The sequence below is a fragment of the Acipenser ruthenus genome, chromosome 29 (genome assembly GCF_902713425.1).
Source record: "Acipenser ruthenus chromosome 29, fAciRut3.2 maternal haplotype, whole genome shotgun sequence".
NCBI classification, from domain to species: domain Eukaryota; kingdom Metazoa; phylum Chordata; class Actinopteri; order Acipenseriformes; family Acipenseridae; genus Acipenser; species Acipenser ruthenus.
In genome coordinates this window covers 12,855,129-12,999,307 of record NC_081217.1, presented here as the reverse complement: position 1 = coordinate 12,999,307, position 144,179 = coordinate 12,855,129, and the positions used below count along the sequence as shown (strand labels likewise).

Genomic DNA, 144,179 nt, shown 5'->3' with positions numbered 1-144,179 from the left:
GAACATCCAAATGGGGATCAGTGCCGGATCGCATAGCCTTTTCTAACACATGCTTGACAGTTTGTATGGTACGCTCAGCTAAACCGTTACTTTGGGCGTAGTTGGGACTGGAGTGACTAAATATAAACCCCCATTCAGCAGCCATCAGGTATACTTCCTTGCTTGCAAAAGGCATGTTATCTGCCACTACTACCTTAGGAATGCCATGTCTTGCAAAAATAGCTTTTAATTTGCCTATTACTCTTGCACCTGTTTTGTCTGGCAGCTGCTGAATTTCAATGAATTTGGAATAGTAATCCACAACTACTAGGTAGCTGTGTGAGTTAAAATCAAATATGTCAACCCCAACTTTCAACCATGGAATGTCAGGAATGTTGTGGTTAATGAGCGGCTCTTTGTGGTTGGCTGGAAGCAGTGCCTGGCATGGGTCACATTGTTGAATGCATAATTCTATGTCAGCACCCATGTTGGTCCAGAACATGTACTCTCGAGCATATGCCTTGGTTCTATTGACACCTTGATGTGCTACATGCAATCTCTCTAACATCAATGTTCTAAGTTTAATAGGAATTACCACTCTATCACCGAATAGTACCACTCCGTCTTGAACTCGCAGTAGATGCTTGATTGACCAAAATGGTTTGGCAAATGGATGGGTTTTGGACAGCCTGTCTGGCCAGGCACTGGTCAGCAGTTTCTTTACTTCATTGAGCTGAGGGTCTTTTTCTGTTTCTTCACGTATTTTGTCAAACAAATTATCTGGCAATGAAACACTTTTTTGTATGCTATTGATAACTATCTTCAAACTGCTCTATGTTCCATTCTGTACTGTCTCCAGGGAGAGAAGCCCTGGACAGAAGATCAGCAATGACTACCTTTGACCCCGGGACATAAGCTATTGACAAATCGTATTTTTGCAATTGTAACAACATGCGCTGTAAACGTGCCGGGGTTTGTGCCATTGATTTGTGGAATATTGCCTCTAAGGGCTTGTGATCGGAGTGTACTACTGTAGTTCTACCATAGACATACTGGTGAAATTTGCTATAGGCGAATACTATGGCCAGTAATTCCTTCTCAATTTGCATGTAGTGTTGCTCACATCTGCTCATAGCCCTGGAAGCGAAAGCTATAGGTTACCATTCCTATACCCAACCCATCTTTTGACGCATCAGTCTGGACCACTAGTGGCAGGGATGGTTTGTAAAATTTGAGTACAGGTGCTTGGCAGATGACTGACTTGAGCTTAAGTAGCGCTTGTTCTTGTTCCGGACCCCATTGCCAGATGATGTCCTTATGTAGCAGCAGTCTAAGTGGGGCTGTAATATCAGCCTCGTTTGGGATATACTGTGCTAGATACCTTGTCATGCCGAGGATTCTCTGCACCCCTTTTTTGTCTGTAGGAGAGGGAAAAGCCCTGATTACTTCAATTTTGGCAGGATCTGGTTGCACTCCTTGTGCTGACACAATGTGTCCCATATAAGCTACCTGCTGCACTTTGAATTGTATTTTCTCACTATTGAACTTGACTCCTATTTCACGAGCTCTGTTGAGCACCTGTCATAGGATTTTGTCATGTTCAGTGTGTGATTCTGCGGAGATTATCATGTCATCTGCGATTATGTGTACGCCACTGATGTCACCAAAAGCCTCGTAGTTTTTCAGTTGAAGTACCTCACTAGCAGATTTAATGCCAAAAGGCATTCTGCAGAATTGGTATTGCCCCCATGGTGAGATAAAAGTGCACAGATCTGCTGACTGTCTGTCTAACTGCACCTGCCAGTAGCCATCTTTTTCATCTAGGATGGTGAAGATGCGCTTGCCTGACAATTTGCACAGAACCTCATCTACTGTAGGTATGGAAAAATGCTGCTGCTGTATGGCTTTGTTCAGGGCTCTGGGGTCTAAACAAATGCGCAGTTTACCACTGGATTTCTTTTCTGTTACCACCAGGTTATTGACCCATGGGGTGGGCTTGGTGACCTTGCGGATGACCCAGCGTGCTTCTAGTTTTGTCAAAGCATCCCTGAGCCTGTCCAGTACAGTTATCGGTACCTTTCTCCAGCCGTTTATAACAGGAGGTACACTGGGGTCTACATAGATATGGTGGGTACCTGGGAACTGCCCAAGGTCATAAAAAATATCATTGTACTCTTTCAGCATCTGTTCTCTCGTGATGTCAGCCTGATTGTCAATGCTAAGTACTCTGCGCACTAGGTCTAGAGCCGTCCATGCGTCTCTGCCAAGAATGGGTGTATCTGACACACTGGTGACAAAGAATGGTAATAAGTGTACAGTGTTGTCCCGTTTTTTGACATCTAGCTCTATAGTACCATGGGGCTTTATTTTAAGACCTCCATAGGCTGTTAGCGTTATAGTTGTATGTTCCAACGGTTTCTTTGCAAACCATGCCTCATATAGTGCTAAGGGAAGAACATTGGCGTCAGCTCCCGTGTCAATTTTAAACTCAATATTTTTATTTTGGACTGCGAGTTTGATTTTCCATTGATCTTGTGCGTGTGTGTGTTTGTATCCGTTTCTGAATCTGGCCAAAGTTCCAATGAAAACCTAATTGACGTGTCGTGTCGTGTTTCTACCAGTAGAGGTCGCCCTACACACAGTCGCAAAATGATTCCTTTTGTTGCACGCTCTACATGTTAATCCATATGCGGGGCACGCTCGGGGTTTGTGTGTTTGCCCGCAGTTACCACAGGTTTTTTGAGGCGATTGCCGTATCGGTTTCTGTCTAGAAATGTGATCTACGGCTGGGAGATCTACACCATCCGATGTTTGTGCTGCGAGTGTCATTACAGCCTGAGAGATCTGACCCTCCAGCATTACTTTTTGATTGTGTCTGCGAGATCTCTTTGGCCCTGCATATGTCTATTGCTTTCAATAATGTTAAATCCGGAAGTGTGAGCAGTTTCTCTTTGAGACGGGTTATGCTGAACACTATTTTGTCCCTCATCATTGTATCTGCAGTGGTGCCGAAACCACAATTTTTAACTTTTACCCTGAGTTCAGTCACACATTTGTCTATGGTATGTGATTCTGACCACCGATGGGCCCAGAATTGGTGTCGTTCGAATATGTCATTGCTTTTCGGCTCACAGTATGCTTTCAGAGCGCCTAGCACCTCGCCCGCTGTCTGTTTAGTCGGGTCTGCAAACACAATGTTCAGCCCGTTGTATATGTCAAGACCATCTTGTCCTAACATGTGTAAAATGGTGGCAACTTGAATTTCGTCAGATTTTTTGTTTAGACCTGATGCAACTGAATATATTTTGAATCGCTGTTGCCATCGTTTCCAGTTTTCAGTGAGATTCCCCTTAGTTTCTAAGGCAGGGGAAGGCGGTAGTTGTTCCATTTTGGGTTAACAATCAAAACTACGTGTAGTCTAAGCACTTTATCTTTCAACACAATTCTCAAATACGATATCTGATAACTCACATAGGGATACACTGTTCGATTTAGTCCGTGATGAGTGAGTGTCCTTTCTGTATTTAAATCTGTGTTGCTGGTTTCCCGTCTGAACTGGGCTGTGGTTAGATGTTGTCAGTTGCAGCTCCACGATGCCTTGTCTCCGGTGTGGACCTCAGACAATTGTGGATGAAACAGCTGGATTGCAGCGTCCGCGAGTTGTAGGCTGGTCCCTGATTGCTGTCGTCTTAGTCTGGTCCTATTCTGGTGTTGTCGTCCTTTCCAGGTTGCTGGCTGCGGGTGGACCGTGGTGGTGTGCTGTACTAGTCCCTTGTTGCACTGAAGGTTTAGTTTTTTATTTATGTGCGCTCACATCTCGAGAGAGAAAAAAAAAGTAAAAAAAAAAACTTTTTATGATCGCGTTTCTTTATTTTATTTTTTTTTAATAAGGAGGAGGTAGAGTGGCCTGCTTTATTTCTGACACCATGTCATGTTCGAGGCCCTACAGTTTACATGAGACTCACTGGATTAATTAGGCTGCCGTTTCAGCTCGTCTGGTCTCGTTGGGTTTTCACAGTCCTTGTAGTCTCTATAAAGTAGAAACGTTGCTCTGGAGATACACGACTCGGACAGGTGTAACTTTGGAACAATACCTCAAGATTTATTAGCAAGTCATGTAACGCTGAACATGCTCTCCGTCTAAACCTAGCCCCCGCGCCAACAGCACGTTGCAGTAGGCCTACTATATGTGGAGTGGAGCTTAAGGAAAGAATTCCACCAACCTAAAAACACATTTTAACAGCTGTCACAAAGAGGTGTTCGGAGAAGTGGCAAAAAGGGACACAAACAGAAAGCAGGCTCAAATCGGAAAAAGAAAATCTGTTCAGAGTACCTCCGTTTCATCTGGATCACAACAGACACTCACATCATGCTTTAAAATAGCAGAGGTGTGGGGAATTGGGTCAGTTGTATACTCAAAACGGGAAGATGCGTTGGTCAGTTTGTTTGTCGAGACTGGCCTGCCAACTAGATTATGCGAACAACCAGCCTTTAAAAAGTTCTGTGGGGTACCCGAAGGCTCAAGGTCCCAGGTTCTGCAGAGTTACCAGTCAGCTTGCGCAAAGAATGGACAGTGCAATGACACTTGTAAAACAGATGCTGCAAACAACTCGCAAAGTAACCCTATATATTGATGGATGGAGCAAGAAAGGTCTGACAGCCTCTTACATGGGAATTTCTGCCTGCTTCTACATCCATCTGCAAAAGAAGCTCAACATGTTTTTATCAACCTACATCGAATTTCTCACCCACATACAGGAGAGGTGATTGCTAAATGTATTGAACACACACTCACTACCAGGGACATTACAGAGGAAAAGGTACTACTGATTGTCACAGATAATGGCGCCAACATTGTGAAAGCCATTAAGATATACTGGCGCAAAGTGGCAAGGTTTGTGAGGCTACTGAAAAAGCAGTGGAATATGCTGAAAACTCTGAAGACGAGCCTGATGACAGCGATGCAAGCAGCGCGGATCAAGGCTCTGATACCGGTAAGTAATATTTGTAATCAAGTGTGTTTTTAACTGAAATTTGTTTTACATCGATGTGCCCATAATTAATAACTTTGACAGATTAAACATATAAATTACTGTGATTTTTGCTATGGTTCATGCTACTCCTATTAGCTAGCTACAAATCCTGTTATATATGCGTTTCTGTTTTTAACTCCACTACCTCCCCAAGTGTGACATTTAAAACGATCTCCACAACCTATTCAAAAACTACAGCCTGGTCTTTGATTGTAATTTAAACCTCACTGATTGTGATTATGTTTAGTTTCGTACAGATAGATTTTTTAAATTATACATTAACATCAGTTTTCGAAAAAAATAAATAATAATGGTCTGTGTTAAACGTGTTTTTTGCACGGTGAAAATTGTTTTGTTCCCTTTTACAATCTATATATTTATTTCTAACAAACTGAGTGTCGTCTTAAAGCCCTTTTGGGCAGGTTAAATTGCTGATAATTTCTAGAGTTCTACATATATATTTTAAAATCACTATGAAAAAAAAATAACAACATGTACTGTATAGTATTTTTTAATACTTTGTAATTACTTTCCAAGTAGATTTTCAATTTAGCAGTGTTCAATTCACCTGTATTTTTACAGGTATGGATTCAGCTGAAGAAGACTTATTTCAAGATGCTGATCTGTCTAAGTACACAAGGATGCCATGTCTGGCACATACCCTGCAGCTCACTCTGAAGGATGCCTTCAAACATCCCAGTTCTGGAAATGTAATTAGCAGAGCTAGAAGCCTGGTGAATACTGTACGTAAATCATCAGTGGCCACTGAAAAAATGATTTCTAAGTGAGGCAAAACACTAATTAAAGACTGTGTGACACGTTGGAATAGTACTCTGAACATGATGAAGAGACTTCTGGAGACCAAGATTGTTTTGCACCAAGTTTTTGATGAGCTTGGCATCGACACCTTGCTCACTAGTGATTGGTCCAAACTGGAGCAACTTGTGAAGTTGTTTGAACCATTTGCAGTACATACAGATCAGCTCCAGACTGATAGTCAGTCTCTGTCTGAAGTTGTGCCCTACCTATTGAATCTAGAAGCACACTTACAGTCATCAGTCATCTCAAAACCACTTGATCAGATTATGCTGAAGTCACTTCGTGAACGCTTTGCTTGTTTACTGGACCCTCAAGCAGAAGATTTTGATGCCACACCTGCAGCAGCTTGCCCGATGGACCCAACTGTTGCCTTTGCACTTTTCACAACAGAGATGGAAAGCCTCATGAAAGCAGCCAGGTCTTGTGTCCTTCAGCATGCTGCACACTACAGCAGTCCTTCAGTGTCACCACAACAAAAGTCCAGTGTCAACCCCCAATGCCCTACCAGTGCTAGTGCTGAAGGAACTGTGTTAAAGAGGTTCAAGTTTTTGGCTTCCAAGATTGGGGCTGAACTCACTCCAACATCAGGCAATACCACTGGCAGTGTAGGAAGTGCACATACTGAACTTTCCACATATATCTCCGAACTGAAGCAAGGCAAAGTATGCTGTGAGACTGAGACTCCTTTGAAATTTTGGCAAAATAGGGAGATTGTGTATCCAAGGCTTGCACCAGTTGCTGAAGATTTTCTTGCAGCCCCTGCATCCCAAGCATTTGTAGAGAGGATGTTCTCTGTGTGTGGACAGCTATCATCTGGACGAAGGAATCGGATGGATACATCTCTGGAACAAAGAATGTTTCTGAAGACGAATCAGAAACTGTTGCTTTCTAACAACACTAACAACTAGGGAGAATATTTTGGAGCACTTCACTTAATACCTGTACAGGGCCCACGATTGGTTTAGAGTGAAAACTGAAACTGAAACAGAAATTATCACAAAACGAAAATTGAAATAGAAATGATCGTTAAAATGAAAATTGAAATAGAAATGGTTAAGAACATCCGTATCAAAACTGAAAGTGCAACTGAAATTGAGGGAAAGAAAAAAATAGAATTGAAATAGAAACTTAAATAAAAGTTACAACTGAAATAACACTGGGTCTCACCGGTTTGTGTGGTTGTCCATGAGCGCTCCAGAAAGACGACACAAAGTCCAAAAAACACTGCTGTAATCCAAAATCCAATGGAATGTCTTGATTTGTAAACATAGTATACATCTAACTTTATGCAGTTTTGCATTAACACATCTAAATTTAGTAAACCTGTACACATGAAATACCCGACGGCAAACCTTCAGCAGCAAACTAACCAGAGTCCAAACTCCCAACATGAAAAGGTGCCATCCCATAGTGCATTAGTGCAGGGTTTATAAAGGTCAAGGTCCTCTAACATATTTAAAGGGGCAATGTTTCCTAAAACCCACTCTTAAAAGAGTAACAGTAAGCATACATTGAAGTATCATATATTCTGACTTTAAACAACACATTTTGAATACCTGGCCAGGCTAAAAAGTGGTGTGCTTAAATGGACCACTTATATAATATTTACTTTTGTGTGACAGGTGTCACAATCTGAATGATGCAAAGGATCTTGGCGACCTCTCAGTTCTCTTTCCCTACGAAAAGCTAATCTAATTAAAATTGCTCCTTGATCTATGGGATCTCTAAGGAAGCATGCTGTCATTTTAGAGGGGTGTGTCAAGTGCTTTCATTGGGTAGAAGTATGAGTTTATATACACAGATCCGGCTAACTTTAAGTTAGCCTGCGCTGGAGCAGGTTTAAGATTAAGGATGTGTTGCAATGGTAACTTAGTCGGCTAGACTTTAAGCTTGCTTCGAGGAAGGGAACAAGCCAGACTTCTGTCAAGTTATCCTGAGAGCTATCTGGCTAACTCAGTTAGCCAGCTAAGAGGAACAGGGCCCTAGTGTGAGCATGAACATATTCTTTTTCTGTTTCTATGAAGGAGGGTGACCTGTTTCGTCGCATTCTATATGGGATCACAAGGACACTCCTCTTACAGAAAGAAAATATACGGCAAACAGAGCGATCGCTTCACGGTTAGAAACAAATCAGAACAGTCTGTTAGCAAATTAACTTCATGAAAAAACACACAGGCATTACATAAATGTTACAGATATGTTTTGTAGACAAAAAAAGTTGTAACATAATTGAGTACATTTCAAAACAATCCGCCAGTAACAGACATTATCTCAAAGCGCTATCATTTATTTTCAGCTCTTATGAAAAACAGGTATGCTTGCGCATTATATCACAGAAAACATGACAATCCTAGCTCTCCATTTAATCCCTCGGGTTCTACCGTATGGAGATAGAAGATCCATTTGGATTCACATTGTAATAGTTTTTGATCGAGATTATCACCTCCTCGAGCTTGAAATATTTTTTGTATGCCACGGTATTTAAGATCTCAAACGGAATGTTTGGCATCTACAAAATGTCTAGCTAGTGGTGAATGGATATCTTTTCTCCTAATTGAACTTTTATGCTCGCTCATTAATGCGCAATCGTAACTGTCTAGTACTTTTACCAACATGCTGTAAATGGCAAGGACAAGAAATCAAATAAATGACATCAGTTGAAGCACAGGTCATCACTTATGAGATACTGTACTCTTTTCTTGTTGTATGGCTTGTAAAATTCTTAGTTTCAGACGCATTATCATAGGCGGCACAATTACGACATGGAAAAAATCCAGTATATTTGTCCAGTACACCTAGATCTCTCGAACATGTAAATGAGTCAGCACTTAATAAACACTGTCCGTGTTCATTTCTGTGTATAGAAAATATCATATACACAATGCCTGTCATGTAAGCCTATTGGTATCAAACCGATCACAATTAATGTGACCCGTGTTTTCAGTCAGATTGATAGTTTTAATCAATCATCGGAAAAGCAGCAGTGCTTTGCAACTGTAGTTCGTCTTTCGTACCTTTTGGTAAGATACCCACTCAGAACGTGTCCGCTTCCTCCAGCCCCCTAAGGAACACTGGAGCGGTCATCAATAACAGCGAGCAGTTGGCCAAAAACAACACTCGCTGTCTCCTTCACGCTCAAAAACGAACACTCACTCTTCTTCTTCTTCTTATTATTTATTTATTAGCAGACGCCCTTATCCAGGGCAACTTACAATTGTTAGCAGCTATCACATTATTTTTACATACAATTCCCCATTTATACAGTTGGGTTTTTACTGGAGCAATCTAGGTAAAGTACCTTGCTCAAGGGTACAGCAGCATTGTCCTCACCAGGGATTGAACCCACAACCCTCCGGTCAAGAGTCCAGAGCCCTAACCACTACTCCACACTGCTGCACCATTCTGGCTACTGGATAGCGAGCCCAAACACTTTAGAAATGCATTTCGGTAGCTTTTACATAAATGTTTATTATAAAAATTCAAAACAAATCAAAATACATTCATAACATCAAAACCAATACAAAGAAACATTACAAAAACAACTCACGCAGTGTTCTCATTTTCCATTTTTGCCCAAAGCCTTTATGTCTATCCACACATAATCTCTAATCCTAGAAATCACAATTTTACAGAAATCATTTACGTTTTGTTTTATTTTTAAACATACTCAGATTTCTAATACTCCAAAGTGCCTCTTTTACACAATTAATTATCAGCCATCCTTTTTCCCTGTCATTTGATTTAATCCCTTTTCTCGGCACATACAATATTAAATTGACACATAAATCTTGGTTTTTAATAAATTTCCATGTCCAATTATTTACCCTTTCCCAACATTTCCTCGCATACTCACATTCATAAAACACATGTTGTATTGTTTCTCTGCCCCACACTCTCCTCTAACACATGCATTCGACCTCGACACCTGTCTTCTATAGAGCAGCTCTTTACAAGGCAGCCTTGCATGTCCTGTTAACCATGCTATGTCCTTTTGTTTATTACTTAATCTAAAATAATTTACATTGTTCTATACCATTTCTGAGTCTTTGTTACTCAATAAGCCTATTCTACTTAATTTTCCACTTGGCTCCTTCTTTTTAATCAGTTTATTTGCTGACCACTCGGCTTCCATCACTTTACACACATTATTTTGTATAATAAAATTCATGGCCTTCCTGTACACAAAAGGCATATCCTGACTATGTGGCACAGTATTCGTTAATTTCACTATACCCATTCTCCTCAAAAACTGTCTAAAATAAAACCTAGCAAAAAAACTCTATTTTTTATTCATTTCAATAATTGACTTCATCATATGACATACACAATGGACCCATAGAAAATAAATGACATTTGGAAAGCCCTTACCACCCTGATTCCCCTGTAAGATTACTGTTTCTCTCTTGACCTTCTCAAATTCCCCTCCCCCAAAAAATCGAAACAATTGTCTATTTATTGTTCTACCTGATGCAACATCAGGTGGGAACACCCTTGCTACATACAGCAGCATTGGCATCAGTACCATTTTTATAATTAATAGTTTTCCCTCTAGCGATAGCCTTCTTAACTTCCAATAATCCATTTCCCCATTAATATTTTTATCAAATACAACTGTAACAGAGGACAGGGACCTCTTCAGGCTAGACTAGTTCTTTTGGTGAAGTTGAACAGATGTCTAAGGATAGGCTCACGGTCAGATGAGTAGACACGGGGAGACAGGTACTTCCAGAACGTGTGGGTTTATTCAGAACGTGCATCAAGCAAACAATCCATGTTTATAATCACCAATGAGGAGATAATATTATCCGTGTTATACTAGTATCTGGGTAATGCTAGTATCTGGGTAATGCTAGTATCTGTGGTCTGTAATAAACAAGAAACAACGATTTCTATAAACCCTGCTTGTTCCAATAAACAAGGGATTAAGTAAACTAAGGAAACATTGCGATTGGCAGAGTGAATATGCATGAGCTTACTATGCTATGTTTACAATCATTAAACTTAAATCTTACGTATAGTACTGATATCAATTTAAACAGAAATGATGATGACATACTTATAATTAAGATTATTACTTACATTTCGGCACTGACGCACAGATAGATTAATTATTCGTGTAAGAAAGGGCTTGCTTACTCTCAGCCATCTAATACAATACAGAAAAACTGACTATCTGAGCTGACTCATAAGGAAACTAAGATGACGTGTATAAAGAGAACAATATAACATTCATGAACACTAGAGGGCAGCATTTAGCCGTAAATCAAAGACTTTCTAACAACAACACCTAAAATCGTTATACTCTCCCCTTCCACTATTAACTCCTTCTCGATCCTCTCCTTTTCCTTCCATTCTCCCATACACAACGCATGACTCTTCTCTACGTTGATTTTTGAACCAGAAGCTGTTTCAAATAATTTCATTATATCCAAGGCTTTGTGAACTGAATAGTCATCTCTGCAGATAAACAATATATCATCCATGTAAGCCAATACCTTCACTTCTTGTTGTCCTGACCCTGGAATAATCACCCCTGTTATCTGCTTTGTTTTCCCTATTTTTGCTAGCATGGGTTTTAAAGCAAAAATGTATAACAAGGGTGATAGAGGGCACCCTTGCCTTACACCTGAATTAATTTTAAATGACGGTGACAATAACCCATTTACCACCACCCTGGCATTTATGTCCTGAAACAGCATTTTAATCCAATCAATGAAAATTGGATCAAACCCCATATGCACAAAGACTTTATAGAGATATTCATGATCTACCCTATCATAAGCTTTCTCCTGATCAATATTAATTAGACACAAAGGGTGTCCTCTCTCTTTTGCATATAGACATGCATCTCTTATTAGAACCAAATTATCCACCACAGTTATCCCTGGCAAACCACAAACCTGATCCAGACAGATTAATTTTCCGGTTACTTCTTGTAGTCTAATCATTAATATTTTGGATTAAATTTTATAATCACAATTAAGTAATGTAATTGACCTCCAGTTCTTCAGATCATTGATATCCCCTTTATTTTTAAACAAAATGGTTATCAAACCTTCCCTCAAAGATCTCCCCAAACTTCTAACTTTAAAACATTCATTAAGCACTTCCACTAGGTCCTCCTTAATGTCCTCTCAGAAGGTTTGGTAAAACTCTATAGGGAGTCCATCTATCCCCGGTGCCTTCCCTTTACCAAGTGAGAAAACCACTTGCTTCACCTCGTCAGCCCTCAACCCATGTATTAAATCCATACTCTCTTCCTTATTTACCTCCCCCTCTAGTTCACTCAAAAACGAATCCTGCCCCCCCTCCTCCGTTTCTTTTTTTCTTATACAGCTCTTCACAGAACACTTTTACGACGTTTAACATGTGTTCACTTTCAGTTACTATTTCCCCTTCACTATCTTTTAAACCTTGCACAAATCTTTTCCCCTTCACCAGTTCTCGGAAAAAGAAACAGCTGCATGTTTCGTCTTTTTCTAAATGTTTCACTCTTGCCCTAAACCGTACTTTCCTTTCTATTTCTCCAAATAAATCAGAGAGCCTGTGCTTAATCTCCTCAATTTCCATAGTAAAATCAAAACCTCTTCCCTGTAATTGTACCAAATTTTGCAACCTCCGCTGCAGTCTTAAATGTTTAGCCTTAATCGCTTGTGCTCTCTTTCTCCCTAAAGTTACAAAATAACCCTTGGTTCGACTCTTTATCATTTCCCACCATTCACTTATTGAATTAAAATACACCTTCAGTTCTTTCCATTCCAAATATCTGTTCTTGTAAGCTTTAATTAATTTCTCATCTTCTAGTAATTTACAATTTAATTTCCACACTCCCCCTCCAGATTTCATTTTTCCAACCAATTTTACTGAAATCTTAAACAATCTATGGTCTGAAAAAAACACAGATTCTAAACTAAAATCCTTAATCTCTATAGCACGAGACACAAAACAAAAATCTATCCTTGAAATACAAGATTGTGTTTTATTAGACCGTGTGTACCCTAGGTCTGAGGGACAAAAGCATTTTGCCACATCTCTTAAACCTGCATCATTTATAATACATTTCATCACTTTACCAGATTTATCAAGATTTGCTTTTTTCTGGTCTTCAGCTAACATGCCACAATTAAAATCCCCCGCTATAAGCAATATCCTGCTTGTTACCAAAAATAATCTTAATTTTTCAAATAAATGAACTCTCTCCGTCCCTGACTGGGGCCCATATACATTTATTACTCGCAATTCTGTCTCTCCATATTTAACATCAATAATCAATAAACGCCCAGGGACTACTTCATGTATTTCACTTATTATGACATTTGCATTTTTAAACACAACGCCCAGCCCTGCAGCTCTTTCTGTATTTGACCCCGACCATATTGATTCCCCCACATTCCATTCCTGCTTTAAATTAAAGTAACTCTTAGAGTATGGAATAACACACTCTTGCAAGCAAAACATATCTGCATCAATAGTTTTTAAATAACTACGTTTACTCGAACCCTAACATCCCTCTAACATTTATTGACACAATATTAAATAACATGACTAATATCCAAAAAAAAGAGCAACACAAATATACACCCTTCGTCCCCATTATTTTCCTACATCAGACCCATCTTTCTTTTTTCCCTTTTTTCCTTTATTCTTCCCCTCCTCCCATTCTTGCTTCTTGCCCATACCAGCACCCTTCCCCCCAATTTTATCATTGTCCACGGCAGCGCTGTTTTGTTCAGCACTTACCTCCTCCACAGTTTCAACGTCCTGTACCTGCCCTTCTTCTGCAGTTGCTTCGCCCTTTCCAGGCTTCAGCATGGCCTATACTGAAGAAAAAGACGTAACGTCCCCTTCTTCCAAAAAGGCTGCCCCATCAAAGTCCAATCTGACCACGTCCTCTCTCCCGCTAGAATAGGCAGGGCTGTCCGCATAAAGCCCAGCCTCCTCCATTACCTCCACCTCAGATGTTACCTGAATTTATTTCAGATTTTGCTTCATACGAAACCAATACCTCGCCGACTTTCTTTTTTGTTGTGTCACTCCCCGCATCCTGTTGGTCAGGCTTGCGCTTTGTCGTTCTCCGTACTTCCCGGTCAGCAATGGCGCTCTCATACTCAAGCTCCTCAGCACTCGAGTCTGACTCTGAAAAATACTCCTCCAAACTCTCCTCTGTGTTCCCAATCTGTGCCATGCTGTTCCTCTGACTCTCCGAATCAGCCTCCTTCTCCTACATCGTTTGTTCTAGCACTCTTAGCCCTTTAACCATGTTGGAGTACAGGTCCGGGCATGCTTTAAAGACATGCCCCTCTTTCCCACACAGGTTGCATTTTTTCTCTGTGCACATGGAACTAATGTGCAGCCCACCACAGTTCTTACACTTTACAGTCTTGCAAGCCACCGCTATGTGTCCCAGTTCCCCACAGTTACGGCACAGCTTCGGCATGCCGTAGTAGATCACAAACCCACGAGCACTTCCCAGTGTAATATTATTTGGCAAATGCTGCACGCCATTAATCCCGTTCAGGTCCTCATGGAGTTGAATGAGCCATTGTCTAGCCCCATTTCACACCCCATCCGCATCTCTCACTTTGCGACTGGCAGATTTAACCTGACAGTGTCTGCTCAACCAGGTCTCAATATTATTATCATTTACAGTCTCGTCATAAAACTGAATCGTGAAAACTTTAATTTCTCTGTCGGACAGAGGCTCAACTAAAAACTGATTTAAAGGTGCATCTTTTTTTCTTGTTAAACACTTCCAAGCACTTCCCCATTGCCCCTGTAATCACGAAGCTGACATCAAAGCTCACAGTTATTCCTGGTCTTCTGATTTAAACAATTCAGCTCCATCGGTTTGACTTCTAGCAGCCTCTGAAGAATCTGCCGACTGAAGTCCAATCTGGTTAATGTCACGTCTTCCTTTTCTTTCCAGGTCAAACGGAGCACGTTGAATCTCCGCACTCCCGCCATCGTCTCAACTCCCGCTGTAGATCTTTCCAATTCCCGGCAGAAGATCCTTTCGGAAGCTGAAGCAACGCTAAAATAATGCTAACCTCACAGACAAACTTTAGAAACGCATTTCGCTAGCAAATAACTATAGAAATGATCCCTGAAAGTACTGTTTTATAGGCAAGTGGCCGACTGTCTCCCTCCAACTCTGAGTGGCACCGGTAGCTGTGCCGGTGACAAATAAACAGGAGCACTTTCATATAATGCAATTGCTGTAGCCCAGTGAGGTGTTACAATAACATTTCAAACTCATTCCAGACTGCAGACGGTTAAAAGCTTAATTGGGTTCAAGTTTCTCGTATGATTTAAAAAGTACGAGCCAGTTGCCTCATTTGCATTGCCTGCCTTCCTCCTTTGCACTGTGAAGTCTATGAAATGTGTGCTTAAAATCTGAATACGATTCCCATTTGAATCATAAATATTTGGTTTCCATTTTAGCTATATGCATACACACTGTTCTGTTGAGCTCCCAGGGTGTTATCCAATAAAACACCATAATCGGTTAGCACGTTCGACTATTAACCGAAATGTTGGTGTTTCAAGCCCACGCAGGGATGATGCTTTTTGCATTTCTTAATCGCATTAGAAAATGGCACTATAATACGTTTTTATTTCCTCCAATTAAATGTGCTTTTTTAATTCAAAAAATTAATTAAGAAGGACTTCCGGTGAGCAAGCCGCCATGATGGACGCTTAAACATCAATCTCCACTCCCTATAGGGTTTTTTTCCCAGTTTTTCACTTCAATATTTTATAAAAGGCATTTTTTGTTTATTTTGGGATCATGGAGACCCCAGTGAAGAGATCGGCTGTGGTTATAAATGCTAATATACCATCTCCTATCTTTTAAAAAAAGGAAATCCTTAGCTGGTGCTTTTAACTCAGTCGCCACCTCATCTGGCATACGTGATAAACTCGAGCTCCAGGCTGTACCTGTGAGGCTAGATCCCGAAATTAAAAAAGCCATTAAAGAATGCATGCAGGAGAGCCTAAATGAAGTACTGCAAGAAGTAAGGGGTATACGAGATTACCTGAATGATATTAATAAACGGATACTACAATTGGAAGAGAAAGTAGACAAGCAGTTTGCTAATGTTAAGGCCGTACAAGCGAGAGTGGATAACGTGCAGCAGGTTCAGAGAACGGACAGACAGGAGTTCCGTGAGTATAAAGACAAGTTATCTGAACTACAAAGCAAATTGATAGCCATGGAAGATCTGAATCTTTCCATCTTTCTTTTGCAAGAACAAATTCCGAAATGGTTTCCCTCGCTGGCCAATCACTCAATTGAAATCGAAAGGGCCCATCGGGTCTATGATGGTACAGATGGTACGGAAAAAAGGAGCAAACCGCGCACTCTGATTTTCAAGCTATTAAGATATAATGACAGACAGGCTATTCTCAAGGCTGCAAAGGAGCGGGGTGCTGCCATTGAACATGGTAGGGATAGGCTACAGTTTTACCAGGATTATTCAACTGCGTCAACTCTCCAACAGAAAGCCTTTGCAGCGGTTCGCAGAAGATTAAGAGAGGGATCAATCCCGAGTTACCTAATCTACCCTGGCAAATTGAAAATTGTGAGAAACGGTCGAGTATCCTACTGTAATTCTCCTGATGAAGCTGATCACTTTTTGTCAGAAATCAAGTGAAATGGATCTTTCTCTGAGTTAAATGCTGAATTGGATTTTACCAGTTTGGTCAGTCGATGGTTTAGATTATCCTTTAAATGACACTTATTATTATTATTATTATTATTATTATTATTATTATTATTATTATTATAATATATATATATATATATATATATATATATATATATATATATATATATATATATATATATATATATATTTTTTTTTCCTAATATTTAATTTCCTGCTACACCACAATTCAAGATGTCGGTAATTACACTATGTAACACAATTTTTGTTCCTGGGTAGTAAGTGTTATTTCCTAATTGCTTATGCCTCAAAAGTATAGAAAATGGCTATTATTCCCCACAAACTTTGCTTTTGTGACCAGGACAGTGATATTTTGAAATTGACCTATTTCCAATGAGAACGGGCGAATTTGTGTCTTTTCGTTCACATAAAGTCAGAAAATCCAAATTAACATGTATTTATACTAAAGTAATACAAAAATGACTACAAAAGATTTAGAAGTGAGTAGTTTTTCGAGATTTACAATTATACTGTAAATCACTTTCACGAATCAGCCCCCAAATGTAGTCTCCCATCATGTTCTTGTTATACTGTCCTTGGTAGCGGCGTTCAAAGTCCAGTATATCCTGGTGGAAGCGCTCGCCTTGCTCCTCCGCGTACGCTCCCATGTTCTCCTTGAATTTATCAATATGAGCATCAAGGATATGGACTTTGAGGGACATCCTACAGCCCATTGTGCCGTAGTTCTTCACCAGAGTCTCAACCAGCTCCACATAGTTTTCAGCCTTGTGATTGCCCAGGAAGCCCCGAACCACTGCGACAAAGCTGTTCCAAGCCGCTTTCTCCTTACTAGTGAGCTTCTTGGGGAATTCATTGCACTCCAGGATCTTTTTTATCTGTGGTCCGACGAAGACACCGGCTTTGACCTTTGCCTCAGACAGCTTAGGGAAGAAGTCTTGAAGGTACTTGAAAGACCCTTCTCTTTACTTCTAAAGACGGTTGCTCTCTCTCCGGAGGAGTGGGTACGGGGAGCTCATGGCAGTGTGGCACCGGGGCGATGGATGAAGGAAGGTCCGGATACGTAATAGCAGGTGCATTCTTGCCAGTCCGACGTTTGGAAGGGTCCACCATGCAGAAGTAGCAGTTGCTTGAGTGGTCAGTGGGTTCCCGCCAAATTCTTGGGATAGCGAACTTCATGGCTCTCTTTTCCCCTCTGTACCATCCTACAAAAATACATTTATTTCACCCATGACTAATGTGTAAGAGATTCTCGCAACATTTTTCATATATGATATATTTTTTCAATAACATTGAAAATTGTAAAACATTTTAAAATTAAAAATTTTAACAAATTTTATATCATAAAATTCCTAGCAACAATTGTCCATCTTACCTTCCAGAGTTTTTTTGCAGTGCTCGCAGGTGAAATGAGGTGCCCGGGTTTGTCTTGATCCCCGACAAACATGCCGAAATATGCCTTGTAGGCCTCACACATCTTAGCAGATGCTTCCACTGAGTACTTTTTCGCTCTTGTCTTGATAAATTGGCCGCAGACATAGCAAAATGTGTCTGCCAGATGCTTGCAGCCTCTTGATGCCATCTCAGAAAAATGCAGATATGTATCCACTTAGGCAGCTGGAACTATACTGAACTGGTGGGCTTAAGGCCCCTTTATTTATTCTACTATTTATATTTCTGGAAAGTTCTAGAAAGTTCTAGAAGTTACTCCAAGTTTACTCAGCACTGAATCTATCTGGAATGTTCTGGAAAATAGGTAAATTTCAAAATATCACTGTCCTGGTCACAAAAGCAAAGTTTGTGGGGAGAAATAGCCATTTTCTATACTTTTGAGGCATAAGCAATTAGGAAATAACACTTACTACCCAGGAACCAAAAAAAAAAAAAAATTGTTACACAGTGTTATATATGGCTCTGTGCAGCTGGGTGTGCGTGCATCGCATGTATGGGGTAAAGTTACAGTGTTAATATCACGCTGATAAGAATGTAGGTGTATATGCTTGCGTATCCGTGCACGTACCTGGATATGTAGGCTAGTATTTTTATTTATTTACTATTAGATATATAAATCTCCTTTATTTTATATGCAGTATGTGTATGTATATGTAAGTGTGTATATGTGTATGAATATAGGTACGTGTATGTATATGTATATATGTGTATTTAGATATATATATATGTATGTGTGTGCATTTTGTATACACCATTCAATTTTTTTTTTTGTAAGCCTTTCTATTCTTAGAGGAGACCTGCTCTCGGGGATGGACTTACATCTTGCCGTTATTGCCCACAAAGTCTTGTAAACGTTTTGTTTTTTAGTCAGCAAGTTTGGACACTTCTGCTTAGCAGCTGGCAATCTTAGTTGTTTTTTTGCTATTGTCGTTAATGATCATAGTTCCGTCGTTCTTTTTTTCTGTGCTGGGATTTTATACAGTGATGATGCTGGACAAGTTTATATTTTGGAACATTTTGTGTATCCTTATGTCTCTTATATTATTAAGAAAAGTGCTTTTCTCACTGGGGAGAGATGGGTGGCCTGTCTTGGTATTAAAACCACCTTAATGTGTGATCTAGTAGTTGTGTCTTGGAATCTGCATGGCCTGAATATTCCTGCAAAAAGAACTAAATGCCTTGATTTCTTACACCGCAAGAAAGTCAACATAGCACTTTTACACGAATCACATTTTAGGTCTTCTGATATTAACAGAATTCAAAATAAGCATTATAGAGTGTTGGCTAACTCATGTGCATCTACCAAGTCTAAGGGAGTTTTAAAATTCTGGTTAATAGGAAGTTAAATATTAATATTCATGGAACAGGTGCTGATGAGGAGGGACACTTTACTTATGTTCGGTGTGAATTTAATAACTCTAAGTTCTGCTTTGTATCAGTATATGCACCCAATTCTTTTGACCCCCAATTTTTAAATCATATCTCTGCTAAATTGTCAGAATTCACAGATTATCATGTTATTCTTGGTGGTGATTTCAATGCTGTGGTTAATCCTAATCTAGATAAATCTATCTCAGAAACATGCATATCCTCTACTTCTAAAGCATTATCGCATTTCATAGAGGAGGTTAAAACATATTCACGTATTGATTACGTCTTTGTTTCTCCAGATATATTTCAGTACTGATATTTTACCGATTTTAATCTCAGACCATGCCCGTATATTATATTCTTTCAGCCTTGTACCCAAATTGTCTCATGCTAATAGATGGCGATTTAATACTTATTTACTAAAGAATGAGGAGTTCCTTAAACAGCTGCGTTCTGGTCTGATTGAATTTATCCAGTTGAACTCCAACTCGACTGACAATCCCCAAATATTGTGGGAAGTAACTAAATGTTTTTTAAGAGGCAACTGTACAGCATTTGCTTCTCACTTAAATTATTCTTGCAATAGACAAATAGTTCAATTAGAGAAAGAAATAAACTAAATACTAAAAGAGCAGAAAAGTAAATATTTGACAGAGAGCTAGACAACTAATAATTTTAAAAAATAAATTCAATGATTTGACCTCAGTTAGAGCAGAATTCTTATTACACAAAAGCAAACTATTATACTATGAAAACGCACATCGGCCTAGTAGGCTTTTAGCCTTGAGACTTAAGAATAATGAACGTTTAGCGTGCATAAGCGCAATAAGAACTTCTGATGCTGTCTTGACATCTGATCCTGAAGAGACTAATGGTGTTTTTAAGGACTTTTATTCTACTTTGTATATGTCTGATAATCAATCCAACACAGACAGGGTTAAAGAGTTTCTGGATAATCTCAAGTTACCTAGACTCAGTAAGGAACAGAGTGAACAGCTGGAGGCTCCACTAACTTTAGAGGAGCTGGAACGTGCTGTATGCTTGATGCAAAAAGAGAAGTCTCCTGGTTTAGATGGTTTGCCTCCAGAACTATTATTGACAATATGGGATTTGGTGGGACCATTAATACTAAAATCTATTAATTATGCTATGGACATGGGTTCTTTTCGTAGATACCAAACGATATCCTTAATCTTAATATGGGAATTTATCAGGGTACAAGATAAATTGGAATAAATCTATTCTTATGCCTCTAAATACAAAAGCTAAGAACCTCTTCTTACCCCCAAAATTTCCCAATTCAGTGTAATGTTAACGGCTTCACTTACTTAGGTATTAAAATCCGACCCACGCTTAATCAGATTAGTAAAGATAATTTTGTAGATGTATTAAAGAAAATTGAAAATGATTTAGAGAGATGGGCACCCTTACTTCTATCCTTACATGGTCGAATTTCAATTATAAAGATGAATATCCTGCCCCGCATTAACTTCTTATTTTTCATGTTGCCTCTTTCTCCACCAATTAATTACTTTAAACAGGTTGATTCCATCATTTCTTAATTTATCTGGAGAGGCAAACGACCAAGAATTCGACTCTCAGTTTTACAGCGTCCTAAAGGGGTTGGTGGTTTGGCGGTTCCTAATTTTAAATTGTATTACTGGGCATTCCAGTTAAGAGCCTTTCAGATTTGGTTGAACCCAGAATCTTTGGTGCCTTGGCGTAAAATTGAAGCCTCACTGGTTTCACCACTGAGGCTTCAAGATATTCCCTTTTCAGGGCATAAGTCTAGGGCCTTTAATCTTAGAGCAGGTTCTATTATAGTTAATTCCTTGAAGATCTGGAAAATGGCTGAAAGAAATCTTGGAGTATTTTCAAAATTTAACAGCTGCTCTCTAATATGGAATAATCCCTTGTTAATGACTGGGGGGCAACCATTTAAGTATGCAGATTGGTCATCCAGAGGCATATTCACTTTGAATGACATTTTTTAATGATAAGGGCCTACGCAGTTTCCAGGACCTTAAGGAAACCTACTCTCTCTTCCCGGTTCGTCCTACTTTATGTGCTTGCGGCTCCGTTCGGCTGTCCATGCTTGTGGAATACCTCTGGACACTGGGTTACCTTCCCATCCAATTGTAGGGTGGTTTTCTTTGACCAAAGGGTTAGTGTCTTTTCTATATGATCGTTTTATAAAACATACTTTAAAACCTCTGACAGTTTTAACTTTTTGGGATAGAGAACTCTGTAAATATGGTGTCACTCCTAATTGGGATAAAGGGTGGGAAAATACTTTTATCTCTTCAAAAAATTTAGCACACCAACTCATTCATTTTAAACTTATACATAGATCTTACACCACTCCACTCAAGCGTTTTCAAATGAAAATATCAACAGACCCATTTTGTTTCATTTGTAAAAAAGGTGAAGTGGGTACTACATTACATATGTTTTGGGAGTGCTCAGCAGTGTGCAGTTTTTGGGAACTTGTGGCTATTACTGTTTCTAAATTATTGAAGACTGAAATTAAACCAACACCCACTTTATTTCTACTAAATGATGATTCCAAACTCTGTCTATCCTTAGTTAATCGTAGGCTCCTGCTAGCTTCTCTTACCGCTGCAAAGAAAACTATTCTAGAGCCCTGGTTCAATCCTGACCTTCCATTATATCATACCTGGTAAATATCCAGTCCATCGCACATTTAGAAGGATCTACAGCCAGGCTGCATGGTGCTAAGCACAAATCTATGTCATCATGGTCGGAAATTGTCACAGCTGTGAGAGACCTACTTTAATTCTGTTTAGGTTTAATTCTGTATAGGTTTTGTGTCCCAACCAGCATTGTAAATAGTTTGCTATTACTATTATTATATTGAATAGTATTGTAGTGCATTGTCTAAAAACAATAAAAAATGTTCACAAAAAAAAAGAAGAAAAAAAAACCCTAGTCATACTGTTTGCAAAAACCCTGTATCAAAGCAGGGATCTTTACAGTCTAACGCTTTCCCAACTGAGCTATTTCAGCTTGACAAGATTTTGCTATCGAGACAGCATTCTTTTCGTCAATCGCCTTTTTGTCACGCCAGTAAACCTGCATGTAATGAGAAACGTTCAACAGTTCGGAAACACCACAATAGAATCCAATGCCTTTACAAATGTGTTTCGAAACTGTTAGTTTTTCTGCCAAATGCGGTTCTCAAAAAATGGTTTTGCCTACTTTTTATTATTAGTATTACTTTTTCCAGAGTAAGAGCAAAAGGCAAACATCCAGGAAACAGTTAAACACTGCTACAGCGCTTGAACTGTCTCAACAACGTTTAGCTCTAAAACGTGTACATTAAAAGTCTATTAACATCTTTAACACAATCATCTGTGTTCCAATAGCAGTTAATCCACATGGTGATCAATAAAGTGAATGCTGGCTTTGTTCACATATTAGCAAGACGTTTTCAGGATTCACGCATATTCTAAACAAGCACACTAGAATATGGGAATGAAAGGACAGGAAAATAACAGGTTTATTGGCTCTGGTCTTGTATCGTCACCTTGATTACTGTCCGTAAGAAAGTGGCATTAATCAAAAACCTAATTATGTAAGGTTACCAATGCGCAAATAAGCAACATATTTAAAATTCTTCACAATCATAAATCTTGAATTTCAAATACTTACTGACAAGTACAGCCCTTTCCCAATGTAACACTCGGCTGTGTTTGAACACCATCGATGGCTTGGATATGATGTATTAAACCACAATACTATTGTTCCCACTTTCTTTAGTACTACCAAATGTGCTTTTGGTGTCAGCCCTTGTGGCCTAATGGATGAGACACTGGCCTCCTAAGCCAGGGATTGAGGGTTTGAGTCCCATCTGGGGTGTCTTGTTGTTATAGCAGTGGTTAAAGAAAAAGGGCTTGTAACCAGGAGGTCACCTGGTTCAAATCACACTTCAGCCACTGCCTCATTGTGTGACCCTGAGTAAGTCACTTAACCTCCTTGTGCTCTGTCTTTCGGGTGAGATGTAATTGTAAGTGACTCTGCAGCTGATGCATAGTTCATAATCCCTAGTTTCTGTAAATCACCTTGGATAAAGACGTCTGCTAAATAAATAAAAATGAACATAATTATGGTACGTTTTATTGGCATGTGATATTTTGTAGATCTTGTTATCTGCTAAATCCGCTCACGCTAGCCAGAACATGCTCGAGTGCTCTGTCAGCAGCCATGAAGCAAGTCAGTTTTTCAGTTGAAATAAATAACTACTTTGTTTTTGTGTATGAGGGTGTTTTGAAAAGATCAGTTAAATAGCTACATATTTTGAAATAAAGATGTATTCATTATTATGAACGTTAACAGAAAGTATATTGTACTTACATTTCCCACGTGTGCTTGCCTTGTACAAATCGGACAGAGTTTCAACAAAGGCTTTTGACTTCGGTCCAATAGTTAGCCTATACTGCCATCTATAGCATTACTGTGTTTACTTCTTTTGACTTCTTTTGGATATTTTCAAAAATAACCGTGCGAGCATGTAGTCGTGGCCGAGTGGTTAAGGCGATGGACTAGAAAGGCGATGGACTAGAAAGCCATTGGTGTTGCCCCGCGCAGGTTCGAATCCTTCAGACTTCGTAAGCTTTCTTTTTAATTGTATGTGTTCATTGCTAATACATGTTTAAAGCTCAGGAAGTCTGAAATATTACTGGTTGAACTTCATATCGCTTCGGTTCGGTTTCTCAAAGAATGGTCATTTTGGCACCATTACAAATGCTGTTGTTTCTTTAAAGAAAAAACTCATGGCCCATACGGGGATCCATCCCGCGACGTTGTCGTTATTAGTACCACGCTCTAACCAACTGAGCTAACCAGCCACACACACTCGAAACTTGTTACTAAAGCCCGAGGAAAATAAGTCCTGCGGACATTATGATTTTTCTACCAAGATGTTCTCATGTTAAACAACAATAACACATTCAAAGTATTGGAAAGGCATAATTAGAGGCCTCATCATAATGAGGCAGTTTAACAGTGTGAAGGATGTGGTGAGATGCGGGCTTGCGGTGATTTTTTCTCATTTAACGACCTTGAGATTTGAATACTAACTAGAAAAACAAATCAAAATACCAAGCATTCGGTGGACATTTTAAGAAATATATTAACAAACAGATTTGTCAGAAGTGGGATTCGAACCCACGCCTCCAGAGAGACTGCGACCTGAACGCAGCGCCTTAGACCGCTCGGCCAACCTAACTTACACCGACAACTTTGCACAACACCACTGCAGTACACTGCTGAACCTCCAATGTGACGCTGCAGTAAATCACCTGGCGTGTGCGTGTACTTGTTCTTTTTCTGTTTATATTAAGGAGGGTGACCTGTTTCGTCGCATTCTATATGGGATCACAAGGACACTCCTCTTACAGAAAGAAAATATACGGCAAACAGAGCGATCGCTTCACGGTTAGAAACAAATCAGAACAGTCTGTTAGCAAATTAACTTCATGAAAAAATCACACAGGCATTACATAAATGTTACAGATATGTTTTGTAGACAAAAAAGTTGTAACATAATTGAGTACATTTCAAAACAATCCGCCAGTAACAGACATTATCTCAAAGCGCTATCATTTATTTTCAGCTCTTATGAAAAACAGGTATGCTTGCGCATTATATCACAGAAAACATGACAATCCTAGCTCTCCATTTAATCCCTCGGGTTCTACCGTATGGAGATAGAAGATCCATTTGGATTCACATTGTAATAGTTTTTGATCGAGATTATCACCTCCTCGAGCTTGAAATATTTTTTGTATGCCACGGTATTTAAGATCTGAAACGGAATGTTTGGCATCTACAAAATGTCTAGCTAGTGGTGAATGGATATCTTTTCTCCTAATTGAACTTTTATGCTCGCTCATTAATGCGCAATCGTAACTGTCTAGTAGTTTTACAAACATGCTGTAAATGGCAAGGACAAGAAATCAAATAAATGACATGAGTTGAAGCACAGGTCATCACTTGTGAGATACGGTACTCTTTTCTCGTTGTATGGCTTGTAAAATTCTTAGTTTCAAAAGCATTATCACAGGCGGCACAATTACAACATGGAAAAATCCAGTATATTTGTCCAGTACACCTAGATCTTGTAATGATAGGCAGTTGCATATCATGACCACAAGGTGTCAGTACTAGATTTGAGAGTATGTTATGAGGTAGTTTTCCAGGATACAGGAAGTTTTGATAAGAACTTAAAAAGCATGTCAATAAAGGACTAGCACAAGCTAGCTGTTCATTAATAACTATTAGATTTCATTATTAAAACATTAGTGATAACATGGTACCAGAAGTAGTCTATATACATTGGTCATGGTTACTTTGAAGCTACCTGAAGGATTGAAATTTACGGGAAATGTCGACAGTAATTGGAGAGCTTTCAAGCAGCATTTTATGTTGTACATTTCGGCTATCAGATTGGAGTCGAAACCTAACGCAAGAAAAATAGCGTTGCTGCTAACTATAGCAGGTTCACAAGCCATCGAAGTGTATAATACGTTTGTATTTGCAAATGAGGACGACAGAAACACACTCAATGAGGCTATCAAGAAATTCGATAAGTACTGCTCGCCCAAAAAAACGAAACCTACGAGAGGTATGTGTTCCGTTCTCGAATGCAGCAACAAGGAGAAACATTTGATAGCTTCTTAACTGATCTTAAGCTAAAGGCTCAAAGTTGTAATTTTTCGGATTTGCAATCATCAATGATTCGTGATCAGATTGTTTTTGGTGTTTATGAAATGAAAGTCAGAAAACGGCTTCTCAGAGAAACTGAACTTAGCTTAGAAGGTGCTGTAAAAATATGCCATGCCAGTGAGCTAGCTCAGCAGCACGCTAAGACTTTCAGTGGAAACACGAGTGCCACAGTAATGAGTGAGAGTGCAGTGGTTGCCGCTGTGTCAGGCCCAGACAGAACACATCGGCAATTAAAGTAATTTCGATGAACACCAGAGGAATGAAGGACTCTAGTAAAAGAGCGGCTTTGTTTTTCTCTTTAATGAATCTGGATTTTGAGATTTGTGTTTTACAGGAGTGCCATTTGAAGAACTTAGAGGACTGTAACAGGTTTTCAAAAGAATGGAAAGCAGGACCCTCGCTATGGAGCATTGGTAATGTGCATGCAGGTGGAGTGGGGATGGTTTTTATGGGATTTGATTGGTTCCTGGAAGAGTCACAAATAATAATACCAAGTAGATTAATGTATGTAGATATAAAATTACATTGGGAAGCATTTAGGGTGATTAATATGTATGCACCAACCAGTAGGAGTGCTAGGTTGGAAATCTTAAAAAAATTACCTGAGTTGCTGAGCACGAATAGGAAAGTTATTTTGGCGGGGGGGATTTTAACACCTCCCTGGATGATTTGATTGTTGTAAATGTAAATGAAAAAGATTTTTCAGCTAAGTATCTGAAAAAGGTGGTGGGAGACTATGCCTTGGTGGACAGTTATAGAATATTTAATAGACAGAGCAAGGGGTTTACTTGGAGAAATTCAAGAGGTGTGAGTAGGAGATTAGACTATATTTTTGTAAATAAAGAGTGTGTAATTAGTGATTGTAAGATTATCCCCATGTGGTGTTCAGATCATTATATTATCTTCAGTTCTATTGAAGTGAAAAGCCAAGACATTGGCCCGGGGTATTGGAAAATGAACATTTCTGTTTTGGAGAATGAGGATTTAAGAGAGAGTTTAGAGCCTTATATGGTAATTGGAGGAGGATGCAAGATAGTTTTGATAAATTGGTAAAATGGTGGGAGGAAGTCAAAAAGAGAATAGCTAAATTCTGTCAACAATTTTGCAAGCAGTTGAGGAAACAGGAGAGATATGAGATGAAGCAGTTGCAAAATAAACTGGAAAATATGAATTCTGAACTTAATGAGGGGAGGGAGGTGAATGTTAAAGTATATGAACAGGTGAAAAAGGAGATTAGATGTAAATTAGAAAAAAAGGTTAAGGAATTTACTTTTCTGGCAAGGGTAGAGGAAAATGAAAAGGATGAGAAGTGCTCTAGGTTTTATTTCAAACAATGAGGGAGAAACAGAGAAAAATTTTAAAGTTTAATTTTTAAAAAAAGGGGATAAAGATTTATTAAAAAATTGGAGGTCGGTTACTTTGTTATGTGTGGAAAATAAAATTCTAGGTAAAGTAATGGCAAACAGATTAAAAAAGGTAATGCCTAGATTGATAAATGAGGATCAAACATGTGGAGTGGTGGGCAGACACAGTGGTTTGAATTTAAAATTAATTAGGGATGTAATTGAATGGGTAAATGGAAGGGAAGTACCATCATGTTTGATGAATATTGATCAGGAGAAAGCCTTTGATAGGGGTAGTCATGATTTTTTGTTTGAGGTAATGGAAAGAATGAATTTTGGCCAAACCTTTATGGGGTGGTGTGGGTGGAGCTTTAGGGAAGGACCAGAAATGACAGCACACAGGAGCCGGAAGTGTCGTTTAGTCCTTGGAGCCCTGTACCATCAATGGTACAGGCAGGATTTTATTTTAACAAACAAAAATAGAACAGTCCAGTATTCCAGAAAATAAACAAGAAAACCACCTGGAATACCAGCGATGGTAAACTCAGGTTTCAAATAAAAAGAATAAACAAAAACGTCCCGTTACACACAACAATAAAGGAAGCACTGGGTTTCTCTGTGCTCCTGCAGTGGGTTTCCTCTCACCGCCTCCTGGCCCCCTTCCACGGATTACTGGCTTGTCCTGGGTTTCTTCCACTGCGGCAATCCACCAAAGTCCCTTAAGTTTCAAGCTTCTGCGAATTACAGCAGTTTGATAAAACAAAACAACAACAAAGCACAGCACGTGTTTTCAGTTCAGGACAGGGGGCCGAATGGCAAAACCATACTGCTTAAATACTGCCAAGTCCCACCCCTGCAATCAGCACGCTGCCTCTCGTCAGCCAATCGATGAGAACAGCACAGCTGATTGCAATGATGGGACCTGACTACCGCATGGTCCCACCTTGGGCCAAGATGGCCGCCTGACCCGGAACTTCCTGTATGGTCAGAGTTCAGCCTCCTGACCCAATCACGGTCAACCCTACACAGCGCTGCCGGTGGTCGGGAGGGCGAATTACAACAAGGACTCCTTTCAATCCTGTCACACATCCCCCCCCCCTCAGAGTGGCGCCGTAGGCACACTCGGCCAACCCTAACTCCCCTAAATGACCCCCCTCCCTTGAAAAAAAATCAGCATTTTGATGCTCCTTACCCGAACGATGTTTAACAGTGAAGTTAAAGGGTTGCAGCGCCAGACTCCACCGAGTAATCCGGGCGTTCGTGTCCCTCATCGTGTTTAGCCACTTAAGAGGAGCGTGATCTGTGACAAGAGTGAAGGACCGCCCCAGGAGATAATATCGAAGAGAGTTTGTGGCCCATTTAATGGCCAGGCACTCCTTCTCAATAACTGAGTAGTTGCGCTCCCTTTGAGCCATTTTCCTGCTAATGTATAGCACGGGGTGTTCTACCCCATCGATCTCCTGGGACAAGACGGCCCCCAGACCGACATCCGAGGCGTCTGTCTGGAGGATGAATTCCCTGTCGAAATCTGGTGAAACTAGTGCAGGGGCTTGGCAAAGTATCCGCTTTATCGTGTCAAACGCTTCCTGACACTCATCTGACCATTTTACAGTGTTTGGGGCGCTCTTCTTAGTGAGGTCAATCAAGGGGCTAACAATGGTGGAAAACTCGGGGATAAAACGGCGATAATAGCCTGCCAGCCCCAAAAGTGACCTCACTTGAGCCTTGGTTCGTGGGACCGGAGTGTCCACCAAGGCCTGGACCTTGGAAGCCACTGGTTTCACCCGACCATTACCCATGCTAAAGCCAAGATATTGGGTCTCTTGTTTGCCAAACGCGCATTTGCCTAGGTTGACTGTTAGCCCCGCCTCCCTCAAAGACTGCAGGACAGCCGCCAATCTATCAAGGTGCTCCTTCCAGGTAGAGCTAAAAATAACAACGTCATCAATATATGCTGCCGCATACTGATGATGGGGATGTAACACCTTGTCCATCAGTCTCTGGAAGGTAGCTGGGGCTCCATGCAAACCGAAGGGCATGGTCTTGAAATGAAACAAGCCATCCGGGGTAGCAAATGCGGTTTTCTCCTTGGAACTGGGTGTTAACGGGATCTGCCAATATCCCTTTGTCAGGTCCAGAGTGGACAAGAACCTCGCCTTACCCAGTCTGTCGAGGAGCTCATCCACTCGAGGCATGGGGTACGCATCGAACTTAGAGATAGCGTTCACCTTTCTAAAGTCCACACAGAAACGAGTGGAGCCATCCTTCTTAGGTACCATTACCACAGGACTACACCACTCGCTCTGGGAAGGCTGCACTACTCCCAGCTCGAGCATACTGGCCACTCCCCGGCGCATTACACCCCGCCGACTTTCCGGGATCCGGTAAGGCCTCTGACGCACCCGAACACCTGGCGGAGTAATAATGGCATGTTCAATAATGTCAGTTCTACCGGGCAACTCAGAAAAAACATCACTGAATTCCTCAATTAATTGACCCAGCTCCTGTTTCTGACGGGGAAGTAACTGTTCCCCCATCGAAATTTTAGCTGTTTGACCAGATGGCCCTGCCTCAGGACCGAAATCCTCCTCGGGGCTATCATTAGCAACAAACAGGGCTTCTCTGTCTCTCCAGGGTTTTAACAAATTTACATGATAAATTTGGAGTGGTTTTCGATGGTCGGGCTGCCTGATTTCATAACTTGGCAAACAACTTAGATTCGGCTGTGGGAAGGAGCAGCAGTACCTTATCTCCAGGTCGAAAAGTCTGAATTCGTGCTTTTTGATTGTACTGCTGCTGCTGCTGATGCTGAGCATTGCGCAGGTTCTCTTGAGCCAAACGACCGACTAATTCTAAGCGATCTCTTAGCAGTAGTACGTATTTGACTACATTTTTAGAAGTAGAGGTTTGGTCCTCCCACCCTTCTCGCACGAGATCGAGAATGCCTCGGGGTTGTCTCCCATATAGCAGCTCAAACGGGGAGAACCCTGTTGAACTCTGTGGCACCTCTCTCACTGCAAACATCAGGAAGGGGAGGAGTTTTGCCCAATGTTTTTGTTCCTGGTTCACAAATCGCCTCAGCATTTGCTTCAGGGTCTGATTAAACCTTTCCACCAGGCCATCTGTCTGCGGATGGTACACAGAGGTCCTGATGGGACGGATTTTCAAAATTTTGTATACTTCTTTGAGGGTATCGGACATGAAGTTGGTTCCCTGATCCGTCAGAATCTCTTTGGGCACCCCTACTCTAGCAATGATCTCAACTAGTTCTTTAGCAATGGCGACGGCACTAGTGGAGCGCAGTGGCACCGCCTCTGGATATCGCGTAGCATAATCCACCACTACTAGAATGTGCGTATATCCAGAGTCGGCGGGATGCACTGGGCCCACTATGTCCATGGCTATGCGATCGAAGGGAGTACAAACCAGGGGCAGTGGGACCAGCGGGGCCGGGCGAACCCGCCCCGGCGCTACTCTCTGGCAATCGGGACACTCCGCTACATATTTCCTCACATCCACGTGGAGTCCCATCCAATAAAACCGGGCCAGTATTCGTTCCAAGGTCTTTTCCCGCCCCAGGTGGCCAGAAAAGGGAATATCATGTGCCAACCGCATGACCTCCCGGCGGAAAGACCCCGGAACCAATAATTGGGTTACAGGCTGTCCTGTGCCCGGGGCTTGGGATACCCTATACAGCAAATGCCCCATCACGATGAAGTGAGGAAATGTGAGCGGCCCGCAGCCTTCAACTTCCTTCCCCTCGACAGACCGAACCCGCCCCCGGATATGCACCAGAGTGGGGTCGTTACTTTGCTCCCACTCTAGGTCCACACCCCGGTCCCAGAATTGCGGTATGCCGAGCGGGGCCACAGTAGCTTCTGCTCTAGGGATCTCAGTAACCCGCTCCTGCTGGTCACACTGGACACCCACCCCCTTCTGTGTTCGTTTGACAGGCAAAGCAGACTCTCCCACCAATCCCCAGCCTTGCCTCATTAATGCCCCCTCAAGTTTCTCGGCCCTCCGCTCTCTTTTAGTTTTATGGGGCCGGAACCTGGAAGTAAATATGTCGGCCTGCAAGGGGAAGATCTGGCCAATTGGATCCCCCATTGCGACCACCTTTTCTACAATAGGTGGCCGAGCCGCATTGACCTTAACTTGTGTATAGTAAGGCCAATCTCGACCCAAAATTACTGGGTATGGCACCTTTTTAGCGACGGCCACGACTACGTGGCACGTCCGACTTTCCACAGTCATTCTAACTTTAGTGGTAGGATACGCCTTGGTTTCTCCATGAATACACGAGATGGTCACAGACCCCTGTGGCCGCCAGGGCGTACCCTCCAAGAGAGCAGACCGAATTATAGTGTGACTACACCCTGAGTCCACTAATGCGTGGGTACTCATATTACCAACAACTACATTAATAATGCAAGGCCCCTCCCGACCCCTTCCCCTGTACTCACCACCCTCTGCGTCCGGACATCGCAAGGCCACGTCACACTCCATTGCGGCAGGACAGAATCTTGCGATGTGTCCCACCTCATGGCACCGGAAGCAGGTAGGGGAAGGCAATGCTGTGGGAGACGGCTGCTTGTCCCTTGGTCCACCACTGGGGGGTGGGGTCCAGGGATTCTCTCTGGCCCAGCTGGGAGCTAACCTCGGTCTCCACTTTGGAGTCGAGGCGCTCAAAGGGACGGGGAAAACTGAAGGCCTCGCTGCAGTCCTTGGGTGCGCTGGTAAAGGGCGATGCTTCACTGGGACTGCTGGGGCTGGACTGGGGTCCACCCGAAGCAGTGAATCCTCGAAAGCCTCCGCCAGTTCGACGGCCTTGTCCATCGTCTCGGGACTGTGGCGAGCGACCCAGGCTCGAGTCTCCGGTTCCAACACCTCCAGGAACTGGTCGACCCCCACAGACTCCATGATTTGTTGGGTGGTCCGTTCAGTGGGACGCAGCCAGCGGGTCAGATGGTCCCAGAGTTGCTGGGCCGCAATGCGGGGCCTGGTTCCCTCTGGACGCTTGTAGGTCCGGAAACGCCGGCAATGCGTTTCCGGAGTGATATTGAGGCGTTGGAGGATAGCTGCCTTCACCTGGGGATAATCCTCCGCTGCCACATTGCTCAGGGCCCGGTATGCTGCCTGCGCCTCACCAGTCAGACAGGGGGCGAGTTGTGCCGCCCAACATCTGGCTGGCCACCCTGACACTGTAGCCACCCGCTCAAACGTGGTCAGGAAGGCCTCCGGGTCATCTTCTGAGGTCATCTTTTGCAGCCGGATTTTGGGCGTCGGCTGCGCTGGTCCAGCTGCTGCGGCCGGGACCTGGGCTTGGGCCTGGGCCACTACCAGGTCCCGGCCGCAGCAGCTGGACCAGCGCAGCCGACGCCCAAAATCCGGCTGCAAAAGATGACCTCAGAAGATGACCCGGAGGCCTTCCTGACCACGTTTGAGCGGGTGGCTACAGTGTCAGGGTGGCCAGCAAGATGTTGGGCGGCACAACTCGCCCCCTGTCTGACTGGTGAGGAGCAGGCAGCATACCGGGCCCTGAGCAATGTGGCCATCTTGTCAGTCATCGCGGTCAGATGGGCTGAACGCTCAGCATCCCTCTGAGCATCCCGTTCTTCCCGACGCCGCTCTACACCGTCACGGTGTCTCTCCTGATCCTCCAAGACGGCTTGCAGGGTGTGCCGGTCCATGCTCATCCCGCTTCTGACACCACCTTGTGGGAGGGTAGTGGGTGGAGCTTTAGGGAAGGACCAGAAATGACAGCACACAGGAGCCAGAAGTGTCGTTTAGTCCTTGGAGCCCTGTACCATCAATGGTACAGGCAGGATTTTATTTTAACAAACAAAAATAGAACAGTCCAGTATTCCAGAAAATAAACAAGAAAACCACCTGGAATACCAGCGATGGTAAACTCAGGTTTCAAATAAAAAGAATAAACAAAAACGTCCCGTTACACACAACAATAAAGGAAGCACTGGGTTTCTCTGTGCTCCTGCAGTGGGTTTCCTCTCACTGCCTCCTGGCCCCCTTCCACGGATTACTGGCTTGTCCTGGGTTTCTTCCACTGCGGCAATCCACCAAAGTCCCTTAAGTTTCAAGCTTCTGCGAATTACAGCAGTTAAAACAAAACAACAACAAAGCACAGCACGTGTTTTCAGTTCAGGACAGGGGGCCGAATGGCAAAACCATACTGCTTAAATACTGCCAAGTCCCACCCCTGCAATCAGCACGCTGCCTCACGTCAGCCAATCGATGAGAACAGCACAGCTGATTGCAATGATGGGACCTGACGGCCGCATGGTCCCACCTTGGGCCAAGATGGCCGCCTGACCCGGAACTTCCTGTATGGTCAGAGTTCAGCCTCCTGACCCAATCACGGTCAACCCTACACAGCGCTGCCGGTGGTCGGGAGGGCGAATTACAACAAGGACTCCTTTCAATCCTGTCACAGGTGGTGTGACAAAGATCGAATGAGTCTTAGTGTTAGATCTCCCTCTCGACCTGTGAGAGCACGGTATACGAGGAACAGAGTACCCTTAATGAAATGGCTCGACAATTTATTCCGTAGGGTAGATGGAAGTCGGTCAGTTCGGAAGGGGGCGGAGCCATGGCACCCGAGCTCAGTGACCCAGACGGTAAGCGGCGTGGCATCCGAGGACTGGAGGAGCGGATGCGCTCGTTAACCTCGGGGTCATGGGCGAGGGTATAAATAGGGGGCATGGCTTGAGTGATCTGTTCCTTTGCATATGGTTAAATTATATGACCAAGAAGGAGCCCGTTTGTGAAATCGACCGTGAGTGTTTTGTGTCTGTGTCCTAACACTGTGTGTCTTGTGTGTTGTTGTCTCACTAAAGATTACTGAGCACGATCCGGAGCTGCAGCCGCAGGCCAGCGACAAACCCGGACTTCACCACTCACCTTTTCACTACTGGAACTGTCTTTTGTTTTGCACCTTTTAGCACTTGAATCACGCACTGTCTTTGTGTTTGTGTTTAGTGTGGGTGTCGGAACGGGACTTTGGGGTTGCGGGTCAAACCCGTAGGATTATAACGAGAAGTGATATACGCCGCTGTATCACTTCCAGCACTATTATTATTTACAGGTTTTGCCTTGAGGCTCTGGACATTTATTAATTTAAATAAACACCCTTGCACCTGTACCAACGTTTGTCTGTGTGATTATTCTGCACTGCACTCACCTGCACGTCATTACCACTTTGCCACAGGTGGATAAAAACTATGTATAAGGAGGCTTTCACTAGGGTGAAAATTAACGGGTTTTTAAGTGGAAAAATAGAACAGGAAGGAGGAGTGAGGCAGGGATGTCCTATGTCGCTGCTGTTGTATGTTATTTTTATTGAATCGTTTGCATGATTTCCATTACACGAGAGTAGATGTTAAAACTTCATGCTGATATGAACTCGGCTCTCGCCAAGATAAGCACCAACTAAGACGTAGCTTTACAGTAAACTAATGTGAGCCATATGTTTCTCCATCCATTTACGTTTTCTTCCATATGATGATGTAGATATCCTTCTGTCTGGTGTTAATGACTGAATTGTAATGCTGGCTCCAGGGATCAGCTTATTTTGCCTCCCTGGCGCATCAACACACACAACGGCTGCGATGCTGGCTCCGGGGATCAACCACAGTGCGGCCTCCCCAGCGCATCAGCATGACAACCGTATGGATTGAGCTAAGTAGGGTACATCTCTGGGGTTTTCAAGTGGGCACCTTCCATCCTCATTGTTTCGTTGACTAGCCCACGACACCTCAAGAGGGCTCGATGGTGATTCTGGCGTCCCAGCATCACCCCCCTCCGTCCCCCACTCAACTCAGCCCAGCTTACTTACCTGTACATCAGCGTTTCTTTCTTTCTATTGTGCTTGAGATCCCCAGCCAGAATCTTTCCGTCTCAACCACAGCCAGTTGCTGCTCTCCTCTACTGCTTCAGATAAGTTCTTCACTGTGCGACGTGGCAACTCTTGGCCACTGAATCCGACGTCTCTGAGAAACCGGGTTGTAGAGTGTGCCACAAATCCTCGACAACCCACTTCCACTGGGTAAACCCGAACTCTCCATCCTCGCTGTTCCGCTTCAGTGGCTAGTTGAGCATACCGCAGTTTCTTCCTCTCATACGCCTCATCTACAGCATCCTCCCATGGCACTGTTAACTCTACCAGGTGAACAAGGCGTGCTGATCCAGACCACAAGACAATATCTGGTCGAAGGTTAGCGGTGGCAATCTCAGGTGGAAAAATAAGCTGTTGACCAACATCTGCCAGCATTTTCCAGTCTCTAGCAGCTTCCAGTTGTCCTGGGCGAGGATTGGTTTTAACACCTTTTCTTGGTGGTTGCTCTCCTGGGCGGAGGAATGTTGTCTTTTGTGTGTAATGTTTTGATGGAACAGGTGACAACTTATTGGTCATGTTACGCTTGTCTTCCAATGCTAAGGCCAAACATCACAGCACATTGTCATGGCGCCAAGTAAACCGTCCTTGGCAAAGAGCCACCTTACATCCTGTCAAAATGTGCCTTAATGTTGCAGGTGATGAACACAAAGGACATGAGGGATCCTCTCCTACACAGAGGTTTAGGTTCTGTGGTGATGGGAGAACATCATATGTTGACCTGATGAGGAAACTGATCCAGCTCTGTTCCATTGACCATAGGTCTTGCCAGCCAATCTTGCATTGTTCCACACTCTCCCATCTCATCCATTCTCCCTGCTTGGCCTGGGAAATGGCCTTTATACACCTCATCCTCTCCTCCTGCTTTTGCACCTCGTTGACTACCAGCTTCCTCCTTTGAGCTGGGGCTGCCTTGTGCCATGTAGGAGGAGCTGAACTAAGTCCAAGACCCCCTCTTCCATGCTGAACTTGCCCCATGATATCACCAATTCGAAGGGCAGCCTTTGCATCTTCCACAGCTTTCTTTGCCGCCCACTTTCTTCCAGTTTTCAACACAGGTGCTGCCTCCCTTACGCATTTATCGCGTGACTCTACTAATGTCATTTCCAGTCTGACCTTGGTGCACTTAAACTCCTCGGTTAGAGCAGAGACTGGTAGCTGCAGTATTCCTTTACCGTAAAGTCCCACTCTGCTGAGGCAGCATGGAACTCCTAACCATTTCCTGATGTATGAACTGATTAAAGCTTCTAGCTTCTCTACTGTTGTCAAAGAAACCTCGTACACAGTCAGTGGCCACAGCAACCTCGGCAGTAGACCAAACTGAAAGCACCAAAGTTTTAGTTTACCTGGTAGAGCGCAGCTGTCTATGCTCTTCAACCATTCCACTGCTTGTTGTCTAACTTCTCCCACACAAACTGTGTCCTTTAGATCCCCGTCGTACCATCTCCCAAGACTCTTCACTGGCTTCTCAGACACTGTTGGTATTGCCTCACCATTAATGAAGAATGTTTTATCTACTACTTTGCCTTTAATTATAGAGATGGGCCTTGATTTAGTGGGCTTGAATTGCATTCGTGCCCATTCAATGTTATTGGTTAATTTGCCCAATAATCGATTAGTGCAGAATACTGTTGTAGTCATGGTTGTCATGTCATCCATGTATGCTCGAATTGGTGGTAGTCGCATTCCAGAAGCCAAGCGCTCTCCTCCTACTACCCATTTTGATGCCCTAATGATTACTTCCATTGCCATGGTAAAAGCCAGTGGAGAAATGGTGCATCCTGCCATTATTCCAACCTCTAGGCATTGCCATGTAGTGCTGAATTCTGAAGTTGTAAAACTGAATTGCAAATCTCCAAAATAGGCTTTCACTAAATTTGTTATTGTCATCGGTACAGAGTTTATAAGGAATGACAGAGGTTTTGAGGGGATACATATTCCGGGGAGCAAGGGGACGAGGTTAAAAATTGCTCAATATGCGGATGATACAACATTGTTTTTAACTTCAGACAGGGACATGAATAGAGCATTCCAGGTGATAGATTTATATGGCCAAGCGACAGGTTCAAAGGTGAACCTACAAAAGTCATCTGTTATGTATTGTGTGAAGTGGGATAAGAGAACTGAGGGTAAAGGTAGGGTTGAGGAGTGTCAGGACGGGCTAAAGATCTTGGGGGTACAGTTCTATAGGAAGGATGGGGCAAGGAAAAATTGGGAGGAAAAAATTGAAAATGTAAAGAAAAGAATGAATATATGGAGAAGCAGGAACCTGACCATATCAGGGAAGGTTTTGGTGTTGAAAGCACAGATCCTACCTACATTGGTGTATCTTGCCAATGTGTTTCCGGTTCCGGTAAGATGCAAACAAAAGTTAACAAGGGAGGTGTTTTCTTTTATTTGGGGAGGGAGATACGAGTGTGTGAAGAGGGAAGTTATGTACGGGAAAATGGAGGAGGGGGAAGGGACGTGACGTGTTTTCCCTTAAAATTGGATTGTTTATTTGTAAATCAGATGTGTAAGAATTTATTGATGAAAGTGTGTCACAAATCATATTATTTTTTGAGATTATGGTTAGGGATTTCATTGAGAGAGTTTGTTTATTGGGATAATAGGGTGCCCCATTCAGAAACCATGCCAAGGTTTTATGATCATACAGTGTCCTTTTTGAAAATGCATAAAAATTTGGTAAATAGGGAAATTTTATCAAATCACAAAAAGATGTATGGGCTGATAAGGGATGAGTGCAGGGTTAAGTTGGATGTGAATTTAAGATCAATTGAATGGGGGAAAATGCAACAAAAGTATTTGGAAAATGAAGTGAAGGATTTGGATTGGTTGGGAGCATTAAATAGGCTTCCTGTAAGGGAGATATTACATAGACACGGATGTGCATCCACGGCAAAGTGTCCAAGAGGTAAATGTAATGATTATGAAACTATTAAACATGTATTCTGGGAGTGCTATTTTGCAAAGCAAATCTGGACGAAATGCGCAATTTTGCTGAAAATATTTGAGGGGAATTGGATTTTAGATGGGGATTGTGTTATGTTTGGAGAGGGGGTGTTCAAACTCCCTAAGGAACATTACATACCTGTTTGGACTCTTATAAGTTTGGGAAAGATGGCTTTATGGGAAAAAAGAAACATAGCACTGAAAAAAGAAAAAGACAAAACCACTGTATTAGAGGCCTATTATTGTTTTGAATGGAAGGTGAAAGAAGTAATGAGAATGGAAAAGTATAAATGGGGGAGGGAAAATGTAGGGAAAAATGGCAAGGTCTGATGGATGTGTTGGATGACTGAGTTTTATTTCTGTGTATGCATGGGTAGATGAGTATTGGTATGTGTTATAAAATTTAGTTTTTTTGTATGGTGAAATTGTAATGGCAAAAAGTTGTTAATAAATAAAAAAGAATTGCTAGCGAAATGCATTTCTAAAGTGTTTGGACTCGCTATCCACAAGGAAGAGTGAGAGTTCGTTTTTGAGCGTGAAGGAGACAGCGAGTGTTGTTTTTGGCTAACTGCTCGCTGTTATTGATGACCACTCCAGTGTTCCTTAGGGGGCTGGAGGAAGTGGACACGTTCTGAGTTGGTATCTTACCAAAAGGTACAAAAGACGAACTACAGTTGCAAAGTACTGCTGCTTTTTCGATGATTGACTAAAACTATCAAACTGACTGAAAACACGGATCGCATTAATTGCGATTGGTTTGATACCAATAGGCTTACATAACAGGTATTGTGTAGAGACAATGTCATATACACAGAAATGAACACGGACAGTGTTTATTAAGGGCTGACTCATTTACATGTTCGAGAGATCTAGGTGTACTGGACAAATCTACTGGATTTTTTTCCATGTCGTAATTGTGCCGCCTGTGATAATGCGTTTGCGTTTTACAAGCCATACAATGAAAAAAGAGTACAGTGTCTTACAAGTGATGACCTGTGCTTCAACGCATGTCATTTATTTGATTTGTTGTCCTTGCCATTTGCAATATGTTGGTAAAACTACTAGACACTTACGATTGCGCATTAATGAGCGAGCATAAAAGTTCAATTAGGAGAAAAGATATCCATTCACCACTAGCTAGACATTTTGTAGATGTCAAACATTCCGTTTCAGATCTTAAAGACCGTGGCATACAAAAAATATTTCAAGCTCGAGGAGGTGATAATCTCGATCAAAAACTATTACAATGTTAATCCAAATAGATCTTCTATCTCCATACGGTAGAACCCGAGGGATTAAATGAAGAGCTAGGATTGTCATGTTTTCTGTGATATAATGCGCAAGCATACTTGTCTTTCATAAGAGCTGAAAAGAAATGATAGCGCTTTGAGATAATGTCTGTTACTGGCGGATTGTTTAGAAATGTACTCAATTATGTTCCAACTTTTTTGTCTACGAAACATATCTGTAACATTTATGTAATGCCTGTGTGTTTTTTTTTTCATGAAGTTAATTTGCTAGCAGACTGTTCTGATTGGTTTCTAAACGTGAAGCGATCGCTCTATTTGCCGTATATTTCCTTTCTGTAAGAGGAGTGTCCTTGTGATCCCATATAGAATGCGACGAAACAGGTCGCCCTCCTTAATAGAAACAGAAAAATAAGTTCACGCACACACCAGGTGATTTACTGCAGCGTCAGACATTGGAGGTTCAGCAGTGTACTGCAGTGTTGTGCAGAGTTGTCGGGGTAAGTCAGGATGGCCGAGCGGTCTAAGGCGCTGCGTTCAGGTCGCAGTCTCTCTGGAGGCGTGGGTTCGAATCCCACTTCTGACAAATCTGTTTGTTCATTTATTTCTTAAAACGTCCACCGAATGCTTGGTAATTTGATTTGTTTTTCTTGTTAGTGTTCAAATCACAAGGTCGTTAAATGAGAGAATGTCACCGCAAGCCTTCACCTCACCACATACTTCACACTTTTAAACTGCCTCATTATGATGAGGCCTCTAATTATGCCTTTCCAGTACTTTGAATGTGTTATTGTTCAGTTTAACATTACATCTTGGTAGAACAAGCATAATGTCCGCAGGACTAATTTTCCTCGGGTTCTAGTAACAAGCTTTGCGTGTGTGGCCGGTTAGCTCAGTCGGTTAGAGCGTGGTGCTACTAAGGCCAAGGTCGCGGGTTCGATCCCCGTATGGACCATGACTTTTCTTCTTTAAAGAAACCACAGCATTTGTAATTGTGCCAAAATGAACATTCTTTAACAAAATGAACCGCAGCGGTATGAAGTACAACCAGTAATATTTCAGACTTCCTCAGCTTTAAACATATATTAACAATGAACACATACAATTAAAAACAAAGCTTACCTAGTCGGCAGGACTCAAACCTGCGCTGGGAAACCGCAATAGATTTCTAGTCCATCGCCTTCACCACTCGGCCACGACTACATGCTCGCACAGTTGTTTGTGAGAAAATCCCAAAGAAGTCAAAAGAATTAAACGACAACCAATGTAATGCTGTAGATGGCAGTATAGGCTAACTAATGAACCAAAGTCAAATGCCTTTGTTGAAACTCTGTCCGATTTGTACAAGGCAAGCAGACGTGGGAAATGTAAATACAATATACTTTCTGTTAATGTTCATAATAATGAATACATCTTTATTTCAAAATACGTAGCTATTTAAAAGATATTTTCAAAACACCCCCGTACACAAAAACAAAGTAGTTATTTATTTCAACTGAAAAACGGACTTGCTTCATGGCTGCTGCCAGAGCACTCGAGCATGTTCTGGCTAGCGTGAGCGGAATTAGCAGATAACAAGATCTACAAAATATCACATGCCAATAAAACATACCATAATTATGTTCATTTTCATTTTTTTAGCAGACGCCTTTATCCAAGGCGACTTACAGAGACGAGGGTGTGTGAACTATGCATCAGCTGCAGAGTCACTTACAGTTACATCTCGCCCGAAAGACGGAGCACAAGGACGTTAAGTGACTTGCTCAGGGTCACACAATAAGTCAGTGGCTAAGGTGGGAATTGAACCGGCGGACCACCTGGTTACAAGCCTTTTTTTTTTCTATAACCACTAGACCACACAGCCTGCTATAACAAAAACACACACCAGATGCGACTCGAACCCACAATCCCTGGCTTAAGAGGCTAGTGCCGTATCCATGAAGCCACAAGGGCTGACACGAAAAGCTCATTTGGTAGTACTAAAGAAAGTGGGAACAATAGTATTGTGGTTTAATACTACATATCCAAGCCATCGATGGTGTTCAAACACAGCCGAGTGTTACATTGGGAAAGGGCCGTAATTGTCAGTAAGTATTTGAAATTCATGTGGGAAGATTTAAGACTATGAAGAAGTTTAAATATGTTGCGTATTTGCGCATTAGTAACCTTACATAATTAGGTTTTTGATTAATGCCACTTTCTTACAGACAGTAATCAAGGTGATGAGACAAGACCAGAGCCAATAAACCAGTATTTTTCCTGTCCTTTCATTACCATATTCTAGTGTGCTTTTTGAGAATATGCGTGAATCCTGAAAACGTCTTGCTAATATGTGAACAAAGCCAGCATTCACTTTATTGATCACCATGTGGATTAACCGCTATTGGAACACAGATGATTGTGTTAAAGATGTTATTAGACTTTTAATGTACACGTTTTAGAGCTAAACGTTTGTTGAGACAATTCATGCGCTGTAGCAGTGTTGAACTATTTCCTGGATGTTTGCCTTTTGCTCTTACTCTGGAAAAAGTAATACTAATAATAAAAAGTAGGCCAAACCATTTTTTGAGAACCGCATTTGGGAGAAAAACTAACAGTTTGGAAACACATTTGTAAAAGCATTTGATTATATTGTGATGTTTCCGAACTGTTGAACGTTTCTCATTACATGCAGGTTTACTGGCTTGACAAAAAGGCAATTGACGAAAAGAATGCTGTCTCGATAACAAAATCGTGTCAATCTGAAATAGCTTAGTTGGGAGAGCGTTAGCCTGTAAAGGTCCCTGCTTCTATACCGGGTTTTTGCAAACAGCACGACTAGGTTTTTTTTCTTAATTATTTTTTTGAATTAGAAAAACAGCACATTTTTTCTTCAGTGTAATTGGAGGAAATAAAAACTTATTATAGTGCCATTTTCTAATGCGATTAAGAAATGCAAAAAGCATCATCCTTGCGTGGGCTTGAAATACCAACATTTCGGTTATCAGTCGAACGTGCTCAGCGATTATGGTGTTTTATTAGATAACACCCTGGGAGCTCAACAGAACAGTGTGTATGCATATAGCTAAAATGGAAACCAAATATTTACGATTCAAATGGGAATCATATTCAGATTTTAAGCACACATTTGATAGACGTCACAGTGCAAAGGAGGAAGGCAGGCAATGCAAATGAGGCAACTGGCTCGTACTTTAACTTGAACCCAATTAAGCTTTTAACCGCCTGCAGTCTGGAATGAGTTTGAAATGTTATTGTAACACCTCAATGGGCTACAGCAATTGCATTATATGAAAGTGCTCCTGTTTATTTGTCACCGGCACAGCTACCGGTGCCACTCAGAGTTGGAGGGAGACGGTCGGCCACTTGCCCATAAAACGATAGGTTGCGGATGCAACCCCGGTTCCCTGAAAGAGAAAATAACCATCAAGGTATGGGACATTGCCGTCAGGCAGTAGGGATTGGCTGAGCTTTATGTCAAAGCTGCCGATAGGCCTCCGCGCAAGCTGCCGTGTAAGCCAGCCCCCCTGGGAGCTTACTATACGCAGCGTGCGGAGAGTCACTTCCTCTTTTGCCCTTCAGGCCGTGAAGGCCTCCAGAGCGACCTCGCGGGTTGATGGTTATTTTCTCTTTCAGGGAACCGGGGTTGCATCCGCAACCTATCGTTCCCTTTCAAGTCGAAAATAACCATCAAGGTATGGGAACAGTGTACCCAAGCCGTCGCGAGGGAGGATCTCGGCAGTAGGACAGCCTTACGTCATAATGCAACTGCGTAGGCAGTACATCTACACATATGCGGAGCTGCGCCTCAGCGTCTATGCTCGCAATGACACCTGTCCCAAGGTGGAATAGTCACACCATATTGTCAACCACTCTAGACGTCCGCAACCTGAGGCATCATAGAGTGCAACACAGATGCTCCAAATGACGGAGCAGAGGATTCCAGTACATTTAAACGGTAGAACCTCGTAAATGTATGCAGTGTAACCCAACTGGCTGCAGCGCAAATGTCAGACATCGGCACCCCTCTAAAGAGGGCCCAGGATGTTGCCATACCCCTAGTGGAATGTGCCTTCAACTGCCCTGGTGGCGGAAGGCCCATAGAATCATATGCTAACTGAATAGCATCCACTATCCAATGAGAAAGGCGTTGCTTAGACAACGGCTGACCCAAAGTTCTAGAACCATGGCATATGAACAGCTGTTCTGTTTGCCTCACAGTCCTTGTGCGATCAATATAACACCTCAATGCCCGCACAGGGCAGATCATGTGTAACCGCTCTTCTTCTGGGGAAGAAAAAGGAGGAGGATGGAACGCCATCAACTCGACTGGTTGGTTCATGTGAAATGGGGATATGACCTTGGGTAAAAAGGCCGGATTTGGACGCATGGAGACCTTAGAACCGTCTCCTGCGAAACGAGTACATGATGGATGCACCGAGAGTGCATGTAACTCGCCCACACGCTTTGCTGATACCACTGACAGCAAAAACGCAGTCTTAATAGACACAAACTTCATATCCACACTGTGGAGAGGCTCGAACGGTGCCTTGGTAAGGGCTTCTAGCACCACATCAAGGCTCCATGACGGTAAACTGGTCGACCTTGGAGGCCGCAAGCGTCTTGCGCCCTTTAGGAACTGAGATGCCAGGAAATGGCAACCAGGTGATAACCCGTCAATGCGTACATGGCAAGCCGAAATAGCGGCCAAACACACTTTAAGTGTAGAGGGAGACTTACCCTCATCTAACAGCTTCTGCAGAAACTGTAATATCACTGCCATAGGGCAGGAGACCGGGTCATGGCCCTCAGCCAGACACCAACTCTGAAACAATTGCCACTTATACGCATATTGCGACTGAGTAGAGGGCGCTCTCGCACTCTGAATGGTGGATATAACTGCCGTCGAAAGCCCTAAGGCTGACAGGCGCTCCCGCTCAGGGGCCAAGCCCATAGCTGCATGAGCTTGGGGTTCGGATGCCATAGCCCTCCTTGGGCTTGGGACAACAGGTCCGCTCGCAGAGGGAGCTCCCTCGGGCGACCGTGCAACAACTGCACTAGACTCGGGAACCATATCCTCCGAGGCCACCGAGGAGCAATCAGGATCACTGTCGCTTGCTCTACCCTGACCTTCTCCAAGAAGGCGGGGAGCATCGAAATCGGTGGAAATGCGTACAAGAGCCCTGGCAGCCATTCGTGAGCCAGTGCATCGACTCCTAGGGGGCTGTCGAGGTCCTTCACCGAGAACTATAGGGGGCAGTGCGTGGTCTCTCGCGAAGCGAAGAGATCGACTTGCGCTGTGCTGAACCAGTCCCAAATGCGCTATACCACCCGAGGGTGAAGACGCCATTCGCCTGCAAGAGGATCTCGTCTGGACAGGAGATCCGCTGCGTAATTGACTCTGCCCGGTAGGTGAACCGCCCGCAGAGAGGCTAAACGCGGTTGAGCCCAAAGCAACAGCCGTGTTACCAACCGCTGAAGACCGGGGGACCGCAAGCCGCCCTGGCGGTTGATATACGCCACTACCGTGGTGTTGTCTGACCGCACTAACACGTGCTTGCCTAGAAGCACTGGCAAGAAGTGCCGCAGGGCAAGGTCCACCGCTCTGAGTTCCAGAGCATTGATGTGGGCCGACCTCCAGGGTCCTGACCACACTCCGCAAGTCCCCGACCTGTTCCAGACTGCTCCCCAACCTTGGTTGGAAGCGTCGGTCGTAATAACCTCCCTTCGGAAGATGGGACCCAAGTGTACGCCCTGGCGGATGTTCGACGGAACTTTCCACCAGCGCAGTGCTTCCCAGCAGGTTCGGGATACCCTCAACCTGCGTTGTTTGTCTCTCCGCGGATGCAACGCGAAGGCATTGAACCAGGCCTGCCGAGGTCTCTGGTGTAGTAAGCCCAAAGGAAGGGCTTGCGAGGCGGCAGCCATCAACCCCAGCATGCGCTGACACAGCTCCATGCTGACTGTTTCTCTCAACCTGAATAGGGAGAGACACCGGTCCAGTGAGGCAACTCTTTGTGTCGACAGGGTTGCTTCCATGGACACAGAGTCCAGATGCAGACCCAAGAATTCGGTCTGTTGGCTCGGCACGAGGCGGCTCTTTTCTGAATTGACCTTCAGACCTAGCCGCTGAAGATGGTCTGTAACCATCACTGTGTGCTGTGCCAACTGCTCCTTTGACTGCGCGCAGACGAGCCAGTCGTCCAGATAGTTAAGCAGTCGGATGCCTTGAACCCGCAAGGGGGCTAAAATGGCGTCCATACACTTCGAAAAGGTTCGAGGAGCTAGAGACAGGCCGAATGGCAGGACACAAAACTCGTAGACCCTGCTCTGAAATGCGAAACGTAGGTACTTCCTGTGACCCGGACAGATGGGAACGTGAAAGTATGCATCTGTGAGGTCTACGGTGGTAAACCAGTCGCCCTGCCGGACAGACTGGACAATGTGCCTGTGCGTAAGCATCTTGAACGACAACACCTGTAGGTATTTGTTCAGTAGTCGCAGATCTAAAATAGGGCGGAGCCCGCCGTCCTTTTTTGGCACTAGGAAGTACTTGGAGTAGAACCCCTGGTCGGTCAGAGCAGGGTCTACTAGTTGAATGGCACGCTTGAGCAATGCCTGTATTTCTGCATTTAGAGCTGAGGACTGAACCGAGTCCTTCACTGCAGTTACCACCACTCCCCTGAAGGGGGGGTTTTAACCGGAATTGAAGGGTGTACCCGGTGAATATAGTCTTGCGCACCCAGATGTCGTTGGTGCATTGTTGCCAGAACAGAAGCTGTGGAACAGTGTAGGGGTGGGTTAATGGCTGCCGGGGTTTCTCAGGGCTGCTTAGGCTGCGCTCGCTCACGAGGGGCCTGACCAGAGCCACGAGGGCGTGGTCTGCTACCTCCTCTGGGGCGCCACCCTCTGCGCTGCGGTCTTGCAAACGCGGGTTGGCTGCGTGCTGAAACCCTCAAAGGGGCGGTTTTACTGCCTTGTGGGTGCGCTTGCTGCTGCGGCGGCGCCCTGCGCCATTGGCGCTCCTGCGGCCGCCTTGGCTGGAAAGGCTTGCTTGGCCACATCTTAGCCAACTGCTGCGATGCCTCACGCGCCTTGACGGAGCGTTGCAGCATCTCCTCCACCGCTGGGCCAAACGTGTGCCCCGGGGATATAGGAGCATCTAGCAAAGGGGCCTTATCAGGCTCCTGTACCCTGGCCTGAGAGAGCCAGAGCTGTCTCCTTGCCACCACAAGGGAAGCAATGCTCCTGCCCTGTGCTCGCGCATTCAGCTGAGCCAGCTTAACCAAAAGCTGCGCAACTGCACCCAGCTCGGTCCTAAGTCCGACAGATGGGGACTCAGGCAGATCGCGGATCAGCGCCGCCTGGTAGACTGTCAGGAGGCTGGCCACATTAGACAGCCTAACTGCCTCCGTAGCCGCGGCATAACCCTTTTTCAGATGGGCCTCCGTAGTCCTACACTGCCTTTTAGGGCAGGAAGGGTCCTTAGCCAGCCCTAATCCAGCTTCGCTCGCCCCGTGCATGGTAAAAGCCGAAGCCTTGCGAGAAGTCGCCAGGGCGGAGGCCGGGGCTCCCCAGGTGGACTGCACCTCCTTAATAAAATCCGGGAATGCCGGGAGCATCCTGGACTGAAGGGACGGAGCCGATGGCAACTCAAATAAAGAGCGTTGTGTTGGCTCTGACGCAGGCCAGTCCACGCCTAAGTGACGGGCTGCCCTCTCCACCACTGACCAGACAGGGTCATTAGTATCCAGCACTTCAGGGTCGTCCTGCCCAGAGTGCTGGGATGCCACCTCAGGCTCTGTGTCCTCAAAGAGCGGGTCTGCATCAGATGCGTCCCTTGAGACAGCATCGGCGTCCCACTCTACTTCCTGGGGCACTGGTGGAGGAACCGTCAGCTGACTAGTGCTGGGTCCGGTTATTAGCTCTGGGGCCCGAGGCGCCACATTTGCTAGGGTCATAAGGAGGGATTGTTGTCCCATCATGAGCTCCATAAATTGTGACATCTTTTAGGTGAGCTCAGCCACCCCAGATGTGTCCTGGTAACGCCTACCCCTCCGAGGGGAGCGAGAGTGCCTTCTCCGGCGAGGCGATCGAGACCTGGATCGAGACTCCCGACGGGGGCGAGCCCCGCGAGAGGAGGGACTGCGGGAACGTTCCCGAGCACGCCTGGCTGGAGATCTCTGACCAGCTGTAAGCTGGGAAGATGGGCTCAGAGGGAGCTGAGACGTCGCCGGCAGCGACACAACCGATAACGGTGGGGCCGAGACGGTGTGGGACGAGCCCGAGGATGGGGAACGACCTCCAACTGCCTTCCTCGCTCTCTGGCGAAGGGTGCGTGTCTGAAACCCCGCACATAGCTGGCAGTATGCCCTATCTGCCAGGGCAGATGCGGCATGGTCCGGCCCCAAGCATGCAACGCAGTCTTCATGAGGGTCGCTGGCAGGCAACTTGGCCTGACAGGTCACGCAACGGTGGAAACCAGACATAGTAGAACGCCGAAGCGTCTAGTATTGACGTCAAGCACCAAAGAGTGTGCGTCGCGCACTGTCGCGTCGAACGCCGAGGTGCGCGCGTCGAACGCCTAAGCGTCGGACACCAAGCGTCGAGCACCTGAAGTGCGTGCGTCAAGCGCCGCCGCGTCAAGCGCCGAGGTGCGTGCGTCGAGCGTCGAGGGTGCGTGCGTCGAGCACCGAGCGCCGAAGCGTCGAGCACCGAGGTGCGTGCGTCGAGCGTCGAGGGTGCGCGCGTCGAGGCGTCGACAATAACAATAATAATAAACAATAATAACTCCGGAGAGTATAACTGAAATAAACTCGGAGAAGGGGATAAACCAGCTTCTCAAGCCTAAGCTTTAGTGAGTACAGTCAGTTAAATAGCTCTAAGTCCTACCGCTACTGATGCTGAAGGCAAAAGAGGAAGTGACTCTCGGCAGCTTTGACATAAAGCTCAGCCAATCCCTACTGCCTGACGGCAATGTCCCATACCTTGATGGTTATTTTCGACTTGAAAGGGAACAATACTTTCAGGGATTGTTTCTATAGTGATTTGCTAGCGAAATGCGTTTTGAAAGTGTTTGGGCTCGCTACCCACCAGGAAGAGTGAGAGTGTTCGTTTTTGAGCGTGAAGAAGACAGCGAGTGTTTTTTTTGACCAACTGCTCACTGTTATTGATGATCGCTCCAGTGTTCCTTAGGGGGCTGGAGGAAGCGGACACATTCTGTGTGGGTATCTTACCAAAACGTAAGAAAGATGAACTACAGTTGCAAAGCACTGCTGCTTTTTCGATGAATGATTAAAACTATCAAACTGACTGAAAACACGGATCGCATTAATTGCGATTGGTTTCATACCAATACGCTTACATAAATGAAATTTATAATTAAAGTTCGGGAGGAGGGTCAGACACCAATCTCGGCATCACCAAATTGAATCATTCAATTTACATATTAGCTAATTTAAATTGTTAGCACTATAAATACCCTCTTCACTTATCTCTCAGTTGCGTTTTGATTTCATCGTACATGCACGCATCATGGTCTGCATTCTGGATTATTCCGTTTCGACGGATGACGATCTGTTTGCTGTTTCCCCGGAGCCGAGATCCACGCAACCAGTTCAACCAGCCCTTCCCGGGCCAACTCCACCACAACTTCGGTCGGCGGTATTACCACTCCAAACTTCTCTGCCCAGATGTCAGCTTCTCCTGTCTGCTGTGGCTCCCGCCTGGCCACTCGTTCCTCCGCAACTCCTGACATCAGAGACTGGACGATCTCCCGGCTCCAGCTTTATCTTCGTAGCAACAACATCCCATTCAAATCTACAGTACGTAAGGAGAATCTGTTTACTTTATTTCATCCTTCCCGTCGCAGGCGCTATGACGTCAGCACTGATCGTTGCTTTACCCAGTGTTACCAAGTATCACGACAAAACAAGCCCAACCCATGTCAGTATGGGTGTTTTTACAAATTCCAACCCGCGACTCAAGAAGCTAGCCCAATTTCCGCGTATTATAAGCGGACTTGAAACACCTCGCCCGCACCGACTGCATCTCCACGAAGCGCTTCTGCTACCGGAAAAATCCGAAAGTAGGACCATCGCACCTGTCAATCAAAGGCTCATTTAGCAGTTCCTGAGCATTCTGGCTCCAACTCTAACCTTTCAGGTTACCTCCCCTCACTGCAGGCGTCCAGCAGGCCCCTGCAGTGACCTCTTTGGCCACTATGGGCGTCCAGCAGGCCCTCATAGTGATCCTTTCTCTGTGAAATGCTTTTCTTTCTGCGCTTCAGCAGTTTTGAGCATTTGTTTCCAGAGATTGTTTTTACAGTTAGGAGCGGCTGCTCCCGCGATCTATCCTGGGGGTTTCGACACCCGCCACTGTTGTATAATATGCATCTGTAACCTTTCTGGTTACACCCCCTCATCACTGCAGGCGTCCAGCAGGCCCCTGCAGTGATCTCTTTGGCCACTATGGGCGTCCAGCAGGCCCCCATAGTGCTCCCTTCACCTCCAAATATAACCTTTCTGGTTCCCTTCCCTCACTGCAGGCGTCCAGCAGGCCCCTGCAATGACCTCTTTGGCCACTATGGGCGTCCAGCAGGCCCCCATAGTGCTCCCTTCACCTCCAACTATAACCTTTCTGGTTCCCTTCCCTCACTGCAGGCATCCAGCAGGCCCCTGCAATGACCTCTTTGGCCACTATGGGCGTCCAGCAGGCCCCCATAGTGCTCCCTTCACCTCTAACTATAACCTTTCTGGTTCCCTTCCCTCACTGCAGGCGTCCAGCAGGCCCCTGCAGTGACCTCTTTGGCCACTATGGGCGTCCAGCAGGCCCCCATAGTGCTCCCTTCACCTCTAACTATAACCTTTCTGGTTCCCTTCCCTCACTGCAGGTGTCCAGCAGGCCCCTGCAGTGATCTCTTTGGCCACTATGGGCGTCCAGCAGGCCCCCATAGTGCTCCCTTCACCTCTAACTATAACCTTTCTGGTTCCCTTCCCTCACTGCAGGTTCCCTAACCTTTCTGGTTCCCTTCCCTCACTGCTCATCGGCAGTTTTGAGCATTTGTATCCAGAGATTGTTTTGCCAGATTTGTAATAACTTCATTGAAGGAACCTGTGCTATTCTGCCTGTAACTTCCTTCATTTCCGCTCACCGTAACTCCACCACACCCAGCCTCAACAGTCCCTCACGAAGATTGTTCCCTGCAATATGCAAATCGACCACGCCATATTCTTAATCAAAATTGCTGGGAAAAACGCATGACTGGCTAAAGCCAATATATCAAACACATTTAAAATCATGCCCATTGAGCCTGTCCTCAGGGGATTGTATTTTTTATATTTCCACTTTTCTGTCCGGTCCGGTCCGCCCCCCCCCCTACTAAACGCAATCTTCTGTCCCTCCTAGGCCATTTAAACTACATGGGAGCATGGGAGAATTTGCAAACAAGAGGATGCCATTCAGCCCATCTTGCTCGTTTGGTTGTTAGTAGCTTATTGATCTCGGAGTATCATCAAGAAGGATCCCAGGGTGTCGGCTTCAACATTACTAAGTTGGTTCCAGACCCTCACAATATTCTATGTAAAAAAGTGCCTCCTATTTTCTGTTCTGAATGCCCCTTTGTCTAATTTCCATCTGTGACCCCTGGTCCTGGTTCAAAAAGTCTCCTGGGTTGACGTTGTCAATACCTTTTAGGATTTTGAAAGCTTGAATCAGATCACCGCGTAGTCTTTGTTCAAGTCTGAATAGCTTCTTTTCTTTTGGCCTGTCTGCATACGTCATGTGTTTTAAATCCGGGACAGTTCTGGTCGCTGTTCTTTGCACTCTTTCTGGAGCAGCAATATCCTTTTTCTTTTAATGAAGTGTCCAGAACTGAACACAGTATTCTAGGTGAGGTCTTACTAATGCATTGTACATTTTTAACATTACTTCCCTTGATTTTAAATTCAAAACTTTTCACAATATATCCAAGCATCTTGTTGGCCTTTTTACAGCTTCCCCACATTGTCTAGATGAAGACATATCTGAGTCAACATAAACTCCTAGGTCTTTTTCATAGATTCCTTCTTCAATTTCAGTATCTTCCATATGATATTTATAATGCACATTTTTCTTGCCTGTGTGCAGTACTTTACACTTCTCTATTAAATGTCATTTGCCATGTGCTTGCCCAGTTCTGAATGCTGTCTAGATCATTTTGAATGACCTTCGCTGCTGCAACAGTGTTTGCCACTCCACCTATTTTTGTGTTGTGTGCAAATTTAACAAGTCTGCTTACTATGCCATAATCTAAATCATTATGTAGTTTAGGAATAGCAGAGGACCTAATACTGATCCCTGTAATACACCACTGGTTACCTTGCTCTATTTTTGATGTCTCCTCTAATCAGTAATTACAGTTGGGTGCGGCTGCTCCCGCATTCCCCACCCCCCATCACTGCAGGCCCCTGCAGTGACCTCGCTGGCCACTATGGGCGTCCAGCAGGCCCCCATAGTGCTCCCTTCTCTGTCAAACGGTTTTCTACCAGCTGCGAGCTTCAACAGGGCCCCACTGCCCCCTTCTATTCCTTACCTCCGCAGTCTTCCAAATGTAACCTTTTAGGTTACCCTCCCCTCACTGCAGGCATTCAGCAGGCCCCTGCAGTGACCTCCCTGGCCACCATGGGTGTCCAGCACGACCCCATAGTGGTCTTCTCTGTGAGATGCTTTTCTTCTTTCAGCTTACCGGCAGTTTATTCAAACACTTTCAAAACCATTCCCATTTCTTTGAATATCAGTCAGGGCTGCAATACTGCATACTCTGGAGGCCTTCTGTTTTCTACATGTTAACTACTCCCTAATCCACGTGCATGCATTTCATTGAATCCCTACTGCGTTCAATATGAGAAATTAATCTTTGTGGGACTTTGTCAAAAGCTTTCTCGAAATTTAAATAAACCATGTCATATGCTTTGCAATTTGTACGCAATGAGGATAAATCCTCGAGGCAGAGCTTTTATCTCCTACCTTCTCTCTATTTGATCCTTTCTGTCGATTCCCTCAATGATGTCGTACTTATGGTTTGGTTCCTTTTTTTCGCAAGGAACTCCGCCTGTGGGAGCTCCTACTAAAAGAAAGGAATGGCAGTACTTTCTTTTACGACAACTGTCTCCTGCTGCACAAAGACATTCAGCCGTTCAAAGATGCAGCTCCCTCTCTTGGCTTTGGAGGATACTACAAGGGAAAATTGGTTTTCTGCTCCATGGCCCAACGAATTCAGCATTATTCCTATAACCGATCACTCCTCGTCATTGCGCAAAGTGTGTCCATTTGCTGTAGCCGCACTCCTTTTGGGGGTCTTCCTGGGCTCAAAATCCATTCTTCTCCACTCACAATTCACCTTCAGTCTAAATCTTTAACAAGATCGTTCATTCTCCCACCATATAATGAGAATATTCAGAAGGATTACCTGTTTATCTGTTACTCATCAGTTCATTTTCAGAGCTCAACACATTCTCGGCCACCTGAATATAATTGATTCTCTTTCTCGTTTCCAAATGCAGAGATTCAGAGCATTGGCTTCCGAAGACTACCTCCTGCAAACTCAGATTCCTCATTTTTCAGACCTGACATTCATGTGAGCCACATGCTGCATTCCCTGATTTCTGCAGGCTCAAGAAACAACTCTTCTCAGCACTCCCCGCTCACTGCAAATGTACCGGTCATCCTGGAATTGCTTTAAAATTTCACTTTGCATTCAACATTCCTTTCCATCATTTTCAGTGCCCATAGTGTCATCCTGTTTTATGTCCCTTAAGAACAGAGCTATAAGATTTGAATTTCCGGCATCAAGTTTTTCTACAAACTCAACTCAATTTCAGTGTCCCAGCTCTACACTCTGCAACTCACAAATTTCACTAATCCTGAAAGGGCTTCAACTATCAATCTCTTTCTCCTCCTGCTTGCCTACCTATTGCCATCAACGTACTCTCTTGGTGCCTCTCATCTGCTCCAGCTTCTCCTGCCTGTTTTAGGTAAAATCGTACAGCTCTTTCTCTTAGCCTTCTTGGGTTCCCATAGGTGCTGGGAGTCTACATCGCTCTCAAATTCAACCCCCAGATTCACCCCTTAATCTCTGACCTAGCAATCCCCTCATCTGATACCCTTTCCTTCCTGCTCAAAAGAAGTAAAACGGACCAGGAAGATTAGAGAAAGCTTTTCAATTTTGTTTATAAATTAAACTCCCATGTTGGCCCATATGACCCCTTTCTCTCTTGTCCATCTCCATCTTTCTCAGGGCGCATCACCCTCAGGCCCGCTGTTTATTAACGAAAACTGAACAATCGTCACCCAACATTTGTTCTTCTTTCACCTGATTTATTTCCAGGTCCGGATTCGCAGCTGAGCAGTTTTCCGGTCCTTCCTTCAGAATCGTAGCAGCTTTTTCCCACTGAGTTCCAGACTCTCTTATCAAACGGTTAGGTCGTTGGTCCTCCAGTGCTTACCAAGTTTACATTATAACAAATATTATGGAGCCTAAAAATGCTTTTACAGAAATGTGCTCTTAAGTGTTAGTAGCCTGCCTGGAGGAAGGGCAATCGAATCAGCCATGGATTCCCAGAGGTTTATTTCCCAAAAATGGGTTTTGTTTTCCTCTCCTGCGTGCTGATGATCATTTGTTAAAGGTTGGCTAAACCTTCAAGTGGGCTATATTCAATTCTAATTGTGGCATTGAGACCGGCTTGTTCTTTTTGGGGGTCTCAGCCTCGTCCAGTTGGCCAGGCAGCGAACCCTCAAACCAAGTTAGGTTTGATGCCAAATGAATGTGTATATACAGCATACTTTTCTGTTAAATCGCATACTCCGCATTCTCTACAATAAATATTTGTACTAAAACATTTTGTGATTGGTGTTTGTCCCGAACTACTGAAATGAAATTTATAATTAAAGTTCGGGAGGAGGGTCAGACACCAATCTCCGCATCACCAAATTGAATCATTCAATTTACACATTAGCTAATTTAAATTGTTAGCACTATAAATACCCTCTTCACTTATCTCTCAGTTGCGTTTTGATTTCATCGTAACCCACCACCTCCCCATCTCCACCTTTCTTAACAGTTTTTATGTTTTATCAAATGGGGGTCTCAGCCTCGTCCAGTTGGCCAGGCAGCGAACCCTCAAACCAAGTTAGGTTTGATGCCAAATGAATGTGTATATACAGCATACTTTTCTGTTAAATCGCATACTCCGCATTCTCTACAATAAATATTTGTACTAAAACATTTTGTGATTGGTGTTTGTCCCGAACTACTGAACAGATATTGGTTATAGACAATGTCATATACACAGAAATGAACACGGACAGTGTTTATTAAGGGCTGACTCATTTACATGTTCGAGAGATCTAGGTGTACTGGACAAATCTACTGGATTTTTTTTCCATGTCGTAATTGTGCCGCCTGTGATAATGCGTTTGCGTTTTACAAGCCATACAACGAAAAAAGAGTACAGTGTCTTACAAGTGATGACCTGTGCTTCAACGCATGTCATTTATTTGTTTTTTTGTCCTTGCCATTTGCAATATGTTGGTAAAACTACTAGACAGTGACGATTGCGCATTGATGAGCAAGCATAAAAGTTCAATTAGGAGAAAAGATATCCATTCACCACTAGCTAGACATTTCGTAGATGCCAAACATTCCATTTCAGATCTGAAATACCGCGGCATACAAAAAAAATATTTCAAGCTCGAGGACGTGATAATCTCGATCAAAAACTATTACAATGTGAATCCAAATGGATCTTCTATCTCCATACGGTACAACCCGAGGGATTAAATGAAGCGCTAGGATTATCCTGTTTTCTGTGATATAATGCGGAACCATACTTGTCTTTCATAAGATCTGAAAATAAATTATAGCGCTTTGAGATTATGTCTGTTATTAGCAGATTGTTTAGAAATGTACTCAAATATGTTACAACTGTTCTGTCTACGAAATATATCTGTAACATTTATGTAATGCCATTGTGGTTTTTTGATGAAGTTCATTTGCTAACAGACTGTTCTGATTTTGATTCAAACCGTGAAGCGATCGCTCTGTTTGCAGTATATTTTCTTTCAGTAAGAGGAGTGTCCTTGTGATTCCATACAGAATGCGACAAAACCTGTCGCCCTCCTTAATATAAACAGAAAAAGAACAAGTACACGCACACGCCAGGTGATTTACTGCAGCTTCAGACATTGGAGGTTCAGCAGTGTGCTGCAGCGTTGTGCAAAGTTGTCGGTGTAAGTCAGAATGGCCGAGCGGTCTAAGACGCTGTGGTCAGGTCAAGTCTCCATGGAGGCGTGGGTTCGAACCCCACTTCTGACAACTGTTCTTGTTCATTTATTTCTAAAACGTCCACCGAATGCTTGGTAATTTTACATGTTTTTCTTTTTAGTATTCAAATCACAGCTTTTTAAATGAGAGAAAGTCACCGCAAGCCCGCACCTCGCCACTTTCTTCACACTGCTAAACTGCCTCATAAAGATGAGACCTCTAATTATGCCTTTCCAATACTTTGAATGTGTTATTGTTGAGTTTAACATCACATCTTGTTAATCATAATGTCCGCAGGCCTTGTTTTTCTCGGGTTTTATTAACGCGCTCCATGTGTGTGGCCGGTTAGCTCAGTTGGTTAGAGCGTGGTGCTAATAACGCCAAGGTCGTGGGTTCGATCCCCGTACGGGCCATGACTTTTCTTCTTTAAAGAAACCACAGCATTTGAAATGGTGCCAAAATGAAGATTCTTCAACAAAATGAACCGGTGCGATATGAAGTAGAACCAGTAATATTTCAGATTCCTCATCTTTAAACATGTATTAGGAATGAACACATACAATTAAAAAGAAAGCATACGTAGTCGTCAGGATTCGAACCTGCGCGGGGAAACCCCAATGGATTTCTAGTCCAGCGCCTTAACCACTCGGCCACGACTACATGTTCTTACATTGGGCTGTGAAATGATCCATATTATTGTCAAAAGAAGTAAACGACACCCGCGGTAATGCTGCAGATGGCACTATAGGCTAACATGAACCGAAGTCAAATGCCTTTGTTGAAACTCCATCGATTTATACAAGGCAAGCACACGTGGGAAATGTAAATACAATATCCTTTCTGTCAACGTTCATAATAATGAATACATCTTTATTTCAAAATACGTAGCAATTTAAGTGATCTTTTCAAACCACCCATACACAAAAAACAAAGTAGATCTTTATTTCAACTGAAAAACTGACTTGCTTCATGGCTGCTGCCACAGCACTCAAGCACGTTGTGGCTAGTGTGAGCGGACTTAGCAGATAACAAGATCTACAAAATATCACATGCCAATAAAACATAACACAATTATGTTCGATTTTATAACAAAACCCCACCCCAGATGGGACTCGAACCCACTATCCCTGGCTTAGGAGGCCAGTGGCCTTAGCCATTAGGCCACTAGGGCTGACATGGAAAGCGCACATTTGGTAGTTCTAAAGAAAGTGTGAACAATAGTATTGTGGTTTCATAAATATCCAAGCCATCTTTGGTGTTCAAACAAAGCAGTTACATTGGGAAAGGGCCGTACTTATCAGTAAGTGTTTGAAATGCATGTGGGAAGATTTAAGATTGTGAAGAAGTTTTAATATGCTTCGTATTTGCACATTGGTAACCTTACATAATTACGTTTTGATTAATGCCACTTCCTTACCTGACAGTAGTCAGGGTGACGATACAAGACCAGAGCCAATAAACCTGTTATTTTCCTGTCCTTTCATTACCATATTCTAGTGTGCTTGTTCAGAATATGCGTGAATCCTGAAAACGTCTTGCTAATATGTGAACAAAGCCAGCATTCACTTTATTGATCACCATGTGGAATAGCCGCTATTGGAACACACATGATTGTGTTAAAGATGTTAATAGTCTTTCAATGTACACGTTTTAGAGCTGAACGTTTGTTGAGACAGTTCAAGCGCTGTAGCAGTGTTTACCTATTTCATGAATGTTTGCTTTTAAGTCTTACTCTGGAAAAAATAATAATAGCAATAGAAAAAAGTAGGCAAAACAATTTTTGAGAACCGCATTTTGGTGAAAAATGAACAGTTTCAAAACACATTTGTAAAGGCATTGGATTCTATTATGGTGTTTCCGAGCTGTTGAATGTTTCTTATTATATACAGGTTTACTGGCTTGACAGAAAGGCGATTGACAAAAAGAATGCCTCGTCCCTGCGTGGGCTTGAAACAGCAACGTTTTGGTTAAGCCGAACGCGCTCACCGATTACGTTGTTTTATTAGATAACACCCTCGGAGCCCAACAGAACACTGTATGCGTATAATTAAAATATTTACGGTTCAAATGGGAATCGTATTCATCAGATTTTAAGCACACATTTGATAGACGTCACAGTGCAAAGGAGGAAGGCAGGCAATGCAAATGAGGCAACTGGCTCGTACTTTTTAAATCATACGAGAAACTTGAACCCAATTAAGCTTTTAACCGCCTGCAGTCTGGAATGAGTTTGAAATGTTATTGTAACAACTCACTGGGCTACATCAATTGCATTATATGAAAGTGCTCCTGTTTATTTGTCACCGGCACAGCACCGGTGCCATTTAGAGTTGGAAGGAGACGGTCGGCCACTTGCCCATAAAACAATACTTTCAGGGATCATTTCTATAGTGATTTGCTAGCGAAATGTGTTTTGAAAGTGTTTGGGCTCGCTACCCACGAGGAAGAGTGAGAGTGTTCGTTTTTGAGCGTGAAGAAGACAGCGAGTGTTGTTTTTGACCAACTGCTCACTGTTATTGATGACCGCTCCAGTGTTCCTTAGGGGGCTGGAGGAAGCGCACACGTTCTGAGTGGGTATCTTACCTAAACGTAAGAAAGATGAACTACAGTTGCAAAGCACTGCTGCTTTTTCGATGATTGATTAAAACTATCAAACTGATTGAAAACACGGATCGCATTAATTGCGATTGGTTTCATACCAATACGCTTACATAACAGATATTGGTTATAGACAATGTCATATACACAGAAATGAACACGGACAGTGTTTATTAAGGGCTGATTCATTTACATGTTCGAGAGATCTAGGTGTACTGGACAAATCTACTGGATTTTTTTTTCCATGTCGTAATTGTGCCGCCTGTGATAATGCGTTTGCGTTTTACAAGCCATACAACGAAAAAAGAGTACAGTGTCTTACAAGTGATGACCTGTGCTTCAACGCATGTCATTTATTTGATTTTTTGTCCTTACCATTTGCAATATGTTGGTAAAACTACTAGACAGTAACGATTGCGCATTGATGAGCAAGCATAAAAGTTCAATTAGGAGAAAAGATATCCATTCACCACTAGCTAGACATTTCGTAGATGCCAAACATTCCATTTCAGATCTGAAATACCGCGGCATACAAAAAAATATTTCAAGCTCGAGGACGTGATAATCTCGATCAAAAACTATTACAATGTGAATCAAAATGGATCTTCTATCTCCATACGGTACAACCCGAGGGATTAAATGAAGCGCTATGATTATCCTGTTTTCTGTGATATAATGCGCAACCATACTTGTCTTTCATAAGATCTGAAAATAAATTATAGCGCTTTGATATTATGTCTGTTATTAGCAGATTGTTTAGAAATGTACTCAAATATGTTACAACTGTTCTGTCTATGAAATATATCTGTAACATTTATGTAATGCCTTTGTGTTTTTTGATGAAGTTCATTTGCTAACAGACTGTTCTGATTTTGATTCAAACCGTGAAGCGATCGCTCTGTTTGCAGTATATTTTCTTTCAGTAAGAGGAGTGTCCTTGTGATTCCATACAGAATGCGACAAAACCTGTCGCCCTCCTTAATATAAACAGAAAAAGAACAAGTACACGCACACGCCAGGTGATTTACTGCAGCGTCAGACATTGGAGGTTCAGCAGTGTGCTGCAGCGTTGTGCAAAGTCGTCGGTGTAAGTCAGGATGGCCTAGCGGTCTAAGGCGCTGTGGTCAGGTCAAGTCTCCATGGAGGCGTGGGTTCGAACCCCACTTCTGACAACTGTTCTTGTTCATTTATTTCTAAAACGTCCACCGAATGCTTGGTAATTTTACATGTTTTTCTTTTTAGTATTCAAATCACAGCTTTTTAAATGAGAGAAAGTCACCGCAAGCCCGCACCTCGCCACTTTCTTCACACTGCTAAACTGCCTCATAAAGATGAGACCTCTAATTATACCTTTCCAATACTTTGAATGTGTTATTGTTGAGTTTAACATAACATCTTGGTAATCATAATGTCCGCAGGCCTTGTTTTTCTCGGGTTTTATTAACGCGCTCCATGTGTGTGGCCGGTTAGCTCAGTTGGTTAGAGCGTGGTGCTAATAACGCCAAGGTTGCGGGTTCGATCCCCGTACGGGCCATGAATTTTCTTCTTAAAAGAAACCACAGCATTTGGAATGGTGCCAAAATGAACATTCTTTAACAAAATGAACCGGTGCGATATGAAGTAGAACGATAGGTTGCGGATGCAACCCCGGTTCCCTGAAAGAGAAAATAACCATCAAGGTATGGGATATTGCCGTCAGGCAGTAGCGATTGGCTGAGCTTTTATAGCAAAGCTGCCGATAGGCCTCTGCGCGAGCTGCCACGTAAGCCCGCCCCCTTGGGAGCTTACTATACGCAGCGCGCAGAGACTCACTTCCTCTTTTGCTCTTCAGGCCGTGAAGGCTTCTGAAGCGACCACGCGGCTTGATGGTTATTTTCTCTTTCAGGGAACCGGGGTTGCATCCGCAACCTATCGTTCCCTTTCAAGTCGAAAATAACCATCAAGGTATGGGAACAGTGTACCCAAGCCGTCGCGAGGGAGGATTCTCGGCAGTAGGACAGACTTACGTCATAACGCAACTGCGTAGGCAGAACATCTAGGCATATGCGGAGCTGCGCCTCAGCGTCTATGCTCGTAATGACACCTGTCTTAAAGGTGGAACAGTCAACACCATGCTATCAACCACTCTATACGTCCGCATCCTGAGGCGTCGTAGAGTGTAAAACAGATGCTCCAAACAGTGGAGCAGAGGAATCCAGTACATTTAACCTGTAAAACCTCATGAAAGTATGCGGCGTAGCCCAACTGGCTGCCGCGCAAATATCAGACACCGGCACCCCTCGAAAGAGGGCCCAGGATGTCGCCATACCCCTGGTAGAATGCGCCTTCAACTGCCCTGGTGGTGGAAGGCCTGCAGATTCATACGCTAATTTAATAGCATCCACTATCCAGTGGGAAAGGCGCTGTTTAGACAGCGGCTGACCCAAAGATCTAGAACCATGGCATATGAACAACTGTTCTGTCTGCCTCACAGTCTTTGTACGGTCCATATAACACCTCAATGCCCTCACGGGGCAGAGCATGTGTAACCGCTCTTCCTCTGGGGAAGAAAAAGGAGGAGGATGGAACGCCATCAACTCGACTGACTGGTTCATGTGGAACGGGGATATAACCTTTGGTAAAAAGGCCGGATTAGGGCGCATGGAGACCTTAGAACCGTCTCCTGCAAAACGAGTACAAGAAGGATGCACTGAAAGTGCATGTAACTCGCTCACGCGTTTTGCTGATACCACAGCCAGCAAAAAAGCTGTCTTAATAGATATGAGCTTCATATCCACGCTGTGGAGAGGCTCAAACGGTGCCTTGGTAAGGGCTTCTAGCACCACATCAAGGCTCCACGACGGTAAACTGGTCGTTCTTGGAGGCCGCAAGCGTCTTGCACCTTTCAGAAACTGAGATGCCAAAAAATGGCAACCAGGTGATAACCCGTCAATGCGTACATGACAAACCGAAATGGCAGCTAAATACACTTTAAGTGTAGAAGGAGATTTCCCTTCATCCAGCAGTTTCTGTAGAAACTGCAATATTACTGCCATAGGACAGGAGACTGGGTCGTGGCTCTCAGCCAGACACCAACTCTGAAACAGCTGCCACTTATACGCATACTGCGACCTAGTAGAGGGCGCTCTCGCACTCTGGATGGTCGATATAACTGCAGTCGAAAGCCCTAAGGCTGACAGGCGCTCCCGCTCAGGGGCCAAGCCCACAACTGCATGAGTTTGGGGTTCGGATGCCAAAGCTGTCCTTGAGCTTGGGACAACAAGTCCGCTCGCAAAGGGAGTTCCCTCGGGCGACCGTGCAGTAACTGCACTAGACTCGGGAACCATATTCTCCGAGGCCACCGAGGAGCGATCAGAATCACTGTCGCTCGCTCTACCCTGACCTTCTCCAAGAAGGCGGGGAGCATCGGAATCGGTGGAAAGGCATACAGGAGCCCTGGCGGCCATTCGTGAGCCAGTGCATCCACCCCCAGGGGGCTGTCGAGGTCCTTCACCGAGAACCATAGAGGACAGTGCGTGGTCTCTCGCGAAGCGAAGAGATCGACCTGCGCTGTGCCGAACCATTCCCAGATGCGCTCCACCACTTGAGGGTGGAGACGCCATTCGCCCGCAAGAGGACCTCCTCTGGACAGGAGATCCGCTGCGTAATTGACTCTGCCCGGCAGATGAACTGCACGCAGAGAGGCTAAACGCGGTTGAGCCCAGAGCAACAGCCGCGTTACCATCTGGTGAAGACTGGGGGACCGCAATCCGCCCTGGCTATTGATATACGCCACTACTGTGGTGTTGTCTGACCGCACTAACACGTGCTTGTCTAGAAGCACTGGCAAGAAGTGCCGGAGGGCGAGGTCCACCGCTCTGAGCTCCAGAGCGTTGATGTGGGCTGACCTCCAGGGTCCTGACCACACTCCACGGGTCCCTGTCCCGTTCCAGACTGCTCCCCAACCGTGGTTGGAAGCGTCGGTCGTGATGACCTGCCTTCTGAAAATGGGACCCAAGCGTACGCCTTGGCGGAGGTTTGACGGAACTCTCCACCAGCGTAGCGCTTCCCAGCAGGCTCGGGATACCCTTAGCCTGCGGTGTTTGTCTCTCCGCGGATGCAACGCGAAGGCATTGAACCAGGCCTGCAGAGGTCTCTGGTGTAGTAAGCCCAAAGGAAGGGCTTGTGAGGCGGCAGCCATCAACCCCAGCATGCGCTGACACAGCTCCATGCTGACTGTTTGTCTCAACCTGAATAGGGAAAGACACCGCTCTATTGAGGCAACTCTTTGTGTCGACAGGGTCGCTTCCATGGACACTGAGTCCAGATGCAGACCCAAGAACTCGGTCTGTTGGCTCGGCACTAGGCGGCTCTTTTCTGAATTGATCTTCAGACCTAGCCGCCGAAGATGGTCTGTAACCATCACTGTGTGCTGTGCCACCTGCTCCTTTGACTGCGCGCAGACGAGCCAGTCGTCCAGATAATTCAGCAGTCGGACACCTTGAGCCCGCAAGGGAGCTAGAATGGCATCCATACATTTCGAAAAGGTTCGAGGAGCTAGTGACAGGCCGAACGGAAGGACACAAAACTCGTATACCCTGCTCTGGAATGCGAAACGCAGATACTTCCTGTGACCCGGGCAGATGGGAACGTGAAAGTACGCATCTGTCAGGTCCACGGTGGTGAACCAGTCGCCGTGTCGGACTGACTGGATGATGTGCCTGTGCGTAAGCATCCTGAACGATAACACCCGCAGGTATTTGTTCAGTACTCGCAGATCTAAAATAGGACGGAGCCCGCCGTCCTTCTTGGGCACCAGGAAGTATTTGGAATAGAACCCCTGGTCGATCAGAGCAGGGTCTACTTGTTGAATGGCACGCTTGCTGAGCAATGCTTGTATTTCCACATTCAGAGCTGAGGACTGAACCGAGTCCTTCACTGCAGTTACGACCACCCCCCGAAAGGGGGGAGGTTTTAACTGGAACTGAAGGGTGTACCCGGTGGATATAGTTTTGTGCACCCAGATGTCGTTGGTGCATTGTTGCCAGAACTGGAGCTGGGAGACAGTGTAGGGGAGGGTTAACAGCTGCCTGGTGTTCTCAGGGCTGTTTGGGCTGGGCTCGTTCGCGAGGGGCCTGGCCAGAGCCCCGAGGGCGTGGCTTGGCACCACCTCTAGGGCGCCACCCTCCGCGCTGCGGTCTTGAAAAAGGAGGTTGACCGCGCGCTGCTGTGCTTGAGGGAGAGGTCTTAGTCCCCCCTGGCCGTGGCTGGTGCTGTGGTGGTGCCCTGCGCCACTGATGTTCCTGAGGCCGCTTCGGCTGGAACGACGGTTTTGGCCACATTTTCGCCATCTGCTGTGACGCCTCCCGCGCCTTGGCGGAGCGTTGCAGCATCTCCTCCACCGCTGGACCAAATGTGTGTCCCGGTGTAATTGGGGCATCCAGCAACGGGGCCTTATCAGGTTCCTGCACTCTCGCCTGCGAGAGCCAGAGCTGCCTTCTGGCCACCACCAGAGACGCGATGCTCCTGCCCTGAGCCCGCGCGTTGAGCTGGGCCAGCTTCACCAGCAGTTGACTGACGGTCCCCAACTCGCTTCTGAGGGCCGCCGAAGGGCACTCAGGCAGGTCTTTAATTAATGCCGCTTGGTAGACCGTCAGCAAGCTGGCCACATTAGAGAGCTTGACCGCCTCTGTGGCCGCAGCGTACCCCTTCTTGAGGTGTACCTCAGTGGTCCTGCACTGCTTATTGGGGCATGCAGGATCTTTCGTCAGCCCCGATAGTGTTGGCGTCTTCACCAACGCGGCGAACGCAGCGTCCACAGGTGGGAAGGACGCCAACCCAGCCTCACTTGCCCCTTGCATGTTAAAGGCCGAGGCCTTGCGAGAAGTCGCCGGGGCAGAGGCCGGAGCCCCCCAGGTGGACTGTACCTCCTTAATAAAGTCCGGGAATGCCGGAAGCATCCTGGACTGACTGGACTGGGCTGAAGGCGACTCAAACAAAGAGCGCCGAGGCGGCTCCGCCATCGGCCACTCGACGCCCAAGTGGCGGGTTGCTCTGTCCACCACAGACCACGTAGGGTCATTGGTGTCCAGCACGTGGAGCTCGTCCTCAGAGTGCTGGGAGGCTACCTCAGCCTCTGTACTGTCCCCCTCTAGGATGTCAGATGCGTCTCTAGACAGCGCATCGATATCCCACTCCCCTTGAGACTGCACTGGAGGAGCGACGACCGGTGCAGGTTGTGGAGGGGCCACTGGCTGACTAGCAATGGGCCCAGTCGGTTGTCCTGGGACTGGAGGCACCACATTTGCTAAGGACATGAGGATGGACTGCTGCCCCATCATAACCTCCATGAATTGGGACATTTTGGAGGTTAGCTCTGCCACCCCCGACCTGTCTCTGTATCGCCTGTCCCGACGAGGGGAACGAGAGCGTGCTCTCCGTCGAGGCGATCTGGAGTGCGACCTAGACTCCCGACGGGGGCGTACCCTACGAGGGGAGGGGCTGCGCTCCCGAGCGCGTCTGGTGGGGGACCTCTGACCAGCCGTTAGCTGGGAGGACGGGCTCCTGGAGAGCTGCAGCCGCCCTGGCGGCGTCGCCGTAGATGACGGCGGGGCAGAAATGGTGTGGGACGATCCAGTGGAAGGAGAGCGCCCACCCACTGCTTTCTTCGCCCTTTGGCGGAGGGTGCGTGTCTGGAAACCAGCACAAAGATGGCAAAAAGCCCTATCCGCCAACGCGGATGCGGCGTGCTCTGGCCCCAGACACGCCACACAGTCCTCATGGGGATCGCTCGCTGGCAATTTTGCCTGGCAGGTGACGCAACGGTGGAACCCGGACATGGTTGCCGAAGCGTGGACGTGCCCTGGTCGTAAAGGCGTCGATGCGCCAAGCGTCGAGCGCCGAAGCGTCGAGCGTTGAGGTGCGTGCACCGAGCGTCAAGGCGTCGAAGCGCCGAGCGTCGAGGTGCGTGCACCGAGCGAGCGCCGAAGTGCGTGCACCGAGCGTCGAGGTGCGTGCACCAAGCGTCAAGGCGTCGAAGCGCCGAGCGTCGAGGTGCGTGCACCGAGCGTCGAGCGTCGAGGTGCGTGCACCGAGCGTCGAGCGTCGAGCGTCGAGGTGCGTGCACCGAGCGTCAAGGCGTCGATGCGCCGAAGCGTCGAGGTGCGTGCACCGAGCGTCGAGCGTCGAGGTGCGTGCACCGAGCGTCGAGCGTCGAGGTGCGTGCACCGAGCGTCGAGGTGCGTGCACCGAGCGTCGAGGCGCCGACGCGCCGAGCGTCGAGCGCCGAAGCGTCGAGCGTCAAGGTGCGTGCACCGAGCGTCGAGCGCCGAAGCGTCGAGCGTCGAGGTGCGTGCACCGAGCGTCGAGGCGTCGACGCGCCGAGCGTCGAGCGCCGAAGCGTCGAGCGTCGAGGTGCGTGCACCGAGCGTCGACGCGCCGAAGCGTCGAGCGTCGAGGTGCGTGCACCGAGCGTCGAGCGCCGAAGCGTCGAGCGTCGAGGTGCGTGCACCGAGCGTCGATGCGCCGAAGTCCCCAAGCGCAGACGCGCTAGCACCAAGCGCTGATGCGCTGCACAAAGCGCCGAAGCGCTGCACCAAGTGGCAAAGTGCCGACACCAAGCGCCTAAGCGCAGCACGCCGGAGCGTGAGTACCGAGCGTAGAACGCTAGCACAGACGCCTAAGCGTCAGCTGACCCGCAGAGCGGAGACGCTATGTGCTGGTACAGTGTCTTATGCTGTGCACTACTTACCTGCTGGTGCTGGGGATAGAGGCTTAGTGGTCGTCTTCCTCTGTGTAGTGAATGGGATTTTTTTTTTTTTTTTTTTTTTTTTTTTCGCTGCAGCAGTACTGCTGGTGGTGATTATGTGACTGGGACACAGTATATGTGGGCACAGTACAACTACCACGCGGTTTTTTTTTTTTTTTTTTTTTTTTTTTTTTTTTTACCGCAGGCAGTACGTGGGAGACAGCAGAGCAGGCTCCACACACACGCGGTCTAGCCAAGGCAAGACCGGGGCTGCAGACACGCGCGCGGCCAAGGCCAACGCAACGTGCGTCACAAATATATACAATACACACAGAAAAATATATATTTTAATACAACCCAAAACACAACACAATAATCAAAATTAATTAATAAAGGAAAGACGGGAGACCACGAGAAACGCGATGCAAGCAAAGCGTGAAGGAAATATATAAAATATATAAAAATATACACAATATATAAAATCCTTAAATAATAATAATAACGACTCCGAAGAGTGTAACTGAAATAAACTCGGAGAAGGGGCAAAAACCAGCTTCTCAAGCTTTAAGCTTTTTGAGTACAGTCAGCTACAGGCTCTAATACCTACCGCTACCAATGCTGAAGACAAAAGAGGAAGTGAGTCTCTGCGCGCTGCGTATAGTAAGCTCCCAAGGGGGCGGGCTTACGTGGCAGCTCGCGCAGAGGCCTATCGGCAGCTTTGCTATAAAAGCTCAGCCAATCGCTACTGCCTGACGGCAATATCCCATACCTTGATGGTTATTTTCGACTTGAAAGGGAACCAGTAATATTTCAGATTCCTCATCTTTAAACATGTATTAGGAATGAACACATACAATTAAAAAGAAAGCTTACGGAGTCGGCAGGACGCGAACCTGCGCGGGGAAACCCCAATGGATTTCTAGTCCATCGCCTTAACCACTCGGCCTCGACTACATGTTCTTACATTGGGCTGTGAAATGATCCATATTATTGTCAAAAGAAGTAAACGACACCCGCGGTAATGCTGCAGATGGCAGTACAGGCTAACATGAACCGAAGTCAAATGCCTTTGTTGAAACTCCATCGATTTATACAAGGCAAGCACACGTGGGAAATGTAAATACAATATCCTTTCTGTCAACGTTCATAATAATGAATACATCTTTATTTCAAAATACGTAGCAATTTAAGTGATCTTTTCAAACCACCCATACACAAAAAACAAAGTAGATCTTTATTTCAACTGGAAAACTGACTTGCTTCATGGCTTCTGCCACAGCACTCAATTTCCTTTCTGTCAACGTTCATAATAATGAATACATCTTTATTTCAAAATACGTAGCAATTTAAGTGATCTTTTCAAACCACCCATACACAAAAAAACAAAGTAGATCTTTATTTCAACTGAAAAACTGACTTGCTTCATGGCTGCTGCCACAGCACTCAAGCACGTTGTGGCTAGCGTGAGAGGACTTAACAGATAACAAGATCTACAAAATATCACATGCCAATAAAACATAACACAATTATGTTCGATTTTATAACAAAACCCCACCCCAGATGGGACTCGAACCCACTATACCTGGCTTAGGAGGCCAGTGGCCTTAGCCATTAGGCCACTAGGGCTGACATGGGAAGCGCACATTTGGTAGTTCTAAAGAAAGTGGGAACAATAGTATCGTGGTTACATAAATATCCAAGCCATCTTTGGTGTTCAAACAAAGCAGTTACATTGGGAAAGGGCCGTACTTATCAGTAAGTGTTTGAAATGCATGTGGGAAGATTTAAGATTGTGAAGAAGTTTTGATATGCTTCGTATTTGCGCATTGGTAACCTTACATAATTACGTTTTGATTAATGCCACTTCCTTACCTGACAGTAGTCAGGGTGACGATACAAGACCAGAGCCAATAAACCTGTTATTTTCCTGTCCTTTCATTACCATATTCTAGTGTGCTTGTTCAGAATATGCGTGAATCCTGAAAACGTCTTGCTAATATGTGAACAAAGCCAGCATTCACTTTATTGATCACCATGTGGAATAGCCGCTATTGGAACACACATGATTGTGTTAAAGATGTTAATAGACTTTCAATGTACATGTTTTAGAGCTGAACGTTTGTTGAGACAGTTCAAGCGCTGTAGCAGTGTTTACCTATTTCATGGATGTTTGCTTTTTCGTCTTACTCTGGAAAAAATAATTATAGCAATAGAAAAATGTAGGCAAAACAATTTTTGAGAACCGCATTTGGGTGAAAAATGAACAGTTTCAAAACACATTTGTAAAGGCATTGGATTCTATTATGGTGTTTCTGATCTGTTGAATGTTTCTTATTATATACAGGTTTACTGGCTTGACAGAAAGGCGATTGACAAAAAGAATGCCTCGTCCCTGCGTGGGCTTGAAACAGCAACGTTTTAGTTAAGCCGAACGCGCTCACCGATTACGTTGTTTTATTAGATAACACCCTCGGAGCCCAACAGAACACTGTATGCGTATAATTAAAATATTTACGGTTCAAATGGGAATCGTATTCATCAGATTTTAAGCACACATTTGATAGACGTCACAGTGCAAAGGAGGAAGGCAGGCAATGCAAATGAGGCAACTGGCTCGTACTTTTTAAATCATACGAGAAACTTGAACCCAATTAAGCTTTTAACCGACTGCAGTCTGGAATGAGTTTGAAATGTTATTGTAACAACTCACTGGGCTACAGCAATTGCATTATATGAAAGTGCTCCTGTTTATTTGTCACCGGCACAGCTACCGGTGCCACTCAGAGTTGGAGGGAGATGGTCGGCCACTTACCCATAAAACAATACTTTAAGGGATCATTTCTGTAATGGTTTTTGAAGTGTGTGTTCGAGGGAAACATTCGGCTTCTGAATGGGTTTTGGAGAGACTAACATCAGGAGCTGGAAGGATGGCGGCGACAGGAGGTGTGCGCAGTTTTAGGGTGCTTCGTTTCAACTGGAGCGACAAGAAAGAAGTGTCTTTGTCAAGACTGGATTTCAGTAGACAGATCCTGCAGCGGCTGTTGGAGGTGAAACCGGAGAATTTGAACTGTCTGATCAAGCGTCCAGGAATTGCTGTGAGCTTCGACGTAAGCTTTGTGAGTAATGGAGCAATGGAAAAATGTTTGGAAGTGTATAAGAAGAAGAAAAAAGACGCACCACTAAGTCAGTTTCAGTTGAACCTTTGTCGGACAGAGAGATAAAAGTCGTTATAATTCAATTTTATAGTGAGGTTGTAAACGACTGTGATATTGAAACCTGGCTACATAGACATTGTTATGTTAAGTCCGGTATTAGAAAAGTAAAGGACGCTGACGGTGTTTGGAACGGAGCTAGACAATGGCTCATTCAACCCCACGAAGACCCGAATGGGATTAATGGTGTGAGACATTTGCCAAGTAACTTTTCTCTGGGGACTAACTACTCGGGGTTTTGTTATGTATTATGGAATGCCAAAGCTATGCCGCAACTGTGGGGGGTGGGGACACTTAGAAGTTGCGTGCAAGGTTGTGAAATGCAAGAACTGCGGTGGGGCTCATATCAGCTCTTTGTGCACTGAAGAAAAGAAATGCAACTTGTGCTGCAAAGAAGGTCATGTTTTTAAAATGTACCCGGACTTGTTCACTAATGTTGTGAAAATGCAGCGAGCGCCGAGGCCAACGGTGGCGGAGGAGGAGGCAGGAGCAGAGGGTCAGCAAGCGGCGGGACTTGCGGTAGTGGAGAAAGAGGCAGAAGCGGAGAGCCAGGGAAACAAAGAGGCGCAGTTTGGTAACGAAGAGGAAAGCTTGGAGGAAGGTTCTTCGTCGTCAAGCTCTAGTGAGTTTCAGTTTGAGAAGGAGGGGGTTGCAGATCAAAGGAAGCGACCCGTGAAACGCAAGCCTGAAGAAGAGGAGGGGTTTGATATAAAAAAAAAGTTGGGGAGGTATCTGCTTCTCAGACAGCAGAATTAAGCTCAGGCGGTACACCTGAGTCAGAGACAATGGAGGAGAGTGGAGATTAGGTTGACAGCCCTGCTTCTTCCAGTAGGAGACAGGACGTCGTCAGATATGGCTTCGAAGGGGTAGCCTTTCTGCAGGAAAATGACGTTGCGTCTTTTGTTGCTGCTTCGGCTGTTCTAACGCCGGCAGAGGACAAAACACCGGCAGAAGTGGAGCAACAATCAGATGACGGAAACACTGGGGAGAGCATTGCTGGTGTGGACACTGATAAGGTGGAGGGTGAGGGTGTCACAGAAGGTAAATGGGAGGAGGGGAGGCGAAAGAAAAAAGGAAATAGAAAGAAGGATAAGTCTGATGTATAAAAATGAGGGGAAAGAAGGGTTTATAGTTTTTTTTCCTTTTTGTTGACATTAGTCATGTTGCTCAATATTGTTTCAGTAAATGTTAGAGGGTTTCAGGGTTCGAACAAACGCAAACGTGTATTTGGTTGTTTAAACATATATTATTGGTCCACCCTGTCAAATGCTTTCTCCTGATCTATATTAATAAGGCATAAAGGGAGTCCCCTCTCCTTTGCATATAAACATGCATCTCTTATTAAATTCAGATTATCCCCTATCATTCTTCCCGGGACACCACACACCTGGTCCGGATTAATTAATTTATCTGTTACTTTTTGTAATCTGCCCATTATAGTCTTGGATAAAATTTTGTAATCACAATTTAACAGCGTAATTGGCCTCCAATTTTTCAAGTCATTTCTATCCCCTTTATTTTTAAATAAAATTGTTATTACACCTTCTCTCATAGACTTGCCTAAACTTTCCCCCTCAAAGCATTCCTTAAGCATTTCCATTAAATCATATTTAATCTCTTCCCAGAAAACCTGATAAAATTCAATGGGAAGACCATCTAAACCTGCGGTCTTCCCCTTTCCAAATGAAAAAACCACCTGTTTCACTTCCATCCTTAATTTATGAATTAGATTAATATTATCTTCCTTGCTAATTTGACACTCCATCACTTTCTGTTTCCCTCTTTCTATACAGATCTTCATGAACTTTTTTGTAACATTTAAGATGTCATTCATTTCTGTTACCACTTCCCCCTCCCCATCTCTTAAACTTTGCACAAAACTTTTTTTCTTCCCTAATTCACGAAAGAAGAAATGATTGCACGTCTCATCCTTCTCTAAATGATTCACCCTAGCTCTAAAGCGCACTTTCTTTTCCATCTCTCTAAATAAATCAAAGAGTTTGTGATTTATCTCTCTAATTTCGTCGCCAAAATCAAAGCCTTCCCCTTGTAATTTTATTAGATTTTGCACTCTTTTTTGAAGTTTCAAATATCTCTTTTTATTCCTTTGTGCTTGTTTCCTCCCCATTGTTATAAAATAACCCTTAGTACGAGACTTTACCATCTCCCACCATTCACTTATAGAATCAAAACACACCTTCAACTCTCTCCATTCCAAATACCTTTTCTTATACGATTTAATCAATTTTTCATCATTTAATAAATTACAGTTTTAACTTACACACCCCTCTTCCATACTTAGTTCCCCCCGTTAATTCTACTGAAATCTTTAACATTCTATGGTCTGAAAAAAAAAACAGATTCTAAACTAAAATTCTAAATATTTACAGAGCATGGAACAAAACAAAAATCTATCCTTGAACTAGTGGAACTATTAGACCACGTGTACCCTGGGTCAGAGGGACAAAAACTTTTTGCAACGTCTATTGAACCCGCTTCATTTATCAGAATTTTCAAAAGATTACCAGATACATCTATTTTTTTCTTTTTTCTGGTCTTCAATTAATATGACACAATTAAAATCCCCCGCTACAAGCAATATTTTATTAGTAACTAAAAATACCCTTAACTGTTCAAACAATTTAACTCTCTCAACCCTCGACTGAGACCCATATACATTTACTAGCCGCAATTCTGTGTCTCTATATTTAACATCTACAACTAATAAATGTCCCGGGAATACTTTGTGTATTTCCACTACCATAATATTTGGGTTTTTAAATAAAAAAACAAGCCCTGCAGCTCTCTCTGTATTGGACCCAGACCACACAGATTCTCCCACGTTCCATTCCTGTTTAAGCTTATAATAATAATCAGAGTACGGGATCCCACACTCTTGCAAACAAAAAATATCTGTCTCAATTGATTTTAAAGTCTTTGAATATATGGGATTTAATTCAGTATTTATTAAATGGATTAAAATGCTTTTCCAAGAGGTCAGGGGTAGGGTGGTGGTTAATGGGTTATTGTCACCGACATTTCAAGTAAATTCTGGAGTAAGACAGGGGTGCCCTTTGTCTCCACTGTTGTACATATTTGCATTAGAACCTGTATTAGCAAAAATAAGGAAATCAAAACAGATAACAGGGGTGATAATTCCAGGTTCAGGACAACAAGATGTGAAATTAGTAGCCTACATGGATGATGTAGCTCTGATTTGCAGAGATAACTATTCTTTTCACAAAGCTTTAGATATTATGAGGCTATTTGGGAGCTTCTGGTTCTAAAATTAATATAGAAAAGAGCCATGCCATGTGTATGGGGGAGTGGGAAGAAAAAGAGAAAATTGAGAGGGTGTTAATAGTGGAGGAGGAGGGGGTAAAGATTTCAGGGGTGGTGTTTGATAGAGAAATTAACGGTATAAAGAATTGGGTGGAAGTTTTAAGAAAATTAAAAATAAAAATTGAATATTGGAAATTGAGAAAATTGACACTAGAAGGGAAACTATTGATTGTTAAAATGATATTGATGCCAATTTTATTATATGTGGCAAGGGTGTTCCCACCCAACTTGGTGACGAGTAGAACAATAATTAGGCACTTGTTCCAATTTTCTGGGGAGGGAGATTTGAAAAGGTGAAAAGGGAAACTGTAATGGTGCAGAGAAACCAGGGTGGAAAAGGTTTTCCAAATGTCATTTATGTTCTATGGGTGCATTTTGTATGTTACACAATTAATGCAGCATTTGAAATGAATAAAAAATATAGCTTCTTTGCTAGGTTTTATTTTGGTCAGTCTTTGAGGAAAATGGGTTTAATGAAACTGACACATACAGTGCCTTATAGTGATAAAATGCCTTTTTTATAAAGGAAAACAATGAGCTTTATAATGCAAAATAACCTGTGTGAGAAGATGCAAGGGAATTGGTCAGCAAAAGAATTAATAAAAAAGAAAGAGATAATTGTAAAACTGTGCAGAGTAAGGCTTTTGAATGACAGAGCCTCGGAAACCATAAGGAAAAATGTAAATTATTCAAGGTTAAATAATAGACAAAAAGATGTGGCATGGTTATCAGTGCATGGGAGGTTACCATGTAAGGAACATTTGTATAAAAAGCATATGGTAAAGTCAGACAAATGTGTTAAAAAAAAGGGTGTACAGCTGCAGAAACAATCCAACATGTGTTTTTTGAATGTGTGTATGCAAAAGAATGCTGGAAAAGAGTGACGAGATTGTCAAAGAAATTTATTAGAGATCAAGATATGTGTGTGAACTTGATACTGTATGGGCCAAAGAATGGGAATAAAACAAATGCCAGTGAAAAAGGGTGGATTATTATTAACTGTGTAAAAGAGGCATTGTGGATAGTGAGAAATCGGAATGTGTACAACTTAAAACTTGAGACTCCTGTTAATGATTTTTGTAAAATTGTAATTGTAAAAATAAGAGATTATGTTTGGCTAGACATGGTGGCTTTGGGTAAAGCTGTGGCTTTAAAAAATGGAAAATTAATTCACTTGGTGATTTGTTTTTCTAAACTGATTTAGAATGTCAGGATTTGTTTTGTAACCAAGCCTGTAAAGGATTATGATTTATATTTAGTTTCCTTTTGTTTTGTTTTGTGATTGATTATAATGTGTTTTTAATTTTTTAATAAACTTTATATAATGCTAGCGAAATGCATTTCTAAAGTGTTTGGACTCGCTATCCACGAGGAAGAGTGAGAGTGTTCGTTTTTGAGCATGAAGGAGACAGCGAGTGTTGTTTTTGGCTAACTGCTCGCTGTTATTGATGACCGCTCCAGTGTTCCTTCGGGGGCTGGAGGAAGCGGACACGTTCTGAGTGGGTATCTTATCAAAAGGTACAAAAGACGAACTACAGTTGCAAAGCACTGCTGCTTTTTCGATGATTGATTAAAACTATCAAATGGACTGAAAACACGGATCGCATTAATTGCGATTGGTTTGATACCAATAGGCTTACATAACAGGTATTGTTTATAGACAATGTTATGTACACAGAAATGAACACAGACAGTGTTTATTAAGGGCTGACTCATATAAAAGTTCGAGAGACCTAGGTGTACTGGACAAATCTACTGGATTTTTTTTCCATGTCGTAATTGTGCCGCCTGTGATAATGCATTTGCATTTTACAAGCCATACAACGAAAAAAGAGTACAGTGTCTTACAAGTGATGACCTGTGCTTCAACGCATGTCATTTATTTGATTTTTTGTCCTTGCCATTTGCAATATGTTGGTAAAACTACTAGACAGTAACGATTGCGCATTAATGAGCAAGCATAAAAGTTCAATTAGGAGAAAAGATATCCATTCACCACTAGCTAGACATTTCGTAGATGCCAAACATTCCATTTCAGATCTGAAATACCGTGGCATACGAAAAAATATTTCAAGCTCGAGGAGGTGATAATCTCGATCAAAAACTATGACAATGTGAATCCAAATGGATCTTCTATCTCCATACAGTACAACCCGAGGGATTAAATGAAGCGCTAGGATTATCCTGTTTTCTGTGATATAATGCACAACCATACTTGTCTTTCATAAGAGCTGAAAATAAATTATAGCGCTTTGAGATTATGTCTGTTATTAGCAGATTGTTTAGAAATGTACTCAAATATGTTACAACTGTTCTGTCTACGAAATATTTCTGTAACATTTATGTAATGCCTTTGTGGTTTTTTAATGAAGTTCATTTCCTAACAGACTGTTCTGATTTTGATTCAAACCGTGAAGCGATCGCTCTGTTTGCAGTATATTTTCTTTCTGTAAGAGGAGTGTCCTTGTGGTCCCATACATAATGCGACAAAACAAGTCGCCCTTCTTAATATAAACAGAAAAAGAATAAGTACACGCACACGCCAGGTGATTTACTGCAGCGTCAGACATTGGAGGTTCAGCAGTGTGCTGCAGTGTTGTGTAAATTCGTCGGTGTAAGTCAGGATGGCCGAGCGGTTTAAGGCGCTGCGGTCAGGTCGCAGTCTCCATGGAGGCGTGGGTTCGAATCCCACACTGACATTTCTTCTTGTTAATTTATTTCTAAAACGTCCACCGAAAGCTTGGGAAGTACAACCAATAATATTTCAGATTCCTGATCTTTAAACATGTATTAGCAATGAACACATACAATTAAAAAGAAAGCTTACGTAGTCGGCAGGATTCGAACCTACGCTGGTAAACCCCAATGGATTTTTAGTCCATCGCCTTAACCACTCGGCCACGACTACATGCTCGCACGGTTGTTTGTGAAAATATCCAAAAGAAGTCAAAAGAAGTAAACGACACCCGTTGTGATGCTGTAGATGGTAGTATAGGCTAACAAATGAACCAAAGTCAAATGCCTTTGTTGAAACTCCATCGATTTATAGAAGTCAAGCACACATGGGAAATGTAAATACAATATACATTGTGTTAATGCTCTTAATAATGAATACATCTTTATTTCAAAATACGTAGCTATTTAACTGATCTTTTCAAAACACCCCCATACACAAAAACAAAGTAGTTATTTATTTCAACTGAAAAACTGACTTGCTTCATGGCTGCTGCCAGAGCACTCGAGCACGTTCTGGCTAGAGTGAGCGGACTTAGCAGATAACAAGATCAACAAAATATCACATGCCAATAAAACATAACATAATTATGTTCGTTTTTATAACAACACCCCAACCTAGATGGGTCTCGAACCGACTATCCTTGGCTTAGGAGGCATGTGCCTTATCCATTAGGCCACTAGGGCTGACATGGGAAACGCACATTTGGTAGTACTAAAGAAAGTGGTAACAATAGTATCGTGGTTTAACAAATATCCAAGCCATCGTCGGTATCCAAACAAAGCAGTTACATTGGGATATGGCCGTACTTATCAGTAAGTGTTTGAAATCCATGTGGGAAGATTTAAGATTGTGAAGAAGTTTTAATATGCTTCATATTTGCGCATTGGTAACCTAGTCAGGGTGACGATACAAGACCAGAGCCAATAAACCTGTTATTTTCCTGTCCTTTCATTACCATATTCTAGTGTGCTTGTTCAGAATATGCGTGAATCCTGAAAACGCCTTGCTAATATGTGAACAAGCCAGCATTCACTATATTGATCACCATGTGGATTACCTGCTTCTGGAACACACATGATTGTGTTAAAGATGTTAATAGACTTTCAATGTACACGTTTTAGAGCTAAACTTTTGTTGAGACAGTTCAAGCGCTGTAGCAGTGTTTACCTATTTCATGGATGTCTGCCTGTTCGTCTTACTCTGGAAAAAAAATAATAATAGCAATAGAAAAAAGTAGGCACAACAATTTTTGAGAACCGCATTTGTTTGAAAAATGAACAGTTTCAAAACACATTTGTAAAGGCATTGGATTCTATTATGGTGTTTCCGAGCTGTTGAACGTTTCTCATTATATACAGGTTTACTGGCTTGACAGAAAGGCGATTGACGAAAAGAATGCCTCGTCCCTGCGTGGGCTTGAAACACCAACCTTTTGGTTAAGCCGAACGCGCTCACCGATTACGTTGTTTTATTAGATAACACCCTCGGAGCCCAACAGAATGATAGGTTCCGGATGCAACCCCGGTTCCCTGAAAGAGAAAATAACCATCAAGGTATGGGATATTGCCATCAGGCAGTAGGGATTGGCTGAGCTTTATAGCAAAGCTGCCGATAGGCCTCCGCGCGAGCTGCCGTGTAAGCCCACCCCCCTGGGAGCTTACTACACGCAACGCGCGGAGAGTCACTTCCTCTTTTGCTCTTCAGGCCGTGAAGGCTTCCGGAGCGACCTCACGGCTTGATGGTTATTTTCACTTTCAGGGAACCGGGGTTGCATCCACAACTTATCGTTCCCTTTCAAGTCGAAAATAACCATCAAGGTATGGGAACAGTGTACCCAAGCCGTCGCGAGGGAGGATTCTCGGCAGTAGGACAGACTTAAGTCATAACGCAACTGCGTAGGCAGTACATCTACGCATATGCGGAGCTGCGCCTCAGCATCTATGCTCGCAATGACGCCTGTCCTAAGGTGGAATAGTCACACCATATTGTCAACCACTCTATACGTCAGCAACCTGAGGCGTAATAGAGTGTAACACAGATGCTCCAAATGACGGAGCAGAGGATTCCAGTACATTCAACCGGTAGAACCTCGTAAAAGTATGCGGTGTAACCCAACTGGCTGCAGCGCAAATGTCAGGCACCGGCACCCCTCTAAATAGGGCCCAGGATGTTGCCATACCCCTAGTGGAATGTGTCTTCAACTGTCCTGGTGGCAGAAGGCCCATAGAATCATATGCTCACTTAATAGCATCCACTATCCAATGGGAAAGGCGTTGCTTAGACAACAGCTGACCCAAACCATGGCATACGAACAGCTGTTCTGTTTGCCTCACAGTCCTTGTGCGGTCAATATAACACCTCAATGCCCGCACAGGGCAGAGTATGTGTAACCGCTCTTCCTCTGGGGAAGAAAAAGGAGGAGGATGGAACGCCATCAACTCGACTGGTTGGTTCATATGAAACGGGGATATGACCTTGGGTAAAAAGGCCGGATTTGGACGCATGGAGACCTTAGAACCGTCTCCTGCGAAACGAGTACATGATGAATGCACCGAAAGTGCATGTAACTCGCCCACGCGTTTTGCTGATACCACTGATAGCAAAAACGCAGTCTTTATAGACACGAACTTCATATCCACACTGTGGAGAGGCTCGAACGGTGCCTTGGTAAGGGCTTCTAGCACCACATCAAGGCTCCATGACGGTAAACTGGTCATCCTTGGAGGCCGCAAGCGTCTTGCGCCTTTCAGGAACTGAGATGCCAGAAAATGGCAACCAGGTGATAACCCGTCAATGCGTACATGGCAAGCCGAAATGGCGGCTAAATACACTTTAAGTGTAGAGGGAGATTTCCCCTCATCTAGCAGCTTCTGCAGAAACTGTAATATCACTGCCATAGGGCAGGAGACCGGGTCATGGCCCTCAGCCAGACACCAACTTTGAAACAATTGCCACTTATACGCATACTGCGACCTAGTAGAGGGCGCTCTCGCACTCTGAATGGTCGATATAACCGCCGTCGAAAGCCCTAAGGCTGACAGGCGCTCCCGCTCAGGGGCCAAGCTCATAACTGCATGAGTTTGGGGTTTGGATGCCATAGCCCTCCTTGGGCTTGGGACAACAAGTCCGCTCGCAGAGCGAGCTCCCTCGGGCGACCGTGCAACAACTGCACCAGACTCGGGAACCATATCCTCCGAGGCCACCGAGGAGCGATCAGAATCACTGTCGCTTGCTCTACCCTGACCTTCTCCAAGAAGGCGGGGAGCATCGGAATCGGTGGAAATGCATACAGGAGCCCTGGCGGCCATTCATGAGCCAGTGCATCGACTCCTAGGGGGCTGTCGAGGTCCTTCACCGAGAACCATAGGCGACAGTGCGTGGTCTCTCGCGAAGCAAAGAGATCGACTTGCGCTGTGCCGAACCATTCCCAAATGCACTCTACCACCCGAGGGTGAAGACGCCACTCGTCTGCAAGAGGACCTCCTCTGGACAGAAGATCCGCTGCGTAATTGACTCTGCCCGGTAGGTGAACCGCACGCAGAGAGGCTAAAAGCGGTTGTGCCCAAAGCAACAGCCGTGTTACCATCCGATGAAGACCGGGGGACTGCAAGCCGCCCTGGCGGTTGATATACGCCACTACTGTGGTGTTGTCTGACCGCACTAACACGTGCTTGCCTAGAAGCACTGGCAAGAAGTGCCGAATGGCGAGGTCCACCGCTCTGAGTTCCAGAGCATTGATGTGGGCTGACCTCCAGGGTCCTGACCACACTCCACGTGTCCCTGTCCCATTCCAGACTGCTCCCCAACCCTGGTTGGAAGCGTCGGTTGTGATGACTTCCCTTCGGAAGATGGGACACAAGCGTACGCCCTGGCGGATGTTCGACAGAACTTTCCACCAGCGCAGTGCTTCCCAGCAGGTTTGGGATACCCTCAACCTGCGGTGCTTGTCTCTCCGCGGATGCAACGCGAAGGCATTGAACCAGGCCTGCAGAGGTCTCTGGTGTATTAAGCCCAAAGGAAGGGCTTGCGAGGCGGCAGCCATCAACCCCAGCATGCGCTGACACAGCTCCATGCTGACTGTTTCTCTCAACCTGAATAGGGAGAGACACCGCTCCAGCGAGGCAACTCTTTGTGTCGACAGGGTCGCTTCCATGGACACTGAGTCCAGATGCAGACCCAAGAATTCGGTCTGTTGGCTCGGCACGAGGCGGCTCTTTTCTGAATTGACCTTCAGACCTAGCCGCTGAAGATGGTCTGTAACCATCACTGTGTGCTGTGCCAACTGCTCCTTTGACTGCGCGCAGACGAGCCAGTCGTCCAGATTGTTCAGCAGTCGGACGCCTTGAGCCCGCAAGGGAGCTAAAATGGCATCCATACATTTGGAAAAGGTTCGAGGAGCTAGTGACAGGCCGAATGGGAGGACACAAAACTCGTACACCCTGCTCTGGAATGCGAAACGCAGATACTTCCTGTGACCCGGGCAGATGGGAACTTGAAAGTACGCATCTGTCAGGTCCACGGTGGTGAACCAGTCGCCGTGTCGGACTGACTGGATGATGTGCCTGTGCATAAGCATCCTGAACGATAACCGCCGTAGGTATTTGTTCAGTACTTGCAGATCTAAAATAGGGCGGAACCCGCCGTCCTATTTGGGCACTAGGAAGTATTTGGAATAGAACCCCTGGTCGATCAGAGCAGGGTCTACTTGTTGAATGGCACGCTTCCTGAGCAATGCCTGTATTTCCACATTCAGAGCTGAGGACTGAACCGGGTCCTTCACTACAGTTACGACCACCCCCCTGAAGGGGTGTGGCTTTAACTGGAACTGAAGGGTGTACCCAGTGGATATAGTTTTGCGCACCCAGATATCATTGGTGCATTGTTGCCAGAACTGGAGCTGTGGAACAGTGTAAGGGTGGGCTAACAGCTGCCTGGATGCCTCAGGGCTGCTTTGGCTGTGCTTGCTCACGAGGGGCCTGGCCAGAGCCACGAGGACGTGATCTGCCACCTCCTCTAGGGCGCCATTCTACGCGCCGCGGTCTTGCAAACCCAGGCTGGCCGCGCGCTGATGGACCTATGAGGGAGGTCCTACTACCCTGTGGTTGCGCCTGCTGCTGTGATGGTGTCCTACGCCATGGCTGTTCCGGAGGCCGCTTTGGCTGGAACTGTTTATTTGGCCACATCTTAGCCATTTGCAGCGACGCCTCCCGCGCCTTGACGGAGCGTTGCAACATCTCCTCCACCGCCAGACCAAATGTGTGTCCGGGTGTAATCGGAGCATCCAGCAAAGGGGCCTTGTCAGGCTTCTGCACTCTCGCCTGCGAGAGCCAGAGATGTCTTCTGGCCACCACCATAGACACGATGCTCCTGCCCTGAGCCCGCACGTTGAGCTGGGCTAGCTAAATCAGCAGCTAACTGAGTGTGCCTAGCTCGCTTCTGAGGGCCGCAGAAGGGCACTCAGGTAGGTCTCGAAGGAGTGCCGCCTGGTAAACCGTCAGTAGACTGGCTATATTAGACAGTCTAACTGCCTCCGAGGCCGCAGAGTACCCTTTATTCAGGTGTATCTCTGTGGTCCTGCACTGCTTATTGGGGCAAGCTGGGTCTTTAGTAAGCCCAGATAGTGTCAGCGTCTTCACTAATGCGGCGAATGCAGCATCCACCGGTGGAAAGGACGCTAAACCGGCCTCACTAGCCCCTTGCATAGTAAAGGCCGAAGCCTTGCGAGACATCGCAGGAGCAGAGGCCGGAGCCCCCCAAGTAGACTGCACCTCTTTAACAAAGTCCGGGAATGCCAGAAGCATCCTGGACTGATGGGACTGGGCTGAAGGCGACTCAAACAGAGATCGCCGGGGAAGCTCTGTCCCAGGCCAATCGATGCCCAAATGGCGGGTTGCTCTGTCCACCACAGACCACAGAGGGTCGTCAGTATCCATCACCTCGGACTCAGCGACCTGATCCGAGTGCTGGGAGGCTACCTCAGCCTCTATACTGTCCCCTTCCAGGATGTCAGATGCATCCCTGGAAATGGCATCGATATCCCAGTCCTGAGGTTGCAGTGGAAGGGAAACGGCCAATGGAGGTTGTAGAGGAGCCACTGGCTGGTTGGCGACGGGCCCAGTGAGTTGTTCTGGGGCTCGAGACACTGCATTAGCTAGGGACATGAGAAGAGACTGCTGTCCCATCATCATCTCCATGAACTGAGACATCTTGGAGGTTAGCTCTACCACCCCCGACCTGTCTCTGCATCGCCTGTCGCGACGAGGGGAACGAGAGCGTCCTCTACGTCGAGGCGATCTGGAGGGCGACCTAGACTCCCGACGAGGGCATACCCTAGATGGGGAGGGGCTGCGAGCCCTAGCACGTCTGGTGGGGGACCTCTGACCAGCTGTAATCTGGGAGGCCAAGCTCGTGGAGAGCTGCAGTCGCCCTGGCGACGTCGCCGTAGATGATGGCGGGGCTGAAATGGTGTGGGAAGATCCCAAGGAGGGAGAGTGCCCACCCACTGATTTCTTAGCCCTTTGCCGAAGGGTGCGTGTCTGAAAACCAGCACAACGGTGGCAAAAAGCCCTATCCGTCAGCGCGGACCAAGACATGCCACGCACTCATCGTGCGGATCACTGGCAGGCAGCTTCGCCTGGCAAGACGTGCAACAATGGAAACACGACATTTCCGTCGAGCATGACATCGAAGGTGCGTCGAGCACCGAGCGTCGAGCGTCGAGAGTTGAGCGTCGAGCGTCTAGCGTCGAAGCGCCGAGCGTCGAGCGTCAGAACTCCGACGCGTCGAGGCACCAAGAGCCGAGCGTCGAGGCGCCGAGCGCCGAGCGTCGAAGCGCCGAGTGTCGAAGTGTCAAGCGCCGAGCACCGACGCACCAAGCGTCGAGCACCAAGTCCCAAACGCCGAAGCGCTGCATCAAGCGCCGAAGCGCTGACACCACGCAGAGCGAGTACCGAGCGTCGAGACGCTAGCACGAGACGCCTAAGCGTCAGCTGACCCGCAGAGCAGAGACGCTAGTGCTGGTACAGTGTCTTATTTGGTGAAATACTTACCTTGGTGCTTAAGGGAGTATTGTGCTTTGTGGTCATCTTCTTAATGGTGAAAAGGGATTTTTTTTGGGGGGGGGGGATGCTGCAGCAAGTGCTTAGTGTACTGTATGAATGACTGTAGGGCAAACCGTACAGCTACCACGCGGTGGGGAACACACAGCAGTGGAAGATTTATAGAGGGCTGCAGAGCAGACTCCACATACACACGCGGTCTAGCCAAGCAAGACCGAGGCCAATGACGCGCGTCCAAATAAAATATATATATATATATATATATATATATATATATATATATATATATATATATATATATATAACAATATATAATATATATACAAAACCCAAAAAACACACAACTAAATATTATTAATAATATACTAATAAAGAAAAGACGAAGACCACGAGGTTAAACAAAAACGCGATGCCGAAGCAAAGCGTGACAGGATATATAAAGTAATATATAAAATATATATACACAATTATATAACCAAATTTACCAACAATAAATGCAACTGAAATAAACTCGGAGAAGGGGCAAAAACCAGCTTCTCAAGCCTAAGCTCAATGAGTACAGACAGTTACAAGCTCTAGTACCTACCGCTACCGATGCTGAAGCCCAGGGGGGCGGGCTTACACGGCAGCTCGCGCGGAGGCATATCGGCAGCTTTGCTATAAAGCTCAGCCAATCCCTACTGCCTGATGGCAATATCCCATACCTTGATGGTTATTTTACGACTTGAAAGGGAACACTGTATGCATATAACTAAAATATTTACGGTTCAAATGGCAATCGTATTCATCAGATTTTAAGCACACATTTGATGGACTTTACACTGCAAAGGAGGAAGGCAGGCAATGTGTAACGGATGTGCAATGGATGTATTGTTTATTTTTTTGGATGTAATAAGATTGAGTTTTATTGTGTGATTTTTATCATTTTTACTGTTGCACTGTCCCTTTAAACCTCAGGGAGACTATTTGTCGCCATAGTAATTGTAGTGCTAATTCGTAATGGGGCCAACTGTATAAAAACAGGTGGGGTTAATCAGCGAGAGAGCAATCAGGTTTGAGAGATTTGTGAGTTGAGAGCACGGGTCGGGAATTACTGTTTGTTAAGGATTGTAACTTTTCAAGTGTAATAATACTGAGGCGCTGTGAATTGGCTGAAGCGCTAGTTAGTGGTAAACTACTACTATTCATATTGAATAGTTTGGTCCGCTCCATATTGGAGTGGTTTCAGTGAAGTATCCCACGTGCTCTTAGACGTCGGTCGCAATTGTATGGGGTTGATTACAAAAGAGAATGTGCATTGTCTGTATTCTGAGTTGGTAATTACGATCCTGTGAATTTTGATGTAATTATCGGAGCGCTGCATACAAACTTTTTTTCTGTGTTATTGGTTGTTTTAGACTTTTAGATTAGCGTCTTTGTCCTGATTATCCTCACTGTAATTGTGTATGTGTTTACAATGTATAGTTATAAAAGGCCTGTTAACTGTTGATTGCACACCTGCACTTTATCAACTTGTGTATTAACTAAAATAGCGGCTATTGGAGGGTTTAAGCATTAGGCATTTTTTTATGGGGTGCCATGTGTAAAAAAACGTCTTTTTTCCCAGATGTAACTTAAATGTTGTATTTTTTCGACAGATTTATAAATCTCGTGAAAATAAATAAAAAAAATTTTAAATGTGTACATTCAGATATAATTTATAAATCTAGTTAGAAGGTTTACCATTTAGCTAAATATTTAACTAAATATTAAATCTCTTAACAAGATTTAACATTTAGCTAAATTTAACTGGCCAGCTAAATCTGGAGTTTGTATGCAAATGAGCTCCGCCCACTTTGGGACGTCAGCATTCTTAAGAAGGGCGGGCAAATATCCACGGACGTCTGTTAGGTTCACGTTCAGAAAGACGTCATGGCGGATTCCAGTGACTTACATGTAATCGTCGAGCGCGCAGTTGCTGCTGGTGTAAGGGCCGCGCTACAGGCTGGAACAGCCAGCGGTGCTCAACCACCAGAAACTGAGGGACGGGTAAGGATGTCATCCGTGGGACTACGACAGTCGCATTCGGTAAGTTTAGCGAAATGTTTTTGTTTATTTATTTAATTTCATAATAGGCCTTAGAATTTACGTATATCTATGCTACGGGTTTTCAACCGGGGTACTTCTAAGGGTCATAGGGGGTACACAGGATGACTCAGAAAAGCACAAATAAAAATGACATGATTGTTAGTAGTTATTATAGTTTTATGTTTAGGTAAACATTTTAAATGGCACGTAATTATGCGGAGATGGGAAGTAAACGTTCGCGTTTACAATGCACACTATTATTTCTACTAACTTTGCCGAATAGAAAGCGAATACGACTGTTTCCAAATAGATTAGTAAATACATGCCTCTTAATTCTGTGCATCCAAATACTTATTAAAAATTTTAAGAATTAAGCGTACTGTTTGTTATTTTGTCCTTTTATTGCAACTGTTGTGCCATCCAGTAGAGTGAAAATTATAAACGGGTACTCGACCTGAAATCTCCAGACATAAGGGGTGCAGTTTCAAAAAAAGGTTGAAAACCCCTGGTGTAGTCTATAGCTCTAACACTAGTCCGAAGCTATTTCAGATTGAATGAGTGTCGCGATTTAATAAATGTAAAGGCGGGCACGATATGTAATAAGTGTACCATACAGTACAATGACATTTCCCGCGTCTTCCATTGGTGCCAGAGCCGTAACTAAGTATTAACTCCCGGGGCGAGCAAGAATATTCGCGCCCCCTACCCATTTTCTTTTCTTTTCGACGTTATAGGAGTTAGGATATGTATAATACTTGTATAATATGTATTGTATGTAGATATAAATACTGCCTATTTTTATTTGTAAATTTGCATTGTTAAGAACATTAATAAAAAAATAATGAGGCAACCAACCAATGAGCACACACTCAAACTGTAGTCGGCAGCATAGGGTTAATAAATCTGGCCTTTTTTCTTTTTCTTTTTTTTTTTAAACGAAGTAATTTTTCCGCTCGCCCCGCCGTAGTTACGGTCCTGCTTGGCGCCCTCCCTCTGTAAAATTGCACGCTTATGTTGCCAGACAAGAATAATAGGCCTACTTTCTGCAAATAATTGTTTCAATTATAAATTTAAGGACAGCACATGGCCTTTATAATTTTGTTAAATTAACCAAACTAATTAGTTCAATATTGTCACAACCATAACATGCCCGCTCCATACACCTATTAGGCTAAAATTAAATACGATAAAAAAAAGTATGATTTTATAGGTTCTTCATGTCACTTCTAAGCTGATTGGGCTTTGATAAGATGTAATATATATATATATATATATATATATATATATATATATATATATATATATTTGTGTAAGAAAGATAAGGCTTTATTTAAAAAATGTGAAAATGTGCCATGGGATCTTTAATGACCACGAGAGTCAGGACCTTGGTTAAATGTCTCATCCGAAATATGTGATAATATTATATTTGGTGATATTAGTAAGTATGAAATGTATTTTTTCCTACATTGCATGTTCCACTCCCTTCTTTTCCACCCTTGGGAAGAGCCAACCTTCATCGTGGGAATTTTCGTAGAAGACACAAATTTTACACCAAGGATGTTGTGTGTTTACCATTCCATTCAGGGTCTTCATTCACAATACCCAGAGGGGAAAATAGAGCTCGACTAGCTGAATGTGGCCTTATTGGCAAGATTTCCTTTAGTAATGAATGGTCAGAAGGGCAAATGAGAGAGGAGATCGGCACCCTTTTTAAAACCAAATTTAATGTAGCAGAACACGAAACGTTCTTGTTTGAATATTTAAGTACAGTAAGAGGGTCAAAAAAATTGACTAAACCAAATGTATCGCAGCATTTCCTCTGGGGAGGGGAAGAGGTTGCAACCCTTTGCTCTAACTCTTGTCTGTATATTTTGGCTGGAATACAGAGACCTGCTCGGGTAAACTCTTCCTAATTACTTCCTAATAAAGTCTTAAATGGTCTATCCAAAATGTTTTATATATGTAATTTCAGTGTTGAAAAAATGTGTACAATACGTGTGTATATATAAATACAGTGCTGTGAAAGTATTTGCCCCCTGTCTGATTTTCTGCATTTTTGCATATTTTTGACACTGAATGTTATCAGATCTTCAACCAAAATCTAATATTAGATAAAAGGGACCCTGAGTGAACAAATAACACAAATTTGATACATATTTCATTTATTAAAGAAAGTTATGCAACACCCAATACCCCCGTGTGAAAAAGTAATCACCCCCTTAGACTCAATAACTGATTATGCCGCCTTTAGCAGCAATAACTGCAACCAAACGCTTCCTGTAGTTATTGATTAGTCTCACAGCGCCATGGAGGAATTTTGGCCCACTCCTCCATGCAGAACTGCTTCAACTCAGTGACAGTTGTGGATTTTTGAGCATGAACTGCTCGTTTCAGGTCCTGCTACAACATCTCAATAGGATTGTAGGAGCCAATTAGTATTTGTTGCCTATATTATTTATGAGAAGACATATTTTGATACACTTTATTTGTCTATTACGCATTTATAGTAATAGGGTAGTATATCTTTAAGAGAGCGAGCTTTGTTAGGTTCTGGGGCTCGCACGCTTTTGTATAAATTCGGAAAATAACTGTCACTTGTGACTCTGTTGTAGACATAGCTTTGGAGCCTCACGGTTTTCTTACCGTGTCTTGTAATCTTCGTTATTCTGTGGAAATTACCAGTCAATAACTTATCTGTTATTACGCTGAAGATCCTGTAAAATAACTGTGAATACTAACCTGTGGAAACCTGAGGAATAAAAGTTGTATTGCTTTATTTTACCACGGAGTCTGTGTGGATTGGATAACGTTAGATGGATACGCGTCAGCCATACCAGCCCAAGCTATGCAAATTTGGATTTTACACATACATATAGTAAGAAAACCCAGCTCCGGTTGGAAAATTGAACGTGTAAAAAAGGAGCTTTTGGATACTAGGACAAGTACAAAGAAAGATACGGAAGGTCGCGTTGAATGGGCAAACTCGACAGCAAAGTAAGTCTTGTTTATTTCTCAGTGTAGCCTTCGCTATTTATGTGACAGTAAAAAGGGATAGTACAGTTCCGGATTTATCTCCTTCGTTGCTAGTTCTATGTGTCAGACGTCGTGAAGGAATATTAGTGGAATATTGGACCATTTGCTGTATTTAGTGTGACGCAGCTATACTTTGGAAGTGCTTTGGAACGTACTGTGCTAGCTAAGCTACGTCATCATGGATGGTGATGAAGCGTTAGCTGTTTTACCTGTGGTTAAAAGGCAAGTGAAACCTACAGTGAAAGCTATGGAGGAAACGCAGAATCGTCTCATCGGCTCACGGAAAGCCAAGCTAGGTCAGCTGACAGGCAAAATGAATGAGATGCATCATTTAATGGATGATGATGGTAACTTGGAAGTAATTAAGAACAAGCTGATGATTGAGCTCAGCCAGCTGTTTGGGGATTTTTGTGAGCTAAACACATCAGTAAAACGGTTACTTCAGCAGCAATCAGAGAAGGATATGAATGATGATCAGCTTAACTGGTTTGAGCCCAAAGCTAGTTTATTCAGAGAATTCATAGAGAAAACAGAGGTATGGATGGAAGAAGTCCATCAACGTATGGAGCAATTTAGGCAGTGTGATGAAGAGGTACAGCAATCAGATAGCATATCTAGTGCGTCATTTACTACTCGGAGGAAAAAACAAAGTCACGCTGGGCTTTCTTCACAAGCTTCATCTTCTGCCTCATCTGCACGTTTAAAGGCTGAAGTAGAAAGAGCTGCTTTGCTAGCTCAAGCAGCTGCTCTGAAGCAAAAACAAGCTTTAGACAGACAGGAAATCCAGCTAAAGGCTCAGAGAGAAGAGCAGCCTCAAATGCTAAAATTAAGGTTTTGGAAGAGTTGGAGGGTTTTCAAGTCCCACCCAAATGCCTGAGTGATGAAATGAACTCCTACCTGGAGTCACACAAGGTCCTACCTGCTATGAAAAGGGTTAGTTATAGCAACAAAGATGAAGAGTCACTTGAAGCTCGAAGCCAAAGCCAGCCTACCTCTACTGCCGTACGTACTGCTGTGGAGGGAGAACAACAGTTGAGTTTCAGTAACCAAAGAACACCTACCAGTGCAGCTCTACCAGAAGATGATGTTACAGGGACGTTGTACGGTGTCATGCTGCGACAAAACAATATAACAGAATTCCTGGTGAAACAACAAAGGCTATCTACACTACCACCACTGGACATACCCATCTTCAAAGGGGACCCTTTGGAGTACAAGCTGTTCATCAGAGCGTTTGAACACGGAGTGGAGGATAGGACAGATAGCAGCAAGGACAGACTTTACTTCATGGAGCAATACACCAATGGACAGCCCAGAGAGTTGATTAGGAGCTGCCTCCACATGGATCCAGAACGAGGGTATCGTAAAGCGAAGAAGCTTTTGGAAGAGCACTTTGGAGATGCATACAAGGTCTCTGTGGCATACATAGACAAGGCTCTGAGTTGGTCTACCATTAAGTCTGATGATGGAGAGGCACTCCATTCGTACGCTCTCTTTCTCACTGGATGTTGTAATGCCATGACGGATATGGAGTACATGGAAGAGCTCGACAATGCAGCTAACATGTGTGCTATTATTGCCAAACTTCCATACAAGCTGAGGGAGAGGTGGAGAGGCATGGCCTGTGATATACAGGAGCGGCAGAAACGAAGAGCAAAGTTCAAAGACCTTGTCAACTTTGTCAACAAGCAAGCTAAGATAGCACTGCACCCGCTGTTTGGAGACATAAAGGATGCCGCTGCAGTGAGGGGACAAGTGAAGTCTCATACCTACTCAAAGTCACACAAGACAAGTGGTAGCAGGAAGAGTTTCACCACAGCTGCCACACCGGTGGACAACCAGACGGAAGGCACAGAGTCTAGGCCTATGGGAAATGATTATGGCAGTCCTAGCAGTGCATTTACCAAGCCCTGTCTCTTCTGCCAAGGTGATCATAGCATGGAGCTGTGTAAACAGATGAAGAAGTCTCTTCACAAGGAGAAGATTGACTTTCTACGGAGCAAAGGGCTATGCTTTGGCTGTCTGAAAAAAGGACATATGAGTAAAACTTGCAAGGAGAAGCTAAGTTGCAAAGTATGCTCGTTGACACACCCTACTGTGTTGCACATGAAGATCAAGGAAAATGCTACTCTCAAGAAAGAGCAGGAAGAGCCATCAGAAGATGGTGAAAAATGGTCAGTCACCAGTGGTTTCGTTGGAACAGAGAAGGCGATCTGTGGACGCACCAAGGCCGGTGACGCTGACAGCATTTTGGCTATTGTACCCGTTCGAATCAAGTCGAAGAAGGGCAATAAAGTGGTGGCTACCTATGCTTTCCTTGACCCAGGCAGTACTGCCACTTTCTGCACTGAGGAGCTTATGAGTGAGCTCAATGTCAACGGTAGGAAGATAGACATACTGCTGAGAACCATGGGTGAAGAAAAGATTGTCAGCAGTCAGGTTGTGTCAGGTTTGGAGGTGAGCAGTCTGGAGGACAGCAACTTCATAGATCTTCCAGATGTCTTCGCTCAGAAGACCATTCCAGTGAGCAAGGAGAACATCCCACTGCAAAAGGAGGTGAACAGGTGGCCTTACCTGGAACAAGTGCGACTCCCTCATATTGACGCAGAGATAGGGCTGCTGATAGGGACGAACACGCCAAAGGCAATGGAGCCATGGCAGGTCATCAGTAGTGTTGATGATGGACCTTATGCAGTGAGAACCATACTGGGATGGACTGTGAATGGTCCTCTTAGAGAAGACACAGGTAACGGGATAAGAAGTGGACTGATCCAGGTAACAACAAACCGAATATCAGTGGCCAGGCTGGATGAGCTGTGGAGTCAGCAGTTCAAGAATGATTTCCCTGAGTGTGGTCAGGATGACCAACTGGAAATGTCAAGGGAAGACCACCAGTTTATGGATTTGGTCTCACAGTCTGCCAAACTAGTGGACGGATATTACAGCATTAGGCTGCCGTTAAGGAATGAAGTGATCAACATGCCGAACAACCGCAGAGTAGCTGAGCAGCGCGCTCTGAATTTAAGAAATAAGTTAATCAAGAATCCCTCGTTTCACGCCGACTACACTGCATTCATGGGTAACATCATCGCAAAAGGCTATGCCAAGAGGGTTACCTGCGAGGAGGCCAGCCGCAATGACGGAAAGGTATGGTACATACCACATCACGGTGTGTACCATCCCAAGAAGAAGAAGATCCGTGTGGTGTTCGATTGTGGGGCATCGTTTCAAGGTACCACATTGAATGACCAGCTGCTACAGGGGCCGGATCTCACCAGCACTCTGATAGGTGTTATCACCAGGTTCAGACAGGAGCCAGTGGTGATTATGGCTGATGTGGAAGCCATGTTTCATCAAGTGAAAGTGCCAGCTGAAGATTCTGACCTTCTCAGATTTCTCTGGTGGCCACAGGGTGACATCAGACTAGCCATGGTGGAGTACAAGATGGTCGTGCACTTGTTCGGTGCAACGTCGTCACCAAGCTGTGCCAGTTTTGCCCTCAGAAAATGTGCCGAAGACAACAGAGAACAGTTTGACGCCAAGGTGGTCGACACAGTGCTGCACAATTTTATGTCGATGACTGTCTGAAATCAGTCAGCTCAAAGGAAGAAGCTGTGTTATTGTATCATGACATGAGAGCCATCTGTGCAAAGGGAGGATTCCGACTGACGAAATGGATGAGTAATTGTCGAGGTGTACTGTCTGCCATTCCCGAAGAGGAGAGAGCCAAGGAAGTCAAGGACTTGGACCTGGAACAAGATGTACTCCCTGTAGAGCGAGCATTAGGCGTACAGTGGTGTGTCCAGTCTGATACCTTCAAGTTCAGAATTGTCATTCAAGACAGGCCTTTTACCAGAAGGGGTATCCTTTCTGTAGTCAGCTCGATCTATGATCCTTTGGGAATCTTGTCGCCAGTGGTTCTGCCAGCTAAGAAGATCCTGCAAGAGCTTTGCTGAATGAAGCTAAGCTGGGATGATGTCATACCAGATCAGCTTGCTCAGCAGTGGTATGACTGGATGAAAGAGCTCCATCTGCTGAAAGACTTTGAGGTTGAGCGGTGTTTTAAACCTGCAGGCTTTGGAGACTCCTCATTTGCTCAGTTGCATCATTTTGCAGATGCGAGTGAAGAAGGCTATGGTACAGTGAGCTACCTGCTGCAATGGAACAGCTGCAATCAAGTACATTGCTCCTTTGTTATGGGGAAGGCCAGAGTTGCTCCGCTCAAGACAACCACCATTCCTCGCATGGAGCTCACTGCAGCCACTATGGCAGGACGCATGGATAAGATGCTGAGAAGGGAGCTGCAGCTGCAGCTCAAAGATTCCGTGTTTTGGACAGATAGTACTGCTGTACTGAAGTACATTAAAAATGAGACCACTAGGTTCCACACCTTTGTGGCCAATAGAATATCAGCGATTCTGAAGATGTCCGAAGCTTCGCAGTGGAGGTACGTTAATACTGCCAAGAATCCAGCTGATCATGCGTCGAGGGGACTGAAGGTGGATTCCTTCATGCGAAATGAAGCCTGGATCTCAGGGCCAGACTTTCTTGTGAAGTCGAAGGAGGATTGGCCAGAGTACCCAGACCTCCCTGTAGATTCTGCCATGGAGGACCCAGAGGTCAGAAGGGATGTTGTGGTGTACACTCTGACTGCTGAAGAGGAGTTGGATACAATTCAGCAGATGATGGAACACTTCTCTTCTTGGATTCGTCTTAAGAGGGCAGTGGCATGGGTCCTCAAGTTGAGAGGCACTCTGGTGCGTTTTTGTCAAAAGAGGAAGGAGTTGAGTGTGGCCATCGCTCAGTCTGAGGATGATAAGAATCGACAAAAACTTGTGCTGGACAAGGAGATGCAGAGCTTCAAAGCAAGCCTAGACAAGAGAAACGTCACTGTGAAGGACCTTAAGGATGCTGAGTTGGAGATTATCCGCTACAGCCAGAGGAAGAAGTTTCCTGAGGAGATATCCACCCTGCAGAAGGGTGAGAGTGTGAAGAAGAGCAGTCATATTTATAAGCTCAACCCTGTGTTACAAGATGGAGTACTTAGAGTCGGTGGAAGACTCAGTAGGGCAGCTATGCCTGAAGAATCTAAACACCCTGCCATCCTATCGAAAGACCTCCATGTGGCAGAGCTTATCCTACGTGAGATCCACCAGGATGTGGGTCACAGTGGTCGCAACCATATGCTATCCAAGCTGCGCTTAAACTATTGGATTCCTGGTGCCAATGCAGCTATAAGAAGAGTTCTATCCAAGTGTGTTGTCTGTCGGCGGTTTCATGGTGCTGCTGGGCGACAACAGATGGCTGATCTACCCCAGGACAGAGTCTTGCCGGATGAACCTCCATTCACGAACACTGGTGTAGACTACTTTGGTCCATTTGAGGTTCGGCGTGGAAGAAGTGTCGTGAAGAGGTATGGGGTTATCGTTACCTGCATGGCTATCCGGGCTGTCCATATTGAGGTAGCGTCATCTCTGGATACAGACTCGTTTATCAATGCACTTCGCCGCTTTATAGCCAGAAGAGGTCAAGTGTCATTGCTTCGTTCAGACAACGGAACTAACTTCATTGGAGCTGAACGTGAACTTAGGGAAGCAATCAAAGGATGGAATTGCTCCAAGATCAAAAACACTCTCCTTCAGAATGGAATCAAGTGGATGTTCAACCCCCCTACTGGATCTCATCATGGTGGTGTCTGGGAGAGGTTGATCAGGTCAGTAAGGAAGATTCTTAATGCCACTTTGAGAGTACAAGCTCTGGACGAGGAGGGCCTTCACACTGTTCTGTGTGAGGCAGAAGCTATCATCAATAGTCGTCCGATTACTAAGGCATCCAATGACCCAAACGATCTGGAGGCGTTAACACCTAACCACCTGCTGCTCCTCAAGATCAAGCCGTCTCTGCCTCCAGGGCTCTTTCAGAAGGAAGACATCTACTCTCGTAGAAGGTGGAAGCAAGTCCAGTACATGTCGGACCTGTTCTGGAAGAGGTGGACTAGGGAATATCTACCTCAGCTACAGGAGCGCCAGAAGTGGTCACGTGCGTCGTGCAACTTCGTTGTTGGAGATGTCGTGCTGGTGGTGGACGACTCAGCACCTCGTAATTCCTGGGTCATGGGAAAGGTCATCCAGGTTGTGCCAGACAGACATGGATTTGTACGTCAGGTCCGCATCAAGACTAAGACCAGCGTACTGTACAGACCCATCACTAAGGTCTGTCTACTTCAAGAAGCTGAATAAGAATGAGACAGTGGTAAAGACTGTTCTCCTACGGTGAGTCATGTTATTATTATTATTATTATTATTATTTATTTCTTAGCAGACGCCCTTATCCAGGGCGACTTACAATTGTTACATTATACATTATTTCACATTATACAGATATCACATTATTTTATTTATTTTTTTACATACAATTACCCATTTATACAGTTGGGTTTTTACTGGAGCAATCTAGGTAAAGTACCTTGCTCAAGGGTACAACAGCAGTGTCCCCCACTGGGGATTGAACCCACAATCCTCCTGTCAAGAGTCCAGAGCCCTAACCATTACTCCACACTGCTGCCACTATGTACTAGTAACCTCTGACTCCAGGTAATGTAAGGTAATTGAAGACTCAAGATTGCTCAAGAAAAGGTTTTCAGTTAACTTGGCTCCTTGTTTTTTATTTGGTTAGTAATTGTTTTGTGATTTAGATAACAATTAGGGGCCGGTATGTAGGAGCCAATTAGTATTTTTTGCCTATATTATTTATGAGAAGACATATTTTGATACATTATATTTGTCTATTACGCATTTACAGTAATAGGGTAGTATATCTTTAAGAGAGCGAGCTTTGTTAGGTTCTGGGGCTCGCGCGCTTTTGTATAAATTCGGAAAATAACTGTCACTTGTTACTCTGTTGTAGACATAGCTTTGGAGCCTCACGGTTTTCTTACCGTGTCATGTAATCTTCGTTATTCTGTGGAAATTACCAGTCAATAACTTATCTGTTATTACGCTGAAGATCCTGTAAAATAACTGTGAATACTAACCTGTGGAAACCTGAGGAATAAAAGTTGTATTGCTTTATTTTACTACGGAGTCTGTGTGGATTGGATAACGTTAGATGGATACGCGTCAGCCATACCAGCCCAAGCTATGCAAATTTGGATTTTACACATACACACTTTATTGATCACCATGTGGAATAGCCGCTATTGGAACACACATGATTGTGTTAAAGATGTTAATAGACTTTCAATGTACACGTTTTAGAGCTGAACGTTTGTTGAGACAGTTCAAGCGCTGTAGCAGTGTTTACCTATTTCATGGATGTTTGCTTTTTCGTCTTACTCTGGAAAAAATAATAATAGCAATAGAAAAATGTAGGCAAAACAATTTTTGAGAACCGCATTTGGGTGAAAAATGAACAGTTTCAAAACACATTTGTAAAGGCATTGGATTCTATTATGGTGTTTCCGAGCTGTTGAATGTTTCTTATTATATACAGGTTTACTGGCTTGACAGAAAGGCGAATGACAAAAAGAATGCCTCGTCCCTGCGTGGGCTTGAAACAGCAACGTTTTGGTTAAGCCGAACGCGCTCACCGATTACGTTGTTTTATTAGATAACACCCTCGGAGCCCAACAGAACACTGTATGCGTATAATTAAAATATTTACGGTTCAAATGGGAATCGTATTCATCAGATTTTAAGCACACATTTGATAGACGTCACAGTGCAAAGGAGGAAGGCAGGCAATGCAAATGAGGCAACTGGCTCGTACTTTTTAAATCATACCAAAAAATTGAACCCAATTAAGCTTTTAACCGCCTGCAGTCTGGAATGAGTTTGAAATGTTATCGTAACAACTTACTGGGCTACAGCAATTGCATTATATGAAAGTGCTCCTGTTTATTTGTCACCGGCACAGCTACCGGTGCCACTCAGAGTTGGAGGGAGACGTTCGGCCACTTGCCCATAAAACAATACTTTCAGGGATCATTTCTATAGTGATTTGCTAGCGAAATGCGTTTTGAAAGTGTTTGGGCTCGCTACCCACGAGGAAGAGTGAGAGTGTTCGTTTTTGAGCGTGAAGAAGACAGCGAGTGTTGTTTTTGACCAACTGCTCGCTGTTATTGATGACCGCTCCAGTGTTCCTTAGGGGGCTGGAGGAAGCGGACACGTTCTGAGTGGGTATCTTACCAAAACGTAAGAAAGATGAACTACAGTTGCAAAGCACTGCTGCTTTTTCGATGATTGATTAAAACTATCAAACTGACTGAAAACACGGATCGCATTAATTGAGATTGGTTTCATACCAATATGCTTACATAACAGATATTGGTTATAGACAATGTCATATACACAGAAATGAACACGGACAGTGTTTATTAAGGGCTGACTCATTTACATGTTCGAGAGATCTAGGTGTACTGGACAAATCTACTGGATTTTTTTTCCATGTCGTAATTGTGCCGCCTGTGATAATGCGTTTGCGTTTTACAAGCCATACAACGAAAAAAGAGTACAGTGTCTTACAAGTGATGACCTGTGCTTCAACACATGTCATTTATTTGTTTTTTTGTCCTTGCCATTTGCAATATGTTGGTAAAACTACTAGACAGTGACGATTGCGCATTGATGAGCAAGCATAAAAGTTCAATTAGGAGAAAAGATATCCATTCACCACTAGCTAGACATTTCGTAGATGCCAAACATTCCATTTCAGATCTGAAATACCGCAGCATACAAAAAATATTTCAAGCTCGAGGACGTGATAATCTCGATCAAAAACTATTACAATGTGAATCCAAATGGATCTTCTATCTCCATATGGTACAACCCGAGGGATTAAATGAAGCACTAGGATTATCCTGTTTTCTGTGATATAATGTGCAACCATACTTGTCTTTCATATGATCTGAAAATAAATTATAGCGCTTTGAGATTATGTCTGTTATTAGCAGATTGTTTAGAAATGTACTCAAATATGTTACAACTGTTCTGTCTACGAAATATATCTGTAACATTTATGTAATGCTTTTGTGGTTTTTTGATGAAGTTCATTTGCTAACAGACTGTTCTGATTTTGATTCAAACCGTGAAGCGATCGCTCTGTTTGCAGTATATTTTCTTTCAGTAAGAGGAGTGTCCTTGTGATTCCATACAGAATGCGACAAAACCTGTCGCCCTCCTTAATATAAACAGAAAAAGAACAAGTACACACACACGCCAGGTGATTTACTGCAGCGTCAGACATTGGAGGTTCAGCAGTGTGCTGCAGCGTTGTGCAAAGTCGTCGGTGGAAGTCAGGATGGCCGAGCGGTCTAAGGCGCTGTGGTCAGGTCGCAGTCTCCATGGAGGCGTGGGCTCGAACCCCACTTCTGACAACTGTTCTTGTTCATTTATTTCTAAAACGTCCACCGAATGCTTGGTAATTTTACATGTTTTTCTTTTTAGTATTCAAATCACAGCTTTTTAAATGAGAGAAAGTCACCGCAAACCCGCACCTCGCCACTTTCTTCACACTGCTAAACTGCCTCATAAAGATGAGACCTCTAATTATGCCTTTCCAATACTTTGAATGTGTTATTGTTGAGTTTAACATCACATCTTGGTAATCATAATGTCTGCAGGCCTTGTTTTTCTCGGGTTTTATTAACGCGCTCCATGTGTGTGGCCGGTTAGCTCAGTTGGTTAGAGCGTGGTGCTAATAACGCCAAGGTCGCGGGTTCGATCCCCGTACGGGCCATGACTTTTCTTCTTTAAAGAAACCACAGCATTTGGAATGGTGCCAAAATGAACATTCTTTAACAAAATGAACCGGTGCGATATGAAGTAGAACCAGTAATATTTCAGATTCCTCATCTTTAAACATGTATTAGGAATGAACACATACAATTAAAAAGAAAGCTTACGTAGTCGGCAGGATTCGAACCTGCGCGGGGAAACCCCAATGGATTTCTAGTCCATCGCCTTAACCACTCGGCCACGACTACATGTTCTTACATTGGACTGTGAAATGATCCATATTATTGTCAAAAGAAGTAAACGACACCCGCGGTAATGCTGCAGATGGCAGTATAGGCTAACATGAACCGAAGTCAAATGCCTTTGTTGAAACTCCATCGATTTATACAAGGCAAGTGTCGCGCCCCCGAAATGAATATAGCCAGACTACGCCACATTATGTTTAAAGAAAATAAGGAATTCTGTTCTATTATAATTACCTTCTACTTTCATTGACACAGGTTCGAATTATCAACAAAGGGGGACCGCAACTAGCCCACATCAAAGAACACAGAGAAGTAGCAATATGCAATTCTTTATTAAAAACAGGAAATAGTCAAAACTTGGCATTAATATAGCACACCTCGTCACTAACAAGAAAAGTCAAAGTAATACAGTAAAATGTGCATGACCAGCCCTTATTCAATATTGCACTTGCCCTGGCTGGATTGTCGGTAGGGGACGTGGTTCCAATCTGCCACCCCAAATTTCAAAACTGCTCAATTATCCCTTTCCCAACAGGGGGCGCCACTCCACCACCGAGTCCAAGCCAACAGACTAATAACACCAAGCCTTCCCCAGAGTCAATTGAGTGGAGATAGAACGTTTCAATCTGCAACAGAGCAGGGCCTCCAGTCTCGATCTAAAATAAGATATTGCACACGACACAGGTTTCCTGATAAAAATAAAGCAAAAGATCAGTGCACTTCAGGACATTTCAATTTATCTGCTAATTTATACAACAAATTAAAATAGTATAATAAAACCAGAGAGATTACTATTAAGCAAATTACTAATGAAAATTAATCACAAACACATATCTATAACCATATATCAATACACATATCTAGATCTATGTATAAATACAGTATAATCTAGTAACAGATATAACCTAGCAGCATATACAACCTAGCAGCTTTATGTAGTTTAGCAACAGATACAGTCTAGCAGCGTTATATATTTTTAGCAGCAGATACAATTTAGCAGCATTGTCTAGTGTAGCAGCCAAGTATAATCAAACATCATTCGTAGCAGTAAAATACAGCCCTGCATCAGCTTAATTCTGGCTGTAATAAGGCAGAAAATAGGGGAAAGACTCTGCTGATAAGTTATAATAAAAAGTAACAATAGCTCAATGAAAAGGTGTGTGACTACTTCAGTTCGAGCATAATGCACCACAACAAAACACTTAACTGGTGGATGACGACCCACAACTCCCAAGCCAGCGTCTCGGGCAGCTCTCGCTCTCAAAGTGATCGTGCTTTTCACTTCTCTCCAACCAAACGCCGCTCAGCTGGTCGTCTTCAACTCCTCACGTCCCGATTTCTCTTCAGTCTCGTTCCCAGTACACCAAGTGTCCCGTACTACTGCCAACAACACCCCAAATTCCTCACATCCTGGTCCCGTGCCGCTACCTGCAACACTCCGATCTCCTTGCTTTCTTTAGTCTTATATTCGTGTTGTTCTTTTCTCTATCCCCGCATTCTGCTTTCTCCCTATCTTGTTTCTTCCTTTCTTTTCTTTTCGTTCCGCCTTGTTCTAACTTCGTTTCCTCACTTTGTTTTCTGACGTCATTTTCTGAACTGCGTCTCACGAACTACGTCTCTCGAACTGCGTCTCTCGAACTGCGTCTCTCGAACTGCGTCTCTCGAACTGCGTCTCTCTATCCTCTTTTTTACTCCCTCTTTATAGTACACATCTGATTAAATTATTGTCCACACTTGCGATCCAAACAGTGATTTCAAGCGGTAGACACCGGTGGCGTTGCCATAGGAACAGGTAACACAGCGTGTGTACGAAAACGTAAAAACAAAATAAATCAATACATCAATAACATGCTTAAATTAAATAATTCCAACAACACATTGTGAAAAAATGGAAAAATAAATAAAACATTCTAAAAATCACAACAATATAATTCAATAAATCACATACACTTTTGTCACCCGTGACACACTTCCCTGCTGCATTGGTCGCTGTCCTCAGCGGCCTTAATACAAGTGCCTACTGCAAATACCTTGCTGGAAGTCTTCCCCTATTCTCCCTTTCGGATCTCCTCGGGGGAGGGGCTCCTTCACCAGCACCTTGTGGGAACAAATAGCCCCACATTGGCTGCAATGCGTCTTCTCTCTGAGTTACTATCTCAGGAGGTCTATCCAACATCTCCTGGGGATATAAAATACATGGCCTCAACAAGTTTCTATGTATTACTCGAGTAGGACCGTCTTGGCCTTCTGGCCTAACTCTGTAAACAGGGGCTTGCGAGTCAGTCCGCTCTACAACTACATAGGGTTCACTTTCCCACCTATCAGCTAGTTTACCTCTACCCCTCCTTCGTTTACTAAATACCAACACCCTTTCTCCAGGCAATAATGGGGCATCTCTAGCAGTACGATCATAGCGGCTCTTAGACCTCTCAGCAGCTTGCCCTGACCGCTTCCCTGTTTTCTGATAAGCACTGTACAATTTTGCGTGGTGCTGTGCAACCCACTCATTTAAAGTTCTCTCCCTCTCCACTTCTGGAGTCCCAAACAACACATCTGTAGGGAGACGAGCATGTCTTCCAAACATTAGGAAGAAGGGCGTATATCCAGTAGTCTCATGCACTGTATTATTATACGCATGAACTAATTCAGGCAAATATTGTGGCCACCTATTCTGTTGCTCCACCTCTAGGGTGCCAAGCAAATTTAACAAGGTTTGGTTAAACCGCTCACAAAGTCCATTGCCCTGAGGATGATACGGGGTCGTCCTACTCTTTCGGGCCCCATAGTACTGACACAAGCTCTTGATTAGCTCCGATTCAAAATTTGGACCCTGATCTGAATTGAGCCTACTGGGGCACTGTCACAAAGACGGCCAGAGTGGGTTGCGTCAGATCAGAAAGGAATTCAAACACAGACAGACGGTGGTTGTGATGAGCTGAGTGCAATGGTGGCACTCAGCGTTTATTAACAAATAAAAGGTTAAAAACAGCACAAAAACAGGACACGGCACTATAGCCAAAATAAACAGACATACAAAACGACTAAACACTAAACAGACGGTGCAGGACAGACAGACGAACAAACACGGTGAGTGAAAACACGTTAACTATTACTTTTACTATTATTATTAGTTTACTTCACCTCCGTCTCCAATCCCGTTCTCCACTCACTGAACACCTAACCCCGACTGAATGAAAATGTGCATCTATATATACTGTTGTGCTGGGATACAATTACTAATTAATTATTCACTTGAATCCCAGCACATGAATTAATTCTGTGCAACCCCGTGCTCGCATATTATATTTTAAATGCACATGCGTGATGTGCAATCCCGTGCCTAAATACAAATATACAATTTAAACACACGTGAAACACAGACCTGTTTATATCCAGTGTACCAATCTATACACCAACATTAACATACGCACGCATACATACAACATAGAACACATAAATGCACACAGGGGCGGGGCACTTTGCCACAGGCACCCAAACGGTTGAATGATATGCTGCCATAATACACGAGCTGTCGTGATGGCGGTCTGATCCCGGGTAGGGATAGCCCAAGTAAACCTTGTAAACATATCTGTCGCCACTAAAATATACTGATAGGTATCATTTGGCCTACCAAGCGATAAAAAATCCACAGCCAATACTTCAAAAGGAGCAGAAGTTCTAATGGGCATTAGCTTAGCCTTACCCTCTGGTCGAGCTTTCCGCAGATTACAGCGGTTACAAGTTGCATGCCAGTGCTGTACATCCTTCTCCATCTTAGGCCAAAAGAAACGTCTTCTCAGCACAGACAAGGTTTTGTCGACTCCTAGGTGACCAGCATGAGTGTGGGAAGTTTCCCAGATCTGCCTTCTGTTCTGCTCAGGGGCAAGAATTTGTAACTGTACCTCATGGGTGTTGGGGTCCAACGTCCTCCTGCACATCACTCCATCTCGCATTTCAAGTCGCTTCCACTGTTGCAGCCAGATCACAGCCAAGGGGGACTCCCGTCTCCGCTCCTGTCCAGTCGGTGCGGTCCCACGACTCAAATACTCTCTCAAGCATTGCAATGCGGAGTCCTGTCCCTGTTCTCGCTGCCACCTACTGGGGTCCCAACCCCAACTTGGCTCGTCATCCACCTGGTCATCGACCTGGGAATGCAATTGCAGAACCTCGGCTCCCTCGCCTGGCTCCACGTAACCTGCTTCTGGAAGTCTAGAAAGAACATCGGCATTAATGTTAATCTTTCCCGGTCGATACTTCACCTCAAGTTGAAAACTTGAAAGTTGTGCCACCCAACGTTGTTCCACCGCTCCAAGTCTTGCTGTATGGAGATGAGCTAAAGGGTTATTGTCAGTGTATACTACTACTTTTGCTCCAATTAGATACTCTTTAAATTTTTCTGCTACTGCCCACTTCAATCCCAAAAGCTCCAACTTGAAAGAGCTGTAGTTGGCATCATTCCGCTCTGCTGGGTGCAAGCTGCGGCTGGCATAAGCTATGACACGCTCCTGTCCATCTTGAAACTGGGACAACACAGCTCCAAGTCCACGTTGGCTTGCATCTGTATAAACAGTGAAAGGCAAGGTAAAATCTGCAAAAGCAAGCACTGGGGCCTGAGTCAACTCCCCTTTAAGACAATCAAAAGCAGCCTCACATTCTGGAGTCCATTGGACCTCTCTCCTATTATTCTGCTTCCCTCCTTGCGCAGAACCTACTAACAATCCATGAAGCGGGCTGGCAATATGGGCAAACCTGGCAATAAACCGTCTGTAGTAGCCTGCAAACCCTAGAAAGCTCCGTACTTGCTTGACAGTCTTTGGCCTTGGCCAATCTCGTACTACTTCTATTTTAGTTGGGTCTGGGGAAACACCCCCTTGGTTCACTACATGGCCCAAAAACTTGTTGTTGGAACAAGTTACACTTCTCCAATCGGAGTTTAAGTCCATTCCTCCACAGCTTCTCAAAGATGGAGTCAAGTTGCTTCAAATGAGCTGCAAAGTTAACAGAGTATACAATTACATCATCCAAATAAACAAGTGCAGACTCTGAGATCTCCCCTCCTAGGCATCGCTGCATCAGCCTTTGGAAAGTAGCAGGGGCGTTACACAAGCCAAAAGGCATCCTCTCAAACTCATATAACCCTAGTGGTGTTACAAAAGCTGTTTTCTCTCGATCTTGAGGAGCCATCTCCACCTGCCAATAGCCACTAGCGAGATCAAGTGTTGAGTACCATTCTGCTTTCTTCAGGCTAGTTAGTGCCTCTTTGTGAGTCACGGCATTAAGCTTACGGTAATCAACGCAAAAGCGCCAAGCACCATCTTTCTTCCTCACTAATACTATGGGCGCAGCCCACGGACTACAGCTTTCCTTTATAATTCCAGATTCTAACATGCCTCCAAGCAGTGACTTAATGTCCTTATACACCATCGGCGAGATGGGTCGGTACCTCTCTCGAATTGGAGCAGCACTTCCAGTTGGGATGTGATGTTGCACAGCCCCAGTCCAGCCATAATCTTCCTCGTGCTCCGCAAAGACCTTCTTCCACTTGAGCAATAATGCATCCAACTGTTCCTGTTGTTGGGGTGTCAGGCCATCACCCTGTAATTAAAACTGAGGAGATTGTGAATCATTCTGATCTACCATATGCGTTTCAGCTTCAACTACCTTAATTTCCATGACACCTGGCTCCAGTTCAGTCAGCTGAAGATCGGTCTTCCCCTTTACTTCCAGAGGATCTATCACATACACATTCGCTAGCTTCTGGTACTTGCCCAGAAACACAGGATAGGAATGCACATTTCTCACCCTAACAGGAATCCGCCCATTCTTCACGGTGCCAAGAGTCCTGGCTACCATCACGGATGCTACCTCACCAGTAGGCTCCACAATGGCATCATATGAATGGCCGGTCTTCACAGCTCCAGTCTTACCCCATATAACTACCTCACTCTGAGGAGGGACTCGAACTGGCCTATTATACGCAGGCCGAAGGGTCCCCATAAATCCATTTGGTGCTTTACCCATGATCACTCGCTGGCAATCTACAAATGCCTGATCCCACGCTCGTTGACTCGCAGGATCACACTGAGAAATAAAGTTAGAGTTACTTTGTTCAGTTTGAAACAGCTCAGTCCAACAAGCAGTAATCACATTAATTCCCAACAGTGCTGGACAGGACGGTAAGCAATCGTCTCGGACTATGACAGCCCCTCGCGCCGGAATCTTCAACCCTCGGACTTCAAAATCCAAAATTGCATAGCCCACATATGGGACAACCAGGCCATTGGCTGCCCTCAAGGTCAACCACTTCTCATTGCCTTTCTGGATCGCTTTATCCTTAAATTGAGAATTAAAAAAGCTCTCAGTTAACATCGTGACCTGTGAACCTGTGTCCAGCAAGCATCGCACTGGCACACCTTCCACCAGTATCTCCACCCGGGGGCACATTCCTACAATTACATGTTCAAATGGCATAGAGGGACCTACACTAGAGTCACCCACCGCTTGGTCCACAGCAGCAGGTTCCTTTAGTTTAAAACCGATTCCTGTCTTCTATTTCTACATTGTCTTTCCATATGCCCACTATTCCCACACTGGCGACAGATTGGCCTACCTCGGGGATCCCATTGATGTCGCTGGGGTTCAACAAAGTGGTACGCCTGAAAGCCTCTCCGTCTCCATTCTGGTGGTGCATCGTGAGGAGCCGCAACTACAGCGCAATTCCCGCGACGTCCACTGTATTCCGCTCGTAGCTCTTTAACCAGGTCCTGCGTCATGACTTGAAACTGACCTTTCACTTCTTGGAGCATTTGTTCTCTAAAGGCTTTTCCCCACTCCTCATTACTTCCTACAGAGTTTAAAACACTCTTACTTACAGTCTGACAGGCAAGCGAGCTCCCCTCCTCACTATGTTGCTCTTCATCATACAGTACGGCCTCCCGCCGAGTCTCCTCAAATGACAGACGTTCATTCCTCCTCACTTGCCTCCTTAACTCCTGTCGCAGGCTCTCTCTCCTCAAACCCAGGATGATTTGGTCACGCTGGAGGGTATCTCCACTATCCAGGCCACGTGGGTCTCGACGCTGTAACCTGCAGAATAATTCTCGTAAACGGAGGGTAAAGGCTTGCAAACTCTCATTAGCTCCTTGGGTGCAATTAAAAAAATGTGAGCGCAGTACTGCAATTGGAACCCTATCACCATACAATTGATCAAGCTGCTTAAAAATCTGTTCTGGAGCCTGTCTATCTCGATCACCTAATAGTAATATCTCCCGTTTAGCCTCACCTTCTAGTGCCCCAATAACAAAATCTACTTGCTGCGCTTCAGATAAAGTTTGCATACGCATCATCATCTGTACTTGGCCCTTCCATTCTGTTAATCTAATCTCTGATCCAGTACCCTTATATTTGGGAACCCAAGGTGCCCCCATAAAGAAAGGCATCATCATTACAGGCGGGTTAGCAGCTTGGGGATCTGTCCCTGGCATGGTGTCTAGTTGCTATCAGCCTCTGTCGATCCTGCCGACTGCGCCAAAATCGTGTCGCGCCCCCGAAATGAATATAGCCAGTCTACGCCACCTTATGTTTAAAGAAAATAAGGAATTCTGTTCTATTATAATTACCTTCTACTTTCATTGACACAGGTTCGAATTATCAACAAAGGGGGACCGCAACTAGCCCACATCAAAGAACACAGAGAAGTAGCAATATGCAATTCTTTATTAAAAACAGGAAATAGTCAAAACTTGGCATTAATATAGCACACCTCGTCACTAACAAGAAAAGTCAAAGTAATACAGTAAAATGTGCATGACCAGCCCTTATTCAATATTGCACTTGCCCTGGCTGGATTGTCGGTAGGGACGTGGTTCCAATCTCCTGCCACCCCAAATTTCAAAACTGCTCAATTATCCCTTTCCCAACAGGGGGCGCCACTCCACCACCGAGTCCAAGCCAACAGACTAATAACACCAAGCCTTCCCCAGAGTCAATTGAGTGGAGAAAGAACGTTTCAATCTGCAACAGAGCAGGGCCTCCAGTCTTGATCTAAAATAAGATATTGCACACGACACAGGTTTCCTGATAAAAATAAAGCAAAAGATCAGTGCACTTCAGGACATTTCAATTCATCTGCTAATTTATACAACAAATTAAAATAGTATAATAAAACCAGAGAGATTACTATTAAGCAAATTACTAATTAAAATTAATCACAAACACATATCTATAACCATATATCAATACACATATCTAGATCTATGTATAAATACAGTATAATCTAGTAACAGATATAACCTAGCAGCATATACAACCTAGCAGCTTTATGTAGTTTAGCAACAGATACAGTCTAGCAGCGTTATATATTTTTAGCAGCAGATACAATTTAGCAGCATTGTCTAGTGTAGCAGCCAAGTATAATCAAACATCATTCGTAGCAGTAAAATACAGCCCTGCATCAGCTGAATTCTTGCTGTAATATAAGGCAGAAAACAGGGAAAAGACTCTGCTGATAAGTTATAATAAAAAGTAACAATAGCTCAATGAAAAGGTGTGTGACTACTGCAGTTCGAGCATAATGCACCACAACAAAACACTTAACTGGTGGATGACGACCCACAACTCCCAAGCCAGCGTCTCGGGCAGCTCTCGCTCTCAAAGTGATCGTGCTTTTCACTTCTCTCCAACCAACGCCGCTCAGCTGGTCGTCTTCAACTCCTCACGTCCCGATTTCTCTTCAGTCTCGTTCCCAGTACACCAAATGTCCCGTACTACTGCCAACAACACCCCAAATTCCTCACATCCTGGTCCCGTGCCGCTACCTGCAACACTCCGATCTCCTTGCTTTCTTTAGTCTTATATTCGTGTTGTTCTTTTCTCTATCCCCGCATTCTGCTTTCTCCCTATCTTGTTTCTTCCTTTCTTTTCTTTTCGTTCCGCCTTGTTCTAACTTCGTTTCCTCACTTTGTTTTCTGACGTCATTTTCTGAACTGCGTCTCACGAACTGTGTCTCTCAGAACTACGTCTCTCGAACTGCGTCTCTCTATCCTCTTTTTTACTCCCTCTTTATAGTACACAGCTGATTAAATTATTGTCCACACCTGCGATCCAAACAGTGATTTCAAGCGGTAGACACCGGTGGCGTTGCCATAGGAACAGGTAACACAGCGTGTGTACGAAAACATAAAAACAAAATAAATCAATAACGTGCTTAAATTAAATCATTCCAACAACACATTGTGAGAAAAAGGAAAAATAAATAAAACATTCTAAAAATCACAACAATATAATTCAACAAATCACATACACTTTTGTCACTCGTGACACAAGCACACGTGGGAAATGTAAATAGAATTTCCTTTCAGTCAACGTTCATAATAATGAATACATCTTTATTTCAAAATACGTAACAATTTAAGTGATCTTTTCAAACCACCCATACACAAAAAACAAAGTAGATCTTTATTTCAACTGAAAAACTGACTTGCTTCATGGCTGCTGCCACAGCACTCAAGCACGTTGTGGCTAGCGTGAGCGGACTTAACAGATAACAAGATCTACAAAATATCACATGCCAATAAAACATAACACAATTATGTTCGATTTTATAACAAAACCCCACCCCAGATGGGACTCAAACCCACTATACCTGGCTTAGGAGGCCAGTGGCCTTAGCCATTAGGCCACTTGGGCTGACATGGGAAGCGCACATTTGGTAGTTCTAAAGAAAGTGGGAACAATAGTATCGTGGTTTCATAAATATCCAAGCCATCTTTGGTGTTCAAACAAAGCAGTTACATGGGGAAAGGGCCGTACTTATCAGTAAGTGTTTGAAATGCATGTGGGAAGATTTAAGATTGTGAAGAAGTTTTAATATGCTTCGTATTTGCGCATTGGTAACCTTACATAATTACGTTTTGATTAATGCCACTTCCTTACCTGACAGTAGTCAGGGTGACGATACAAGACCAGAGCCAATAAACCTGTTATTTTCCTGTCCTTTCATTACCATATTCTAGTGTGCTTGTTCAGAATATGCGTGAATCCTGAAAACGTCTTGCTAATATGTGAACAAAGCCAGCATTCACTTTATTGATCACCATGTGGAATAGCCGCTATTGGAACACACATGATTGTGTTAAAGATGTTAATAGACTTTCAATGTACACGTTTTAGAGCTGAACGTTTGTTGAGACAGTTCAAGCGCTGTAGCAGTGTTTACCTATTTCATGGATGTTTGCTTTTTCGTCTTACTCTGGAAAAAATAATAATAGCAATAGAAAAATGTAGGCAAAACAATTTTTGAGAACCGCATTTGGGTGAAAAATGAACAGTTTCAAAACACATTTGTAAAGGCATTGGATTCTATTATGGTGTTTCCGAGCTGTTGAATGTTTCTTATTATATACAGGTTTACTGGCTTGACAGAAAGGCGATTGACAAGAAGAATGCCTCGTCCCTGCGTGGGCTTGAAACAGCAACGTTTTGGTTAAGCCGAACGCGCTCACCGATTACGTTGTTTTATTAGATAACACCCTCGGAGCCCAACAGAACACTGTATGCGTATAATTAAAATATTTACGGTTCAAATGGGAATCGTATTCATCAGATTTTAAGCACACATTTGATAGACGTCACAGTGCAAAGGAGGAAGGCAGGCAATGCAAATGAGGCAACTGGCTCGTACTTTTTAAATCATACCAAAAAATTGAACCCAATTAAGCTTTTAACCGCCTGCAGTCTGGAATGAGTTTGAAATGTTATTGTAACAACTCACTGGGCTACAGCAATTGCATTATATGAAATTGCTCCTGTTTATTTGTCACCGGCACAGCTACCGGTGCCACTCAGAGTTGGAGGGAGACGGTCGGCCACTTGCCCATAAAACAATACTTTCAGGGATCATTTCTATAGTGATTTGCTAGCGAAATGCGTTTTGAAAGTGTTTGGGCTCGCTACCCACGAGGAAGAGTGAGAGTGTTTGTTTTTGAGCGTGAAGAAGACAGCGAGTGTTGTTTTTGACCAACTGCTTGCTGTTATTGATGACCGCTCCAGTGTTCCTTAGGGGGCTGGAGGAAGCGGACACGTTCTGAGTGGGTATCTTACCAAAACGTAAGAAAGATGAACTACAGTTGCAAAGCACTGCTGCTTTTTCGATGATTGATTAAAACTATCAAACTGACTGAAAACACGGATCGCATTAATTGCGATTGGTTTCATACAAATACGCTTACATAACAGATATTGGTTATAGACAATGTCATATACACAGAAATGAACACGGACAGTGTTTATTAAGGGCTGACTCATTGACATGTTCGAGAGATCTAGGTGTACTGGACAAATCTACTGGATTTTTTTTCCATGTCGTAATTGTGCCGCCTGTGATAATGCGTTTGCGTTTTACAAGCCATACAACGAAAAAAGAGTACAGTGTCTTACAAGTGATGACCTGTGCTTCAACGCATGTCATTTATTTGTTTTTTTGTCCTTGCCATTTGCAATATGTTGGTGAAACTACTAGACAGTGACGATTGCGCATTGATGAGCAAGCATAAAAGTTCAATTAGGAGAAAAGATATCCATTCACCACTAGCTAGACATTTCGTAGATGCCAAACATTCCATTTCAGATCTGAAATACCGCAGCATACAAAAAAATATTTCAAGCTCGAGGACGTGATAATCTCGATCAAAAACTATTACAATGTGAATCCAAATGGATCTTCTATCTCCATACTGTACAACCCGAGGGATTAAATGAAGCGCTAGGATTATCCTGTTTTCTGTGATATATTGCGCAACCATACTTGTCTTTCATAAGATCTGAAAATAAATTATAGCGCTTTGAGATTATGTCTGTTATTAGCAGATTGTTTAGAAATGTACTCAAATATGTTACAACTGTTCTGTCTACGAAATATATCTGTAACATTTATGTAATGCCTTTGTGGTTTTTTGATGAAGTTCATTTGCTAACAGACTGTTCTGATTTTGATTCAAACCGTGAAGCGATCGCTCTGTTTGCAGTATATTTTCTTTCAGTAAGAGGAGTGTCCTTGTGATTCCATACAGAATGCGATAAAACCTGTCGCCCTCCTTAATATAAACAGAAAAAGAACAAGTACACGCACACGCCAGGTGATTTACTGCAGCGTCAGACATGGGAGGTTCAGCAGTGTGCTGCAGCGTTGTGCAAAGTCGTCGGTGTAAGTCAGGATGGCCGAGCGGTCTAAGGCGCTGTGGTCAGGTCGCAGTCTCCATGGAGGCGTGGGTTCGAACCCCACTTCTGACAACTGTTCTTGTTAATTTATTTCTAAAACGTCCACCGAATGCTTGGTAATTTTACATGTTTTTCTTTTTAGTATTCAAATCACAGCTTTTTAAATGAGAGAAAGTCACCGCAAGCCCGCACCTCGCCACTTTCTTCACACTGCTAAACTGCCTCATACAGATGAGACCTCTAATTATGCCTTTCCAATACTTTGAATGTGTTATTGTTGAGTTTAACATAACATCTTGGTAATCATAATGTCCGCAGGCCTTGTTTTTCTCGGGTTTTATTAATGCGCTCCATGTGTGTGGCCGGTTAGCTCAGTTGGTTAGAGCGTGGTGCTAATAACGCCAAGGTCGCGGGTTTGATCCCCGTACGGGCCATGACTTTTCTTCTTTAAAGAAACCACAGCATTTGGAATGGTGCCAAAATGAACATTCTTTAACAAAATGAACCGGTGCGATATGAAGTAGAACCAGTAATATTTCAGATTCCTCATCTTTAAACATGTATTAGGAATGAACACATACAATTAAAAAGAAAGCTTACGTAGTCGGCAGGATTCGAACCTGCGCGGGGAAACCTACCCTACTGTGGGGCTGTCATAAGAATTTCACATACAGCAATCTACCCATTAAAAAAACAACGATAGGAGTTGTATTTCAATCCCATTGCACTGAAGCAGGGCTCCAGCAAACAAAACAAGTTTGGGGTTTGTCAGTATTTAAACACTAAGCAAAGCAGATTCTTTCATTCAAATCCATTCAAAACCAAAACAGCATTTGCTCCAGTGCAAAGTTTGCACCACTTGAAAATATACAAGCAAACAAGCCATGTTTTCCCCAAAAGTAGTAAACAGCTAATGATGCTTAACGATGCAGCAAAATCTGCACATCATTATTTTGTCACCGTCAGCTGCATACATCCCCTCGTGCTCAAATTCTTTGAAGCGTTGTTTAATTGTGATGCACAGTTTAGGAATTTAGAAACAAACGTCTCTTCTCTTTCATCACAATTTTAATTCCCAAACGACTCACTTCAACTATACATCTGCGCTAGAGCTAGTCAGAGCTTCCGTTTCCCTTCAGACTGTGTCTATGGTAAGATAAGAACATAAGAACATAAAGTTTACAAACGAAAGGAGGCCATGCAGCCCATCTTGCTCATTTGGTTGTTAGTATCTTATTGATCCCAGAATCTCATCAAGCAGCTTCTTGAAGGATCCCAGGGTGACAGCTTCAACAACATTACTGGGGAGTTGGTTCCATACCCTCTCAATTCTCTGTGTAAAAAAGTGCCTCCTATTTTCTGTTCTGAATGCCCCTTTATCTAATCTCCATTTGTGACCCCTGGTCCTTGTTTATTTTTTCAGGTCAAAAAAGTCCCCTGGGTCGACATTGTCAATACCTTTTAGAATTTGGAAAGCTTGAATCAGATCACCGCGTAGTCTTCTTTGTTCAAGACTGAACAGATTCAGTTCTTTTAGCCTGTCTGCATACGACATGCCTTTTAAACCTGGGATAATTCTGGTTGCTCTTCTTTGCACTCTTTCTAGAGCAGCAATATCCTTTTTGTAACGAGGTGACCAGAACTGAACACAATATTCTAGATGAGGTCTTACTAATGCATTGTAAAGTTTTAACATTACCTCCCATGATTTAAATTCAACACTCCTCACTTCTCATGACACTTCTGTTTTCATTATTTTTATTAACATTTAAAAAATATTGTAACAAACTGGCGGGGTACCCTGCGGGATACTCCTTTCCACGGCTTCCACCGACTAGCACAGACACGTAGAACTTTCAGGCAAGTAACTTTTATTTACAATATTCAGACACCAACAGACTCTTTGTATCACTTAATGCCCTGTACGGGTCACTAACTGTCTCACTTCTTCGCCCCTCTCTAACTACTATAGAATACCAGGTCCTACAGGTCGGAGCCTGTAGAAGTCCACTCCAGAGGAAGGGTCAGCGTAGGCTCTCCCAGCGGTAGGAGCTTTGTAATCCAAGTAGTCCAACAGCTCCCTCCGCTGGTGTAATCCTGCAACACGGGTAGGTATCCACAGACTCCCCACTCACTGCAGTCTCTCCGAAACACAGGTAAGGCCAACGCCGACTCCCTCTGCTGGAGTCTCGCTGCAACACAGGTAAGGACAGCACCGACTCCCTCTGCTGGAGTCTCGCTGCAACACAGGTAAGGACAGCGCCGACTCCCTCTGCTGGAGTCTCGCTGCAACACAGGTAAGGACAGCGCCGACTCCCTCTGCTGGAGTCTCGCTGCAACACAGGTAAGGACAGCGCCGACTCCCTCTGCTGGAGTCTTGCTGTAACACAGGTAAGAACAACGGGAAGACTCTTGGCTGGAGTATGTAATGGGGCCCCTGAATAACAGCTCCTGGAAGGCCACTCCTGTGACCCACCTCCAGAGCAAGACGTGCCCAACGGCGTTGATGAATATATCCAGACTGTGGGGAAGAACCCCGGCAGCCAATGTCCTGGGAGATTCCAGAGCACCCCTGTGTAAAACGTGGTTATTTTATGTCTCACAATAAACTGCGTCCTGCCAACCAAACTGTTGCCTCAGTCCACTTTCTTTTTCTTTTATTTTTACCCGCTGCTCCTGCAGCGCGTGCTCACACAATTCCCTTCCAGGTCCCGGATACTCCACACAGTCACACAGACGGCCGCTGTGACGGTGCTCAACCGTCACGGAAGCTGCGGGACTGCTTTACTTAACACTGAGGAGCGGCGTTCGTACAAGCGTTTAACTAAAACAAATTACCCTCGTCAAACAAAAGGCTACCTCACCAAGAGGAAAAACGCTCACAGTTTAATCAAAACAAAACTCTTATTCACCAAACAAAAACGTTCACTTTACCTTGCGAAGTTTTGTAACACTCTCTTTATTTTTCTAGGTATTTTCTGCAGGACAATCCGGCGGTGCTCCCCACAATCACCCCCGTCCTGTCCTACCCTACTTCCTTATATACCCCAGGGACCCCGCCCTACTAATTAGTGCTCCGGTTCCTGGGTGCTGTTTGTTTCTTTTTTCCTCAGTAGCGCCGCCATTTTTTAAAGGCGACGTTACTCTTTCTTACATATCCTCTCCCCCAGCTCCAACCTATCGGTTTGAGCGGCCCAACTAACCCAGTGTTTTCTTGATAGCCCATCTGCGTTCGCATTTTGAATCCCCCGTCTATGTTCAATCTTGAACTTGTATGGCTGTAAAGCTAAAAACCAGCGGGTTACCCTAGCATTCTTCTCCTTGTTCTCTTTCATAAATTTTAGGGGTGCATGATCTGTCACTAGGGTAAACTCCCTGCCTAATAGATAATATTTCAACGCCTCAACTGCCCACTTCACTGCCAAGCATTCCTTCTCGACAACGGCATACTTTCTTTCTCGTGGTAGGAGTTTTCGGCTAAGGTACCCTATGGGGTGTTCCTCCCCCTCAACTATTTGCGACAACACTGCCCCTAAACCTACTTCCGATGCATCTGTCTGTAATAGGAAAGGCTGGGAGAAATCGGATACTTTCAACACCGGGCTGTTACACAGTACTTCTTTAATGGCTCTAAATGCTTTATCAGCCTCGGGGCTCCACTTAACACGGACCGGGGCCGATTTTTTTATCAAATCGGTAAGGGGTGTGGCAATGGAGGAAAACTCCGGCACAAACCGTCTATAATATCCTGCTAAACCCAAGAAGGCTCGAACTTGTTTCTTATCCCTGGGTATAGGCCAATTTGTAATTGCCTCTACCTTGCTCGTTTGGGGTTTGACTTTACCACCCCCTACGACAAACCCCAAGTATTGTGCTTCCTGTAAACCCACAAAACATTTCTCCGGGTTTGCAGTTAGTGCTGCTTCTCGTAAAGACTGTAATACGGCATTAACTTTCTCAAGATGTGTCTCCCACGAATCTGTGTATATCACAATGTCATCGATGTAAGCCGAAGCATACTGTGCATGAGGTCTTAATATGATGTCCATAAGCCGTTGGAAGGTGGCGGGTGCGCCATGCAATCCAAATGGCATTACCTTATATTGGAACAGTCCCAGGGGTGTGGCAAATGCAGTTTTTTCCCTAGACTTAGGGCTGAGGGGAATTTGCCAATACCCCTTTGTGAGGTCTAAAGTGGTTAAGTACTTCGCCACCCTAGGCATAGGATATGAATCAAATTTCGATACCTGGTTGAGCTGACGAAAGTCATTACAAAACCGCCAAGTTCCATTGGGTTTGGCCACCATCACAATTGGACTGTTCCACGGACTCGAGGACTCCTCGATGACGTCCAGCCTTCTCATCGCTTCGACCTCGCGAACGACTTTGTTCCGTTGGGCCTCCGGGATCCTATAGGACCTAACCCGGACACACCCCCCCGGGGGTGTGTGGACCTCATGTTGGATAACCGTCGTTCTTCCTGGCATGGAAGAAAACACATCGTGGTTAGCTTTTACACATCGCTGTACCTCTTGGATTTGTTGGGGAGTAAGGGAGGGACCTATATTAACTGATCTCCCTTCCAGTCCCTTCCCGTCTTTTCCCAAGGCCACCAATGCGACCAACTCCTCCCGATCTACCCACGGTTTGAGGAGGTTAATGTGGTACACTTGTTCTTTCTTTCGTTTATCCATCTGCCTTACTTTATAATTAACTTCTCCCACTGGAGCTATTATTTCATATGGGCCCTGCCATTTAGTGAACAGTTTACTCTCTGGCGTTGGTACTAATACCATAACCCGGTCTCCGGGACAAAATTTCCGGTGTACTGCCGACCTGTTATACTGACCTGCTTGTCGGGCCTGTGCTTCCTCCATATGGACCTTTACTATGGGTATTATTTTTGCAATTCGATCTCGAACCTGTAGGATATAATCTACCACATTACGTCCCGACGAAGTTTGAGCTTCCCACGTTTCCTTAGCTATATCCAGGATGCCCCTGGGCTGTCTCCCATATAGTAATTCAAACGGAGAAAACCCGGTTGAGGACTGTGGTACCTCCCGAACAGCAAACATCAAATAGGGCAATAGGAGGTCCCAGTCCCTCCCGTCTTTGGAAGCCACTTTCCTTAACATCGACTTCAGGATCTTATTAAACCTCTCCACAAGTCCATCCATTTGAGGATGGTACACAGACGTTCTAATGGGGTTAACCTTAAGGGTAGTACAGAAATCTTTCATCAACTGGCTCATAAAAGGAGTACCCTGGTCCGTCAACACTTCCTTCGGGATACCTACTCGAGAGAACAAGTGTATTAATTCCTTAGAAATAGTTTTGGATGCCGTGTTTCGTAAAGGAATGGCTTCTGGATATCTAGTAGCATAGTCTAATATAACTAGGATATATTCATGGCCCCTAGCTGACTTATTCAAGGGCCCCACCAAATCCATCGCTATTCTTTCAAACGGGATTTCAATAATCGGGAGGGGTTGTAACGGTGCTCGGAAACCTGGATTTGGACTCGCCAACTGACATTCTGGGCATGACCTACAATATCGATCCACTGCCTTTCTAATCCCTAACCAATAGAACCTTCTCAATATTCGTTGCAGGGTTTTTTCAGATCCTAAATGTCCCCCAAACAGATGTGAATGGGCCAAATATAACACCTGAGGTTGGAAAGCCTGCGGAACCAACAACTGTTCTACTGGTTCTTGATTAAGTTGAGTACAGCGATACAGTAGATCATTTTTTATTATAAAGTGCTCAAGCGGGTTAATTACAGTGTTTTCAACCCTGGTGCCATTTATCGACACCACCTTTTTCCTAACATTTACCAGCGTTGGGTCTTGTTCCTGTTCCCTCGCAAAATTTTCACTGGGAAGTTGGAGACACTCCTCCCAAGAACCTTCCCTTGGGTTTTCTATGACTACTTCCCCTGTCTCTGCAAGAATTTCTGCCCCACTGCATTGAGTAGATACCCCCTTGCTATTGCGTTTTGTCAAGACCCCGACTAAACTCTGTATCTTAGTGTCACGTTCCTGTCTCCGCTGTCGGCGGGACTTCCTTCCTTTTACACAATGATTTTCAATAAATAGGTCCGGGTCTGTAAATGGGAAAATAGCATGGGGGCTCTCTGAAGGCTTACTTTCCTCCTCCATAGTTATTCTAGGCTTGGCCAATTGCCTATTAAATTTCACCAAGGTGTCAAACCCCGTGATATTTCTACCAAGAATTACTTGGTGGGGAAGATGGGGGACTACTCCAACCCGTAAGTCTACGATCTGAGACCCAACTTCAATGGTAACTACAGCCGTTGGATAGTGCTTAACATCCCCATGAATGCAAGTAATCCCTGTTTTAAAATCCTGATCTAATGCGCGATCTATTAATAAATCGGGCGTAATTAAGGTAATTGCACTTCCCGAATCAGTGAGAGCCTCCGCCCTTTTCCCATTAACCGACACCAAGACCAAATAAGGGTATGCCCCGACAGGATGACGTGGAACAATGATGTTTCCACAAAATGAACTCTCTGCAATACTGGGTTTAACAACATTGCACTCCATTCTTTCCTCATTCCTGCAGTATTTGGCAATATGGCCCAACTGATTACATTTAAAACATCTATAGTTTCTATAACCCAGGGCCTCAGCCCTTACCCCCACATCTGTCCCCAGTCCCTTCACAGCCTCTGGCCGCTCTTCACCCCTTTCTGGCATCGCCGGTCGCTTACCCGAACGCAAGTTCGAACGTATCTTCCACGTGGGTGGTCTCGAGCTCCTCACCGCTGTGTTCTGAGGCTGACGGGAGAGTTCTTCTGCGGCTAACTGCCGCTCCACGAGGTCCATGAACTCATTGATGGACCGAGGGTCTCCTTGGCCGACCCACTTCCTTAGTGGGGCCGGTAATGACCGCAGATACCGGTCCATGACGAGGATCTCTATGACTTTTTCAGCATTATTGACCTCTGGTTTGAGCCACCTAGTGGCCAAGTGAATCAGGTCATACATCTGTGACCTGGGTGGAATTCCCGGCACATACCCCCAGGCATGATATTTCTGGGCCCGCACAGCTGAGGTCACCCCTTCCCGAGAAAGGATCTCCGCTTTTAGATGTGGGTAACTCTCAGCTTCCTGAGGGGCCAGATCATGGTATGCCTTCTGGGCTTCTCCTACTAAAAATGGTGCCAAGATTCCCGCCCATTTTCCTGATGGCCATCCCTCCTGGGTGGCGGTGCGTTCAAACGCCAATAAAAATGCCTCCACATCATCCTCCCACGTCATCTTCTGCAAGACGTGGGAGGGTCGGAATGAAGACATCGGTGGTAGTATTGCCGACTGATCCAAACGTCCTTTTAACACGGCTACCTCTTGCCGGGTTACCTCCAACTGTTGGGCGTGCAGCCTGTTGGTTTCCTGCTGTACTTGAATTGCAGACTGTTGGAGCTCCTGCATCTTCGAGTTATTGTCTTGTTGGACGGCTGTTGCATGTAACAGCGCACGAATTAGTGCGTCGGTGTTTTCCATCTTGTTACGTTCTTGTGGGTCCGACTGAAGTGTGTTTTCGGTCGTTATGATCCCACCGCTGCCACCATATGTAACAAACTGGCGGGGTACCCTGCGGGATACTCCTTTCCACGGCTTCCACCGACTAGCACAGACACGTAGAACTTTCAGGCAAGTAACTTTTATTTACAATATTCAGACACCAACAGACTCTTTGTATCACTTAATGCCCTGTACGGGTCACTAACTGTCTCACTTCTTCGCCCCTCTCTAACTACTATAGAATACCAGGTCCTACAGGTCGGAGCCTGTAGATGTCCACTCCAGAGGAAGGGTCAGCGTAGGCTCTCCCAGCGGTAGGAGCTTTGTAATTCCAAGTAGTCCAACAGCTCCCTCCGCTGGTGTAATCCTGCAACACGGGTAGGTATCCACAGACTCCCCACTCACTGCAGTCTCTCTGAAACACAGGTAAGGCCAACGCCGACTCCCTCTGCTGGAGTCTTGCTGCAACACAGGTAAGGACAGCACCGACTCCCTCTGCTGGAGTCTCGCTGCAACACAGGTAAGGACAGCGCCGACTCCCTCTGCTGGAGTCTCGCTGTAACACAGGTAAGAACAACGGGAAGACTCTTGGCTGGAGTATGTAATGGGGCCCCTGAATAACAGCTCCTGGAAGGCCACTCCTGTGACCCACCTCCAGAGCAAGACATGCCCAACGGCGTTGATGAATATATCCAGACTGTGGGGAAGAACCCCGGCAGCCAATGTCCTGGGAGATTCCAGAGCACCCCTGTGTAAAACGTGGTTATTTTATGTCTCACAATAAACTGCATCCTGCCAACCAAACTGTTGCCTCAGTCCACTTTCTTTTTCTTTTATTTTTACCCGCTGCTCCTGCAGCGCGTGCTCACACAATTCCCTTCCAGGTCCCGGATACTCCACACAGTCACACAGACGGCCGCTGTGACGGTGCTCAACCGTCACGGAAGCTGCGGGACTGCTTTACTTAACACTGAGGAGCGGCGTTCGTACAAGCGTTTAACTAAAACAAATTACCCTCGTCAAACAAAAGGCTACCTCACCAAGAGGAAAAACGCTCACAGTTTAATCAAAACAAAACTCTTATTCACCAAACAAAAACGTTCACTTTACCTTGCGAAGTTTTGTAACACTCTCTTTATTTTTCTAGGTATTTTCTGCAGGACAATCCGGCGGTGCTCCCCACAATCACCCCCGTCCTGTCCTACCCTACTTCCTTATATACCCCAGGAACCCCGCCCTACTAATTAGTGCTCCGGTTCCTGGGTGCTGTTTGTTTCTTTTTTCCTCAGTAGCGCCGCCATTTTTTAAAGGCGACGTTACTCTTTCTTACAATATATAATTTATGATATATTACAAAAAGTACATAACAATAATAACAATAAAAAAATAAATACACATAATTTAATACATATTTTTTAAATCATTTGACATATGATTTAAATAATTGATTTAGAATAAGAAAGTTTAAAAATGGAATATAAAACAGGAAGTTGTGTAAGCCTTGGTGTCCAGTCTGGGCCTCTATATCTCATTGTGTCTATCCCTGAAGTCTTCTGTCATTGTAAAATCCAGATGTGCAGTCCAGGGCTTTCTCTTCCTTTGCATGTGCTCAGGCCCCTAAAAATAAATTGATACCAGGCCCTTTGTCAATAGGTGTCTAGTAAGAAAATAAATTAGTACAAAGACAAACTGTCTGTCTTTCTTCCTTTGTATGTGCAAGATTTGGCTTGGATTTCGAGCCTGAATGACTTCAGGAGTGGGTAACCAAAAGATCCTTTCTGTTCTAACAGGTTGAACTCTGCAGTGTTCTGATCTGCATGTAGTGTTACACAACACCTGCAAGAAACACACTCTGCAGTGTTCTGATCTGCACGTAGTGTTACACAACACCCTGCAAGAAACGCACTCTGCAGTGTTCTGATCTGCACGTAGTGTTACACAACACCCTGCAAGAAACGCACTCTGCAGTGTTCTGATCTGCACGTAGTGTTACACAACACCCTGCAAGAAACGCACTCTGCAGTGTTCTGATCTGCACGTAGTGTTACACAACACCCTGCAAGAAACGCACTCTGCAGTGTTCTGATCTGCACGTAGTGTTACACAACACCCTGCAAGAAACGCACTCTGCAGTGTTCTGATCTGCACGTAGTGTTACACAACACCCTGCAAGAAACGCACTCTGCAGTGTTCTGATCTGCACGTAGTGTTACACAACACCCTGCAAGAAACGCACTCTGCAGTGTTCTGATCTGCACGTAGTGTTACACAACACCCTGCAAAGTACAAGAAACACACTCTTTGTCGTGCCCCGCAGCTTTTTATTTTTAACCATATCGCTGACTCTTTAGACATTTTCAGTCATCTCTCATGGGTTGTCAATCAACTGAACAACACATTTTACTCCGGAGCGTTCACCAGGACAAAGAGAGATCTTCTAAGGATGGCTGTGTATCCAGATCACGCTCCCTCCGGCAACAATGCTGGTTTTCTGTTCCAATAATAAGCTATACTCATTTCAATCTGAGCACCAGCATTGCTGCAGGAGGAGTGTGATCTGGATACACTGGGATGTTTAGAAGAAAAATCTCCCGAGAGAAAGTTGAAAAACAGTAATTCCCTAGTTTATTTACATATGATGTGTAAATATAAAAATATCATGTTCAATAAAAATGACTGTGGTATGGACAACACAGGATACACAAAGGTAAAGCAATGTGTTTCTTGTGAATAGGGGGTCTGTACACTGTGTGGTATAACAGCTATGGTTGCTCTCCAGCATTGTGTCCTGGGGATTGGGCTGGGAATAAGCCTGTACCTCTGCTCTTATAGTCTGCCTGCTCCATGCGGCCTGCCTGCTCATTCTCTTTATATACCTGCCTATAAAGGACATCTTTACAGTGGCTTTTCTGAAAGCTGCTACTGTTATAGGGATCAAGTCTTTCATTGAAATTACACAGGGATGTTCTGCTTCACTAAATGCAGCAGCATTGTGCTGAACTTCCACTGAATGCCATGTTGTGTTCACAACTAATGCTCATTTGATTCACACTGTCAAACCTGCAGGGCACGTGTTTCAACTGCTCTATTCTACCGCACATCACCAATAAAACCATTCATGATATCAGCTCTATCATATTGAGTTTCTATTCTCAATACCGGTACTGTTGACATCACTTTAGAAAATCATACCTGAGGCGCCGCTTGGAATTCAATTGAAAAGTCAGTTCAGAATAGCTAACGGCAACCCTAACACTAACCCTAACCCTACCTCAGCCACTTAGCATTGTCTTCATCAAAACGATGACATCACAATAGTCCACCTACCTCAGCCACTTAACATTCTCATCATCAAAACGATGACATCACAACAGGCCACCTACCTCAGCCTCTTAGCATTGTCTTCATCAAAACAATGACATCACAAGAGGCCACCAACCTCAGCCACTAACATTCTCGTCATCAAAACGATGACATCACAATCAGCCACTTAACATACTTTTTATCAAAATGATGACATCACAATCGTCCACCACCTCAGCCTCTAAAGCCCACCATACACGGCTGTGAATTATAACAGGCGGCTTCTCGCATTCCATTCATCACCATACACAAGGCGATTTTTTGTTGATTTTTTGTTGATAATGGCCGATGAAGAGGTTTTAACAATGTTATAGCTACACATATTTGAACTGTGACATGTTTGGTGTCTGTATAGCAGCAAATACACTAATTGTAAGTATATTACAATTTTGTACTTTGTATTTTGATTTTGATATTTAACAAAACGTACAATGGTGCTACGAAAATAAATAAACAACAACAATACCAATTTTATTTGGAATACAACATTACATTATTTTATTAAAGTAGGCTACTTCTAAGAAGACTTGTCTATACTCAACACGCTTAACTTTTTTCTGTTTAAAATTTTCTTTTTAAAATACTCATAGACATTCTAATTTAGGATTGACCAGCATTTGCTGTTTAAACAGTCTGTATGCGCTTTTCTCATATCAAAAACTTGCCTGTCATATTAATCTCAGCAGCAATTTGCTCAATTGCCCTGCTCCCGTACATTTCTGTCATGGTATGTTTTCATTTTCATATTATATAGGCACAGATAATTCTCATAGAGGTCAATTCGTTTTTCAATATGCTCCTGTTGCCAAGCCATTTTGTTTCCATTACTTTCTCACAAACACACACACAATTATCACAATAAGTAGGTATAGTACCATTCAAGAATATTTTATAGTCTTACCTTTATTTTATTTGAGTGAAAAGAACACTTTTATATAGGCTAATGGTTAATCTGTTTCTACAAAAATTGCTAGTCAAGTGAAGGTTGAAGGTAATATACTTCTGTGTAAGATTGGGGATATTATTATCGTGTTGATGTTGTTTTAACTCAAAACCTTCAGTTTTATCACGTAACAAAACCAGCTTCTTCCTATTGGCCAATTCCTGGCGATTTGTCGTCGGGATTAGAGGGCAGCTCTATCTGATTAGAGGGTAGCTCTATTTGATTAGACTGCAGCTCTATCTGAATAGAGGGCAGCTCTATTTGATTAGAGTGCAGCTCTATTTGATTAGAGGGCAGCTCTATCTGATTAGAGGGCAGCTCTATTTGATTAGAGGACAGCTCTATTTGATTAGAGGGTAGCTCTATTTGATTAGACTGCAGCTCTATCTGATAAGAGGGTAGCTCTATTTGATTAGAGGGCAGCTCTATTTGATTAGAGGGCAGCTCTATCTGATTAGAGGGCAGCTCTATTTGATTAGAGGGCAGCTCTATTTGATTAGAGGACAGCTCTATCTGATTAGAGGGTAGCTCTATTTGATTAGACTGCAGCTCTATCTGATAAGAGGGTAGCTCTATTTGATTAGAGGGCAGCTCTATTTGATTAGAGGGCAGCTCTATCTGATTAGAGGGCAGCTCTATTTGATTAGACTGCAGCTCTATCTGATAAGAGGGTAGCTCTATTTGATTAGAGGGCAGATCTATTTGATTAGAGGGCAGCTCTATTTGATTAGAGGGCAGCTCTATCTGATTAGAGGGCAGCTCTATCTGATTAGAGGGTAGCTCTATTTGATTAGACTGCAGCTCTATCTGATTAGAGGGCAGCTCTATTTGATTAGAGGACAGCTCTATCTGATAAGAGGGTAGCTCTATTTGATTAGAGGGCAGCTCTATTTGATGAGAGGGCAGCTCAATTTGATAAGAGGGCAGATCTATTTGATTAGAGGGCAGCTCTATCTGATTAGAGGGTAGCTCTATTTGATTAGAGGGCAGCTCTATTTGATTAGAGGACAGCTCTATCTGATTAGAGGGTAGCTCTATTTGATTAGAGGGCAGCTCTATTTGATTAGAGGGCAACTCTATTTGACGAGAGGGTAGCTCTATCTGATTAGAGGACAGCTCTATTTGATTAGAGGGCAGCTCTATTTGATTAGAGGACAGCTCTATCTGATTAGAGGGTAGCTCTATTTGATGAGAGGGTAGCTCTATTTGATTAGAGGGCAGCTCTGTCTGATTAGAGAACAGCTCTATTTGATTAGAGGGTAGCTCTATTTGATGAGAGGGCAGCTCTATCTGATTAGAGGGTAGCTCTATTTGATGAGAGGGTAGCTCTATTTGATTAGAGGACAGCTCTATTTGATTAGAGGGTAGCTCTATTTGATGAGAGGGCAGCTCTATCTGATTAGAGGGTAGCTCTATTTGATGAGAGGGTAGCTCTATTTGATTAGAGGACAGCTCTATTTGTAGATGACTTCTCACTTGTCGTCGGTAACTGACAATTTTTCACCATACACTGAGTGATTTTGTCGGCGCAATAAATTGCCGGCGACAAAATCGCCCCATGTATGGTGGGCTTTACTGCATCATTTTTTTTCAATAAAAATCACAATGGACAAAATAAAGTTGGTTATGAATATAGATAGAGTGACCAATTATTATTTTTATTTCTTTTCCCCCAATTTGGAATGTGTAGTTAGGTTTTTTCTCCTCACCGCAGCGAGTCCCCACACAGCAGAGATGTTCTGAGCGTGTGAGCATCCTCCAAACTCACAATCCTAAAGCCAGAATCGCTTTTACGCCGAGCAATCCAGAGTAGAGGTGGGCGGGGCTACCGATCCCGGAGCACAGAGATCAGTTCTGCTTTTATCCACTCTGAATGTGCTCGGTGTCTGGCCAGTAGGGTTTACTGTTACATGATGAGGAGAAGCAATCCTTGCTGGTTTCCCATCCAATACCCCGGGAGCATCAGAGCCAATCTGATGCAATGTTCAGCCACTTAGCACAGCCTGGAGGTGAACTGGAGCAGTGCAAGCTGTGTGACTCGTCCTGCACTCTCAGCGGCAGTGCTGTAACTGGATGAGCCACTCGCGGACCCCATGAATAGATTTTGAAGTTGCATATTAATAATAAAGCAGTCTCCAATAGGACTTCTGTGTTTGGGTTATATCGACACTCAAAAGTTTATTTATATAGCACCCTTCATACAGGTGTATCTCAAATCACTCATAGAGAATTAACACTTTTTCATGTGTCAACTCATACCTACTATAACTCTGTATTATCCAACAACCAGACACTGCTAGCCATTCTGTTATTACTCAGTAACGGAACACATGATCGTAATTAATGGCCCCTGTTCTCAAATCACTGCTTACTGAGGAAATGCTTCACAGAATCCTGTTCTCAAAAAGTCTTTCAGTGGACTGGCATGAATATTTCAGACAAACAGGCAAATAAATAGCTTTCAAATGTAAAATTCCATTATTGCTGCTTAACATATCAATACAATGCCATTATCCCTTAAAGGAATCTGCATTTCTCTGTTGCAACATCAGAGAATATGACAACTCTTTCTACAGCCATTCTGGAGTACAACCCCAGATTTCCAACCCGACTTCAGCTTCCCTGATGGAATCAGAGACAATATTCATTGAGGAAAATGACCATTGAAATGAAAACATTTATAAACGATGTGCTCACATAGCCTGAGAGGAAGTGTCTTGTAAAGATGAATTATTCATACAAACACACATGTAATTGTAAACAGCTGTTTCTGCAGTCCTTGATTGGCTTGGACTCAAGAAGCATGTTTAACAAGATGCATGGGACACTTTTATTGCCCAAACATTTATTTTACAACTGTGGTGAAGTAGCACAGGTGCCCTGTCAAATAAAAGATCCATGGCTTCCACCCAGAGGTACAGAGGGGATTTAAATCCCTCTGTAACACTGCCTGTCCAGATTAGTTCCATATCTGTGTGCTGCAGTGGTGTCACAAGAGCCCTATTTGTGCACCAAGAAAATAAGCATGTCAGTAAATCTCAGAAATGTGGTTAGGAGTATACAGGGTGAATAACCAGCAGCCTGTGATCTCAGAGTGTGGTTAGGAGTATACAGGGTGAATAACCAGAAGCCTGTGATCTCAGAGTGTGGTTCGGAGTATACAGGGTCAATAACCAGCAGCCCTGCCTCCTGTGATCTCAGAGTGTGGTTAGGAGTGTACAAGATGAATAACCAGCAGCCTGTGATCTCAGAGTGTGGTTAGGAGTGTACAGGGTGAATAACCAGCAGCCTGTGATCTCAGAGTGTGGTTAGGAGTATACAGGGTGAATAACCAACAGCCTGCATCCTGTGATCTCAAAGTGATGTTAGGAGTATACAGGGTGAATAACCAGCAGCCTGTGATCTCAGAGTGTGGTTAGGAGTATACAGGGTGAATAACCAGCAGCCCGCATCCTGTGATCTCAGAGTGTGGTTAGGAGTGTACAGGGTGAATAACCAGCAGCCTGTGATCTCAGAGTGTGGTTAGGAGTGTACAGGGTGAATAACCAGCAGCCTGCATCCTGTGATCTCAAAGTGTTGTTAGGAGTATACAGGGTGAATAACCAGCAGCCTGTGATCTCAGAGTGTGGTTAGGAGTGTACAGGGTGAATAACCAGCAGCCTGTGATCTCAGAGTGTGGTTAGGAGTTGTCACAAAGACGGCTGCAGTGGGTGACGTCAGACCAGAAACAGGAAGTAACACACAGAGACTTGGGGTTTTGATGAAGCTGAGCATAGGACGTTCGGGCTCCTCCCCTTTGGGCGTTAGAGAGGACAACAGCCTTGCTAGTAGCGGTGCAGAGCACCTTTTTAACACCGCCTGCATCTGCTGCGCTGATGTTACTCTGGGCCCCCCTTGCTTCTCCTCTGTCACTGGCCTGCAGGATGGGTGCTGCTGTTGCTTCCTCTCTAGCGTCTTTCCTCCCTCCATTTCTCCAAAAAAAAATCAATTTTTTTTTTCTTTCGAAAAAAAACACACGGTACTCCTGCTCTGGTCTGAGTCTAGGAGGCGCTGATAATCCCACGATGACACCACGTGTCACAAAGACGGCTGCAGTGGGTGACGTCAGACCAGAAACAGGAAGTAACACACAGAGACTTGGGGTTTTGATGAAGCTGAGCGCATTTAATAATTAAACAGAACAGAAAATAAAAGGTTTGAACACAAAACACAGGACACGGCACTTGCGGCCAAAATAAACAGGTAAACAAAAACGAACAGACAAACAAACACGGTGAGTGAAATAAATGGTTATTTTAGTTTAATTTACTTTCCTTTCCTTTCCTTTTTTCCTCCTTCTCCTCACCCGTTCTCCACTCACCGAACACACAACCCCGAGTGAGTGAAACATGCTGCTTTTATGCAGTTGTACCGAGACTCGATTGCTAGTCAATCATTCAATTGGAATCTCGGTACAACTGCACGTGAATTAATTAAAGTGCACTTTCCCGTGTTCACATACTAATACTTTAAATGCACGTGATGTGATGTGCCATCCTTGGGCCTAAATACAAATATATAATTTTAAATACTCGTGCCTGCACACACCCATTTATATCCTGTGTACCAACTACAATACACCAACATTAACACACAACACGTAACATATAAACAAACTACGCACAAGGGCGTGGCCACATTGCCACAGGAGTATACAGGGTGAATAACCAGCAGCCCTGCAGCCTGTGATCTCAGAGTGTTGTTAGGAGTATACAGGGTGAATAACCAGCAGCCCTGCAGCCTGTGATCTCAGAGTGTTGTTAGGAGTGTACAGGGTGAATAACCAGCAGCCTGTGATCTCAGAGTGTGGTTAGTAGTGTACAGGGTGAATAACCAGCAGCCCGCATCCTGTGATCTCAGAGTGTGGTTAAGAGTGTACAGGGTGAATAACCAGCAGCCTTGCATCCTGTGATCTCAGAGTGTGGTTAGGAGTGTACAGGGTGAATAACCAGCAGCCTTGCATCCTGTGATCTCAGAGTGTGGTTAGGGGTGTACAGGGTGAATAACCAGCAGCCTTGCATCCTGTGATCTCAGAGTGTGGTTAGGAGAGTACAGGGTGAATAACCAGCAGCCTTGCATCCTGTGATCACAGAGTGTGGTTAGGAGTGTACAGGGTGAATAACCAGCAGCCTTGCATCCTGTGATCACAGAGTGTGGTTAAGAGTGTACAGGGTGAATAACATTTCAAATATATTTTTGAATGGCTAAATCATTAATCAATTGGGGGATCTCCGGTATGTATACTCTACTGCTTTTGACCAACATTTTGTATATGGTAGCACTGAAAACCTAAATAGGGTTAGTTTTATATTAAATGAACAACTAGGCTGGGGTGTTGTTCGCCCTTCTAACCCCTTGATCACTAAACATCCTGGTATTATATTGTATTGCACGCAGGCAATAAAAATGAGCATTATAAATATCATATGGGAGATACTGAAACTGAAGAAGGAATCTATGAAAGAGACCTAGGAGTTTATGTTGACTCAGAAATGTCTTCATCTAGACAATATGGGGAAGCTATAGAAAAGGCCAAGAAGATGCTCGGATATATTATGAGAAGTGCTGAATTTAAATCAAGGGAAGTAATGTTAAAATTTTACAATGCATTAGTAAGACCTCACCTAAAATATTGTGTTCAGTTCTGGTCACCTCGTTACAAAAAGGATATTGCTGCTCTAGAAAGAGTGCAAAGAAGAGCAACCAGAATTACCCTGGGTTTAAAAGGCATGTCGTATGCAGACAGGCTAAAAGAATTGAATCTGTTCAGTCTTGAACAAAGAAGACTAGGCCGTGATCTGATTCAAGCATTCAAAATTCTAAAAGGTATAGACAATATTGACCCAGGGGACTTTTTTGACCTGAAAAAAGAAACAAGGACCAGGGGTCACAAATGGAGATTAGATAAAGGTGCATTCAGAACAGAAAATAGGAGGCACTTTTTTACACAGAGAATTGTGAGGGTCTGGAACTAACTCCCCAGTAATGTTGTTGAAGCTGACACCCTGGGATCCTTCAAGAAGCTGCTTGATGAGATTCTGGGATCAATAAGCTACTAACAACCAAACGCGCAAGATGGGCTGAATGGCCTCCTCTCGTTTGTAAACTTTCTTATGTGCTTATGTTCTTATTTCTCAGTGGTCCCTCTGGAACAAAAACATGTCTGGATGGAATATTTGTTAGTTCCTGATATTGTGACTGACAGACAAGTGCAGCACTCAATGTAAACCTCTCAGGAACAATTGCTCCTGAACATGGGGCGCTTGTGAAGGCAGGTCCTTGTCGAAGTGAGTGAGAGTTGGAGCTGCGTTAAACACTGTTCCTCGCTTTGCTGTGTGTTCTGGGGACCTCTAGTGGTGATTACTGTCCATTGCAGAAGGGGTTTGATTCTGTGAAGCATTCTTTGTGCAAGGGCTCCCTCATGTGGTAGAAATGAGACATTGCTTTTCAGTCATATTTTCTTGCTTGCAGAATAAGGGTTCCCATCTCACTGTCCTCAGTCTTACATGTTTCTCATGTCTGATGAATAATAAGCTCTGCACCAGTATCTTCTCACCTTGTCTTGTAGAGAAGCCAAGAGCTCCAATTTCAAGGAGTGTGTTTGGTGACTGTGCAACTCAGAAGTGTGAGCAGCAGCTCAGCAGATTCCATTCCTGAGATTCCAGTAATGGAACCCTTGTTAACACAGTCTGTAAAGTGCAATTTAGCAGACCCAGGCAGCTTTTATAAATATGAAAAGGACCCATTTACATGATTTACATGATTTACATTGGATTTTTCCAATTTGATAGATCACCCCAGCATGTAGGTAAGTAGATACAGATGGATAGATAGATTTTTTTTTTTTTAAAAAAACATTATTTTCTTTTGAGAATAAAAAAAAGTTTAACACATAGAATACATGTCACAATTCACAAAATCACATTTAAATATTTCTAAAAGATTAAAAAATCAAGACTATTTACTAATATTGAGAATCCCTCCATCAGTCTCACAAATACACTGATTCAACACAAACATAGGAGGTTGTGTGGTCCAGTGCTTAAAGAAAAGGGCTTGTAACCAGGAGGTCCCCGGTTCAAATCCCACCTCAGCCACTGACTCATTGTGTGACCCTGAGCAAGTCACTTAACCTCCTTGTGCTCCGTCTTTCGGGTGAGATGTAATTGTAAGTGACTCTGCAGCTGGTGCATAGTTCACACACCCTAGTCTCTGTAAGTCACCTTGGATAAGGCGTCTGCTAAATAAACTAATAATAATAACATTTCTAAACGGTTTATCATGCTGTAATACTGATAACCATACACTATCAGGAGGTGCGCACTGCTTGTACATACAGTATGTGGAGCTGTGTACTGCTTGTACATACAGCATGTGGAGCTGTGCACTGCTTGTACATACACTATGAGGAGCTGCGCAGTGCTTGTACTTACAGCATGTGGAGCTGTGCACTGCTTGTACATACAGCAAGTGGAGCTGCACACTGCTTGTACATACAGCATGTGGAGCTGCACACTGCTTGACTCAACATGAAATGATAATTTTTACACCCAATTTCACCTGGGTATTGATGGCCTATTCACGGAACCCAAAGTTTGGTCTTGGGACTCAGCTGTGACGACACTACAGAAAGCCCTATGTATGATGAATATTTATGTATAACAAGTTACAGTGTCTATCAACTGATATAATATTCACAACCTAAACTGATGTAATAATAATATTCACAACCTAAACTGATATAATATTCACAACCTAAACTGATATAATATTCACAGCCTAAACTGATGTAATAATAATATTCACAGCATAAACTGATGTAATATTCACAACCTAAACTGATATAATATTCACAGCCTAAACTGATATAATATTCACATCCTAAACTGATATAATATTCACAGCCTAAACTGATATAATATTCACAACCTAAACTGATATAATATTCACAGCCTAAACTGATGTAATATTCACAACCTAAACTGATATAATATTCATAGCCTAAACTGATATAATATTCACAACCTAAACTGATATAATATTCACAGCCTAAACTGATATAATATTCACAGCCTAAACTGATATAAAATTCACAACCTAAAGTGATATAATATTCACAGCATAAACTGATATAATATTCACAGCATAAACTGATATAATATTCACAGCCTAAACTGATATAATATTCACAGCCTAAACTGATATAATATTCACAACCTAAAGTGATATAATATTCACAGCATAAACTGATATAATATTCACAGCATAAACTGATATAATATTCACAACCTAAACTGATATAATATTCAAAGCCTAAACTGATATAATATTCACAGCCTAAACTGATATAATATTCACAACCTAAACTGATATAATATTCACAGCATAAACTGATATAATATTCACAGCCTAAACTGATATAATATTCACAGCCTAAACTGATATAATATTCACAGCCTAAACTGATATAATATTCACAACCTAAAGTGATAAAATATTCACAGCATAAACTGATATAATATTCACAGCATAAACTGATATAATATTCACAGCCTAAACTGATATAATATTCACAGCATAAACTGATATAATATTCACAACCTAAAGTGATATAATATTCACAGCATAAACTGATATAATATTCACAGCATAAACTGATATAATATTCACAACCTAAACTGATATAATATTCAAAGCCTAAACTGATATAATATTCACAACCTAAACTGATATAATATTCACAGCATAAACTGATATAATAATCACAGCCTAAACTGATATAATATTCACAACCTAAACTGATATAATATTCACAGCATAAACTGATGTAATAATAATATTCACAGCCTAAACTGATATAATATTCACAGCCTAAACTGATGTAATAATAATATTCACAGCATAAACTGATGTAATATTCACAACCTAAACTGATATAATATTCACAGCCTAAACTGATATAATATTCACATCCTAAACTGATATAATATTCACAACCTAAACTGATATAATATTCACAGCCTAAACTGATATAATATTCACAACCTAAACTGATATAATATTCACATCCTAAACTGATGTAATATTCACAACCTAAATTGATATAATACTCAAAGCCTAAACTGATATAATATTCACAGCCTAAACTGATGTAATAATAATATTCACAACCTAAACTGATATAATATTCACAGCCTAAACTGATATAATATTCACAGCCTAAACTGATATAATATTCACAACCTAAACTGATATAATATTCACAGCCTAAACTGATATAATATTCACAACCTAAACTGATATAATATTCACAGCCTAAACTGATGTAATATTCACAACCTAAACTGATATAATATTCATAGCCTAAACTGATATAATATTCACAAACTAAACTGATATAATATTCACAGCCTAAACTGATATAATATTCACAGCCTAAACTGATATAATATTCACAACCTAAAGTGATATAATATTCACAGCATAAACTGATATAATATCCACAGCCTAAACTGATATAATATTCACAACCTAAACTGATATAATATTCACAGCCTAAACTGATATAATATTCACAGCCTAAACTGATATAATATTCACAACCTAAACTGATATAATATTCACAGCATAAACTGATATAATATTCACAGCCTAAACTGATATAATATTCACAGCCTAAATTGATATAATATTCACAGCATAAACTGATGTAATAATAATATTCACAGCATAAACTGATATAATATTCACAGCCTAAACTGATGTAATAATAATAATATTCACAGCCTAAACTGATATAATATTCATAGCATAAACTGATATAATATTCACAGCCTAAACTGATGTAATAATAATATTCACAGCCTAAACTGATATAATATTCACAGCCTAAACTGATGTAATAATAATATTCACAGCATAAACTGATATAATATTCACAGCCTAAACTGATATAATATTCACAACCTAAACTGATATAATATTCACAGCCTAAACTGATGTAATAATAATATTCACAGCATAAACTGATGTAATATTCACAACCTAAACTGATATAATATTCACAGCCTAAACTGATATAATATTCACATCCTAAACTGATATAATATTCACAACCTAAACTGATATAATATTCACCACCTAAACTGATATAATATTCACAACCTAAACTGATATAATATTCACATCCTAAACTGATGTAATATTCACAACCTAAATTGATATAATACTCACAGCCTAAACTGATATAATATTCACAGCCTAAACTGATATAATATTCACAACCTAAACTGATATAATATTCACATCCTAAACTGATGTAATAATAATATTCACAGCCTAAACTGATGTAATATTCACAACCTAAACTGATATAATATTCACATCCTAAACTGATGTAATATTCACAACCTAAATTGATATAATACTCACAGCCTAAACTGATATAATATTCACAACCTAAACTGATATAATATTCACAGCATAAACTGATGTAATAATAATATTCACAGCATAAACTGATATAATATTCACAGCCTAAACTGATGTAATAATAATAATATTCACAGCCTAAACTGATATAATATTCACAGCATAAACTGATATAATATTCACAGCATAAACTGATATAATATTCACAACCTAAACTGATATAATATTCACAGCCTAAACTGATGTAATAATAATATTCACAGCCTAAACTGATATAATATTCACAGCCTAAACTGATGTAATTATAATATTCACAGCCTAAACTGATATAATATTCACAGCCTAAACTGATGTAATAATAATATTCACAGCATAAACTGATGTAATATTCACAACCTAAACTGATGTAATAATAATATTCACAGCATAAACTGATGTAATATTCACAACCTAAACTGATATAATATTCACAGCCTAAACTGATATAATATTCACATCCTAAACTGATATAATATTCACAACCTAAACTGATATAATATTCACCACCTAAACTGATATAATATTCACAACCTAAACTGATATAATATTCACATCCTAAACTGATGTAATATTCACAACCTAAATTGATATAATACTCACAGCCTAAACTGATATAATATTCACAGCCTAAACTGATATAATATTCACAACCTAAACTGATATAATATTCACATCCTAAACTGATGTAATAATAATATTCACAGCCTAAACTGATGTAATATTCACAACCTAAACTGATATAATATTCACATCCTAAACTGATGTAATATTCACAACCTAAATTGATATAATACTCACAGCCTAAACTGATATAATATTCACAACCTAAACTGATATAATATTCACAGCATAAACTGATGTAATAATAATATTCACAGCATAAACTGATATAATATTCACAGCCTAAACTGATGTAATAATAATAATATTCACAGCCTAAACTGATATAATATTCACAGCATAAACTGATATAATATTCACAGCATAAACTGATATAATATTCACAACCTAAACTGATATAATATTCACAGCCTAAACTGATGTAATAATAATATTCACAGCCTAAACTGATATAATATTCACAGCCTAAACTGATGTAATTATAATATTCACAGCCTAAACTGATATAATATTCACAGCCTAAACTGATGTAATAATAATATTCACAGCATAAACTGATGTAATATTCACAACCTAAACTGATATAATATTCACAGCCTAAACTGATATAATATTCACATCCTAAACTGATATAATATTCACAACCTAAACTGATATAATATTCACCGCCTAAACTGATATAATATTCACAACCTAAACTGATATAATATTCACATCCTAAACTGATGTAATATTCACAACCTAAATTGATATAATACTCACAGCCTAAACTGATATAATATTCACAGCCTAAACTGATATAATATTCACAACCTAAACTGATATAATATTCACATCCTAAACTGATGTAATAATAATATTGACAGCCTAAACTGATGTAATATTCACAACCTAAACTGATATAATATTCACATCCTAAACTGATGTAATATTCACAACCTAAATTGATATAATACTCACAGCCTAAACTGATATAATATTCACAGCCTAAACTGATATAATATTCACAACCTAAACTGATATAATATTCACATCCTAAACTGATGTAATAATAATATTCACAGCCTAAACTGATATAATATTCACATCCAAAACTGATATAATATTCACAACCTAAATTGATATAATACTCACAGCCTAAACTGATATAATATTCACAGCCTAAAGTGATATAATATTCACAACCTAAACTGATATAATATTCACATCCTAAACTGATGTAATAATAATATTCACAGCCTAAACTGATGTAATATTTACAACCTAAACTGATATAAAATTCACAGCCTAAACTGATATAATATTCACATCCTAAACTGATATAATATTCACAACATAAACTGATATAATATTCACAGCCTGAACTGATGTAATAATAATATTCACAACATAAACTGATATAATATTCACAGCCTGAACTGATGTAATAATAATATTCACAGCCTAAACTGATGTAATATTCACAACCTAAACTGATATAATATTCACAGTCTAAACTGATATAATATTCACAACCTAAACTGATATAATATTCACAGCATAAACTGATGTAATAATAATATTCACAGCCTAAACTGATATAATATTCACAGCCTAAACTGATGTAATAATAATATTCACAGCATAAACTGATATAATATTCACAGCCTAAACTGATGTAATAATAATATTCACAGCCTAAATTGATATAATATTCACAACCTAAACTGATATAATATTTACAGCCTAAACTGATATAATATTCACAGCTAAAACTGATGTAATATTCACAACATAAACTGATATAATATTCACATTCTAAACTGATATAATATTCACAACCTAAACTGATATAATATTCACAGCCTAAACTGATATAATATTCACAGCCTAAACTGATATAATATTCACAACCTAAACTGATATAATATTCACATCCTAAACTGATGTAATAATAATATTCACAGCATAAACTGATATAATATTCACAGCCTAAACTGATGTAATAATAATAATATTCACAGCATAAACTGATATAATATTCACAGCATAAACTGATATAATATTCACAACCTAAACTGATATAATATTCACAGCCTAAACTGATGTAATAATAATATTCACAGCCTAAACTGATATAATATTCACAGCCTAAACTGATGTAATAATAATATTCACAGCCTAAACTGATATAATATTCACAGCCTAAACTGATATAATATTCACAACCTAAACTGATATAATATTCACAGCCTAAACTGATGTAATAATAATATTCACAGCATAAACTGATGTAATATTCACAACCTAAACTGATATAATATTCACAGCCTAAACTGATATAATATTCACAACCTAAACTGATATAATATTCACTGCCTAAACTGATATAATATTCACAACCTAAACTGATATAATATTCACATCCTAAACTGATGTAATATTCACAACCTAAATTGATATAATACTCACAGCCTAAACTGATATAATATTCACAGCCTAAACTGATATAATATTCACAACCTAAACTGATATAATATTCACATCCTAAACTGATGTAATAATAATATTCACAGCCTAAACTGATGTAATATTCACAACCTAAACTGATATAATATTCACATCCTAAACTGATGTAATATTCACAACCTAAATTGATATAATACTCACAGCCTAAACTGATATAATATTCACAGCCTAAACTGATATAATATTCACAACCTAAACTGATATAATATTCACATCCTAAACTGATGTAATAATAATATTCACAGCCTAAACTGATATAATATTCACATCCTAAACTGATATAATATTCACAACCTAAACTGATATAATATTCACCGCCTAAACTGATATAATATTCACAACCTAAACTGATATAATATTCACATCCTAAACTGATGTAATATTCACAACCTAAATTGATATAATACTCACAGCCTAAACTGATATAATATTCACAGCCTAAACTGATATAATATTCACAACCTAAACTGATATAATATTCACATCCTAAACTGATGTAATAATAATATTCACAGCCTAAACTGATGTAATATTTACAACCTAAACTGATATAATATTCACAGCCTAAACTGATATAATATTCACATCCTAAACTGATATAATATTCACAACATAAACTGATATAATATTCACAGCCTGAACTGATGTAATAATAATATTCACAACATAAACTGATATAATATTCACAGCCTGAACTGATGTAATAATAATATTCACAGCCTAAACTGATGTAATATTCACAACCTAAACTGATATAATATTCACAGCCTAAACTGATATAATATTCACAACCTAAACTGATATAATATTCACAGTCTAAACTGATATAATATTCACAACCTAAACTGATATAATATTCACAACCTAAACTGATATAATATTCACAGCCTAAACTGATATAATATTCACAGCCTAAACTGATATAATATTCACAACCTAAACTGATATAATATTCACAGCATAAACTGATATAATATTCACAGCCTAAACTGATATAATATTCACAGCCTAAACTGATATAATATTCACAGCCTAAACTGATATAATATTCACAACCTTAACTGATATAATATTCACAGCCTAATCTGATGTAATAATAATATTCACAGCCTAAACTGATATAATATTCACAGCCTAAACTGATATAATATTCACAACCTAAACTGCTATAATATTCACAGCCTAAACTGATGTAATAATAATATTCACAGCCTAAACTGATATAATATTCACAGCCTAAACTGATGTAATATTCACATCCTAAACTGATGTAATATTCACAACCTAAATTGATATAATATTCACAGCCTAAACTGATATAATATTCACAGCCTAAACTGATATAATATTCACAACCTAAACTGATATAATATTCACAGCCTAAACTGATGTAATAATAATATTCACAGCATAAACTGATGTAATATTCACAACCTAAACTGATATAATATTCACAGCCTAAACTGATGTAATATTCACAGCCTAAACTGATATAATATTCACAACCTAAACTGATATAATATTCACAGCATAAACTGCTATAATATTCACAGCCTAAACTGATGTAATAATAATATTCACAACCTAAACTGATATAATATTCACATCCTAAACTGATATAATATTCACATCCTAAACTGATGTAATAATAATATTCACAGCCTAAACTGATGTAATATTCACAACCTAAACTGATATAATATTCACAGCCTAAACTGATATAATATTCACATCCTAAACTGATATAATATTCACAACATAAACTGATATAATATTCACAGCCTGAACTGATGTAATAATAATATTCACAGCCTAAACTGATGTAATATTCACAACCTAAACTGATATAATATTCACATCCTAAACTGATATAATATTCACAACCTAAACTGATATAATATTCACAACCTAAACTGATATAATATTCACAGCCTAAACTGATATAATATTCACAACCTAAACTGATATAATATTCACAACCTAAACTGATATAATATTCACAGCCTAAACTGATATAATATTCACAGCCTAAACTGATGTAATATTCACAACCTAAACTGATATAATATTCACAGCCTAAACTGATATAATATTCACAACCTAAACTGATATAATATTCACAGCCTAAACTGATATAATATTCACAGCCTAAACTGATATAATATTCACAAACTAAACTGATATAATACTCACATCCTAAACTGATGTAATATTCACAACCTAAATTGATATAATACTCACAGCCTAAACTGATATAATATTCACAGCCTAAACTGATATAATATTCACAACCTAAACTGATATAATATTCACATCCTAAACTGATGTAATAATAATATTCACAGCCTAAACTGATGTAATATTCACAGCCTAAACTGATATAATATTCACAACCTAAACTGATATAATATTCACAGCATAAACTGATATAATATTCACAGCCTAAACTGATGTAATATTCACAACCTAAACTGATATAATATTCACAGCCTAAACTGATATAATATTCACAACCTAAACTGATATAATATTCACAGCCTAAACTGATATAATATTCACAGCCTAAACTGATATAATATTCACAAACTAAACTGATATAATACTCACATCCTAAACTGATGTAATATTCACAACCTAAATTGATATAATACTCACAGCCTAAACTGATATAATATTCACAGCCTAAACTGATATAATATTCACAACCTAAACTGATATAATATTCACATCCTAAACTGATGTAATAATAATATTCACAGCCTAAACTGATGTAATATTCACAACCTAAACTGATATAATATTCACAGCCTAAACTGATATAATATTCACAACCTAAACTGATATAATATTCACAGCCTAAACTGATATAATATTCACAACCTAAACTGATATAATATTCACAACCTAAACTGATATAATATTCACAGCCTAAACTGATATAATATTCACAGCCTAAACTGATATAATATTCACAGCCTAAACTGATATAATATTCACAGCCTGAACTGATGTAATAATAATATTCACAGCCTAAACTGATGTAATATTCACAACCTAAACTGATATTATATTCACAGCCTAAACTGATATAATATTCACAACCTAAACTGATATAATATTCACAGCCTAAACTGATGTAATATTCACAGCCTAAACTGATATAATATTCACAACCTAAACTGATATAATATTCACAGCCTAAACTGATATAATATTCACAGCCTAAACTGATATAATATTCACAGCCTAAACTGATATAATATTCACAGCCTAAACTGATATAATATTCACACCATAAACTGATATAATATTCACAGCCTAAACTGATATAAAATTCACAGTCTAAACTGATATAATATTCACAACCTAAACTGATATAATATTCACAGCATAAACTGATGTAATAATAATATTCACAGCCTAAACTGATATAATATTCACAGCCTAAACTGATGTAATAATAATATTCACAGCCTAAACTGATATAATATTCACAACCTAAACTGATATAATATTCACAGCCTAAACTGATATAATATTCACAGCTAAAACTGATATAATATTCACAGCCTAAACTGATATAATATTCACAGCCTAAACTGATATAATATTCACAACCTAAACTGATATAATATTCACAGCCTAAACTGATATAATATTCACAACCTAAACTGATATAATATTCACAACCTAAACTGATATAATATTCACAGCCTAAACTGATATAATATTCACAGCCTAAACTGATATAATATTCACAGCCTAAACTGATATAATATTCACAGCCTGAACTGATGTAATAATAATATTCACAGCCTAAACTGATGTAATATTCACAACCTAAACTGATATTATATTCACAGCCTAAACTGATATAATATTCACAACCTAAACTGATATAATATTCACAGCCTAAACTGATGTAATATTCACAGCCTAAACTGATATAATATTCACAACCTAAACTGATATAATATTCACAGCCTAAACTGATATAATATTCACAGCCTAAACTGATATAATATTCACAGCCTAAACTGATATAATATTCACAACCTAAACTGATATAATATTCACAGCCTAAACTGATATAATATTCACACCATAAACTGATATAATATTCACAGCCTAAACTGATATAAAATTCACAGTCTAAACTGATATAATATTCACAACCTAAACTGATATAATATTCACAGCATAAACTGATGTAATAATAATATTCACAGCCTAAACTGATATAATATTCACAGCCTAAACTGATGTAATAATAATATTCACAGCCTAAACTGATATAATATTCACAACCTAAACTGATATAATATTCACAGCCTAAACTGATATAATATTCACAGCTAAAACTGATGTAATATTCACAACCTTAAACTGATATAATATTCACATTCTAAACTGATATAATATTCACAACCTAAACTGATATAATATTCACAGCCTAAACTGATATAATATTCACAGCCTAAACTGATATAATATTCACAACCTAAACTGATATAATATTCACAGCCTAATCTGATGTAATAATAATATTCACAGCATAAACTGATATAATATTCACAGCCTAAACTGATGTAATAATAATATTCACAGCCTAAACTGATATAATATTCACAACCTAAACTGATGTAATAATAATATTCACAGCCTAAACTGATATAATATTCACAGCCTAAACTGATGTAATAATAATATTCACAGCCTAAACTGATATAATATTCACAACCTAAACTGATATAATATTCACAGCCTAAACTGATATAATATTCACAGCTAAAACTGATATAACATTCACATCCTAAACTGATGTAATATTCACAGCCTAAACTGATGTAATATTCATAACCTAAACTGATATAATATTCACAGCCTAAACTGATGTAATAATATTCACAGCCTAAACTGATATAATATTCACATCCTAAACTGATATAATATTCACAACCTAAACTGATATAATATTCACAGCCTGAACTGATGTAATAATAATATTCACAGCCTAAACTGATGTAATATTCACAACCTAAACTGATATTATATTCACAGCCTAAACTGATATAATATTCACAGCCTAAACTGATGTAATATTCACAGCCTAAACTGATATAATATTCACAACCTAAACTGATATAATATTCACAGCCTAAACTGATATAATATTCACAGCCTAAACTGATATAATATTCACAGCCTAAACTGATATAATATTCACAACCTAAACTGATATAATATTCACAGCCTAAACTGATATAATATTCACACCATAAACTGATATAATATTCACAGCCTAAACTGATATAATATTCACAACATAAACTGATATAATATTCACAGCCTGAACTGATGTAATAATAATATTCACAGCCTAAACTGATGTAATATTCACAACCTAAACTGATATAATATTCACATCCTAAACTGATATAATATTCACAACCTAAACTGATATAATATTCACAGCCTAAACTGATGTAATATTCACAGCCTAAACTGATATAATATTCACAACCTAAACTGATATAATATTCACAGCCTAAACTGATATAATATTCACAGCCTAAACTGATGTAATATTCACAACCTAAACTGATATAATATTCACAGCCTAAACTGATATAATATTCACAACCTAAACTGATATAATATTCACAGCCTAAACTGATATAATATTCACAGCCTAAACTGATATAATATTCACAACCTAAACTGATATAATATTCACATCCTAAACTGATGTAATAATAATATTCACAGCCTAAACTGATGTAATATTCACAACCTAAACTGATATAATATTCACAGCCTAAACTGATATAATATTCACAACCTAAACTGATATAATATTCACAGCCTAAACTGATATAATATTCACAACCTTAAACTGATATAATATTCACATTCTAAACTGATATAATATTCACAACCTAAACTGATATAATATTCACAGCCTAAACTGATATAATATTCACAGCCTAAACTGATATAATATTCACAACCTAAACTGATATAATATTCACAGCCTAATCTGATGTAATAATAATATTCACAGCATAAACTGATATAATATTCACAGCCTAAACTGATGTAATAATAATATTCACAGCCTAAACTGATATAATATTCACAACCTAAACTGATGTAATAATAATATTCACAGCCTAAACTGATATAATATTCACAGCCTAAACTGATGTAATAATAATATTCACAGCCTAAACTGATATAATATTCACAACCTAAACTGATATAATATTCACAGCCTAAACTGATATAATATTCACAGCTAAAACTGATATAACATTCACATCCTAAACTGATGTAATATTCACAGCCTAAACTGATGTAATATTCACAACCTAAACTGATATAATATTCACAGCCTAAACTGATGTAATAATATTCACAGCCTAAACTGATATAATATTCACAACCTAAACTGATATAATATTCACAGCCTAAACTGATATAATATTCACATCCTAAACTGATATAATATTCACAACCTAAACTGATATAATATTCACAGCCTGAACTGATGTAATAATAATATTCACAGCCTAAACTGATGTAATATTCACAGCCTAAACTGATGTAATAATAATATTCACAGCCTAAACTGATATAATATTCACAGCTAAAACTGATGTAATATTCACAACCTTAAACTGATATAATATTCACATTCTAAACTGATATAATATTCACAACCTAAACTGATATAATATTCACAGCCTAAACTGATATAATATTCACAGCCTAAACTGATATAATATTCACAACCTAAACTGATATAATATTCACAGCCTAATCTGATGTAATAATAATATTCACAGCATAAACTGATATAATATTCACAGCCTAAACTGATGTAAAAATAATATTCACAGCCTAAACTGATATAATATTCACAACCTAAACTGATGTAATAATAATATTCACAGCCTAAACTGATATAATATTCACAGCCTAAACTGATGTAATAATAATATTCACAGCCTAAACTGATATAATATTCACAACCTAAACTGATATAATATTCACAGCCTAAACTGATATAATATTCACAGCTAAAACTGATATAACATTCACATCCTAAACTGATGTAATATTCACAGCCTAAACTGATGTAATATTCACAACCTAAACTGATATAATATTCACAGCCTAAACTGATGTAATAATATTCACAGCCTAAACTGATATAATATTCACATCCTAAACTGATATAATATTCACAACCTAAACTGATATAATATTCACAGCCTGAACTGATGTAATAATAATATTCACAGCCTAAACTGATGTAATATTCACAACCTAAACTGATATTATATTCACAGCCTAAACTGATGTAATATTCACAGCCTAAACTGATATAATATTCACAACCTAAACTGATATAATATTCACAGCCTAAACTGATATAATATTCACAGCCTAAACTGATATAATATTCACAGCCTAAACTGATATAATATTCACAACCTAAACTGATATAATATTCACAGCCTAAACTGATATAATATTCACACCATAAACTGATATAATATTCACAGCCTAAACTGATATAATATTCAAAACCTAAACTGATATAATATTCACAGCATAAACTGATGTAATAATAATATTCACAGCCTAAACTGATATAATATTCACAGCCTAAACTGATGTAATAATAATATTCACAGCCTAAACTGATATAATATTCACAACCTAAACTGATATAATATTCACAGCCTAAACTGATATAATATTCACAGCTAAAACTGATGTAATATTCACAACCTTAAACTGATATAATATTCACATTCTAAACTGATATAATATTCACAACCTAAACTGATATAATATTCACAGCCTAAACTGATATAATATTCACAACCTAAACTGATATAATATTCACAGCCTAAACTGATATAATATTCACAACCTAAGCTGATATAATATTCACAGCATAAACAGATATAATATTCACAACCTAAACTGATATAATATTCACAGCCTAAACTGATGTAATAATATTCACAGCCTAAACTGATATAATATTCACAACCTAAACTGATATAATATTCACAGCCTAATCTGATGTAATAATAATATTCACAGCATAAACTGATATAATATTCACAGCCAAAACTGATGTAATATTCACAACCTAAAATGATATAATATTCACAGCCTAAACTGATATAATATTCACAGCCTAAACTGATATAATATTCACAACCTAAACTGATATAATATTCACAGCCTAAACTGATATAATATTCACATCCTAAACTGATATAATATTCACAACCTAAACTGATATAATATTCACAGCCTAAACTGATATAATATTCACAACCTAAACTGATATAATATTCACAGCCTAAACTGATATAATATTCACAGCCTAAACTGATATAATATTCACAGCCTAAACTGATATAATATTCACAACCTAAACTGATATAATATTCACAGCCTAAACTGATATAATATTCACACCATAAACTGATATAATATTCACAGCCTAAACTGATATAATATTCAAAACCTAAACTGATATAATATTCACAGCATAAACTGATGTAATAATAATATTCACAGCCTAAACTGATATAATATTCACAGCCTAAACTGATGTAATAATAATATTCACAGCCTGAACTGATATAATATTCACAACCTAAACTGATATAATATTCACAGCCTAAACTGATATAATATTCACAGCTAAAACTGATGTAATATTCACAACCTTAAACTGATATAATATTCACATTCTAAACTGATATAATATTCACAACCTAAACTGATATAATATTCACAGCCTAAACTGATATAATATTCACAACCTAAACTGATATAATATTCACAGCCTAA

General features: G+C 42.4%; 1 protein-coding gene, 17 non-coding genes and 2 pseudogenes across 18 annotated transcripts; 13 read left to right on the top strand and 7 right to left on the bottom strand.

The window, feature by feature from the left end:
* Positions 1-8,864: 8,864 nt before the first annotated feature.
* LOC131702287 (small nucleolar RNA U3) lies at positions 8,865-8,995 on the bottom strand (annotated as a pseudogene).
* An 18,843-nt stretch (positions 8,996-27,838) lies between these two features.
* On the bottom strand, positions 27,839-33,122 carry LOC131702031 (uncharacterized). The gene is made up of 3 exons (XM_059003446.1): positions 32,937-33,122; positions 31,890-32,817; positions 27,839-28,160 (listed from the first exon to the last, which is right to left on the bottom strand). The coding sequence occupies exons 1-3, from the start codon at positions 33,120-33,122 to the stop codon at positions 28,153-28,155; spliced, it is 1,122 nt and encodes a 373-aa protein (XP_058859429.1). The 3' UTR covers positions 27,839-28,152.
* A 5,603-nt stretch (positions 33,123-38,725) lies between these two features.
* LOC117972278 (small nucleolar RNA U3) lies at positions 38,726-38,927 on the top strand (annotated as a pseudogene).
* A 1,111-nt stretch (positions 38,928-40,038) lies between these two features.
* On the top strand, positions 40,039-40,120 carry trnal-cag (transfer RNA leucine (anticodon CAG)). Its single transcript has one exon. It is a non-coding gene; the product is annotated as a tRNA-Leu (tRNA).
* A 295-nt stretch (positions 40,121-40,415) lies between these two features.
* On the top strand, positions 40,416-40,489 carry trnas-acu (transfer RNA serine (anticodon ACU)). The gene has a single exon. It is a non-coding gene; the product is annotated as a tRNA-Ser (tRNA).
* A 166-nt stretch (positions 40,490-40,655) lies between these two features.
* Positions 40,656-40,737, bottom strand: trnas-aga (transfer RNA serine (anticodon AGA)). Its single transcript has one exon. It is a non-coding gene; the product is annotated as a tRNA-Ser (tRNA).
* Positions 40,738-48,544: 7,807 nt separating this feature from the next.
* Positions 48,545-48,759, top strand: LOC117972277 (small nucleolar RNA U3). The gene has a single exon (XR_004663380.1). It is a non-coding gene; the product is annotated as a small nucleolar RNA U3 (small nucleolar RNA).
* A 7,411-nt stretch (positions 48,760-56,170) lies between these two features.
* Positions 56,171-56,244, top strand: trnai-aau (transfer RNA isoleucine (anticodon AAU)). The gene has a single exon. It is a non-coding gene; the product is annotated as a tRNA-Ile (tRNA).
* A 165-nt stretch (positions 56,245-56,409) lies between these two features.
* Positions 56,410-56,491, bottom strand: trnas-aga (transfer RNA serine (anticodon AGA)). Its single transcript has one exon. It is a non-coding gene; the product is annotated as a tRNA-Ser (tRNA).
* Positions 56,492-58,191: 1,700 nt separating this feature from the next.
* LOC131702242 (small nucleolar RNA U3) lies at positions 58,192-58,406 on the top strand. The gene has a single exon (XR_009309396.1). It is a non-coding gene; the product is annotated as a small nucleolar RNA U3 (small nucleolar RNA).
* A 1,483-nt stretch (positions 58,407-59,889) lies between these two features.
* On the top strand, positions 59,890-59,963 carry trnai-aau (transfer RNA isoleucine (anticodon AAU)). The gene has a single exon. It is a non-coding gene; the product is annotated as a tRNA-Ile (tRNA).
* A 7,064-nt stretch (positions 59,964-67,027) lies between these two features.
* On the bottom strand, positions 67,028-67,109 carry trnas-aga (transfer RNA serine (anticodon AGA)). Its single transcript has one exon. It is a non-coding gene; the product is annotated as a tRNA-Ser (tRNA).
* A 6,893-nt stretch (positions 67,110-74,002) lies between these two features.
* On the top strand, positions 74,003-74,213 carry LOC131702283 (small nucleolar RNA U3). The gene has a single exon (XR_009309433.1). It is a non-coding gene; the product is annotated as a small nucleolar RNA U3 (small nucleolar RNA).
* Positions 74,214-75,535: 1,322 nt separating this feature from the next.
* Positions 75,536-75,617, bottom strand: trnas-aga (transfer RNA serine (anticodon AGA)). Its single transcript has one exon. It is a non-coding gene; the product is annotated as a tRNA-Phe (tRNA).
* Positions 75,618-95,567: 19,950 nt separating this feature from the next.
* Positions 95,568-95,782, top strand: LOC131702234 (small nucleolar RNA U3). The gene has a single exon (XR_009309388.1). It is a non-coding gene; the product is annotated as a small nucleolar RNA U3 (small nucleolar RNA).
* Positions 95,783-97,265: 1,483 nt separating this feature from the next.
* On the top strand, positions 97,266-97,339 carry trnai-aau (transfer RNA isoleucine (anticodon AAU)). The gene has a single exon. It is a non-coding gene; the product is annotated as a tRNA-Ile (tRNA).
* A 165-nt stretch (positions 97,340-97,504) lies between these two features.
* On the bottom strand, positions 97,505-97,586 carry trnas-aga (transfer RNA serine (anticodon AGA)). Its single transcript has one exon. It is a non-coding gene; the product is annotated as a tRNA-Ser (tRNA).
* Positions 97,587-108,460: 10,874 nt separating this feature from the next.
* LOC131702252 (small nucleolar RNA U3) lies at positions 108,461-108,675 on the top strand. The gene has a single exon (XR_009309406.1). It is a non-coding gene; the product is annotated as a small nucleolar RNA U3 (small nucleolar RNA).
* A 1,114-nt stretch (positions 108,676-109,789) lies between these two features.
* trnal-cag (transfer RNA leucine (anticodon CAG)) lies at positions 109,790-109,871 on the top strand. Its single transcript has one exon. It is a non-coding gene; the product is annotated as a tRNA-Leu (tRNA).
* A 288-nt stretch (positions 109,872-110,159) lies between these two features.
* trnai-aau (transfer RNA isoleucine (anticodon AAU)) lies at positions 110,160-110,233 on the top strand. Its single transcript has one exon. It is a non-coding gene; the product is annotated as a tRNA-Ile (tRNA).
* Positions 110,234-144,179: the final 33,946 nt, after the last annotated feature.

What these genes read in the sequence shown, in the direction of transcription:
- LOC131702031 (XM_059003446.1), bottom strand. Translation starts at nt 33,122, where the DNA reads ATGAGCATGGACCGGCACACCCTGCAAGCCGTCTTGGAGGATCAGGAG. An exon ending in ATGCTGCCTGCTCCTCACCA is followed by an intron (nt 32,818 to 32,936) that starts GTCAGACAGGGG and finishes CATCTTTTGCAG; the next exon opens with CCGGATTTTGGGCGTCGGCT.